General features: G+C 47.2%; 1 protein-coding gene and 1 pseudogene across 7 annotated transcripts; one reads left to right on the top strand and one right to left on the bottom strand.

Annotated features, from left to right (window-relative positions):
• Positions 1–10,279: 10,279 nt before the first annotated feature.
• LOC118888065 lies at positions 10,280–11,417 on the bottom strand (annotated as a pseudogene).
• A 59,882-nt stretch (positions 11,418–71,299) lies between these two features.
• FBXO25 (F-box protein 25) lies at positions 71,300–126,628 on the top strand. 7 transcript variants are annotated; one of them, XR_005018150.1, is made up of 12 exons: positions 71,300–71,392; positions 77,684–77,824; positions 94,670–94,773; positions 95,719–95,768; positions 98,368–98,460; positions 111,972–112,065; positions 113,321–113,505; positions 114,576–114,758; positions 115,987–116,130; positions 119,555–119,581; positions 120,171–121,685; positions 126,230–126,628. XR_005018150.1 is itself a non-coding variant. In XM_036838505.1 (11 exons), the coding sequence occupies exons 2-11, from the start codon at positions 77,691–77,693 to the stop codon at positions 120,258–120,260; spliced, it is 1,104 nt and encodes a 367-aa protein (XP_036694400.1). In that variant the 5' UTR covers positions 71,300–71,392; positions 77,684–77,690; the 3' UTR covers positions 120,261–126,628. The 7 variants fall into 7 exon arrangements, 5 of the variants coding, with proteins under 5 accessions (XP_036694400.1, XP_036694401.1, XP_036694404.1 ...); XR_005018151.1 differs by lacking the exon at positions 126,230–126,628 and having other exon boundaries at positions 117,486–119,581; positions 120,171–121,409; XM_036838505.1 differs by having other exon boundaries at positions 120,171–126,628.
• Positions 126,629–131,721: the final 5,093 nt, after the last annotated feature.

Here is a 131,721-nt window from a genome sequence, read left to right as displayed (position 1 = left end):
GTTTTTCATATGGTACAGTTTCACTGAGCTTGTTTCGATATTTTTAGAATTAAAATTAAAATGTGAAATTTATAAGGCTTCTCTTCAAGAAATGGTATCTATGAATTGCGTAATATTTTGTTTGAAATTACAAAAGAGCAACAGTTGGCCTGAAGAATCATACTGTGTAAGGAGTCCTGAACACCTTGTTAGACAATAGTCATACCTTATTTGGCAGCAGCCTTAGAAAGAGATGCATTTAGGGGCAGCAGAAACTCACTTTCATAGAGCTCATGGTTTCTGTCAACTAGGCCAAGTGATACATGGAAACTATGAAATTAAATGTAGAAAACTACTTGTATGGATTTTATTTAATTGAGATATGGTTTCCAAATGGTACGTTATATATTTATTATAAGTTTTGCTTATATGAAGGATGTTCTAGAATAGATGTTCATATTGATTTTTTTGTGTAATCCAACTCCTAGGAGCAGTACTCATTTTTCTTCTTTCTTTTAAAAAAATACTGAAATAGAAATTAGCAAGAATGATAGGGCATGAAAATTCATTTGGAAAACAATTTGTCATTCAGAGACAACTCTTATTTTTGGTTCATTTAAATATGTTTGTGTGTATGTTTCCTCCAGAGAAGCTGGACTCAGGATCCATCTTTACTTCCCTCCAAAGCCTCACCTACACCAAATGTTAAGGCCTCAGCACTCTGATTGCTGACCGCCTTGCTGCACTTTCTGCTGGCCACCTTCAGGTCAGACATCTGGGCTTGTACTTCTTGTTTAGAGCTGTTCATGGGCCATGGGATTGTTCCCTCGGCATCCTCAGAGTTTCCTGGCTTTGAGGCTGTGACCTGGTGTGGCATTAATGGTTCCCTGGTTCTAGGGTATACTTAGAAATTTCTGCACAGGTGAGGCCTTCTCTCAAGACTTCTGAACTTGCCTTGGTGGTTTGTTGGCCCTGAGAGGTCTCAGGAAATTTGAAGTGACTCTTGTGTCCCAAAGATGGCCTCCAAGTAACTTCGGGCAGCCACGGGCCCTTGCTGGACCCCAGATAACTTAGAATATTTTCCAGGGGCTCAGGCAAGACAGGATGCCCTTTTCTAGCTTGCCCTGTAGAAATGGCAGGTCTGAGCATCTGGAAGGGGACTTGAAAATTTCCAGGGACTCGTCGGGGAAAATGCCATCAGGAGGTAGTGTGGTAGAACAGGAACACCTGTGTGTGTGTGTATATATTGGAAATAGTCATCCTAGCCAGTAAATCAGACTGTGACTGGATAGAGAAATGTTATTTAATGTCTTATAACAACAACAACAACAATGGTAAATAATAATGTCAGGAAATGGGAGAATAGAGTATAGACTACCCTGAATGAGTGACAGAGCGCCCAAATCAGTACTTATGGGGTGGTTTGAGTCGCAGTCGTACGTAGTTCTGTACCTTGAAACGTGTTCCTTGAAGGTGGAAGACAAGGCCAGAAGGGAAAAGCAAACCATCAGAAGTCAGGCAGAGGTGTAATTGGGGGATTCCTGGGGGACCCTAGGGGGGATATTAGGCACTCACCCACTGCCCTAAACCCACCTGCTTTCTGGAGAGCAGGCAGCTAGCTGATGGGGCGCAGCTCCCTGCCAGGAAGGCAGGACTCCTGAGCCACGCCCACATTCCTGCAGCGTAGCAACCCTGCCTACTGTGAACATTAAGCCCCCAGCAGCATGTGATCCTCACCACCACACTGCGCTCTGCCCTCTGCCCTCTGCTCTTCCTAGGCCCAGGAGGTCCAGACATCTCTGTGTGCAAATCCCCGAGCCCTGGGCCATTGGAGGGCTTTGATCTTGGTGATCCAAAGCCAGCAGGTGAGACACGGGCTGGTCTTTGTCCATTAGCAAACTCTGGACTTCATGTCTTCCCACACCATCACTTAACCACCCTCATATATATGTACCCCATTCACCTTTCATCAGCTCTTCCTGGAGAAATCGTTATTTCCTGTCTCTGAGACGACTTTCTAGTAAGTGATTGAGCTCTACTGGATAAAATAACACCACATATTGTATTATGATACCATAAGCTTGAAACTAGTAACATAGCTACTACTAATGGTCAAACTGCATAGAAATCATTCACTAATTCCACATAAACATGCTACGTGTCTTCTTTGTTTTTTGTTTTTTTGTTTTTTTTTAATTTATTTATTTTATTTTTGGCTGCGCTGGATCTTCGTTGCTGTGCGCAGGCTTTCTCTAGTTGCAGCGAGCGGGTGCTACTGTTCATTGCAGTGCGCAGGCTTCTCATTGCAGTGGCTTCTCTTTGTTGTGGAGCACGGGCTCTAGGCACGTGGGCTTCAGTAGTTGTGGCATGTGGACTCAGTAGTTGTGGCTTGTGGGCTCTAGAGCACAGGCTCAGTAGTTGTGGCACACGGACTTACTTGCTCCATGGCATGTAGGATCTTCCTGGACCAGGGCTCAAACCCGTGTCCCCTGCATTGGCAGGCGGATTCTTAACCACTGTGCCACCAGGGAAGCCCTAAGTGTCTTCTTTGTACTGTTAGAATACATCAGTGTGAAAAATAGAGTTCCTTGCTTTTTGGAGCTAACACCCAGATCTTTTCTATAGTCAAACTTTTTCTATAAGTGGTCAGATATTAAATATTTTATGCTTTGCAGGTGTCTCTGTGACAAGTTCTCAGTTTTTCCATAGCTGTACAAAAGCAGCCATCAACCAAACATAAACAAACGAGTGTGGTTGTATTCCAGTGGACAAGGACATTGGAAAAGGATTCGACTTTCATATATCATTTTTACACATCATGAATGTGCTTCTTTTGGTATTTGTCAAAATCGAAGAACCTGAAGACACCTCTTACCTAGAACTGTTACGGTGCAGCAAGTAAGATTCGCACATGGTGTGTAGTTCTAGGACCCCTGACTTGCATCATTGTTTGCATATCCAACTCTTTCATCCCTAACAACATTATTTCACATATTCTCCACTTCACCCAACTTCCGCCCTAACTCACTCAATAGATGTGCTGGATCCCACTTCATAAAGAAATTAAAGCCCATCTCTTTGGAAGTTTTCTTCACCAAATCTTAAAAAAAAAAAAAATCCCTTGTGGTACATCTATTCAATGGAATATTTACTCAGCCATAAAAAAGAATGAAATAATGTCATTTGCAGCAACATGGATGGACCTAGAGATTGTCATACTGAGTGAAGTCAGACAGAGAAAGACAGATACCATATGATATCGCTTATATGTGGAATCTAAAAATGGTACAAATGAATTTATCTACAAGACAGAAATAGAGTCACAGATATAGAAAACAAACTTATGGTTACCAGGGGGTAAGGGGAGGGAGGGGTAAATTGGGAGATTGGGATTGACATATACACGCTACTATATATAAAATAGGTAGCTAATAAGGACCTACTATATAGCACAGGGAACTCAATACTCTGTAATGGCTTATATGGGAAAAGAGTCTAAAAAAGAGTGGATGTATGTATCTGTATAACTGATTCACTTTGCTGTATACCTGAAACTAACACAACCTTGTAAATCAACTATACTCCAATAAAATTTTTTTAAATAAAAATTTAAAATAAGTAAATAAATACAGGTTTTTGGTTTTATGCTAGTAGCACTTTATTGAGGTATAATTTAAATACAGTAAAATACACTAATTGTTGCAAAAAAAACAAAAACAAAAAAACCTTTGTGTTCCTAACTTCCTTTACTCCTTCCATCATGTTATAATAAAAAATACACCCTTACAAGAGTCTTCCTTGACCATTCCAAGCTGAGAAAGTTGCTTTTACTTGCCTAGACTTTTCACCTGGATATGTCTTGATTTAACATTCTATATAAGGACATGTCCATCTCTCACTTGGAATCTCCCTTTCTTCCCTTTCTACTACCATCCAGAGAAAGCTGCTTTTTTTTTTTTTTTAATTAATTAATTTTATTTATGGCTGTGTTGGGTCTTTGTTGCTGCACGTGGGCTTTCTCTAGTTGTGGTGCATGGGCTTCTCATTGCGGTGGCTTCTCTTGTTTCGGAGCACGGGCTCTAGGCGCACAGGCTTCAGTAGTTGTGGCTCGCGGGCTCGAGAGTACAGGCTCAGTAGTTGTGGTACACGGGCTTAGTTGTGGTACACGGGCTTAGTTGCTCCGTGGCATGCGGGTTCTTCCCGGACCAGGGCTCGAACCCGTGTCCCCTGCATTGGCAGGAGGATTCTTAACCACTGTGCCACCAGGGAAGCCCAGAGAAAGCTTCTTTTTAAGGGCTCTTGTAATTAGATTAGATCTAACTGCATATTCTTTCAAGTTCAACCGATAGTGACCTTAATTACATCTGCCAGATCTCTTGCCTTGTAACATACCATAATCATGAGAGTACCATGAGGGGGTATCCTGGGGGCAGTTCTGGCCTAAAGCAACTTCTTGAAAATATGCAGACTGCTGGTATCCACCCCAGACCAGATGGGAGTGACTGCTGGGTGATATTTCTCATTTCCACATTTCCCAAGGATTCCTAACCTGTGGGGATTATGGTTGGTGTGAGTCAAGAGCCCCGAAGTCTGGGGCTATTGTTGGGATCTTCTTGTCTCCCTTTCAGTTGTGTTCTGGCTACTTTAATTGTGCCCAAGAGATTGTAGCTTGGAATTCTCAGCACATTTTTTGTAAAATGTAAGGCAATTTTTTATTTGCTTTGCTTTCTTTATCTTAACAGTTTGGTATTATTTTCTGGCACAGCTTCTATAGGTGATACATCTAGTCAGGCAACTTAAGACAGGTTCAAATGGAGAGACCCCCCCCCCCCCAAAAGGCAACAGGGGCAACGAAATGGTCTTAGGGATCTGTGGAGATGGGTTCACCTTGAACTCATGCCCTTCTGCTCACTTATCACCTGCAAACTGCCCTTGTTGCCCCATATGTAAATAAGAACAGCCATGACTCATATTGTCCAGGTTTCAGCACTTTACACTCACGAAATCATTTCCACTCCTTAACAACCCTGTGAGGACAAGGGCCATCTCCGTTTGTGCATCCCCCAGCATGTGGGGATCCTGGCTGGAATCCAGGCAGGCTGAGTCCAGACTTTGGGCCCTTGACTCCTGAGCCATCTGGGTTCAGTATTCTTCTGGCCTTGGGGGCCCCTGCCCTCCAGAATGACGGTGGTCACATGAATGACGAAGATACCCATGGAGGTTGTGTGGATTCAGTAGGAAGAACAACTGCCGACACTGGTTGAGCACTTGTTATGAGACAGCTCAGGCAGACATATTTCAGATGAAATCATTTCCAAGCCTGGGGAAGTGGTGCCTGGTCACGTGAGCTCCTCTGGACGTCCCAGACCCAGCACAATCTGGAGCGACGGAGAGAGAGGGCCTGGGCCTCAGATGTCGTTCCTGAAGGATAACTGTTCCTTGACCCTCTGGTCCCTATACCCCAGAAGAGGTTCAGAATTGCTCACAATTGAGACACGAACAGGCATAGGGACAAGGAATGGAGAAGGGGCTGCGTTGTGGCGGTGTGGTCGGCGGGATGCGGGAGGGCGTCTTGACTCTGTACATAGCAGGCATGCTGTGCTTTCTTAGTGTGCTGTGCATTTGGCATAAAGTTGGCCATGAAGCCCTCTCCAAGCCACCCCTTGGTTTCCTCTATTTAGCAGTTGGAGAATCCTGTAACCAGTGTCCTGGCTGAAGAGAAGTGTGTTTCATCTCAGAGAATTCTGGGGTACACTGTATGGTGGGAATAGGGGCTGCTTGACTGTCGTCAGCTCCAGATCCCCATAAAAGCCTGGAGAGACTAAGGTCTGGAAATGCAAGCTGCAAGGGTACAGGCTTGGAATTTGCCTGTCTAGGCTTCTAGGAGGACCGGGAGGCGGATGGTATGTTGGGTGAGTAGAGCACATGTCCAGGCTCAGCGGAGAGGAGGCTGTGAGGCCCATAGAAGGAGCTAGATCTCCTCCTCTCCACCCCAGAGTCCTCCACTGCCGGTCAACGCGTGGGAGCCCCGTGTGTATCCAGGACCTCTTCCAGGTAGTTCTCTTTTCCATCCTCCTGCTTGTTCCCGTCCTCAGGGCACACGCCTCACCGTACAGACTTGGTGTGACTCCAGTCTTCCCCGTGAGTGCTGGTATGGCCACATGGTCAGTGACTCTTAGAAGTCTTTATCTTTCTGCCATCTCCTTGGGCTAATTATCGTCCTCAACCTCACTGTCATTGTTCTTGTTAATCATCAGTAGTGAAGTTATTACCACTATTACTATTTATCATTCTTGTTATAAAATATTGCATGAAATTCTCTGTCCCCAGAGAGCTTCTGATTTACTAAAGAGGCTGACAGAGGGTCCCCACAGTACCTCCCAGTAACTTCTCGGGAGGAGCATCTGGGAATTGTCAGAGGCTGGAAACAGTCCATGTGAGCAGGGATGGCGGTGGGAGGATATGCTGTTCTGCCTGAGACCCTGGAACGTGTCCTGAGTGAGGAACAGCAACTGCTCGTGCCTGGCAAGAAAGGCTGGCGGGGTAGCCCCTGACCCCCAGAGCCTCTGTAATTTTCTGAATCCATGTGGAGGTGTTAATTAGATGTGTGTACACCTACCAAAATGTGGGTTCATACACTGTAACAGTTTAAACTGCACAGTTTACATTGTAAACCATGTAAATGTGGGAGGTCTCACATTTCTTTGTAAAATTTTTTTTTCTTAAGATCCCACCCCGGTAAGAGATGACTAAATTATGCCACAATATAGACGAACATTCAGTTTCTCTTGCTTCAGGGAGTGTTTTCTTCACAAGCGTGCCCTTTATGCACAGCACTAGCCTGGATTGTGGAAATCCACATTTAACCTGAAATCCTGTGCATGGCTTAAGGGGCCAGCATTCAGAGACCAAGTTTCAAAACAGGCAGGCTCTGAAGTAACATTTTTGAAGGAAGCTGGGAACTATTTTATACTTGATGTGATTATTATTCCATATTAGAGAAAGAGGCATGTTGGTAACACTGCAATTTGTAGTGAATAAGGTTTCTGAAAGCACATAAAGTTTAGGAAGGAAAGACCTAAAATCTCTGTCCGTCGTGCTAAACACACAGAGGCCAAAAAATACATTCACCTTCTCCATGCCTTGGTCACTGACTGTGCTTCTGAGCCGTTTCAGACACCACTCACCTGCAACGGAGGCTGAAATGACGTCTGTCGTGGATTGAATCTGTGACCCCAAAAAGATAAGCCCAAGTCGTAACCCCAGGGATCTGTGAATGTGAACTTATTGGAAATAGAGTGTCTGCAGATACAGTTAAAGATCTCAAGTTGAACAGTGAGGTATCACCTCACACCAGTCAGAATGGCCATCATCAAAAAATCTACAAACAATAAATGCTGGAGAGGGTGTGGAGAAAAGGGAACCCTCTTGCACTGTTGGTGGGAATATAAACTGACACTGCAACTATGGAGAACAGTATGGAGGTTCCTTAAAAACTAAAAATAGAACTACCCTACGACCCAGCAATCCCACTACTGGGCATATACCCTGAGAAAACCATAATTCAAATAGAATCATGTACCACAATGTTCATTGCAGGACTATTTACAATAGCCAGGACATGGAAGCAACCTAAGTGTCCATTCACAGATGAATGGATAAAGAAGATGTGGCACATATATACAATGGAATATTACTCAGCCATGAAAAGAAACGAAATTGAGTTATTTGTAGTGAGGTGGATGGACCTAGGGTCTATACAGAGTGAAGTCAGTCAGAAAGAGAAAAACAAATACCATATGCTAACACATATATATGGAATCTAAAAAAAAAAAAAAGGTTATGAAGAACCTAGGGGCAGGACAGGAATAAAGACGCAGATGTAGAGAATGGACTTGAGGACACGGGGAGGGGGAAGGGTAAGCTGGGACGAAGTGAGAGAGTGGCATGGACATATATACACTACCAAATGTAAAATAGATAGCTAGTGGGAAGCAGCCGCATAGCACAGGGAGATCAGCTTGGTGCTGTGTGTCCACCTAGAGGGGTGGGATAGGGAGGGTGAGAGGGAGACGCAAGAGGAAGGAGATATGGGGATATATGTATATTTATAGCTGATTCACTTTGTTATACAGCAGAAACTAACACACCATTGTAAAGCAATTATACTCCAATGAAGATGTTGAAAAAAGATCTCAAGTTGAGTTTCCTTAATTTATTGTGGACCCTAAGTCCAGTGAATGGTATCTTTGTCAGAGATGAGAGGGAGTGTGAGCCGCAGGGAAAGAGGCCACGTGGTGACGGAGGCTGAGACGAGCCAGCAGAGGCCAGGAGCTGCCAGAAGCTGGAGGGTGGGGGGCGGGGGGTGGGGTCCCCGGGGGGGGGGGTCCCCAGAGTCTGTGGAGGGGGTGTGGCCCTGCCAGCACATTTTTGGGGGCTTTGAGAGAATAAATTACTCTTGTTTTAAGCTCCCAAGTTTGTGGTAATTTGTTACGGGAACCCTAGGAAACTAATATAGTGTCCTTTGTGACATCATCTAATTTTTCAAAATGATTTCTCAAAATGACATCACTTTTATTGTTTATTTGATGCTCTCAGATAAGATGCAAGTAATGCGTACAAGTATGAACCATAAGAAAAAAGCCACTGTACATCCAACAAATACGGTCCCCGTGTGGAAGTTTACTATCTGACACTTGGCTCCCGTCCCACATGCACACTAACGCACACGGCCGGGCCTGTGTGTTTAGGAGGGTTTCTTTGGGAAGATGCTGCCTTTCAATGACAGTGGGCTTATCTTTATAAAGTCAGTTCCCACAAACACTGGGGAACAGGCTCAGAATTTGTGTTTTTTAGTGTCATTGTCTTGGAATTATTCATATAATTAAAAGTAATTCCCATATCTGCTTTGTCCATAATTATTTGCCCCTTTTTTTCGTCTGTGTTTTGTTTGTTTCTAGTATTACACTTTCACATGATGTGCCCCATGTGAATTCAGGTTATAAATCTTTTCAAGAACAGCTTCTGTTTTTCCAATACCCCATTTTTTTTAATACTCAGTTTTCCCAAGCCAGCATGTTCTAACATGTAAGTGTATCTGTTAGGAAATGTTGAAAACTGGTGACATTGTCATTTTTTGCTGTAAATGTTTCTGAATTCCTCTGTACCCCACTATGTACATAAAAATTAATTGAGTTTTCAGGAAGTTCTTATATAACTTCTATTTTAATGAACTGAAGCAAGTAAACATAGCATATAGCATTTAGTTAATTTTCCCTGTCTTTATATCTTTATGGATTTGGACATTTGCTGTTTATAATTTAGTTTCAATTTCATACGAGCTTTCTCTTTATTGCATGGAAAGATCATTGTTTTAGGGAAAGAGGATAGATAACTTTTAAAGATAGAGGTGGCAACCAGGAGAACTCCATAAGATATTAATACTATGCAGCCAAAATAAAGGAAAAAAAACTATTCCTAAAGCATTTACATGTCTCCATAAAAAGCTCCACCATTAAGGCAAAGTGCCTTCTGCCCCCATTGTCAAATAAAACTTTCCCTGCTGTCTCTATAACCCCAAAAGTTTATGAATCTTCACACATAGAACGCCAACACACATTCCCCAGATCTCTGAATTTTATAAAACGTAAGCTCAAATACAAAATCCCATATCTGACCAAGGCAAGGTGATATGCAAAAAATACCTCTGTTCTCATACTTAGCTCTCATACACTTATCCCATCTATGCCACCCACAAACCACAAAATCTATACTAAGAATCCCTCCAAATACTTAATTGCTCAGCCCGGTACTCCCTGAGAACTCACCCTGAGACCTCTTTTGACAACCTATCAGCATCTGTGCAACACCCAATCCCACTAGAAAACCTCCAAAATCAAATATGCAAAGTTGTTAAGGAGATTCACACGTATCCCACACATGGGCATGGGATACGTTTCAGGGCATGGAGACACAGTTTCCCTTGTAAGGCCTCGGCCCTGGATCCGTCACCGTTACGCAGTGGCACCAGTGTACACGTCACCGAGCCTCACCTTTGTTTCTTCACCCCAGAGTGACTGTGTGTGTGCTCATTGCACACGTGTGCCCTCAACACTTGTACCAGGATAACTGGAATACATGCACAGCCTCCTCACCCTTCCTGTCTTTTCTCTTGGTGCCTCTGGCACTCGGCCCCAGACAAGGGGGTTCGCTACTGTTCTCCGCCTGAGCTGGGATGTCCCTGAATGAAACATTCAGCAGGTAGTTTTCCTGCTCTGGAGATTCTTCTCATCCCACCTCTTTATTTTGAGTGCTGAATCACAACTGCACTGCAGCACCCCAGGGTGAATTCTGTTTTCCTGAGGTTGAATTCAGACTTTGGTCAGTTTTGTTCTTGGAGAAATTTCCACTGGTCTAAGGTGATTCCTTTGGTTGGTGTTACTTCCAAATTCTCCTGTGACTCAGGAACTTGGATGTAGGCGTCTCCTTCAGGGCTTCCTAAATCTGCTCCCATGGCTGTGTCATCAGCCCCAGGGCGGTTGGTTCTCTACCTATTGCCAAACTCCCACTCTTTCTTTCCGGTTCGCTCTTCTGTTAAAGAGGACATAGGCAGTTTGGCTCAGGAAAGAAGTCATGTCACAGGTGGCTACCTTAGATCATCCATTATCCCACTCTTTTTTTCCCAGTTTTTACATATCAGAAATAATGTCCATTGAGACAACTCAAAGCGGCATAGACCAGCACAGCTTAGAGTAAATAGACAAGTGGTCCTGCGTTCTGCTGAGACAGGAAGATTTGCATGTCAAGACACTCGGGATATGGTTACTCAGCAATTTGGTCACCTGTGAACCGTTTCAATACAAGGATGAGGACCTTAGAGGGAGTGTGCAAAGTAAACATCTTGGCAGTAGGCATCTTCTTTAGACAAACACTACAATGACAGGAGTTTTCGCGGTCCAGCTCTTTGGGCTTCATCGACTATCCTAAAGCTTGGCTCTCACTCTGAGCTACCTTGATATCCAGCTTAATGTCCAGGTAAGGGTCAAAGGTGTTTAAAATGCCCTTGCAATGGAGACACTTGATTTAAGGTCTCCAGCACCCTCCAAATATTGGTCGTGTTAGGGGGGTGCCCTTGAAGTGACACTGTAACTACTTGTCCCCTTGCAAACGTGCCTTCTGCATGGCATTGACAGTGAACATCAGAAATTCATGGGCATCTTCCTGCTTGTGTGTATGGAAGCCAGCAACTCACTGGTGTGATGGCTTGATAACATCACAACGATGATGGCTTGCCTAGTACATAGAGTGCAGAATCCTTAACACCGACAAATCTGAGACTACCCCTGAGTTGGTGTAGAGTTGGCAAGGGATGGCGTATATGTCAGATTTTGCAGCGCTGCATTCATGTAGCAGGCGGTCCCCATATTCCAGAGTCCCATAAAGTCTCTTTTAAGTCAGACAAGTTTCTCTGAAGGAGTGAGCACTGTTGCCACAGAAGCAAAACCATCATGCAGGTTATGGTGTCTGTGGTGATTGTGTTGGTTTTTCTGCTAGAGTGAGACCCCAGTGGACTTCAGCACCAGCTGTGGGTGCCTGAGCAGGTTTGTGTTTTGGAAAGATAATGAACTGAGTCTCACCTCCCCAGTGGAGAAAAGTAGCTTCAGTGTCTCAAACTGGCTGTACCATTTTACATTCCCAGCAGGAGTGAGCGAGAGCACCTGTTGCTCCATATCCTTGTTTACATTTGGTGTTGTCAGTGTTCTGTGTTTTAGCCATGCTAACAGGTCTTTTAATTTGCAGTTCCCTTATGACATGTTGGATCTTTGCCATCTGTATGTCTTTGGTCAGGTGTCTGCTCAGGTAGTTTGTGCATTTTTAATTGGGTTGAACTTTTAAAATTTCTTTTAAGATTTATTATTATTATTTATTTATTTTTGGCTGCGTCGGGTCTTAGTTGCGGCACGTGGGATCTTTGTTGAGGCGTGCAGGATCTTTCGTTGCGGCGTGCGGGCTCTTCGTTGTGGTGTGTGGGCTTCTCTCTAGTTGTGGCGTGCGGGTTTTCTCTTCTCTAGTTGTGGCGTGCAAGCTCCAGGGCGTGTGGGCGCTGTATTTTACAGCACACAGGCTCGCTAGTTGAGGCGTGCAAGCTCAGTAGTTGTGGCCCGAGGGGCTTAGTTGTGGCATGTGGGATCTTAGTTCCCTGACCAGGGATCGAACCTGAGTCCCCTGCATTGTAAGGCGGATTCTTTACCATTGGACCACCAAGGAAGTCCCTTAAATTTTAATGAAGTCCAATTTATCAATTTTTTTCTGACATGGATCATGCCTTTGGCACTGTACCTAAAATGTCATCTCCAAACCCAGAGTCATCTAGACTTTCTCTTATGTTGTCTTCTAGGAGTTTTATAGTTTTATATTTTACATTTAAGTCTATGATGCACTTTCAGTTGATTTTTATGAAGGGTGTAATATCTGCATCTAAGTTCATTATTTTGCTTGTGGCTGTCCAGTTGTTCCAACACCATTTGTTCAAAGGACTGTTGTTTCCTCATTGAATTGCCTGTGTGCCTTTGTCAGAGATCAGTCCAATATATTTGTATGACTCTCTTTCTGTGCTTTCCATTCTGTTCTATTAAACTATTTGTCTATTCTTTTGTCAATACCACAGTGTCTTGATCACTGTAGCTTTATGGTAACTTTAAGTATTAAAGTTGGGTGGTGTCATTGTTCCAACTTTGTTTTTCTCCTTCAATGTTAGGTTAGTTTTTGGTCTTTTGTCTTTTCATATAAACTTTAAAATCAATTTGTTGATACCCCCAAAATAATTTGCTGGGATTTTGACTGGCATTCTATTGAATGTGCAGGTCAAAATCAGGAAGATCTGACATCTTGACAGAATTGTGTCTTCCTAACCATGTACATGGACTAGCTTTACTTTTATTTACATATTTATTGATTTCACTGAGTTTTGTACTTTTTTTCATATGAGTTTTATATATCTTTTATTAGATTTATGCCTAAGGATTTCATTTTTGGGGTGCTAATATAAATAATTTATTTCAAATTCCAGTTGTTCATTGCTAACATGTAAGAAAGTGGATAGCAGGGAAGCCTGTATTCTGTAGTAAGGTACTTGCAAGTGGCATGGTGTCACTTTAAAGTAGACTTAGATTAGTTGTAAATGCATATTGTAAACTCAAGGACAGTGACTAAAACATTTTCTAGAAGTATGATTGATTAATTGATACAGTAAGAACAAAGAATGGCATTATATAAATTATATAAAATGCTCAGTTAAAACCAGGTAAGGGAGAAAAAATTGGAAGACAAGAAAAATAATAAAGGACAAGGGCAATGAATAGAAAACAGTTACAAATATGATAGATACCAATCCAATAGTAACAGTAACCACTTTAAGCATCAGACGTTTAAATACATCAATTAAAAGAAAGACTGGGAATTCCCTGGCAGTCCAGTTGTTAGGACTGTGCGCTCTCACTGCCGAGGGCCTGGTGCAATCCCTGGTCAGGGAGCTAAGATGCCACAAGCCTGTGGGGCACAGCCAAAAAAAAAGACTGTCAGAGGGGATTTTAAAAAAAGAAAAAAAGACTCAACTATACGTTATGTAAAAGAAACCCACATTAAATATAAAGATACAGATGTATTAGAAGTAAAAGGATGGAGAAAGATACATTTGTTAAAAATAAGCAAAGAAAGCTGGACTGTAGCTATGCAGAGTATAGTTAACACTCATATTCTACATATTTCCCTTAACACAGAAATTTATTTTGTAACTGACCCCAGTCATCTTAATTATATTTAGAGCTACGTAAAAAAACTGGAAAGTGACCAACATAATAGCTTTTCAGCTGCAACTTTTAATCTATATATTTATATATTACATTTTAAAATGTAATATAATAATTTTCGCAAAATTCTGCACTCAACATTCCCAAATTGTTCCATGTTCCTACATTTTATTTTATTTTATTTTCAATAATAAGTCATTAGGCAGAAGTTTGAATTTATGGATGAATTGTGTTGTAAAACATTTATGTTAGAGGTTTTTCCAACTCTGAGACTTCTAACATGAATTTCCACTGAAGGCTTTTTCACTTTGATATTAGGATTGGTATCTCCTCAGTATGGGAACTTTAATATTACCTAAGGGGTTGGAAATCACTGAAGGCTTTCCTTAATTCATTACACTGAGTGTTTTATACAGTGTGCAGTCTCACATATTCTATAAGTAAAGGGCTTTTTACATTTCTTTCATTTAGTAACTTCTCCAGCATGAGTTATGTGTTATTTCACTTCCAACTTGCTTCTCCTGGTAAAGACTTGTCTACTTTTCTAAAGATTTTCCTGTTTTTATAGTTCTTCCTACCCTGAATTTTCTTGTGCACACTAACACTGAAGCTTAGATGAAGTCCCTGCTGCAGTGGGAACAGAGAGAGGCTTCCTCCCAAATGGAGGTCACTCGTGTTGTTTAAGGATAACTTACGGGGGCTTCACTGGTGGCGCAGTGGTTAAGAATCCGCCTGCCAATGCAGGGGACACGGATTCGAGCCCTGGTCCAGGAAGATCCCACATGCCGCAGAGCAACTAAGCCCGTGCGCTACAACTACTGAGCCCGTGTGCCACAACTACTGCAGCCCACATGCCTAGAGCCCGTGCTCCGCAACAAGAGAAGCCACCGCAGTGAGAAGCCCGCGCACCGCAACAAAAGAGTAGCCCCCGCTCGCCTCAACTAGAGAAAGCCCGCGCAGAGCAACGAAGACCCAAGGCAGCCAAAAATAAATAAATAAATAAAATAAAATTTTAAAAAAAGATAACTTACGGGTTACAGAGACGTAGATTTTCACCCCGTGTGCGCTCTCTGGTGTGTTAGGTTAGAGCTGTGGTGAAGACTCTTCCACACTCGTCACATTTATAATTCGGGCACTCACGTCATCCAGAGTGAGAGCTTTGACAGAGGCGGCCCCGCACAGATGGCATCCATGTGATCTTCCTCCAGGGTGAGTTCTCTCACGTCATCCAAGGACAGAAAGTTGGAGACAGTGACCTTCATAGACCTCCCAGGAGAAATCCCTTCCCACTGACTTCATACGAGGAAGAGCAACAAATTCCCTGGATAATGGTTAGTTTTACCTCCTGGATGTTGACGAAACCATGGCTGAGTATGCCTCCCTTTTGGCAGATCGTTCTAGGAAGGTGGGAACCAAATTCGCAGCAAACTCATTCATCTGTGTCATCGTCTCCATTGAAGTGTCGTCCCTTTCCTTGGTTAATTAGTGCCCACCTTTTTTTCTTCCTTCATCTTAATTACAATTCAGTCTGCTTTATTCTGTTTTTTTGGGTGACTACCCAAGTCCCTTATGGTAGGTAGGTCAAGAGGCAGAGAGAGAGAGAGCTCTCCCCCCACCCCCAGGCAGACTAAAGACCGAGGATCTGGTGCAGGATGTCCCTTCTTCACTGCCTTGACTGGGGTCAACACATATCAAGGTTAGGGCAGTGGACTTGGCCCTCCTGCCCAGGCTCACAGGTCTGCTCCCTCCCCCAGCCCCTGAGGCCTGTGACTACAGCATCCTCGAAGCTTTAAACAGCTTCTCGGTGCTCATGGGGACTCAGGGAAAACAGGATCTGCAGACCAGGAAGCGGGTCCTCACCCGACCCCAGGTCCCCAGCACCTTGACCTTGGACTCCAGCCTCCAACCTTGAGGAACAGACGTCTGGTTTCACGCCCATCTGCAGTACTTCAGCAGCCGAAGGGACTCAAGTTGAGCATCTACTCTGCCCCGTGGCTGAGGAGCTTCACAGATACAAATAAAGTGCAAAACCCTGTCTTAGAAAACCTTTGACCCTGGTGGGAACAATACCAGCCAGTAGGTACTGGAGGCTGAATTTAGAGGGTAGTTGAGACTCTTCCACTTTTCCGAAAGGGGACACCAGACTCCGGCAGGCCACCACTGTCCCGAAATGACAGAGGCTCCTGGGCCTGGAAATCGGCCTGTCTGCACCAAGAGGTGCAGTCGGTGTGAAATTCACACTGGAACCCAGATGTGCTGGGGGGGGAGAAAAGTGTAAAATACCTCACTAATAATGTTTAGATTGAGTACATGGTTAAAGAATCGTATTTTGGATCTATTGGGTTAAATAAAATGTTATGAAAATTAATTCCTTTTACTTTTTCTTGTAGCTACCAGCACACTTAACATTGCACGTGATTCTGTTGGACAGCGTGGGTCCAGAGCCGAGTCAGTTCCTGCTTTGGGAGCAGAGAGTCCTCCGTGTGGGGTGTCCTGCCCGCGGGACCTTGGGCAGCATCTCCAGCGTCATCCACCAGATGGCAGTAGCTCCTCTCCAACACGACTTTGCCAAAGTCCCCAAGGGCTTGGAGTAACCCCATCTGTCCATGCTGCAGGTAAGCTTGCTGCCGCCTCTTCCTGCTCCGAAGGGCGCGGACCATCCTTGCTCCTGAGGACAGACCGGCCTGCGTGTCTTGTTTGCGGGGCAGGGTGTGGGGCGGAGCCCCGTGTGGTGGGAAGGGAGCTTGGGGGGGTGGGTGCCGTCGCTCCTGCTGTGTGTCCGTATGTGACTGGGCACCACAGTCCTTCCTGCAGATGGTGGGGCAGGCCGTGAGGCAGGGTCCCAGCACCCCACCTCTCGCACGAGTGCCGCGCCCGATGCCCTCCCAGGAGGGAGGAGGGCCTTTCCTCCACGGCAGAGATCAGTGTATAATGCACAAATAAGGCAGAGGGTGGAAGCGCCAATGTGAGCAGCTGCTGCCCAGCCAGGCTGGGTGTACCCCACCTCCTTGTCCGAGGGAGGAAGCCAACATCGTCCTGCACCCCTGTGTGGGAACTGAGTATGTCTTCCCAAAGGCCCTGAGTGACAGAGACAGGATCAAATCCAGACCCTCTTTCACCCAAACCCATGTTCCTTCCACAACCCTGAAATCCCTTTACTCTGCCCCACAGAGCCCAGGGACTGGATCCTGAAGATGCGGTGGGGGTCCCTCGATCAGACACGTCCCCTTGGGCTGTGCCTGGCGTTCCCCAGAGTATGTGTCCAGGGGTTCGTCCTTACACTCCCTCCCCATGGCTGGGCCTGTGACCAGGGGCTGAGAGCAGGGCCCTGCTGGGCAGAGAAGAGGGGGCATGGGGCGGCCGTGGGAGCCCCCAGCTCTTCCCAGGTCCAGTTAGGTGCATGACCCTGAAGCCCCCCTTGAACTGGTGTAATCCAAACAAGCGAGACAGGTTCTCAGAAAGGATTAGAGGGTTTAGGTGTACTCAGTCCCTGGAGGACATGGACGTCTGTGTTCAGTTCCCTTGCAGAGCCTGGTGCTTCCTATCTGTTAGCCGGGGTCCCAGAGACAAGGCCACCTGGTTACTAAGGACTGAATTCACTTTTCATGCCGGCTCGAGGTTCCCCAATATGCAAGTAGTTCACAGCCTGCAGACACGACCAGAGGACGGCTTTGAAGAGACACTGTCGGCCCAGACGGGGACGTCAGGCCAGCAAAGGAGGCCAGTGTGCTGCTTGTTTGCACGGCAGATTACATTTTCAAATAACATATCATAACAGATTAAAGCTGAAAAAAATCATTTTTTCCAGGCCACTGAGCACTTTATAGGATTATTCAGTCCAAAGGGGCTCCTGACTGTCATCCTCTCAAGGTCAGGAGAACAAAGTTTCTGCCAGTGGCCTCGGTCCCAATCTGAGCTGAGACGCAGCTGGCCATGCCAGGGAGCTGGTCCATAGCTGCCTCTTCCTAGAGAGACAGCCAGCTCTTGTCAAAGCAAATAGCAGACACCTGAACCAGTGAGCACTTTTTTTAATTAACTTGGAGCGACTGGAAGGGGTAACTGAAGGCCCCTTTGGGGGTTTGGTGTTTCTGTAGGAGGAGAGCTTGATTCCTGCAGCTGCTGAGCCTGGTCAACAAACGGAAACCCATCAACAACAAAAACGTTCCCGAGTGAGGCTCCCTTGGGGTCCAGCATCCAAGGATCTAGGAGAGACAGGAGTCAGGACCGCTCATGATTCCTGAGGGGGCAGCAGGGTCGCGGTGGGGGGAGACGGGAATGAAATGACCCCCGGGAACCTGGGCATCTGCTCCTCAGAGCCATGGGGCCTCATCTCTGGTCTGACTTCATCCCCCACGGCCCACCCTGCCCCTTCCAGACAGAGGACCCAGCGCTCAGGGAAGGTGCCTGGCCCCAGGTGCACCTCCAACGGCAGCATCTGCAGGAAGTCCCTGCAAGGGAGCTGACCTTGGCTTAGGGAGGATCTGCACCCTTTTCCTTCCAAGAAAATGGAAAAACGCATTGGGAGGGGGACTGACAAAACTTGCTCTGGGGAGACAGCAGGGGCAGAATGGAGACCAAGGGGCAGAAATTCCTTCACTGAGCACTCACTCTGGGCCCAGCACTGCGGCAGGACCCAGAGGTGGAGGGTGGGCAGGACCAGCAAGACGGGGCTGTTCCAGGATAGTGTGCACCAGCCGGGGTGAAAGAGGCCTTGCTAAAACACAGTCAAGAAAACACAGAGTGTTAGGTCTGTGATCAAATCAGTGGGATAAAGATCCCCTGGAAGCCATGTCAGTTCACCAGATCTGAATCACAGCCGCACAGACAGATGTGAAGATCGGCATGCGGTACAGTGAGAGTGAGGGTCCTACGAGGGGAATGAGGCTCTCCCCTTGCAGCTCAGAGAGAAGCCCACAGGGGCTGGAGCCACGAGATCAAGGGGCCGGCTCGGGACCTGAGTTTGGAGAGAAAAGGCAGGGTTGGATTTGCAGAGCCTCACAGGCTGAGAACAAGTTAGGAGTTTTTTGAGCATGGACGTGACCACCTGATTCACCCCCAGAGGACCAGCCTGTCTTCACATGGAGGGTGTCGAGTGGCGGGCAGCTGGGGAGCCCCGTCAGGAGGCCCTGGCAGACAGCACAGGTGCCCACTAACCACGGGACACGCTCCAGGACTGGAAATTTGGGAAAGAGAAAAAGGAAGTTGCAGAGAGGCAAGTGGGACCAGCTTTGTGGGAGGAGCACGGCGCCTGCCAGCCCTCCCCTCCTTGCCGGGCTCCAGGGGCCGATGTGGGCAGAGGCCTGCAGTGCACGTACCAGGAGCAGGTGGGGCTGTGAGGAGGGTGCGAGGCTCTCAGCCTTGCTCCCCGCCTGCCCCTGGTCTGCAAGACCCCCAGGGATTTAGCCCTCCCTTGGGGTAAACATGAAGCTCAGAGGGAAGAGGAAGGCCTGGGCAGGAACGCTAGGGCAGCTCTCTGGGGCACCTGCTCCCAGGGCCGCGTGACCCGTGCATCTCAACTCCAATTTGGTTACGGTACCACCTACTTCTAGGACTGCAGAGGCGAACGAGGAACAGCCATGGCCTTCGAAGGCGGCACTCACACCAGAAGCAACGGGAAGGCGGCATTTAGCAGAAGTGCACTTTCACAGCTCTTTAGCATTTAAATTTTTTTAATTTAAATAAGAATTTAAAATTTTTAGGGTGCCCAGCATGCTGGTTTGAAACACGTACACACAGTGAAACGGTTACTACAGTCAAGCTAGTTAGCACGTCCGGCTCACGTAGTGACCACTGTGTGTGGTCAGAGCACTTGAGATCTACTCCCTGAGCGAATTTCCAGGACCTGACCCAGCGTTATCACCTGCAGTCACCGTGCTGGACAGTAGTCTCGGGACTGCTCACTCTGTGTCCCTGCAGCTTTGTCCCTGTGACCAGCTCCTCCTCACCTCCCCCGCCTTCCGGCCCCTGCTCACCCCCATCTACCCTCTGCTTAAAATTTAAATCAACAAAGCTGACATCAGAGCTCCTTGCATAAGAATGGATCAGGGAGATCTCTTTTTGGTGAGAGTTTGGGTACAACTTAAAATGCTCTTAATGCTGCAAAACTGCTCAGGAGGTGCCGTAGAACAAAAACGTCTCCCGGTTCTAATTTCCACCCGCAGTGGCTCCACAAGCCCTGTAGGACCATAACCATTCAGGTTCTTATCTAAATGAGTATGTGTGGCTTTGTGTGTGTTTGTCTTGTTTTTTTCTTATTGTGGAAATTTGCCAGTAGAGAGAATAAGTTACACAGCTGGGCGATCTGGTTCCATCTTTGCCCTTCCTACCCCTCTCCCCCAGGGGCGTTGGGGCAATTCCAGATATGGTACTGTTGCATCCACCCTAAGGACCTCTGAAAGATGGGAGGTAATTGCGTTTCTATCATTAAGCAAAAAGTTGACAATAATTGCTTAGCAAAACAAAACACCCAGCATGGTATCTGTTAACCTGTGGCCTCCTTTAGCCAGGAGAATGCAGGGCTGTGGAAGGGTGAGTGTTCTGGGGCCGGCTGGAGGCCTCTGGGCACCACGGCGATCCCATCACGGGAACCCGGGTGCCTGGCTGTCTCTCTCGGTGATGTTAGCAGCCTTTGAAAACGGTTGCCTAGATTTACTCAGGTATTCTGAGTTGTGAAACAATGACATTTTAATTCCAAGCTTCTATTTTAAAAAAACAAAAAACGCTTTCTCTCATCAACTACTTGTACCTTGAGGTTCAATTTAGATTTTGTGCTTCTTGTTTTAATGTCTTTGTTAACTCGTGGATTTACACATTAGATGTGTTTCAATGCGGTAATTCTCACATCTTCAGTCGGTGGGGCCTCTTCAGTGAATCCTTTTGACATGGACCTGGAGACCTTTGGTGGCTTTCTTGTTTTCTGGTGGACACGATGTTTTAGATGGTGCATTTCCTGACTCAGACATGAAATCTTCCATTTCTCCCAGAAGCCACGGATGGTTTTAGTGAGAAATCTACTCACTGGGGGTGACTATTGATTGGTTTTGGTCCCTGTTTTCAGTCCTTTTCTGTACAAAGCTAGTCATTTCATATCCATAATTCCCATTTGAATTTAGGAATACAGTGTTTTTACTTAACCTCATCCATTGTGTGACCGTCTCCTTTCACTCACACTATTTTGATTCTCAGTGATATCAAAGTAATGAATGACTCAATCTGACCTCAACGTAAAAATGTTAGTCTCAGAATAACAATGCCCATGCCCGCTCCCGCTTTTAACTTAGTGGTTTCCTTCTGTTATTGTTATAGTTATTGCTATTATGGGTGTGTTTCAATATGCAGGAAGGCCTGTATTTTCCTGGCACGCCTTTATTGTTGGCAGGGAATTGACAGTGCTTGTGTAGATTTTCCTGTGATTGTTCATGCTGCTTATTTTTAAAAATAAAACAAAACAAAGACTTTTCCTGAATCTCCAGGAGATAGCAATGGGCTGGCATAGCTTTTTAACTTCGAAGCCCTGGTGCTTCCTCTTTTGTTGTTTTCACAAAGCGATGAGCAGTTTAGCCTGGGCGGTTCAGAACTCAACCCGCTTGTCTCCCCTCCCCGACCACCTGCGAGGTGCCGTCTCCTCTGCCCCTCCGTGCGTCCTGCTCAACGTGGTCAGATTCAGTTCTCAGGAGTTTCTCCTGAGGGAAGGAATCTGGGTGCTGGGGGAGCTCTGTTAGTTTTGAGTTTACAGGGTTCAGACTGTTCCAGAACTGTGGGATCCTTGGGTATTGAGTGGGTATTGGGTTCTTAGTTTTGCTTTCAAATCTAGTGTGTCTATTTCTGGGAGAATTTGGGGAAAATACAAAAACACTAAATTGCCACCATCTTCCCAGACTCCTCCTTAAATGGGCCTTCAACTTTCTAATGAGACTTAGAACAGGGTCAATTGTAGAAAAGAATACAATACATCACTGTTATTGTGGACAATATAATCATTCACTAAAATTCAAAGTCAGTGTGCTTCCTGGTACCCAGGATTCTCTAGAAGGCTGTCTCCAACGGTTCTGGTCTGTACTCTTCTCTTGAGGTTACGAAATAATTTTCCTGGCCGCCAAGCAAATCTGGCCGATATTCCCCTACCCCCTCACAGAGCAGTATATGCAGTTCTGATCACCACACACCATGAAGTCAGTAAGAAAACTGGAGAGCAAAATCAAGGAAGTGGTGATGAGTTAGGTTCCCATTGCTGCTGTAGAACACTTCCAAAAATTCACTGGCTTAAAACAGCACATATTTATGATCTTACAGTTGTAGAGACAGAAGCCTGAAGCGAATGCACAGGCAGTTCCTTCTGGCGGCTCCTGGGGGAACTTCTTCCCTGTCTTCTTCCAGCTCCTCGAGGCTCCTGCCCCCTCCTCCACCTTCAAGGCCTCCTGGCAGCTTCTTCTCACATCTTCTTCCTCTGACTCTGACCCTCCTGCCTTCTCCTCAGCCACCAGCAGGGAGTTTATGGGTGAAATTCAGACCTGAAGAAAGGGCCTGGGCAGAGGAAGGAGGTGTGGAGCTTCTGGCCACGGCGGGGGCTCTGGTGCAGGAGGAGGGTGGGGAAAAGGAGCCCAGGGGTCAGCACATGCCAGCTGCCCCCGAGCCCGCACCCTTGCATTGGCCACTCGCACTCCTCCAGTGAGTTCCGAGTCTAGGGCCCAGGACCCGAGTGTGACATTATTTGGAAGACCCATCACTGAGAGACAGAGAATGAAACCACTGTTTCCATCGAAGCACTGGCAGCTGAGATGGGTTCACACTCAGGTGGGGGCAGACTTAGTCAGCGGGGGGACGGGGGGCGCAGCAGAAGAGGCAGGGCGCCCGGTCCTGGTGGGGCCGTGGCGTGCTGGGGCCGCTCTGCGAGGGGTGAGCGTCCCTCTGAGCCCCTCCCATGGGGTGAGTGTGCAGGAGAGGGCTCTGGGTGGCAAGCTCCTGCTCGGCACGTGGGGCCAGCAGCTCCCAGCACCTGGTTCCTGGGGTCCTCCTGCTGAGGGGTGGTCTGAGCGCCATGGCCCTCAGAATGGAAGTTGCCCCTGGGGTCATTTCTGGGTAATCCTGCTTGTTACGTTTCAACCACACTGTCTTCCACTTGTCGAAAAGTTTTACAGAAAATGTTGCTCTGGGGCTTCCCTGGTGGCACAGTGGTTAAGAATCCACCTGCCAGTGCAGGGGACACGGGTTCGAGCCCTGGTCCGGGAAGATTCCACACGCAGGCTCAGTAGTTGTGGTGCACAGGCTTAGTTGCTCCGCTCTAGCTGCGGAGCAACTAAGCCTGTGCACCACAACTACTGAGCCTGCACTCTAGAGCCCACGAGCCACAACTACTGAGCCCACGTGCCGCAATTACTGAAGCCCGCACGCCTAGAGCCCGTGCTCCGCAACAAGAGAAGCCCCCACAATGAGAAGCCCACACACCACAACAAAGAGTGGGCCCCGCTCGCCGCAACTAGAGAAAGCCCACACGCAGCAACGAAGACCCAATGCAGCCAAAATAAATTAATTAATTAATTAAAAAAAAAGAAAATGTTGGTCTATCGGGTAAATCCACCCCCACGACCCCAGACCATCCGCGCAATGATGCATTAACTTTAACTTTCCAGAATCTCCCGCTCGTAGAGATTCAGAAGTAGCCCTTGGCTGGTTTGTTGTTCTACAAGAGACATGACCCAGCTCCCTGGCGGTGGACAGTGGCCAAGGGAACAGAAGAACCAGCCTGTGGGCTGCCCTTAGCAGGAAGCCACCAGCTTCTGGGCTGGGCTGATTAGAAATTGGGTCTTATGTTGGGTTTGACCCCAAGAATTGAACCCACGGAGGCAACTCTGCAGACTGTTTTCCACTGTGAATTCTGGAGATGAGCTGGAGATTATTGGGCAAAGAAAATTGGAAAATTCCTGATACTCTGCCCCATTCAGAAGGGCAGAGTTTAGACGCCCCTAGAAACAGAGCAGCTTGGAAAGATTGTCCCTTGAACAAAGCGCTTCCTTCCAGGACTGCAGGATTTTTTCCTCAGCTGCCCTTTTTGCATCGCCTCAGAGATTGTTGGGACTTGACATTCTAATATCCCACTGTCTGGATGGACCAAGTTTATTTATCCACTCACCTGCTGAAGGACATCTCGGTTGCTTCCAGGTTTTGGCAGTTATGGATAAAGCTGCTGTAGACATTTGTGTGGACATAAGTTTTCAATCCCTTTGAGTAAATACCAAGGAGCATGATTGCCGGATCACGTGGTAAGGAAGGGTATGTTTAGTTTTATAAGTAATCACCAGACTGTCTTCCAAGGTGTCTGTACCCTTTTGCGTTCCCACCAGCAGTGATGAGAGTTCCTGTTGCTCCACGTCCTTGTCAGCATTTGGTGTTCGTGCTCTGGATTTTGGCCATTCTAATACGTGTGTGGTGGGATCTCATTGTTTTAATTTTTATTTCCCTAATGACATACGACAAGGAGCATCTTTTCATATGCTTATCTGCCATCTTGATGAATTTTAATATAATTTCTAAAATTCATAGAGGGAAAAAAAGGTGATTTTGGTTAAAGTTTTCTGGCAAATGGAAGAAGTAACACATATGTGTTCATATGGCAAGTGGTTTTACCTCTGAAACATTGATACAAAAACTCCACAAACATCTGCAGAAGGAGTTTCCATAAGGAGACACAACACGTTAAGCTTCAAGTATTCTGACTTTGGTTAACAGTGAGAGGCTCCTTTAGTGTAAAGAAATAGAGTGCAGTTATTTTAACCTTATGCAGAAGGAGGCTTTCTGTAAAGTCTGTCCACGACGGACCTGGAGTATTGAATAAAACGTTCTCTTTCTTTAACCGGTCATCTCTTGACAAGTAGAAATATATATAGATATAGATATTTAAATTATAAATATCTATATCTATATCTATCTATCTATCTGTATATATAAAGCACAGACACCACTGCTCCAGATTTGTTCAAACTGGTTCAATGCTGCATTTCAATTCTTGTGTCAAATGCTGGTTTAGAAGGATTTTTGGTGACGTGTAATCTATGGTCTAATGATCCAGGCTGATTGAATGTTGAGTCAGTAAGAATTTCTCATTTCTTGTTATATGATGTTCACTTTTTTGAAAGCAGATTTTTTTTATATAGAGAAAGAAGGTAAATGTCACACATTTCAATTTAAAATGTGAAATGAAGTATATTTTCTTGCTAATGGACACAAAAACGTGTTTTTTTTTCTTTTTCCCAATCAACAGATTTTATAGAGCAGACCCATTGTTTCTGTTGAATCCCCACTTTGCCTATGGACTGGACACATGGTGAGTCCTAGGACCTCATCACCCGTCTGCCTTCACAGCCTCTGCCGCGTCCCCTGCAGCCCAGGCTCTGTGGCCCATTGCTGGGTGCCCTCCATTTATTAGTCTCAACTTACTTTGCACGATTTCTCTTCCAACTTCTCTGATGCTATAAAACTCCTCTCTTTTAAATTCCATCAACACATTTTGTCTATTTCTGCCTCTGCGCATCTGTTTTTGCTGCTCCAACATGAATGCCAACCTCTTTCTCTCCAACAATTAAAATAGGGCCTGTGCCTCAAGGTCGCTACAAGGTTACCTGCCTGATGTACGCACAGTTTCTACACTGCTTTGTCATCAGACCACTTACTAAAACTGCTCACATTACTCAACCCATCCCAGCTTCAATTTACCATAATTCACGCACAGAATGTCCTTAGCACCCACTGCTGCCTCAGATGCCTGGATGAAGGGCAAGAAGTCGGCACCAGCTGAGGCCGCGAGCTCACGGCACCTGCAGCTCCTTTGGTCAGAAGGCGGAGTCGGCTCAGACACGCGGCCCCTCAGGCTGTGAGGACTCCCAGGAGGGCAAGGGGACGAAGTAACAGGGTGGGCTCAGGGTCACCAGAACTCCAGTATCCACGGCCTTCGAGCGGACGACTGCAGTGAGCCTGGAGAAGAGCGTGCGGCCAGCTCGGAATATTCGTCCCGGGGGAAAAGGCTGACGACTGGGCAAATGGCGCCAGGAGAAGGCGGGAAGGACGGAGTTGGGCCTGTTGGGCACAGCGGGGGCTCTGAGCTCGGCCACGTGGGCTACTGGAGGGTGAACGCCAGCTGCTGTGCGGGGCCAGGTGCAGGGAACGAGGCTCCAGGCTCCCAGAGGCACGTGGAGGCTCGGACCCTGGGAATTGGCCAGACTCGGGACTTGCTGACGGACTGGGCTTGCGATGTAAGGAGACCGGGTTTATAGAAAGTTCCTGAGCCTGGGGCCTGAGCCGGTGCTGGTCCCTGCCACGCTGAGCAGAGTAGGGCAGGGCAGGGCAGGCAGGGGTCCTGCGCTGAACCTTTCCGTCTGAGCTGCCGGCCAGAGATCCAGGTGAGACGTCCAGGCAGAGGTTGGGTATGTGAGCCCAGAGAGCAGGGCTGAGCATCTAAATGTGGGAACCTGTCAGCACTGTGGTCGTGCTTAAACTCTTGGGATAGGGTGCGACCCCCTGAGTACGGAGACAGATGAAAGGATTTCCATTATTTCCAGGAAGAGAAGAGGATCCAGCCAGGTGGCCAAGGGCACAGCAGGAAAACTGCAAGTTCCCAGAAAAATCACTTCAAAACCTGGTTTCTGAAAGGTCAGCAAAAGTGTCCAAATACTGTTGCAAGGACCAGGCAGATGAGGATGACATCTGCCAACAGGAAGATGACAGGGACTTTGTCAAGAGCATTTCAGAGGCGCCGCCACCACCCCTGGGCTGGAAGCCTGATCAGCAGAGCAGGGGTGTGGGAAGCCATGCAATAACGGAGGACAGAGAAGTGAAGTGGAATCCGGAGGCTGACGTGTGCTTGTCAGAGGGGGTTCTGCTTGATTTTTGTTTTGCTTTTAGATGAAGACCAGCACGTTTGCATATTGATGAGTTGACTCAAGGAGGGAAAGGAAAAAACAAGCCCCAGGTACGAAAGGCCGCCTGGATGTGCGTGGAGATTCTCATGGTAATGGGCAGGACCCACCTTCACTCAGGGCTTCCTGTCTGGTTCACTCCTCGTTTGATCTGTTGTGGGAACCATCGTCTATGGTTTGTTTTTCTCAGATGGGTCTCTGTGCCTCTCTGGTTGGTCCAAATGCGGGACGCAGGAGCTGTGCCATAGGGGCGGTCACCCCACGTGCTGGGCACTTTGCTAGCACAGGGCTGCGTGGTTGTGAACCCAGACCGAAGAGTCCTTCAGAGGAAAATGTACGATCCCCAAATTGGCCGTGTCAGGTGGCATTCAGAATGAGTGCCAGAAATAACCTGTATTTTTGGTGCAATCAGCCACCTCATACCTTTTTTCTTAAAGCTTAAAGGAAACAGAAAGGCACACACAGCCCTCAACATTTCTTTGGTCCAAGGTGTTTGTGTCTGAGACCCAGACCACCCAGGAGGGAAGTGTTCTAGAAAAGTGAGGTGTTCTTATGTTTTCAGCTGGATCAGTGGGCTCCCCGTATTGTGCAGTCAACGGGGAAACGGACCTTGAGATCCCAGAATGAGCATCTAGGAGACGGGCATCTCACCTGGGTACAACGCACCAACCCTTCAGCTTGCAGAACTATCCTCCCACTTCGACAACCTTGGCCGAGGGAGGCCCGTCCTTCGTTTCTGGCCGCTGTGAGCCACGTGTGCCCTGGGCATGAGTAGAAGAGGGGGGTCCTGCTCGCCCCCGTGTGACACATCGGCCAGCCCACTTTACAGGACCGTGGATGTGACCTGGGGTCCCCGTCCCCACCGCAGGGAGAGCCTGCTGCTCCTGGACTTTCAATCTGCGTAAAGTGTCTGAAAAGGGACTGTGTTCGGAGGATTTGGCTTCTGTGCATCTTCCCTGACAGACCAGCTACGTCTAAGTCAGTGTGGCTTTTAATGCCATAAGCTTTGGGCGCTGTGCCAAAGTCCAGCCGCATACCCACCGAAAATGCAGCACACGCTGCAAAGAGAGGGAGTGACCTTGCCTTAATAGTGCTTCACGGGAACCTGTGTTTGTGGGCTGATTCCCATATATGGTTCCTCACTTCCGGTGGGATGAGGCCGAGACGCTTTCACATCATCCATCATCTGGTCCTGTTTTTCCAGCTTCAGCTCCCTCCTCTCCCCACGTCCCTGCCAAACACTTCCTGTGTTCTAACTTAGTATTTTTTAACTTATTCACAAAGATTGTTCTGCACTAACAGCAAAGCCTATGCTTAACAGTATTCTTGTTTGCAGAAGGTTTTGTTTCTGTGACAGAGTCACTTACAACTCTGCACCCTCTCAGATTTTGTTTCCCTCTGCATACAACATCTGAATACCTCATTACTGTCTGTTGAGCTCCTATTCATACTTCAAAGCCCAGTTCAAATGTTATCAGCTCTGAAACCTTCAACCACTCCACCCCGAACCAGAGTTGTTGCTCCACAGCCTTTTGCTGTAGAACTGATTATATTTGTGTATAACTTTGGGTGTTTTTGTTAACATCTTTGCCTTCAACATTACGTAGTGAGCACCTCAGTAGAGGGACTAGCTATGATATGCCTGGGTGTTGCATATCACAGTGCTAGCACAAAGTGGGGTTACTAAATATGCTCTTCTTTGTCCAAGGAAAGAAGGATGAGGGAGGCACAGCGCTAATGAGTGCCATGTTCTTAGTGGGTCATGTTTTAGTAAAAGCCAGCACAACTGTTCCGGTGAACTGGCTGGTGGTCCCCCACCCTGCTTCCTAATTAGAATTGACAACTGTAGGGGCACCTGCTCTGCTTGTCTGTCCAGCACCCTCTTTCTCTTCTTCATAAGGGCACCCTGTTTTCCTTTGGGGACTCACTCCTCTCCAAAGCATGTAACTTGGGTGACACTCTTGAGAGTGTGACTGGGTGGGGCTGCCCCACCTTGTGTCTCTGGGGGTGGGGCCCACAAGCTAGGCCTCTCCTGGGAGGGTCTTCCATCCCCGACTGCTGAGATGGGTTCAAGGTGGGCACCTGACTCTAGCAAGACCAATACATTATTATACCCACATCTGCTGGGATTATTGAAGGAAAGCCCCTCTTTTTCTGATGACTGGATGCAAAGCACATGAAAGCCCCAAGCTTTGGGAGTCATTGTTGCTGCCACATGGAGAAACCAAGCCAGCAATGAAGCCTACTCAGAAGGAGCGACCAAAGATGGGGACAAATTTCCAATATGACCACCTGGATCCAGCCATGCCTGATGCTCACACCTGGGCCTTGGGCTACATATCCTAAGCCATTTTGAATTGGGCTTCAGTCCATTGCAATGTACCATGTCCTGGCCATTCCCTGATGAATCTCCCTGTCAGAGAAGAACCGACTCAGTGGCAATGTAGTGATGGCAGATGCTATGCAGGGAGGAGAAGGGGGAATTCCTGCCGAGGGTCATTGTAAGCTTCCCGAAGGCTGTGGTCCTAGAACCCAGGCAGGGGCATGTCGGCACGCAGCAGCGGTCAGAGCGTTCCAGGCCAGCCACGGCTGGGAGAAGAACACCCAGTCTCAGACACAGGAGAACACTTGCTGAGCCCCTGCCTGCACCCATGCCGGGCAGAGGACCCCGGGCCCCAGGGTGCTGCTCCTCTTCTGCCTTCGCCTCACAGACTGACCGGCTCTTCAACTTGAACTTGCTGGAAGGTGCAGTTTCCAGAACAGCGACCACTCCCAGGCCAGCATTTGTCTTCTGCCGCCAGGTTACAATACTGCTGAGAGCTGGATCACACGCATGCGTATGTGTACATGTATGCATGTTTGTGTACATAGTAATACATAGCCTACATCTCTGACTCTGCCTCTCAAAAGGCAATTTCCTGTCTCACGATCTCCTCCTGGCCAGGGGCTCGGCTGCCCGCGTGGCTGCTTGGCGACCTCAACACAGGTCTGTGGCCCCTCTGCCTGATTCTTGCCGCGTTTTAATGGGCTGTGACAGAGAGAAAACAGCTGTGTGCTCTAATGAATTCTCCTTGGCAAATGAGAGGTTACTTTAAAATCAAAGCAGCCAGGGCTGATACCCCAAGTGGAAATAATTAAATTTCGTGCTAGAGAAAGATTAGAGGTCCTTACAGAGGGATGAGAAAAAAGACTTTAAAAATCCAAGTTCAAGAGTGTTTGAAAGAATATGGAAGTGAGCTTATTTGCTGCAGAGATGGTTTCTGGTTGCGTGTTTAGGGTTTGGTGCATCCCACACGGGCAAGGGCACCAGTTCCTTCCAACTAGACTGTGTAGTCAGCACTGCTGAGGGGAGGGAACTGACCACAAACACAACAAAGTGGGGACGGATGTCGGTGGAAATCTGGGCTCGGGGAGTGAGAAGTAGGCACTACATCTGAAGTGCTCATGTCACCATGAAGTGTCAGCAGGAAGGGCCTCTGGCTGGGTGAGTGGAGAGATGGTGGGAGGGAAGTTAGGGAGTTGGGGGAGAGTTAGGTAGGCAGCCCGGGCTGGGACAGGGCAGGTGGGCACGTCCTCAGGGCCCACTGCCCTTTTCCTGACTCAGCATCCAGTGAAAAGGAGGTGATGAGGGCTCTGAGCACCCTTCCCCGGCTCCTTCAGATTCCTGGTTCTAGCCTCATGGGGGATGCTGTAGGCAGGAATGCATCTTCCCAGACTCTGGATCCTCTGTAGTAAACAGTGCCCAGGAAATCAGCCTGAGCTGGAGGGAATCAGAGCCCAAGGCATTATAATGACAAAAGATTTCAGAAGGCTCAGAGGAGCACAGCTCTTCTCCACGTGAAGGAGCCTTTCTGATTGTCATGGACGACTAACTAGCTCCGTGTTTCTCTCCAAAGCCCTGTAATCCTAGAAATCAGAACTGATTAGAAAACTAAGGCAATTGCTAGGTAGTTTCAAAGGTTTGAGGAGGCATGTCCAATAAACCAAGGATGCAGTTTCACGGGAGAACCTAGACGCGTGTGGAAGCTGTGGACCACAGGGTATTGCAGATACCACGCAGTGGGAGGATAGCCACTTGGCGTAGATCAACTTGTCAGTCAAGATGTGTGTTGACTTTTTGACCTAGAAATTTTAGTTTTTAGGAAACTAGGCTAAGAAAATAATTAGAAGTACAAATATTCACATCTGAAGATGTTCATAACAGTGTTACTTATAGAAAAATTATTGAAGGTATCTGAGTTCAAAATGATGAACTGGTTAAATATAAATGCAATGAAATGTTATTGGTCATTAAAATTGTTCTGAAATTTTTTTATCTATGGTGAAATGTTTGTAAAGAACTTTTTAAAAAAATATTTATTTATTTTTGGCTGCATTGGGTCTTAGTTGCGGTGCGCCGGCTCTCTAGTTGAGGCGCGTGGGCTTAGTTGCCCCGAGGCATGTAGGATCTTAGTTCCCCGGCCAGGGATCGAACCCACGTCCACTGCATTGGAAGGTGGATTCTTAACCACTGGATCGCCAGGGAAGTCCTGTAAAGAATTTTTTTTTTTTAATTTTACTTATTTTTGGCTTCATTGGGTCTTCGTTGCTGTGCGTGGGCTTTCTCTAGTTGCAGCGAGCGGGGGCTACTCTTCGTTGTGGTGTGCGGGCTTCTCATTGCAGTGGCTTCTCTTGTTGTGGAGCACGGGCTCTAGGTGCGCGGGCTTCAGTAGTTATGGCTTGCAGGCTCTAGAGCGCAGGCTCAGTAGTTGTGACCCACGGGCCCAGTTGCTCCGCGGCATGTGGGATCTTCCCAGACCAGGGCTCGTACCTGTGTTCCCTGCATCGGCAGGCGGATCCTTAACCACTGCGCCACCAGGGAAGCCCCGTGTAAAGGGCTTTTAAGTGAAAGGGGAATATGGGACTCCACATAAAATATTTTAGCTATTGCAAATGAGAGTAGTTGCTTTCTGTATATGTACATGAATATTGCATAGAGGAAAAAATCAGAAAAGAATCCATCAAAACACCAACTATATATATTTCTAAGTTACATATATCTTAGCATTATGGGTACAGGTTTTTTTGAATTTTCCTCTTTGTACTTTGCTGTATTTTCTGAAATTTTAATGATAAGAACGTATCACTTTTTAATCAGAATTTTTTTTTACTCAGACATGTCACTTAACCATTCAAACCCTCAACTTAACCCTCAACTTAACACAGTAATTTAACGTCCTCTTCCTATTTTTTTCCTGTTCTGGTTCACGCATCTGATAAAAGAAGGTTGCATTGGATGAGCGTCAGTCCTTGCCCAACCTTGCTTCACACGACGGTGACATCGAGTCAGCAGTCCCATGTCCTTGAAACGTGCGGTTCTGTGTTTTCACTCTGAAGCTCCGATCCTGCTCTGGACACCCTGTGCGGGAGCAGCTCCCACGCGAAGGGGGCGTCTCCCCCCAACCGTGCGCTGGGAGGGGTTTAAAGACAGCACCACGACCCTGGGCTCTCACACGACATGGCCTGCCAGTCCCAGGTTCAGCCTAAAAGCAGCAGGGCCCCGTCCCTCTCCCCGCTTGGCAAGCCTTCTTGTCTGTCGTTGCATGTGGTCTCCTAAAACTGGACGGACAGGCAGTGTTTTAGAAGGTTTTATCTCCATGGCTTATCACTACTTTCTTATTTTATTTTTAGGTAAAAGTTGTATATATTTGAGGTGTACAACATGATTTGAGACAGGCATACATAGTGAAATTACTACAGTTAAGCTAATTAACATATAATTTCCTCACATAGTTACCATAGATCCCAGAACTTACTCTCCTTCTAACTGGAAGTTTGTGCCCTTTGACCAACGTCTCCCCATCGCCCCACCCCCAGCCCCTGGCAACCGCCATGCTACTCTCTGCTTCCATGAGCTTGACTTTTTTAGATGCCTCATATAAGTGACATCATGCAGTAATTTTCTTTCTGTCTTGCTTATTTCACTTAGCATAATGCCCTCAAGGTCCATCCATGTTGTTGCAAATAGCAGAATCCCCTTTTTTTAAGGCTGAATAATATTCCATGGTGTATATATCACATTCTCTTAATCCATTCATCCATCAGCAGACACTTAGGTTGTTCCCCTGTCTTGGCTATTGTGAATAATGCTGCAATGAACATGGATAGGTATGTGAATATCTCTTCAATGTAGGGATTTTATTTCCTTTGGATAAATACCCAGGAGTGGAATTGCTGGATTGTATGGTAGTTCTGCATTTAATTTTTTGAGGAACCTCCATACTTTCCATAGTGCTTGAACCAAATTCCATTCCCACCAACAGTGCACAAGGGTTCCCTTTTCTCCACATCCTCGCCAACACGTGCTAATTCATCTTTTTGTTGATGGCCATTCAACAGGTGTGAGGTAATAGCTCTTCGTGGTTTTGATTTGCATTTTCTGATGATTAGTGATGTTGAGCATATTTTCATGTACCTGTTGGCAGTTTGTATGTCTTCTTTGAAGAAATGTCTGTTCAGGTTCATTGTCCATTTTTTAATGGAGTTGCTTGATTTTTTGCTGTTGAGTTATATGAGTTCCTTTTGGATATTAGCCGCTTATCAGGTATATGGTTTGCTAATATCGCTTCCCTCTCCGTGAGTTGTGTTTTCATGTTGTTGCGTTTGCTGCTTCTCACTACTTTGTAATCTCATCACCCACCTTTCCTCAGCAGGACTCACCCTTCCTGCCAGCCTGGATGGTGCATGGAAGACCTGGCGCTTCCCATGCAAACCTCCCTGGGTCCTTCCACTGCCCGCCGTGCCCCTCTCCCCCCTCTTCACCTGATGAAACCCTAGGCTGTAAACATTTTTGGTGGAAAACCATGTCTTCATCACTTTCATCTACCTCTAAGCCTTATACAGTTTTTGCACTTAGTGGATATTCAATAAATATTTTACATAAATTGCTGTTGGAGTCCATTTCTGAACAATGTAAGAAAACAAACCTTGGTTTTTAGCCTCAAACTTAATTTTTAGCCCTAAACAATATTCTTATCTTTGATCACTCTCCTTATTTACCATATTTAGCTTGGAATGATTTTAGCTTTTCCCAAAATAAAATTTACCCTCAAATGATGAAGTTTTGCCACCAGAGAGTAGATCTTAATGAATATACCCTTGGCTGTAGAGGTGGTTAAAAAAAAGAGTTGAAGAAAAAAAATTAAACAGTAATAAAACCATTGGAACTAATATGTAGGTCTATTTTCAAAGTTATCACTTGAATGTAGATATTTCTATATTTTTAAAAAATCAGACTTCATATCTATTGTCATATCTTATTCTTATTTCCCAATTCTGAAAGCATCCTCTTAAGAAAAAAGAAATCTAATTAGCATAAATTACAAAGGAGACAAGGAAATCCTCCTCCAAATGGGACGTATTAAGACCCTCGCTCTTTGGGGGACGTGACTCACTCCACAGGATCACATATGAATATCTTCTTGATACACAAGTTTCAAAAAACAGCTGGGGTTTTAAAATTAAACTTGCCTTCGTTTTTATGCATAGTTTGGCACAAGTCTGGCACTCCTAGTCACAACTAAAATCGGGTGGCACGAGGCAGAGGGAGATAGGGCTTCAAAAGCGCCAGCCGTCCCACCCCGTCTGCGCGCGGGTCCCAGCAGGACTGTGTACTAAAGCGCTGTCCTCCTCCGGTGGTTAAACTCCTCGAAACTTGCGAATCGCTGACGTGCCGATTAATCTTTGCTTCATGGCTCTTATCCTGGTAGTTATTCTCATCAGGCCACAAATGATTCCATTTATTACCTGCCTGTTCTTTAAGGTTTGTTCCCCTTTTGCTCCGTCTTCCTCGTAATGAGAGACCACAGCTGCGGCCCCTGGGCTCCTAGGATTTCCTTTGCGTTTGAGGAAAGTATGCAGAGTTCTAAGCCCTGGTTCCTGATTTTCATTGAATAGGTCGTATTTTCTGAGCCTCATAACCTCGGCATCTCCTGTAATCAGCTTTTACGTTACAAGTCCCTACTTGGGATATTGTGACTGTTGGGTAGAGCTGATCAGGAAAGAAGTTTATTGTTGCAGAAGTGAGAAGAAATTATTAGGCTAACTCATATGTGAGGGAGATGTACCTGGAAGAAAGTCTGTAATAGGGCATGTATGTTCGGGGGTATTTTTAAGTTGTATTGACAGACATGAAATCTGTTGAACCTGAATCAAGCAAATATGACTTTGGTCAGTTCAAAGAAACCTCTCGCTCAGCAGGAATGAGGGCCTGAGGAAGGAACCGCCCCTGGGCTGTAACGCTTTCTCGAGCTCCGGATCCGAACCCAAACTCGCGGGCAGTGGCTGGAGGAGGAGGAAGGGCCTGCGGGAAGAACGGGAGTGGAGTCTCTGCGCTCAGGACGCGTGCACGCAGCCCGCTTGTTCCTCCTGAACACGGGGGTCAGGAGCCCCCACCGGCCCCGTCGCCGAGGGGCTGCACCCTTGACCTTTGACCGATCCCGCCAGTAAAAGCTTGAGTCCACCCAAGAGGATTGGGAAACGCCGTCAGCTGTTGTGTCCCTGCGTAGACGCCCCTCAAAGGGGCAGGACTGGAACAGACTGGAACAGGATGGGAGAAGCCAACGGCAGGATTCCAGCGAGTGGCTCCACCGGGTGCGGGGAGGAGCCTGGCAGGTCTGCCCCAAGGCCGGAGCCTCGCCTGCGCTCACCGTTCCGTCTGGATGCTGGGTTCTCTCGCGATATCTGTCTCTGTGGCAGCTCAGCGGCCTCCACCTCCCCTCATCCCACCAATGCTTGCACACAACACACGTACACATGCATAACGTGCTCACAATCACACGCATGTGCAAAACACATACACATGCACACACGTGTATACACATACACGTCCATGCAGAGGACACATGTGCACACAAAGCAACACCCACAGAGGAAACACAGGCACACAGTACACACGTGCATACGTACATATACAACATACACCCACACATGTACACACATACTTAAATACACATACACTACACATGTGCACACACTTGCACCCACACATACGGAAACATACAAACGCACGCACACAGGTGCTGGAGTTGGCCTCTAGTCCGACACGTCCTCACCCACCAAATTCCCCTGAGGGTTGGCACGGCTAAGGGGATGGAGAGTGCTGCCCGAGACAATGAGTCCGCGGCCCACTTACCTCAACAAGGCTTGCTGAGCTCCACGGCAGCCACCACGCCCACGGCCCATGCTGACCCGCGGTGCCGGCTGGCACTGCCCCGTCTTGGTTCTGACAGCACAGCCCAGGAGGCTGGGGGCCTGCGTGTGCAGGAAGCTTCGAGGTCGAAGCGTGGAGCCGCAGGGCCAAATCACACACCCCCGGGCTTCGCACACGTGCAGGTTGTGAATGGGTTTTGTAGATGAAGGTGAAATCCTGTCTTTCTGTGCAGTCTGCCCGCTTAATGTCGAATGTAGACCTTACATAATATTTTTGGTTCATTAAATTGTAACTTTTCAATAAGCTGGCTGGTCCCACACATTAAACATTTTCGAGAATGCTGAGGAGGGGACCATGTACCAAACCACTGAATTACTTGAAAGTCGGGTTTCGAGGACTGGTGAGCTGTGGACGAGCAAACGGGGAGTTGACCACCACCCACGTTTTATTTTCCCGGTTACAGCCCGTTTCCTCTGCCACCTCATTTCCCAGTCCCTGTGCTTTTCTCTGTGCTGTTGATTCTCAATATATTCCTGGTTCCAGTCAGGTCATGTGTGCACACATCTTGATTTCCAGACAAGGTTAAAATCCCCTTCTGTCTCTTTTAACACCTATAGTACCTAGCAGAGGGTTCAAATATTTATTGCTTGTTAATGCATGATTGATTAGCAGGGAACAGAACTAATTTTTTAAATTGGTTGCCAGTTGAAAAAATTAAACAAGATATCCCAGTGCTTAACCATAGAAATGTGACGACCTGACTCCTGTGATCACCTGGTTTAAACTCCTTCCAGCTAACTGCCCCTGGTTATCCACATCTCCTGGTTACACCTTCTGTTTCTAAGAAACCTCTCCGTAGACAATCTTGTTGGATACTTTACAAGACCCCACAGCCCTTCTCCAGTGTGTGTCCCCCTGAGTGGGCCCCCCAAGACCCCCACCAGCCCTCCTCAACATTCTTCTCTTTCAGTGCATTTTAATGAACAGTTTTGAAGTCTGTGGAAATGTGGGTGTGTTTCTTGGGGCTAGTCTTTTCAAAAGGAGAGCAGACCTTTCGTATTTGAGGATGTTTCATCTTTTGGAGCTGATAAAGAGTCTTTAAAAACAAGGGAAATAGAAACCAGAGGGAAAGTACAGTGAGTGAACACCGTACTTTTTCTCACGCCCCAAGTGGGAAAATGCGCATCTTAAATAAAGGAATACATAGTCCTGGATGGCTTTAAACTAGCATGTCATGGAATCAACGCATCCCTCTTCAAACGACCTATTAAATAGAGAAAACCTGTACTCCACATCTGCCAGCTGACCCTTCTGTTCAGAGGCTCCCTTTGCAATGCTAGGGTTACAAGCATGATCTCCCCCTTCATCCCATTTGTGTTGAGCCACCACTGACCTGCAGAGCTGGGTGAGACTCACCAAGATCACTGGACACCTTTGCTTCGGAATGAGACCACACTCACCGTGCGGTATAGTGCATCCCAGGACTTATAATTGGAAATTTGTAGCTTTGGACCCGCACCCATTTCACCCACCCCTAATCCCTCCTCTGGTAACCACCAATCTGTTTTCTGTAACCGTGAGGTCAGTTTTTGTCATGTGTTTTTTTTTTTTTAATTCCGCATATGAGATCATACGGTGTTTGTCTTTCTCTGACTTATTTTACTTGGCATAATACCCTGTAGGTCCATCCATGTTGTCACAAATGGCAAGATTTCCTTTTCTATGGCTGACTAGTATTCGTGTGTGTGTGTGTGTGCGTGTGTGTGTGTGTGTTACATTTTTCTTTATTGATTCATCCATCAATGGACACTCAGTTTGCTTCCATATCTTGGCTATTTAAATGCTGCTGTAAACATGCGGGTGCATATATCTTTCCATGTTAGTGTTTTCATTTTCTTCAGAAGTGGAATTGCTGGGTCATATCATAGTTTAATTTTTTAAATATTTATTTATTTATTTGGCTGCGCCAGGTCTTAGTTGCGGCACGTGGGACCTTTAGTTGCGGCATGCAGGATATAGTTCCCTGACCAGGAATGGAACTCAGGCCCCCTGCATTGGGAGCACAGAGTCTTAACCACTGGCCCTCCCAGGAAGTCCCTAATTTTTTTTTTTTTGAATTTTAATTAACTTCAAAATTTTTTTTTATGATGATGAAAGCTTGATGGTATTCACATTGCTTAATTTGTGTCACGCTTTATTTATTTATTTATTTATTTATTTATGGCTGTGTTGGGTCTTCATTTCTGTGCAAGGGCTTTCTCTAGTTGTGGCAAGCGGGGGCCACTCTTCATCGCGGTGCGCGGGCCTCTCACTATCGCGACCTCTCCTGTTGCGGAGCACAGGCTCCAGACGCGCAGGCTCAGCAATTGTGGCTCACGGGCTTAGTTACTCCGCGGCATGTGGGATCTTCCCAGACCAGGGCTCGAACCCGTGTCCCCTGCATTGGCAGGCAGATTCTCAACCACTGCGCCACCAGGGAAGCCCAGAAGTCCCTAATTTTTAACTTTTTGAGGAACCTCCAGACTGTTCTCCATAGTGGCTGTACCAATTTACATTCCCACCAACAATGCACAAGGTTCCCTTTTCTTCACATCTTCGCCAACATTTGTTATTTCTTGTCTTTTTAATGATGGCCATTCTGACAGGTGTCAGGTGATATCTCATTGTGGCTTTGATTTGTATTTTCCTGGTGATGAGTGATTTTGAGCATCTTTTCATGTACCTGTTGGCATTTGTATGTCTTCTTTAGAGAAACATCTCTTCAGATCTTCTGCTCATTTTTTAAATAAGATTGGGTTTTTTTTTTTCCTATTGAGTTGTTCAAGTTTATTATATTTTGGATATTAACCCCTTGTTAGAGGTTTTCTCCCATTTGGTAGGTTCCCTTCTCATTTTATTGATGGATTCCTTTGCTGTGCAGAAGCGTTTTAGTTTGATGTAGTCCCTCTTGTTTGTTTATGCTTTTGTTGCCTTTGTTTTTGGTGTCACATCCAAAAAAATCATCACGAGGACCCATTCGCAGAACTTACCGCGTATGTTTTCTTCTAGGAATTTTATGGTTTTAGGTTTTATGTTCAAGTCTTCAATCCATTTTGAGTTAACTTTTGTGTACTGGGTGCCATTCTGAAATATCCACAAGACAAGGAGAACAAGGATGAGATCACTGTCCTTCTTCTGATTTTCAAGACAGTGGATAGGTATTTTCCTAAAGCTCCTGAGACTCCACTAGGACCCGGTGGCCACAGGCAGCTTCCACGCTGGGTCAGCTGTCAGAGGCGCTTGTGCTGCGACTGTCCAGATCCTGAGCTTCTGGGAGGGAAGCAGAGCCTTTGGAGAGAGACTTGGGAGGCGGGTGGGCTGTGAGGGGTGGGTGAGAAAGAGAAAGGCAGATCTCCGGGCTGTTCAGATGAGCCTCAGCAAAGCAGCGCAGGCAGGACCAGCACTGGTCACCAAGCCACAGCTGCCCTCCTTCCACAGGCTCTCCAAGTGTGGAGAAACCTGCCGTTTTCCGTCTGGGACTGTCTCTGTGCTTTTTCAACCAGATTTAATCTTTACAAAATGTGATAACCAAAATAAAGGGATTAATTTTCCCTATCACCCTTTTCCCTTCCTTGGCCAGATCCTGGTTTTAATGGGAGTTTCCAGAGGGTTGAACCCAATGCTCCTCAGAAAGGATTTTTGCTCTTGTTGACTCCTTGATTTGGGGTTTGCTTGAAGGTCTGTTTTAACAAGTTTTTGAATCAAAGTCCGCTCTGTTCCAGTCTGTTTCAGGCAGAGAGGCTGGGAAATGAACATAGCAGTCTGGGTAGTAGAGCCAGAACACCCAACCTGCCATAGCGCGGTCCCGGCAGGAGGCGCCTGGCCTGCTGTGGGGGTGAGGGGGGGTATTGCCCAGGCGAGGGAGGGAAGGCAGCCCTGTGAGAACTGCCTTTGGGGGAATCCTCCCATTGAGGTTGATGTTGCCAACAAGGGCCCGGCTCTGTGGGGGATTCTTCTACCTTGGAGACAGTGTTCAGCTGAGCCCAGGCCTTCCATTCTTGGCTTCAGTCTTCAGTCATTTGCTTCCGTTAAATGTACCAGATTCCTAAATCATCTCCAATGCTGACCAGTACTTTTAGACAGAGCAGGACTCTTAACACTCTTTATGTGTGGTTGTCAGATTAATTTTGATGTAGACTTGAGTGAATGATAACGCCAAAAATTTGTTCAGTGACCCTGCACCCTCCAGATGCCATTTCATCAAACTAACAGGACTGTGTATCAACTTCTAAACTGTATCAAGGACAGAGATGTGCTTCGGGGACATGCTGTGTCCCACATACCAACTTTCCCCTGAAGTCTGTAGATTTAGTGTTTGTCCACTAAGCATCATTGGACAACCATTAGCCGTGAAGGTCACCAGCGTGTGTGTGCCACACTTCCCCCCAACCAGAGAGATGTCCTGGCCCTTCCTCTGGGGCCTCGTGATACTGTGCACACAACTCTGCGGTCGTTCTGGACGCTTACTATGCTACGGTTCAGACACGCCCACAGACAGTGACAGGTGGGGTGGGGTCTACGTGTACGACAGACAGAAGCACACAAATGAGGTGCAGAGAGAGGGCTGCACCAGTGAGCAAAGGGAGGGGAATCTGAAGACAGAAAACCCCGTCTCTTAACACTGCTCTGTCACAAAGTGGCTCTAATATGAGTAATAAAGATTTTAAAGAGGGGTGCAGATGTCACATCAAATGCAAGTCAACTGACAAACTGATACTTTGAAAAACTAAGTGCAATTTTGATGACCGATAGTGGTTAATATCAATACAATATAAAGATGCCTTAAAATGACAAGGAAACTGAAATTGTGAAGAGACAGGCAAGAGGAAAATGTATAAAGCATAAAATAGGTTATTTACAGAAGGAAAATACATGTAACTAAAAACTCTTCAAAAACATGGGAACAGAGTCTCCTCCTTCCTAGAATTTAGGGGAAATTACAGGTAAAATAATACCTATTGGTTTGAGAAATATTAGAAGCGTCCTACCATAAACTGCAAGACATGAAGGGAGAAGGGAGTTCTCCCACAGTCCTTGTGAAAATACAAATTTTTGTCTTTTGAAAGCGTGGCCAGATATATCCAAACTATAAGTACACTTATCCTTAGTACCAGTGACCTGACTCCTTGCCCCATAGAAATAAAAGAACGTAGGAAAATGGGTATCAGAATGTCAGTTGGCCGAGGTCACCAAACCCATTAATAGCAGAAGTGCTGAGATGAGAAGGGGAGTGTTGGGGGGCGATTCTGAGACCCAGGAAGGTGAGTCAGTCGTGACCACCAGGCTACCTTGTGGGTGAACCTCTAGCCCGAGAGCTTTGGTCGGCTGGCCGCCCATCCCAGCCACTCCACTGAACCAGGGAGTCTTTGAGGGAAAATAACACTCTCCCTCCCGCCTTGGGAGAATGGCTTAAGGTGAGCGCAGCACACGTGAACTGGGCATTGTCTCGAGTTCTGTGTTTCAACAGCCCCAGACCTGGAATAGCTCTGTACATAATTCCATCCGCTGTGGAAGCCATAATGCCCCCTGTTTATTTACGACAGAAGAAATTAGAACAGGTCACCAGTCCATCCCTCTCACTGAGGCAGGATTCTTCACACTAATCTCTCTCCTGTCATTGAAAGCCATCAGCAAGTTACACTTAATGTTCTGCGTCCTCTAGGGAGAGTAGAAATAATGACAGTTGTCAGCACTTTCTTCCTGGGCCCCAGACACCACAGCCAAGTCGATCCCAATGACAGGAGGAGTGGTGTCACTGGGGTCGTGGAACGCCCCCCTCCTCCCTCCCCGCCTGAGCTACAGCAGATAAATCTCTGCCACTGAGTTTCCTTCGAGTGGAAACCCTCATGCGTCCTGAGGAGGAGTGAGTTGTCCATGGGAGTCATATCAAAAGATGAAAGATTTACACAAAGAGGAAAATCCCAGATTGTGTGAGACTCTTACCTGCATCCAGGTGTCTCCTCCTCGCCGGTTCCCTGGTCACAGTGACCACGAGTCACGGGCTGTCTTCACTGGCATCCAGGTGTTTGGAGCAGGAGAGCGTGGGGCCTCTCAGCCCGTGGCAGCCCCTGTGCCGTGTGACCTTGGACTCTTCCTTAGAGGGGGGAGCAGGGGCCTCCAGGGCCGTCTCTAGCGTTGATTCTGCGGGCGGCACCTCCGTCCACCCTCCCCCACGGCTCCCCGTACATCAGTCGGTCTCAGACAACTCATCGCTTAAGTCACAATGACACGTTTCAAATTTTCTGCAACAACCGTATCTCACTTTACAATCAGAAAAAGAACAAATGTTTTTAATATTTGAAATTTTCAGGGAAAAAAGTTAAAAACCCAAACCTTTTAAGAAGTTGCAGCAGACTGAAAGATGCTGAAATTGCAGATGACTAAAGCAGGGACCAGACTGACTGCTAAACAATAATTCTTAGAAGAAGGGGCACGTGCGGGTCAGACAGTGGGAAGCAAGTGCCAGCCCCCTGGAACATGGCAGGTTCCACCTGTGTTGGATGAGGAGGTGAGCGGGCACTAACTCCGGCTCAAGGTCTCCTACTTTCCTGCTGAAACAACCAGTAAAGGAGGAATGCAAACACTTCCACAGCCGCACCACACTGGGAAATGAAAGATTAATTTTTCTTTGCAGGTACTGATTAAGGAAGCTTTGATCAGCTGCCCAATTAGGGAAATCAATGCAGCATCACATGAAACAGGTCGAAATGTTCCCTTTTTATGGAACATACACAAGATCTCCTAACAACCACCACGTTGCCTACTTGGTTATTTAACACAGGAGAAAACAGGCCCTGAGGAGTTAGGTAACTGGCCTGAAGTCACAGAGCGAATTTATAGCAGGGCTGAGACTAGGCCCGGAACTTCCCACATCCGGTGACTGGTTCCCCATCTCCTCCGAACACCCTCGTCCGTCCACCCCTAGGTGACCTCCCTCCAGATATGTTTGAATATCCCACTTCTCCCGTCTCCACTGCCTGCTGGAGGGGCCTGCCTGCCCCCACCCTAAATCCACCCTTCAAATAACAGGGCATCGTTTCAAGATGTACACTGTATAACTTGGCTGCTTGAAATGCTCCAGTGCCTCCTGTGGCCCTTGGGATGAACCCAAACCCTTGGGTGTGTGAACGGCCGCCAAGGCCCTTGCCTCACCCTCCTTCTCCCCAGGCTCCGAAGACTCCTTCCTGCCTGGCCTTCGGCCTCGGGGCTGCATCTGCTCCTGGGAATCCCTTCCTCCCAAAGGCAGGTCCGAAGCGGTCGTTACTCTCCTGAGAGCTCCCGCTTGCGAACCAGGAGGGCGGCACAGCCTCGAGGTGCAGAAGGGGCAGCTGCCTGTCTGCCCTCTGGCCACTCTCTGGTCACCTGAGCTATGGTGATTATTCAATGTCTCTGACTCGGTTTCCTTGCCTGTAAAATGGGGATTGAGTTATACTCAGGAAGACTCTTGCTCAGCCCAGGGCGAGTGCTGTATGTGTGTGTGCTACATAAAACGAATAAGTTAAATACAAGTAATGATTTGTATTAACATTTCAGTTTGAGGGAGAGTCATAGCTGGGGGACTGTTTTCTGGCTTTGGCAGCTGCTGCTGAGAATTCCGATTCCCTTCTGAACCCCCGGCCTGTGTGTCGCCAGGTGAAAGATCACAAGTGCAGACCTTTCCTGATCCACACGCATTTCAAGTGTCCCTCATTAGTCAGACATGTCCGTGCACCTCTCAGTTCCAAGACCAACCCTGTGAACTATTAATCACTCTGAGGAGGAGCTCGATTGCCCCAAGGTCCCTCAGATGCAGAGAAATAGTGAGAAACCGAGATGTGGTGTCCCTGATGGTGACAGCAGGACAGGACTGCATCGCTGAGCATGGGTGTGGGCGAGGCTCTGACTGGCCATCGGGCAGCACTGGGGTGAAGGCACCCTGGAAAGGGAGGTCCGCATCCAGGGGAGGTGTGCGTAGCAGGCCACATTCAGTAAGCTGTGCATTAAACCCAGGGTAGCTAAAGTAAAAATGCAGTGGAAGGGCCAGGCGACAACGCTGAAGAGCGTGGGCCAGGAAGACAAAGAGATGGTTAATAGGAGAGAAAGGACAATGGAAAGAATGTAGACGGAGGAGGATATTATCAAAAACAAATGCAAGAAACTTACCAGCCCCTACGGACACCCACTACGGGGCCGTAACGGGAACTCAGACCGTCTCAGTGGCCACAGGTTCAGTCCGGAAGTGTGGATTGTCTGCAAACGGGCACCACGAGGGGAGAACCTAGGGCTTAGGGTCTGCCAGGCGGGGCTGACCTGGGAAGAGATGGCTGGGACATTATGGAGAGGGTGACGGGCGTTGGGGGGTGGGGTGATGCTGAATGCGTGAGGAGCAGGGCCGGGGTGCCCCGCAGGGAGCTCGAGGCGCCCACCCACACAGCCCTCCTTAAAGACCAGCTTGTGTGTCCTCCTTCCTCTCCTCCCGTCAGCCCCCCGGGGAGCCTTAGTCAGCTCAGGTCTTTGCAAATCCAACCATCCTCCTTCAGTGTGCCAGGTACAAAGTAGTCGAGGCAAGTGGATTTATCTTTATTTCCCCGGTGGGATTGGATTAGCCGTGAATGCCCTCCTCTGAATAGATCACCTGTTTCACACCCTCCCTGTTCCTGCTGGCATCAGAGTGATGCCTTTCAGTCTAGGTAGAAATTAAGTGAAATCAAATTGAAGATGTGGTTCACGTTACACCGGGTCATGGAGGACTTGGGCACCTGGAGGGAGGACTCAGCAGCAGGTAAGGGAGCAGAGCCAAGCGTGGATTCCAAAGTGGTGCCGTGACTCCCTCTTGGAAGACGCGGGGCTGTTTATGGGACTCAGAGGTGAAGGGGTTTGCTGGTGGGGCAGCAGCGGTCGGAGCAGGCTCTGGGGACTTGACCGCCTAAGGACAGTCCCGTGGTGGGAACGGGGCGGGTCCAGGCTCTGTGGGGTCTGAGCTTAGGCAGGTCAGGGAGCCTCTTCACAAAGAAGAATTCAAAGTGACCGACAAGGTGTGTCGAAACAGGGCCCTGGCGCTTCCTCAGCTCCGTGGTGCATCCCCCGTGGGGCTGGGACTTCTCGAACAGAAGCCTAACGAGAGGAATCTTATGTTACTGTGATGGGATGACCACTGGATCTGTAGTGTTTCTTGGTTTTGTTTCAATATAAAACTTTCTCCCTCCACGCTGTGGTCAGTGTGCCATAAACCGGGCAGTCTGTGCCAGCCACCATGGTTCAAAGGGACCCTGATAACAGTTTCCCAAGAGAAGCACAGCCAAGAAAATAGTGATGCCCCTTGGGCTTCCCTGGTGGCGCAGTGGTTGAGAATCCACCTGCCAACGCAGGGGACACAGGTTCGAACCCTGGTCCGGGAAGATCCCACATACTGTGGAGCAACTAAGCCTGTGTGCCACAACTACTGAGCCTGTGCTCTAGAGCCAGCAAGCCACAACTACTGAGCCTGCATGCCACAACTACTGAGCCTGTGCTCTAGAGCCCACGAGCCACAACTACTGATGCCTGTGTGCCACAACTACTGAGCCTGTGCTCTAGAGCCCACGAGCCACAACCAGTGAGCCCATGCACCACAACTACTGAGCCTGTGCTCTTAGCCCACGAGCCACAACTACTGATGCCCACGTGCCACAACTACTGAGCCTGCGCTCTAGAGCCTGCGAGCCACAACTACTGAGTCCGTGTGCCACACTACTGAAGTCTGCATGCCTGGAGCCTGTGCTCCACAACAAGAGAAGCCACCGCAATGAGAAGCCTGCACACCGCAACCGAGAGTAGCCCCCGCTCGCCCCAACTAGAGAAAGCCCGTGCACAGCAATGAAGACCCAACACAGACAAAAATAAATAAATAAACAAATTTATTTAAAAAAAAAAGAAAGAAGGAAAATCGTGATGCCCCAGAAGCCACACTGGTTGTTTCCATGTTTTGGCTGTTGTAAATAATGCTGCAATGAACATGGGGGTGTAGGTATCTTTTCCAGCTAGTGTTTTTGCTTTCTTTGGATAAATACCCAGAAGTGGAATTGCTGGATCATCTGGTAGTTCTATTCTTAATTTTTTGAGGAACCTTCATACTGTTCTCCATAGTGGCTGGACCAATTTACATTCCAACCAACAGTGCACAAGGGTTCCCTTTTCTCCACATCCTCACCAACACTTGTTATTTCTGTCATTTTGATGATGGCCATTCTAACAGGTGTGAGCTGATATCTTATTGTGATTTTGATTTGACTTTCCCTGATGGTAGTGATGTTGAGCATCTTTTCATGTACCTATTGGCCACCTGTATGTCTTCTTTGGAAAAAATGTCTATTCAGAGCCTCTGCCCATTTTTTAATCAGATTGTTTTTTGGTGTTTGTTTTTTGCTATTGTGTTGTTTGAGTTCTTTATATCTTTTGGATATTGATCCCTTATCAGGTATATAACTTGCAAATATTTTCTCTCATTTAGTAGGCTGCTTTTTCATTTTGCTGATGGATTCCTTTGCTGTGCAGAGCTTTTTAGTTTCACGTGGTCCCTCTTGTTTGTTTATGCTTTTGTTGCCTTTGCTCTTGGTGTCAAGTCCAATAAATTATCGCCAAGACTGATGTCAAGGAGCTTATTGCCTATGTTTTCTTCTAAGAGTTTTATGTATTACATTCAAGTCTTTAACCTATTTTGAGTTAATTTTTGTGTATGGTATAAGATAGTGGTCCAGATTCATTCTTTTGCATGTGGCTGTCCAGTTTTTCCAGCACCATTTAATTAAAGGGACTGTCCTTTGCCAATTGTATATTCTTGACTCCTTTGTCATTAATTAATTGACTACATGTGCATGGGTTTATTTCTTGGGCTCTATATTTTTTCCATTGATCTGTGTGTCTGTTTTTTAATGCCAATGTTAAACTGTTTTGATTACTATAACTTTGAAACATCGTTTGAAATCAGGAAGCATGATGCCTCCAGCTTTGTTCTTCTTTCTCAAGATTGCTTTGGCTGTTTAGGGTCTCATGTGGTTCCATACAGATTTTATATTTGTTATATTTCTGTGGAGAGTGCCATTGGAATTTTGATAGGGATGACCTTGAATCTGTATATTGCTTTGGGTAGTATGGGCATTTTTAACAATACTAATTCTTTGAATCCATGAGCACAAAATACATTTCCATTTATTTGTGTCTTCAATTTCTTTCATCAGTGGTGTACAGTTTTTAGTGTACAGGTGTTTCACCTCCTTGGTTAAATTTATTCCGAGGTATGTTATTGTTTTTGATGAGATTGTAAATGGGATTGTTTTCTTAATTTATCTTCTGATAGCTCATTATTAGTGTATAGAAATGCAGCACAACCAAGTGATAGGAGGGTTGGAACCCTCAGTCGCACCTCCACTCCCCGCCTCTGGGGAGGGGAAGAGAGCCGCAGGTGGAATCTACCCCCAGTGGTCAGCAATTCAATCAATGAAGCCTCCATGAAAACCCAGAAGACGGGGTTGGGAGAGCATCCAGGTGGGTGAACACATGGAGATGCTGGGAGCGGGGCGCCTGGAGGGATCACGGGGCCCCAAACCCCCTCTGCACACCCTGCCCCACGTGCCTCCCATCTGGCCGCTCCTGAGTTCATCCTTTTATAATAAACCGGTCATTTAGTAAGTAAAATGCTTTCTGAGTTCTGTGAGCCACTCTAGCAAATTAATTGAACCCAAGGAGGAGTCGTGGGAAGCTCCAGACTATAGCCAATTGGCCAGAAGCACAGGTGACAACCTGGACTTGCGTTTGGCACTGGGTGGGGGGCAGTCTTGGGGCCCTGGGCCCCTCCCCTGTGGAATCTGACACTTACCTCCAGGTACAAAAGCCAGAACTGACTGACTCGTAGGTCACCCAGAGAATCGCTTGGAGGCATGGGGGAAACCCACACACATTGGAACAGAATCATACCTGTTCACATTACACTGGATCTTCCTGCAAGCGGGACCAGCCAACTCACCAGGTGTGCAAAGACCAGTGAAGTCAAGCTGTGGGTGCACCTCTGTCCACAACAGCCACCAGGGCAGCCTCAGCATCGTCCAGGTTTACACCGGGCCCTGACCTCAGCTATGCTGCCCAGGTTCTTTCCGGCTTCTGGCCCCTGAACTTCACTTTGCCTCTTAGTGATCACAGAGGCTTATGCTTTCCCGTCTGCCTCTTCTGCTTCCCGGCCGCATTGGAGAAGAAATAACCTAGAGGGAATCACCTGCTTTGACAAATGATTTAGACCAGTCAAGTTATCCAATATCCCCCAGCCTCTGTTTCCTGACCTGTAAAATGCGTATTTAAAAAAATGCTTCATATGGTTTTGTGATATTTGGTTGGTTTTCAGTCCCTTTGATACATTGTCCAAAGGCACCTTTGCGTTTACTTTCGATTTCACAGGCTACTTCTTGCTGTTTAAACAGATGATCGTCCAGTTGGAAGTTTCAGCCGCAGCTGCTTCCTGCTTTGAATCCCAGCCTCACAGAGTTTATTTAAGTTAAGATTTTTCTCAACCTGTAAAGCACAATTCTGAAGGCACAGAAAAGAAGCAATGTCTGCACCTCATCCGCACAATGTGGTCGAGTGCCAAGTGCCACAGAATGTCCCACAGAGGCCACGGGGGAGTGACCCCTGGGGAAACGGTGCTCCAAGCTTGATGGACTGTAACGTCGTAGGAAAGAGAAAGAAGTGCCACAAATGAGAAAATACAAACGCGGTCTTGTCACGGATGGAGCTAGTGTAACCCTGGGAGACAGGAGGCTGCAGAAGAGCCTCCTGGGGAGGGGTCGGAGGTACTGAGACGGCTGAAGAATAGAAGGAAGAAGATCCAGACGCAGAAATGCCCTCTGGCTGAGTCAGCAAGGAGGGCACCACCAGGTGAGCCGCTGGCATTGTTCTCAGTTATGCGTGTGTATGACATGCGTTATATATTTTAGGTTATCATATGTATAGTTATGTATGTATATGTATATATATATATATATATATATATATATAGTTACGTATGTATGTATACTTCTGTAGCAGATTATGTAATTATGTAACAATTTGTGTTATCTAGTATTTAGTATGTAATTATAATTATATATTACATACGGTATATGACATATAGAATGTATTAAATATTCCATATATACTATATAATATGTACAATACTATATATACAATATAATGTATACTATATTGTATATAAAATATATTGAATATAAAATAGTATATATAGTATAATAGTATATAGTATTATAGTTACATATGTTATAACCATAATATATAGCTATACTATATATAGTATATAGTATTCTATATAGTTATATATTATATAAATGTTTTATATGATATATAATCTAAATGTAAATATATGGATATAAAATATTTTTTAAATACATTATTTTAAAAAATAAATGGAGAAAACTACAAATATTATACATTTGATCTTTCCAACAAAGAGCAGCAGATTAAGAATCCAATAAAAGCTAGAAGGAGTTCTGGCTCTCTCTAATCAGCTGTGGAGTATTGGAAGAATCAGTTAAGCTCCCTGGTCCAGTCTTGTCAGTACCTGAAAGATTAGCTGGTGCCCCTTAGGGGCCCTTCCTGAGCTTTCCTACAGAGTTTGATCCAATGTAGGGCATGCAGACCCATGATTGAGCATTCGAGAAGCTCCCTTCAGCTGGTTCCTTGGGTGTGGATCACCTCTGTCCCTGCCCAAGGCCCACAAGGACCCCGCCCTCTTGAGTGAGCCGGCCAGCGGCGATGACAGAACCCCTCCCTCTGCCTGGCACCCCCAGGCCTCTCCCCTGGCTCTGGCTTCTGGACCTCTTCCTGCCTTTGATACTTTCCCTTCTAGAAACCAGGGGTCTTTATCTCTCCTTGAAGTTGAGTTACTTAATCAAGATATTTTATATCCATCTTCTTATATCACTTTTTTGTCCTGCAACATAAGACCAAAAGATAAAAATTTTTCATTTTTTAAAGATACCTTTATGCATTCGTATCTTTAATTTTCTCTCTTTTATTTCTTCTGGTTTTTTTCTTTAGGAGCACCAATCATACACATGTTATTTTCCCATCGTCTCCACATCATTCCCTGGCCCCCGAGTCACTTACCTGCCTTGCACTGTGCATGCCCAGCATCCTGAGTGACTTCAGGTTTGCTCCCCGTGTCCAGGACAGCACTTCCCACCTGCTTCTCCTACTTCTGATGGCTGCTGTTGGCGCTTTCACCTCCTGGCCTCTTCCTCCTTCACCCACTCCTGATCCTCTGTCCTTGTCCTGCAATCTCTCCTTGGAGCCCTTACAGCTCTTCCTTCTGCTTTTCTCCTAGGACAGCTTGTCTTGACTCCAAGTTTGTTTAGTGATGTTATTTCTTTGAATGATTTCTTATTTCTTTGTCTTTTTGCAATTTTGAAAAAAAATTAAAGATACAGGAAAAGTATAAAGAATTTTTACAAAACACATTGTGTTTCCATAACCCAAATTTAACTACGTATTTTGTCATACTTGTTTCTAATCCTTTTAAAAGAAAAAATACATAATAGATATAGCTTAGGAATCCTTTATGAACAACACAGAGGCCTGTCCTCACTCACCCAGTGGTAAACAGTTTGGTAGTTTGTATTTTTATATTCCTTTTTAAAAAATTTACATATGTACATGTGTCCATTATACAAATTTATTTTTGAAAGTGTTACTTTACATTAAGTGGCACCATGCTGTATTAATTATTCTGCCCCTTCCTCTTTTCACACTATGTTCGTGATCACAAAATCCTATATTACCTATATTTCATCCTACTAGTTTTTGGTTGGTCACGTTTAGGCTTTGATTTGTCTTATTCGTAAAGCAGGAATCTTGTTTAACAGGTTTTCCCGATAGAGAGACCCAGTCTCCCCACATTATATATTGAATGTCCGTGTTTCCTACTGATCTGTGACACCACCACCATCAGATTACAAAATTCCCAAATACACACAAGACTGCTTCTGAGCCCTTCTTTTCCCTTGGTCTGTTTTTCTACTGCTGTACTGTTGTCACAATCTTTATGACTGTACCTTTGATGTATTCATTTTCTTGTAAATTCTCCCAATTTGGCTTTTTCTCAAAAAAAGAGTTTTTGGTATTTTTCCTTCTCAAACTTTTTTAACCTTATATTATAGAAAATTTTAAACATATGTAAGTAGACCCAATAGGATAGCCCAATCCCAGCTGCAGTGATAATCAATTCATGCCCAATCTGGTTTCATCTACACCTCCCCCTTGGTCCCCCCACCCCTGCCCCAGATTCGTTTGAAGCCAGTTCCAGGTAGTGTATCATTCCAAGCATTTCTTTTTTTCTTTTGTTTTTTAAATTTATTTATTTTTGGCTGCGTTGGGTCTTTGTTGTGGTGTGCAGGCTTCTCACTGCGGTGGCTTCTCTTGTTGCAGAGCATGGGCTCTAGGCGTGCAGGCTTCAGTAGTTGTGGCATGCAGGCTCAGTAGCTGTGGCTCTCAGGCTCAGTAGTTGTGTTTATGAGAAGAGGCCTTACGATTACAAAGCCCTTTCTTGTAACTTCAGGTCCAGCCTGTGAAGTGAATTTCTCTTTCTTGGTAGCAGCTTTTGGGGTTAAGAGAATCTGCTAATCAGAAGTGAGACATTTAGTAGAACTAGCTGTTCTTTTTATTTATTTATTTATTTATTTATTTATTTTTGGCTGCGTTGGGTCTTTGTTGCTGCATGCGGGCTTTCTCTAGTTGAGGTGAGCAGGGGCTACTCTTCATTGCAGAGCACAGGCTCTAGGCACACAGGCTTCAGTAGTTGTGTCACACGGGCTCTAGAGCGCAGGCTCAGTAGTTGTGGCGTACAGGCTTAGTTGCTCCGTGGCATGTGGGATCTTCCTGGACCAGGGCTCGAACCCGTGTCCCCTGTATTGGCAGGCAGATCCTTAACCACTGCACCACCAGGGAAGTCCCCAAGCATTTCTTAAACTATTTCTTTACACATATTCTCTAAAATCAGTTTTTTAAGTTCCCCATATATTTTGATGGAGTTTTGATTGAATTTTCATGGAATTTAAAGATTTTGGAGAATTCACTTACAAAATTGAATCATTCTATCCATGAAATTGGATAAAATTTCTAACCATGAAATTTTTCCCCATTTATTAAATTCTTCCTTTATATCTTTTAATAACACGTTTGTTGTTTTCTCTGTGAAGATGTTGCACATTTGTTAGATTTTGCTGCAACTATGAATGTTATAGATTTTGCTGTGACTATGAATGACACAGTTTAAATTATAATTCCCACTTGGTTATTGCTACTGTAAAGAAATGATATGAATTTTGTGCATTGCTCTTGTCCCCTGCAAATCTTGCTAAACTTTTATTTTTTTATTTTATTTTTTAATAAATTTATTTATTTTTGGCTGTGTTGGGTCTTTGTTGCTGCACATGGGCTTTCTCTAGTTGCGGCGAGTGGGGACTACTCTTTGTTGCAGTGCGCGGGCTTCTCATTGCGGTGGCTTCTCTTGTTGCGGAGCACAGGCTCTAGGCACGCGGGCTTCAGTAGTTGTGGCACACGGGCTCAGTAGTTGTGGCTCGTGGGCTCTAGAGCTCAGGCTCAGTAGTTGTGGTGCGTGGGCTTCAGTATTTGTGGCACACAGGCTCAGTAGCTGTGGCTCACGGGCTCTAGAGTGCAGGCTCAGTAGCTGTGGGGCACGGGCTTAGTTGCTCCGCGGCACGTGGGATCTTCCTGGACCAGGGCTTGAACCCGTGTCCCCTGCATTGGCAGGCAGATTCTTAACCACTGCACCACTAGGGAAGCCCTAAACTGTTATTAATCTGAGTAGTTTATTCATAGATTCTCTTGGATTTTATAGGTAGACAATCGTATCATCTGCAAGAAAATGATAGCTTTGCTTTCTCTCATCCCTTATAACTCATGGTTTTTATTTTTTATTTTACTGCAAAGGCTTGTTCTCCAGTGCACTGTTGAGAAGAGTAGTGATAACTGGCTGTCGCGCTTGTCCCTCACATTCGTGGCTCTTGTACATTCCCCATCTGCCTAACATCTTCTCCTCGCCCAGCTGGGCAGCATGTCTCCACCTGGCCCCGGGCTGACTCCGGGCAATCTGCATTCATCTTGGAGGCAAGCGGGTCTGCTGAGCCAGCCTGGTCCTGAAGGCCCATGGGGGCAGGGACAGGGCTGAGCTGCAGAGAAACCACGACACCACCTGGGTTTGCTGTCGTCCCCTGCAGGATCCCCTCACTCACACAGGGTGACGGTGGCCGCACCCTCCCCGCCCACCTCCCCTTGGCCGACTCTTAGCTAAAAGGCTGGGTCATAGGCCAAAGAACTAGCACGCAGACTGGCCTTCAGTTTTACCTCCCACCATGTGAGAGGGGTCTCAGCTCACCCTTCTCAGGCCCATCAGCCCAGGGAATCCCCCTGCACCCCTACCTCTGGGACAGAGCCAGGGTCCACGACCAGGTCAAATAGGGGTAGGCATCCCCAGCCGAGCGATGCATGGATTTGCCCAGGCCCTCATCCCTGATGCATGACAGGTCCCTGAGACTCCACCGCTTTCTCTTCCCTGCCCTGCTCTTTGCCTTCGGTGTGTGGCAGGGACAGGACGCTCGGATGGGGTGAGTGGCAGGAGACCCTGGGGTGCGGGAGACCCTGGGCGTTCATGCTTCCTTAGCTCCTTCCCCTCCTGCCCCTGATTCCCAAAGTTGTAAAACTAGGTTCCACTTCCCAGCTTTCTGTACAGTGATGTTGAGAAAGCCCAGGAGTCTGCTTTCCCATATTCTCACCTCAGGACATTTGAACAGTTAATACTTTAGCAGCAGAAAATAAGCCACCACATAAGCAGTAAGTTTCTTGGTTAGAAAACGAGCCATCAGAGAAAAAATAATTTTTGCAGAGAAGGAGAAATAGTGGGTGGGCTGAGTTTTCTATCTTTCGTATGGTAGATTAGTGATTATATGTCTGCACAGCGGCAGCTAACATTTTCAAATAAGAAGGCATATGATTAAATCTCTTTTGATGTTATCTGCAAATTGTTTCTCTGAGCTCTGCTTCCAAAGGGTAGCTCTCCAATTAGAGTCAGAGATGATTATTGTGGAGTTAGCCCTCACTGTCTACTGCTTAGACAGGTGACTTCTTCTTTAAAGCGCTAATTAGCCCTACATGCAGTATCTTGTATCGTATGTGACCGTCAGCATTTTGTTCTTTTCTAATTGGAATCATCTCTCCTCATGCTTCTCCAATAAAATGGAGAGCCTGTTGGGAGCTCTTTGCTGCTCCCTCCCAAGGCCCCTGTGATCCGCCACGAGGCGCGGGCAGTCCTGCGGCTGCTGCTCCCCTGCCCTTGGGCAGTTCATTCCGTCCCCAGGGCTGATGCTTTAGTAAGTTCATTTCCACTCAGCAAATTTACAAACACCTCTCTTGAAGTAATAGATTGTTCGCTCTTGACGACTTGTTATTATTATTGAAATGGACCTTAAATTAGGGTCAGGGATCCCTAAACCTCTCATGGTCACTAGTGAGCAAAACGAAGGTTAAGGAGTGAGGACGTGTTAGGTACGATGTCCTCACACCTTCGTTTTGCTCACTAGTGACCATTAGAGACCAATTTAGAGACTCTTGACGTTAGGTCCTTTTTTGAAGGGTTAATTAAATGACATTATATAAACCACCTTGACGTGCTTTAAAAAACATTTCCATCCCTTTTTTCCGAGTGAACTCCAGTTCCTGGCTGGTCCACGGGTGACGGCTGTGCTGTGGCGTCGGCGTGGGGACTTCTGACAGCGGTGCTGATGAGGACGGTGTGTGGCTCTCAGGGACACTCACAATGCACCGGGCTCTGCCCAAGTCCGAAGAAGACTGATCACCGTGCACTCAGCCATCACTACACTGCTGGGGGGGAGGGGAGGGTGGGGCAGGTACCACTACTGTGTTTTGCAAAAGAGAAAACAAGGAGGCACAGGGGGTTAAGGGTCTGCCATGGGCAGGCGAGCTGGGGCTGAGCCTGTCGGTCTGGCCCCTTCACCACCATCTCGTGAACAGTTTCCATGATGAAAGCAGAGGCACTGTTGGGTGGATCCTGCATCCTGATAACCTGTCAGCTTCAGTCATCAAACCCGCATCCCCTGCTGTTCACCGTCCTCTGTAAACCTCCTCCCATCTCGTTTTCATTCAGTGGGAGGCTCGTTCCTTCAGCAAACATTCCCGGAGCACCATCGAAGTGTGGGTTCTTAGAACTGTGTCACAGCTCCGATGGGGAACAGAACAGAACTGCACTCCCCCACGGAGATTACAGTCCAACTCGGAGAGGCGCACCTGAAGTCACTTGGTAATAAATTAAAGGTTGTAACTGCGACAGTGGCTCAGAGGGACAGAGGGGCTGGACTGAGAGTTCGGAGGGTCGAGGGGCACCAGCAGGAAATGCCTGCGCGAGCTGAGTAGATGGTGGCGAGGCAGTGGGGATGCAGGGGTCCTCTTGGTGAGAGCCTGGAGCACCAGTGGGGTGGAATTCACAGATGGCGCAAGTCGGGACAGTCCCGCTTCCAGTGGGAGGCGTTGGTGGCTCAGTGGCAGCGCTTGTGCCTTTGTCCCCACACTGGACGAAGGCACAGGATCATCTGCCTGTGCAGAACCATTGTTCTGTGAAGACCAGTAACCCATCTGTGGGCAGCAGGGTAAGGCCCCAGAGATGTCCAAGTCCTAATCCCCAGAAACAGTGACTACCTTAGGCTAAGCGGTAAATGTTGCTTATCAGCTGACCGTGAGGTGGGCGGTCAGCCGGGATCACCCAGGTGGGCCCAGTGTCATCAGGGTCTTTATGAGTGAGTGGAGGAACCAGGGAGAGGGGGGCGGGAAATCCTTGGTGGTCAGGGCTGGCTTTGAAGGGGGAGGGTCCCGGGAGCCGAGGAAGGTGGGCAGCCTCCAGAAGCAAAAAAAGGCAAGAAGTGGGTTTTCCGTGGGACACGGCTCTGCCAACACCTTGATTTTAGCTCAGAGAGACCCCTTTCCGTTTCTGAGCTCCAGAACCATAAAGTGATAAATTTGAGTGTTTTAAACCATTAAGTTTGTGGTAATTTGTTCTAGCAGTGGTAGGAAACTAATACGAATACTATGATTTTTCTTCCTGAATATTTCGTTTACCACACTGACTTGAGTGTGAAACAATAGGTTTGACTGTGAAAATGCAGCTAAGATTGACCTAACCTTCAGCCAGTCAGGCCCAAGCACGTTTCTGAATAATGCCCAACTTGGTGTTTACACCCTCCAGTTTAAAAAAGTGATTATAATAGAAATATTAAAAAATGTATTTTTGCTTTTCTCTTGGGTTTTGGATAAAGATATGTAGGATTTAGCGTCTCTTATTTCATGTTTCTCCTTTTTATTCAAGATGAAATATTCCCAGAAATGTCAAAATGACACAGACATGTTCAGCGTTTGCTGTTTCCAGGTCGTGGGGCTGGCAGAACTCCTGGCACCTGTGTTAGTATAAAAACTGGAGACCCAGGACCAACACCGGGGTCTGTACTGGTTTGGTTGCTGTCAGATTATATGATCTAAGAATGATGGTTTATAATCACTTCTTTACTATGGTTTATTGTTTTTTTCCCCCTCCAATTTTTTTTTAATGAAATTGTGCTTATACAAATTACTAGTTTTATAAAAGTACAAAAGGGCTTTCACCTAGTTTCTGAAGAATAATAAGATCAGTGTTGTAGGGGAATAAACTGTGGCTGCTTAAGAAAGGCCGAGGACCACCCTTCACACGCCGGCCCCCGTTTCTCAGGTCACACAATCTGTTTCACCAGCTCTAAGGTGTTCCTGACGGTAAGACTCATCTTTATTTTTCTAAATCAAGAGAGAGAAAACACTTCCAATTAAACTATTATGAGCTGTGTAACTAAAGATACATTCTGCCTCCAGAAATGTTAAAATGTGAAAACACGGGTACCCGGAATTGTGGAAACACGGTGGTCCTGAGAAGGGACACATAGAGGCACCAACAGGAACGGGCTGGGCCCCGGGACAGCGGGTGGGACGGCCTGGGGCACAGGACAGCGTTCCCGTGGGTGAGACGTCCACCAGGTAAACGACCTTTACCAGCCACACACCTGAAGGCACTGGAGGGGCAGCTTCCCCTCCTGGGCCCCGGCTTTCCCACTCGGCTGGGGCTCCTCCTGGGAGCAGTGGCCACGCCAGACTGGCCGGCTGTCCGGTCTGCGGGCCACCTCCCTCATGCGCCTTCTGTGGTTTTAACTCTGGTTCCCAAACGATGGTTTGAAAACCCATTTTACCTCACAATTTCTCATGAACACGTACTTGATATTACTGTACTCAGAAATTTTGTGTATTGGGAAAGGGCATAATGACAAAAAGGTACTATTCAGTAACATTTCAGAAATGTGTGTTTTATTATCACAAATACATCTAGGTACATGTGTAGACAGGGGGCCACACGTGAAAGACATTTGATTTTTGGACCACGCTGAGTAGAGGGTCCTTAGGACACATGCCTCCAAAATGTGGTTTACGTCTGAGCCTGGTGCAAGCTCTCAACTTCGAGCACCCTTCAGAGCGAGAACTTTATTTATGTATTTTTTATTTAAGTATAGTTGATTTATAATACCGTGTTAGTTTCAGTTGTACAGCACAGTGATTCAGTTACATGTGGATAACTCTGAATATATATTCCTTTTAGATTCTTTTCTGTCGTGGTCCAAACGCAGGTTGGAAAAGAATTTCCAGACACAAGGCAGAATGTAAAGAGGATGGAATTTATTAGAGGGAAGGGTTGCTGCCAGAACAGCGGGCCGACTTCCTAGTAGTCTGGGAGAGCCGACCCTGAACATGTGCTGTTAGTCGGTTTTTATAGCCAGAGAACAAAAAGAATGGTCTGAGGTGAAAATTTCTTTTCTCGATTGGTTGAGGCACATATATATACCTTCCTTCTCTAGGGTGGGAGTGGGACAAGGCAGATGCCTTTCCTTATTTGGGACGAGAGAGGAACAGTCCCGTTGCCCAGGTGGGCTCAGGAATTTCGTTCCCATCGCAACATGGCGCGGAGGGCGAGAGAGTCCGGTGGGGTGTGTAACACAAACTTTTTCAGGCAGGGCTGTCCTTTGTCCTTGAAGCACCATTGTCCTTGGAGCACCACATTTTCCCTTATAGGTTATTACGGAATATTGAGTAGAGTTCCCTGTGCTACACAGTAGGTCCTTGTTGGTTATCTATTTTATACGTAGTGGTGTGTATCTGTTAATCCCAACCACGAGAGCTGTATTTAAAGCCACCCTGGGCCCTCCCGAGCGTTCCAGCCTGAACTTCCACCCCAGCCCCTACCCCCGCCCTCGGCCATTGTGCTGCTAAATACAATCTCTTACTGTGTTTTAAATAGTGCCGGATCCCTCACTGTCATTTATTGTAGTCACGTACGTGGGCCTTTGCTTTCAGTAATATTTAAAGCTGTGCCTAATTAGATTTAACTCCATTTGCTTGAAGACTTCTTAAGAATCCTTTGCAAGGTGGATTAGTGCTCCAAACTCATGTGAAGTCTGGGTTTTTATTTATCCGCTGATTTTAAAGGATGGAATGCCTACCTCACACTTTTAGGTCTTATCCCCTTCTTCCCACTGGAGATTGGAAGGAAGGCTAGCGGGAAAGAGTCTGCGGTGAAAGAACTGTTCCCCCAGACTTGTGCTCTCTGCGGGGGTGTCTTAACCTCATCTCAGGGCCGAGGGGGATTGTTCAAAGCCCAAAAGCTGCCTCTGGAGTCCGGTGAACCGACCTATGAAGCTGCTGCTGACAGCCCTCAGGGTGGTCTTTTTTCCTTTTAAAAAATCTGCTTTTGCTTTATTTGTTTCCATTGCATTTGTTTTTCTTCCCTAGGAGACATTGCAGCGATGGCCCATAGGGGAGGGTGAATAATTACCCGGGTGAACAGAGGGGCACACAGCACGCTGGCGGGCGTGCGAGCAGGTGGCCAGGAGGGGCTCTGTCCCTGATGGACGGTCTGGCTGATGCCGAGGGCTTGAGCGGCCAAGGGCCTCTGCTGAGAAGTCTGTTCCCTCAGAGGGGGGCCGACGGCCCAACCCAGAGCCCAGGAAGCCGCGAGACCCAGGGGCCACGGGTGGGCTCGCTGCAGGTGGGAGCTGCCCACAGGGAGAGCATTTGCCCGCCGCCCAGCCTCCTCCTCTCCCACCCGGTCCCCCCTCACCCCATCATCAACCCCCTTATCTTACAGCTCGGGAGGTCAGGGTCCTACTAGGTGTTGGCAGGGGAGGGTTCCTTCTGGCGCCCAGAGGAGAATCCACGTCTTTGTTTTTTCTAGCTCTAGAGGCTGCCTGCGTGCCCAACAGGCAGGACCCACAAGCAGGCGGCCAGTAGGGGAGCAGGGTGGGGCCCCAGGGCTGTGCAGGGCCGGACCTGCGGGCGGGAAGGAGGACGCAAATCTACAGCCTTCCAGAGCCCCCAGGCCCGGAGCTGAGATGCGCCTGAGCTCAGGGCGTGGCCTGCCAGTCTCCAGGGTCCAGGCTGGCAGGTAAGCAGCCTGGATGGTGCCACCCCTATGGTTTTACAAGTAAAAAGCGAACAAATTGAAAATCAACAATGCTTCTTAGACCCCCTCAGAGAACTGAGATCACAGGGCAAACCCAAGGTCTGACCTGAGGTGGGGAGAAAACAGAACTGAGAGGCTCTTGTGAAGGTCACGGTCCCAGTCGCTGGCACCCTCAAACCTGAGAGGTAATCACACTCCCCACGACACCCACGTCCCCGCCCCCTGTCCCCCACACCCGCGTCGCTGCTCCCCAGGCCTCTGCCCCCCAAACCCACGTGCCTGCCCCCATGCACCCTCGTCCCTTGGACTGGGCTCCTAGGCACAGGGGATTCCAGTGGAAAACACTGCACGTCTTGATCTCAGGTGGCCTCGGCCTGAGGCAGGATTTCGGCTCCCAGCCAGAGGTTGAAGTCGGGCCGCGGCAGTGAGGGCACTGAATCCCGGCCACTAGACCAGTAGCCAGTGACAAGGCCCTGGCCCTTCAGCTTCGTAGAAACGAGTTTCCACAAAGAGACGGAAAGCAGTGAAACAAAGTGTTTATTAGGAGGAAAAAGGGTACGTGTGGATAGACACATGGGTGGACTCGGAGAGTCCCGCCCTCGTGGTAGTTTGACTCACTTATATGCGGCAGTTCTTCCGGGTTTCCTCCGGCCATTCATCTTGCTTTGTCTGGCTCTGAGTCTGTATTTGGTTTATCTCAAGGTCCTGCCCTGTGTGTGCGAGCATCTCTTAGCCAAGATGGATTCTAGCGCAGAGGCCTGTGGGTAGGTTGACATCACCTACTATGGGGTGGCGCCCCCTCCTGTTGACCCCCAGGAGCCTTTCTGCACGTGTGTAATCGGGAAGTCTCCTTGACCTCGAGAATGAGGAATATGAGGTCTCGTTATCTCTTACCTGGGCTGGGCTCAGGTCCTCCTCCCTCCTGCTGCTGTCTTCGTCTTGAAGTATCTGTCCAGGGGGACAGACTGTAGCAGCTCAGCCTGGGGCCATCTATCTCCTGCCTCACCAGCTCGCCCCACACCCACGTCCTATCGACAGGGCTCCGACGAACAGGGGATTCCAGCGGAAAACACTGCACGTTTGAGACCTTGTTTAAGGGGAACTGCCTCTCCTATGTCTCACTTCTAAACAGTAAATTGTTTAGTTACACATTTAACAAACCACCTTGTGAGAGCCGTAACACGAATGGAACTTCACATGCAAATCCACTATAAACAGCATCGTAGCATCTACTCATCAGCAATAAGGAAACGTTACTATGTTTCCATAACCATAAACCGCTTGTCCTGGGTTATCAGGAGGTCTTCCCTCTCACCAGGAATGAATGCGTAGCTCAGGCGGTCCCACCTCTGCAGCCTATTCCCTGGCATTGACTCTGCTCACCCAGGGTGAACACAGGACTGGCGCGCACGTTCCCCAGCCCCAGGGACTACACCGTCCCTCCTGGGTTTCCTAAACCCTGTCCACACCGGTGCACATAGTCCCTTTATTAAATCCTCCTTCAACTACCCCCATTTGAATGTTCCATCCTTCCCTATGGGGATCCTGCCACATCTGAGGAGGTAGAGAGGGATCTAGTATGTAATACAGACCTCTTTCCACTGGCTTTGTCAAAATAAATGCCTGTAGTTGCTAGAAAAAGCATGTGGTTTTCTGTACCTTAACCCGGATGGTGTGAATGCGTGAAATTTCATTGAGCCATCTCACCTCTTCTGGGGAGACTGGCAGGCAGAAGGAATGCCAAAGCACAGGTTAAATTAAACCCCAGGAAGCCGGAAGAGCCGGAGAATTCTGATTTGCCGCACTTTTGGCAAGGCCCTGCTGTAGAACGCTATTTTCTTTTTATTTTTGCACTTTTCTTAACCGAAATACTGTCTGAAATACTTTTACCATTTTCCTGTTGCCACTATGAAAAGCACTGTTGGGGAACTGACACTGGGTCAAGCGGGCAAGGGTTATTTAACATATAGTTTTGTATTAGAAATTGTGGTCCTGTTCTCTCGACGCCATTCCCTGGAAAAGCCCTTGTTTGCGCTCAGAGACCAGCATTGTACAGGACGTCGAGCAAATGTTTTCCACACGCACACAGTGTTTACAGAGCAGGAGCAATCGCATTTTGATTCTGTCCTCTTGTGTCACCTTTGGTGCTGACACTGGGCTGAGTTCCAGACTCAGTGGACGTCTGTGTGAACTGGGCCTTGCCCCTCTTAGACCTTACCCCTCTTAGACCTCAGCTGTTCTGTGAAAGTTCGTGGCTTGATTACGAGATGCCAGCCTCTCTGCTGTGTCCCCTGTGGAACGTCAGACACATGACAACTGCAGACCACAGAGGTCGGGCCCTGTGCGCCGTCACCCACGGGGTCTCCCCCACCCAGCAGCGGTGTTTAGGCTGTAGGATGGGGAGCCCTCTGGGCACCGCGGGGAGCACAAGTTTTGCCCAGATTTCTCTGATTCAAACAGTAACTGCTTTCGCTTGTTTTACACATTAATTGAAAGCCCAGTCATTGGAACAAAGAGTTTGAGGGCTTAACAAAAATAGGAAACAACTGATCTAAAGCAGGGGCTTCCAAATCTGGCTGCAGAGAATCAACCGGAAAGACTTTGGGTAACAGAAGTGTGCGGGGTTTACCATGATCAAAGTGAAGAGAATCTCACAGGGATGGGATGGCAGCTTTCACAAGCTCGTTGGGTGATCCTCGTGCACACATCCTGGCGAGCTTGGGAAACGTTCGTCTGGACCAGCCGTTGAAACCATACTGTGCCTTAGAATCTCCTGAGTAGCTTGTAGATTAGCAGCTGCCCAGACCTCAGCCCCAGAAATTCTGACTGAGAAGCCACAGGTGTGCCTGGGATGCTGCATTTAAATAAACGCACCAGACGATTCTAATGTAAGTAGTTTGAGGGCCGCGTGCAGGGAAACACGTGAACACAGTTAACGGCATGTGTGCCCCATGGTGGACCTTCCCTCTTCCAAAGGTGAACGTTTCCTGCATAGCTATCTGAGGCTTAAAAACAGGACTTCTTTTAAAAACAACAGTGGTTGTTTCCGAGTGGTGGAATTATGGATGGTTTGTAGATATTTATTCTTTATGCTTGCCTGTATTTTCTAATTTTTGTTAAACGTGTAGTACATTCCATCTACTGTATTGTTTCAGTAATAAAATAATAGTGATCAATAATTTTAAAATATGATAAAGAGGAATACAACTGAAAAATCTGTCTCCTTTCTAAGCAACAAGTTTAGAAAGACATTCTTGCCCATTTTTTAGAGTTTGGTTCTTGGTCTCCTTTTCCATAGTACTCATGTCATGTGTGTTACATAGATTTCCCAAGGTAGCTCATTACAGCCTATTTAACCAACAGCAGCTGACACGAGTGTTTGATCTTTTCACGTGTGCTGTCTGCTTTATAAACCGCAAGCTGTGTTGTCCTGCTCCACCTTTTTTGTCTTCTATTGTCTTTTTATTTTCTTCTGCCTCTTATTGTTTGCGCTCATATTTCCCTTATTCCTCATCCTCTCCTGCCATCCCCACTTTGAATCTCTAGTTAATACAGGAAAAGCTTCAGGCAAAGCACAGACAATGGTAGCTCTCTAGTTAATACAGGAAAAGCTTCAGGCAAAGCACAGACAATGGTAGCTTTACAAGGCACTAATCCCATTCATGAGAGCTCTGCCCTCGGGGTTCAAGCACCTCCCAAAGGCCTCACCTCCTAATGCCATCACATCAGGCATTAGGATTTCAACTTGTGGATTTTGAGGGGACAAACTTTCAGGCCATAGTAACATCAAACTTTATCAAGTAAATAAGCAACATAATCTGGAAATATCTCCATTTACCAACCCTCCTGGTATATTCCTTCAAGTCTGTTGTGAGATCAATAGAATCTTCTGGTCTAGAACATGAACATGCATATTTAACATTTTTTATATGAAGGATGTGTTTCATTGATTTGTTCATTCATTTATTTATTCAGCAAGTATCTAAGTGTCTAGTATGTACCAGGCACTGTCCTGGGAGCCGGGATGCATTGGTGAACAAAAGAGAAAAAAGAAAATTCTGCCCTGGTGAAGCTTACATCCTGGGGTAATTAATAAATTAATAAATTTATTAATACATTAATAAGGGTGAAAAATAGACCAGTGTGAGAGGGTTTCTGAGTGTCTGGGGGAGGTTGCAATTTTAACTGAAATACTAAAGGTAGGTCTAATGAGAAGGCAACCTGTGAGAGGAGCCTTGATAAGGTAGGAAGCCATCATATGTAAACGTATGATACTTGCAAGTCACCTGAAGGCCCAGCTTTCGCAAGATCTTGTGCAAACACTGTCTACCGGGCAATTTTCCTTCCATCTCAGGATAAGACAAGGCAGAGCAAGGGGGCACTTCCCTTGTAACAGCAGGAATCACAGCAAATCTGTGTTTCCTTCTTATAAATGCCCTTTTAAGGTTTTATAGCTCTAACAACTATTGTAGACAGCACAATTGTCCTTCAGTCAAAGGAGAAACATCTATATAAAGTAGGTTATTTATTTTCCTCTCAAGATTTTTCTTTAAAATACATGCAATTTCCATGGACCTATGAGGCTCTCTGGCTTAGAACGCTGGCTGAATATTTTCCATCAGTACACTTTTTCTCCTGGTAGGGAAGGATAATATCTTGAAATATGAATCTCCCTGACTTCCGTTTATCTACTCCCTTGTATGTGACTTTGCACTAGTTAGAACATCCACGTTGCCTTGAAAAGAAGTAGGAGTTTTAGAGCTGGAATGAGAAGCAGAAGAAAGGGTAAATGTTTGATTTATTTTGCTGCAACAGCTCAACATGAGGCAGTGGAGCCAAGAAACAGAAAGTAAGCTCCTGTCTCTAGACTTTGCTGCATCACTGGGGCAACTTGACAGGGTCACTTAAGCAGCCACACTAATCCTTGGGATTTCCATCGGCAGCTGCCTACACATCAGACCCATGGGTCACAGAGACAAGAGACCCCAGCTGTGCACAAAACCTCACCAAGTCCCAACCAAGTAGCTACACTGGGGACCCTCCACTGTCCTCCACAGCTCCGGACACGTGTAAGTTCCCTCCTCGGTTTGGTTGTGCCTCAAGGTTTCCCCATTATATCTATAAAATATGCACCTGGGATTGGGCTCCCTTCCTAAGCATGGTTTTAGCTTTGGCATTTGCTTTTCTTTACTTCTGCCCACTCAGACATAGTAGAGAAGTTCTTCTCAGAAGAATGACTTCAGCAGAGAAGTTGCAGGCAGTTATGTGCCATAACTTAGGTACTCCTCAAACGTTAGGCTTTCAGTGATGCTACACCCACCAGTGGTTCACGTCACTTATGTTGCTCTGGGTTTCATGTTGCAGTAAAAGCAAAGAGCATTTGTAGAAAGACTGAGCAAAATTGTTGGTATTTTTGCTGTTCTTTGCTTCCCCTGTCCTTGGAGGTGGATTGAGACACCTGGAATGAGGCTCTGTGGGCCAGCAGACAGAAAAAAGGTGAGCCGTCACGGGGCCAGGAAGTGCCTCCTCTGTTTAGACATCTCTGTGAGTGTGGGTCCTGGTGTGCACAGAAACAAATTCTGGCCCTCGTACACACCTACTCTCCTGGCTGTGGCTGCCTTTATCAACTCGGTCCCACAGATGCAGACTCCCTAACGGCGCGAATTCATCCTCTTTCTGTCCTGCCATCCTCAGCATTTCAGATGAAGCTGAGGTTTTCATGTGAACAGAGAAGCTAAATTTCTGTGTTCTGGTTATATAGTTCCACGTGTGCATTAGACACTTTTTTCCAACAGATGAGAATCATTTCTGTTGACATTTTCAACCATTCAATTCCACTTGCTTTTGTAAATTAGATTTGCTTTAACTTCATTTTCTCCCAGACATTATTGGAAGAATGATTATGGAGCCCATTAACCATTTCATCATTTTATTGCTAATAGCCAAACCAGAATTAATTTTCCAAAATTATGTAGCACATTACCATAATGATTTAACTAAAACCCAGTTGTATTTAAAATACTGCCTTTCTATTGTTTCTGTTTCTTTTTAAAAATGTTTTATTTCATTTTATTTATTTATTTATTTATTTTGGCTGCATTGGGTCTTTGTTGCTGCATGTGGGCTTTCTCTAGTTGCGGCCAGCAGGGGCTACTCTTTGTTGCCGTGCGTGGGCCTCTCATCATGGCGGCCTCTCTTGCTGTGGAGCACAGGCTCTAGGTGTCTGGGCTTCAGTAGTTGTGGCACACGGGCTCAGTAGTTGTGGTGCACGGGCCCAGCTGCTCCGTGGCATGTGGGATCTTCCCGGACCAGGGCTGGAACCCGTGTCCCCTGCATTGGCAGGCGGACTCTTACCCACTGCGCCACCAGGGAAGCCCCTGTTTATTTTCAATTCTATCAAAAAGCAGTAAACTTCTGCTGACAAAATTGCTTGGAAAAACCCAGTTGTTCAGCAGGCAGTGTTGCTGTTTTCCATTTATTAGGTTTTTACTGTAGCCCTGGTGATGGGGCATCTGTGGCACATTGCCTTCATTTGTACGACTGGTGACCCTAACCAGAAACTCGGAAAATTCTCATGGCTGGACGTGAGAGGATCTGCTCATGCCTCTTCTTTCGAAGAAGGGTCCCCTTAATAGACTTTGCTCATCTCACCCAGAGGCTGAACCTCTGTGCTTCCTCCCAGGAGGGTATGGTCAGTCGTCCCCCATTCAGCAGAGGGACAGAGTCATGATGGGCAGGAGACCACGGTGACCTAAGGTGACTGGAAGTCTGGGCCAGTCAGAGAGCAGCCCAGCAATGCTGTTGATAAAAGGCTACAGACACCTTAGCGACCACGCCCAACCCATGGTGGTCTCGCATTTGCTGGACGTGGGGAGAGGGATCTGGGACTTCCAGGCTCAGACACAGAGACCATCTGCTGTGTTAGGGGAAGAAAACCATGTTTGGCATGGGAGGCTCGGCTCCAGCTCTGCCGTTCCTCCACCAGCTGAGTCTGGAGGGTGTGGTCTTATCTACAAGGATGGATTAGCTCCACGCAGAGTTCTCTCTTGGTTCTAACAATCTATCGAAGTTTATCCCATTGCTTGGATCTCACAGAAAGCAATATAGAAACAGGAGAAGCACATGCCAGCATGGAAATAACCATGCAGAGGACGAGCCAACTTCAGTACCGTATCTGAGGTGACTCTGAAGGGGACTTGTTCCCACTGCTCCAGCTGTGGTCGTGTGTGTAGATCAAACGATGTTGCCTGGCTCCCCTCTCCACCGAGAATTCTACTTTCAGGGCTCTGTAAAGTGTCAGACCCTAGTCCCTGCCTTCAGAGAGCTCACGGTCTTCACGCAAAGCTGAGATGTTTTTATAAGTCGAGGGCAGGGCGAGCTGGGATTTAAGTAACTGAAAGGAGTTACAGGAAACTGTGGTTGTCTGGTGACTGGTAAAGACTCAAGCACTGGAGGGCTGGGGGAAGGAGGATCACCTAAAACAGGCCTCTCAGGGGGGCGCCTCCCAGGGAGGTGGACACGCAGTGATGGCGTCACACAAGCCAAGTCACACCCTGGATCCACGTCTGCCTACTTGTGGGGTCCCGGCAAGGCTACTGAGCTTTCTCAAAGCCTCGGGGCCTCGTCTTCAAGACACAGTAATAACAGGATTGACCTTTTAGGGTTATTTGGAGCATAAGGCAAGCAGAGTGCTTGAGCACAGCTGGGTGTGCAATGAACAGTAAGTAAAGGTTAGCCATTTACACCATCACTGTGATTATCAAAGCTGTCATCGTTATCAGCATATAAAGAGAGGGTTGGTCTGAGCCTTGAGGAGCGGAGTCATGTGGGCAGGCTGAGAATAACTCGGGACTTCATGGAGATGCTCCCTTGAATCCGTGGATGGAATTTCAAGACACCAGAACTGGGAGAGACTTAGAGACTTACCATTTTTGTTTCTAGATTGAAGTGCCTGCTTTCTGAGATTTACATTAGAGGAAAGGGAGCCCAGCTCTAAGAGGTGTTACCGAAAACGTCTGCCCTGTTAGAGTCTGTATTAAGTTAGGAAACTATGTTTTTCCCCCTCACCTGCCAAAGTGAATTTTAGTATCTTCTTATGACTGCTCAGGCTAAAGTGATTTCCCTGCACCTGTGACCCCCATCAAAGTTCACTTGTGCGAATGACCTGGCCCTTCCTTGGGGTCTTTTGAAGTTTCATTTAAATGTTCGATTGCTAACATTTCTTACATGTATTTCCTGCCTCAATCACAGAGCACAAGCTCCTAGCAGGCAGGGAAGGTTTCTACATTTCTGCAGTTCCCACAACTCTTAATATGATTCTGGGTGTGGGGTAAGCCCTCAACATATTTGCTGGTTGTTTGATTTTTTAAATTCAATATGTTGCATAAAATTTGGCCAGGAATATGTCAGATAGAAATGTTCCTCCCAAAGGAAAAATATGTATTGGCTTATCGAGGTTTAACATACTTCCAGTGAAATGCTCGGTGATATTTAACACAGGCATAGTCTCATCCCAAACTACACCAGACACTCCCATCACCCCAGAAGGTTGCCCTGTCCCTACCCTGGCCCCGCAAAGCCACCACGGGCGTGATTCTATCGCATTTCACACGAATGGAGTCACACGGCATATACTTCCATGTCTGCATTCCTTCACTAAGATACTATTCTTGACAAGCGTCCACGTTGTAGCACGCATCAGCGGCTCATTCTCTTCCACGGCTTGAATATTCCAGTCTGTTAGTCCACTTCCTTGCAGACAGATATCTAGGTTGTTCCAAGGAATAAACTGCTACGAACATTATTGTACACGCTCCTCGTGGCCATGTTTTCATTTATCTTTGATAAATACCTAGGGTGGAACGTGCCGGGGCATCTGTATTAATGTAAACATGTCCATGAGTGGAGTTAGAGACAGCCTTGATACTGAGCAGGGCCCAGTGGGGCTCCTGGGCACAAAATCCTTCCTGTGTCCCCATTTCTTTGATTATAGGAAACAGGCTTCAGTCAGCCTCCATGACCTTCCATGAGTTCCATGGGGCAGATTCAAGCAGTTGTTAATTAGGGAAGGGAGTGGGTGTGAGACAAGGGAGGAGGAGTCAAGAGAAACAATAGAGCAGCCTTGGGGCAGGGTCCTGGTTCCCCATCAAGGGATACACAGAACAACGTCTTTGAGCTGTTTTGCAGGTACTGAGACCCCCACCAGGTGGGAGAAGTTAACGGTTAATGGCATGCTGCCCACAGAGGCCGGATTCGGCTTCAGCTCTGCGCCAGGCGAACAGGGAGGGTTTGGAGCTGGGTGAGGAGTTGTGGGCTTGCAAACTGGCCGCTCTCAGGATGAAGCCTGATGACGACACGTCTTGTCCGGCAAGTACAGAGTTTCAGAAGTGGAGGGGTGAGGTGCCTGCAGGTGCTGTGCAGTCAGCCTTCCCATCCCTCCGTCCCACGCTTACCACGTGCTCCTGGCCACCTCTTAGTTCAGGATCCTAAGATTCTATTCCGATTCCTATTTGAAAGATAAGGAGGCCCAAGACGGAGAGGAGATCTGAAACAAGCCAGCAAACACAAGCTATCTCCTCCTCTGCCCTGGCCATCGCTGCCTGCTGGCCTGGAGGCATCTGTCAGAGAGGTGCTTTTGGCCCAGGCCTCTCCATATTTTGTACATCTTTATAGCCATCACCCCATTTTCTGTGTATTTGCTGTCCTGTATCTGCCTTGAACAGTGAGCTCCTGAAAATCAGGGACTTCAGCTTCACATCCTCACCGCCTGCCATGGTGCCCAGCATGTGGTCTGTGTGGTCACCCTAATGTACCTACTGCTCTACCAAGTCTGCACCAAGGTGACAGGGTTTTGTTTGGGTAGTTTGGTTTGGTTATTTCGCACCCCAGTATTATCGTTGCATAGAAAACAGAATTAGTCTTCATGTGTTGTATAAAGATGCCATTAAACATCTTATGTGTTCCAGACAGGGTGGAGCATGGAAAAAGAGACAATTCCCTGAGCCTGGAGGGAGCAAAGCTGAGCTTGTCTCCAGAGGATCAGGGACACACTCCCCAGAGGTGTAGCGGCCTTCAGGACGCATGGGGGCCCCGTGCTGGCTGCACCCCAAGCCCCCGGTGAGGCATGGAGGCACCAGCACGCCTGTGGCCAGTGACTGCCCCAGCTCAGTGCTACGGCGCACCCCAACTTTGGGGAGGGGCTGCAACAACGTGTTTAAGTGTCCCCAAATCCTTGGATCGAATCACAGTTGGATTATTTTTAGGAAAATAAAGAACTCGAAATTCTCCCTCGTCCCAGTTGATAGACTTGTTAGATGAAGGGATGGCTCTCCCCTCACTCCCGGGGCTCCACAGCGCCCAGCCACACCCTGCCTTTGCGGAGCATCTTCCTGCCCCTCTGCTGCTTTCTCCTCCTCCACTGGTGAAGTTTCTAGAGGGCCGTGAACATGCCCCTCTTTACAAGCAGAAAGCTAAGTGTGCTCTCAGAGATATTTGCTGTACGGAATTGACCTGAACCACGTGGGGGGGCCCCTGCGTTTCTCTGCGGATGGCTGTCACTTTGCTTCCTCTCAATCCAGCCAGTGGAACTCCTTCACAAGGAGCTATGTGGACGCTGGCCAATTAGACTAGACTTCATACTCCTCTAAGCCCCGTGCAGTGCCGGCGGGGCTCTCGCCCTGGCGATGTCGACCACAACTCCACTTGCACTTGTCTTTGGCCCAACAATTCCAATGATAGTAATTTACTCGCAAACACACCACCCCACAAATTTAAAAAAGAAACCAAAACCGCCCACGCATACAGCTACTCATTTATTTTTAACGGCAAAATATTGGAAAGAACCGAACGCTCATCCATCGATGATTCCTAAAACTAGGAAAAGAAGGGGGCGGTTCTTAAATTGGGGATATGCAAGCAACACTGCTGACCTCCGTCCGTAATCACTTTTCCTCTATTTTAAAAGCATGTAAAGAACACTATTGTAATAAGCACGAGGAATAATTTACAAAAAATTTTTCTAAAATATGAATACCTACTATATTTTACACATTTTACAAAAAGAAAAATACTAAGATCAAATACTTATGTCCTGCTCACCATACCCCAGGTACTGTTTTGAATGTTTGACCATGTTAATTCAATTTTCATAAAGATCCTGTGAGGTAAGCCCCGCTGCCGGCTCCATTTTACTTGCGGGGAAAGTGAGGCGGAGAGAGGTTCAGGCCTTAGTTAATGCCCACGCCTCTCGGCAGCCGGTCCGGCTCCGACCCGGCCGAGAGCTCGCACTGGCCAGAACCGGGGGCCCTGCTCCTACCCTGCCCTCCGGAACCCCACATTCTTGTCTCCTAACTGGGAAAACCCCACCAAATCGTTTATAAATACAAAGTACTTGGGCCTTAAATCTCAGTATACAAGGTAATGAGGTGCACAGGGGGATTGGGGGCAAATCGAAGCTGCATTCCCGAAATTCAGGTTGGGTTGGAAAGCTGAGCAGGTTGGGGTGAGCGGATTGGAGTATCTGTCTGCAGTCGGCCCAGCAGTTAGGACCCAGGTGACCCACGCCTTCTCTGCTACCTCAGCACCTGGAGCCTCTCGGCGCCCAGACGCCCCCTCCACCTCCCCCACCAGCCCCACGGGCCGCACCGACTGCGCACGCGCGGGCAGCGGCACGGGGGGGGCCGGGAGCGACGCCCACTGCGCACGCGCGCGCCGCCGACTCAGGGATCAGCGTAGCAACACGGCCGCGCGGAGCCGCGCTGGCCAATCAGCGCGGCCGGGGGCGGGGCTTCCCCGCGGCGGCTCCCGGGTAGGCGGTGGGCGATTTCCGGCAATAAATCCCGACGGGCCGCCGTCAGGTGCCGGCTGAGGGTTGTCAGTGCGCCAGGTGGGGCCCGGACCGTCGGCGCGCCAGGTAAGGACTGGGACGCCGCGCGCGCTAGGTGGGGACGGAGGCAGTCTGCCCGCCACACGGCGCGACCCACCCGTCCTCAACCCCACGCCCACCCTCCGCGTCCCGCAACCCAGCTCCCCTCCCGCCCCAGCATGAACCCGCCCCCACCGGGTCGGCCCCCTCCTCCCCCGGCCCGGGGCCTCCGGGACCACCCCTCCCCGGCCCGGCGTCTCCGGCGTCCGCCCTCCGGCCTCTTCCTCCCCCGGCCCGGGGCCTCCGGGACCACCCCTCCCGCTCGGGCACCTGCCCGGGCCTGTCCTCGTCCTCCCGCCGTCCGTCCTCTGCTCCCGTTCTGCTCCGGCTCCGGCCCCTCTTCGGTTGCTTTTCTTATATTTCTTGAGCGGACGCGTTTCAATTTTGCGTCCTTCTCTTCGCGGTAAGCTCCGTTTGGACCCTTCTCCCAGCCCTGGCCCTGCTCAGACTCATCTTGAAGGAGTGTGGGGAATCGTGCCTTTTCCAGCGGAGCCCTCCTTTCTTGCCTCTTCCAAATCCTTACCTCCAGCCCTAATCACAAAAGACACGCTTTCCCTTATTGTTTCGTGTTCCACTTTCCCCTCTTACGGGAATGTTTTCCGTTTCCGTGAGGCATCCGTGATTATCTCTCAGGCCTTCTTGCAGTAAACCCCATTTCTGATTCTCAGCCCTCGGTTTATCATTTCTTGATGGTCTTTCTGGATCAGATTCTTCCACATTTATAAGCCGTATTCATGTTTGACCCTCAATTATTTGGAAATCTTGTAAGGAAGAGAAAGCAATAGAAAAAGCCAAATGCTTATCAAATAGAGGATCAGTCATTCTTATCTCAGAACAATGCAAATTATTTTCTCAAAATTTATGATGAAATTTCCAGTATAAGAAATACTGGAAGAGAAACTCCTTTGCCAGCTTTTTTCTCTGAATATGAAAGTGCCTTTTATTTTCACTGTAACTTGTTTGTTTATCTGTTTGTAATGTGTTTAGCCATAGCTCTTGCTCTACAGGTATAGTCTTTATTGTTCTGAAAATCAGTTTAGTAACTGAAGAGAGTAAGTACTGTTACACATGTAACCTTTTCAAATTTTTTAGAGCTGTTTCCTGTCGTGTTTTCCTTGTCTTAGTGTTTTTATATTTAGATCATTCATTACTTTAGATCATATCTGATGATGTATGACATATAAGCTAAAAAATGTAAGAAAAAAAAAACTCCTGCAGTTTCATGACATCTGTTTCTAATAGGGTGTTCAGGAATTGCTGTTTTAAAAATATAGTGGTAGAGCATGGATTGTGGATTGAGATTCTACGACTGTAAATCCCAGCTCCACCAAACTTTTTGCCTCAGTTTCTTCATCTATAAAATAGAGATTTAAAACTTTTAAATGCGGATTGCAGCATTTCCTACCTTATACAGTAGTGTGAGGACTAAATGAGATAAAAGAGGTAAATTGTCTAGGGTGATGCCTAACCCATGCTGAGATCTAGTAAATGTTTGCTGCTGTTATCATTAGTTAACGGAAAGTGTGCTTATTGAAGGAAAGACATTTCTTGTCTTGTGCAGGAGTTTCCACTGGCAAATGAACTTCATGAAGCCCTGTTCTCCTGCAGTGCTTCACCCCCATGTCCTGCCATATAAAATAGAGATTGAGGGAAGATCTACAGCAGATGGCCCCATATGCTCTCTGACATTAGTTGGCATGAAATGTGCACAAAATTGCAGATTGTACCAGCTATTTTACAAGAGTAGCCACTTTTGAGTAGTTGCTCTTACACACTTAATAATTTTCAGGAGTAATTTCTAGTTCTTATTTTTGTATTTGGAAATTATCAAAACAAAGGTGATTTTAATTAAATTTATAACATGATAGCGATTCAGATCTTTTAGAACAGATAAATACATTTCCATAAAAAATGATGGGTCGTCATCATTCCACAAGTTTAACAGTATTTTTCGATTTGCAAACTTGTTAGATGCTTCAGACTGGGACTATTTTTGAAAATTTGAGACCGAAGCCTTTCACATTGCAACTCGTGTGTTTTTTCTTTCTTTTCCCTGATGGCTTTTTTGTTATTGTTTGTAATAACTGTGCTTCCAGAATCTCTGCTTTAGTTCATGAACTAAAGTATAAAGTATAAAGATTACATATAAGTATTATATAAGGTTATATATTGTAATAATCTATGATGGGAAAGAATATGAAAAAAAATGTACATAATTGAATCACTTTGCTGTACACCTGAAACTCACACAACATTGTAAATCAACTATACTTCAATTTAAAAAAAGGTTATATGCAAGTGTAAAGCATAAGTATAAAGATTATACACCTATATGGAATGGAATACACACATTTATTTTGAAACAAATCTTTTCCTCTGTGTTGAAAATAAAACTCTTGGAAATGTACTATTTTTATTTCCATGGTCCATTTAGCTGCATTTCACTCCTTCCAGCCCATGGAAATATAAACACTTAGCAACTGAAAAATTCAGGCTAACTATATTTGTTTCTCACAGAGTTGTTAAAGTCAATATGAATGATCTGTAGAGTTTTGGTAGTTGTAAAGGAATCAATTATCTTACAGGAAACCCCAAGCTGACTCTTAACTTTACAGCAGAAACTTAGTGTAAATGTTATAGGGATTGCTTGTGAGGCCTGAATATAAGTGCATTAAGTGGTGAGTGGGCATGGTGTCTAAATAGGCAAGTACAATGTGTGTCATCAAGTCTTAAAATATCTTGTTAGCTGAGGTGTTGGTAAGAAGTTTCTGTTGCTTAAGTAGTTGTTCTTTCTGCCTCTGTTCTCCACTTCAGTCTGTCCTTCACGCCCTGGCAAATTATTCTGAACATAGCACTGCTCACGTTGCTGGATTGCTCAAAAACTTTTAACTATTTAGAGAATAAAGTCCAAACACTTTTGATATTCTGCATTCTCCTAGTCCCCTTTCCAATCTGTTCTCTATTTCAGCCAGCCTATTCTGCTTATTCTCAAACATGTCACATGTATTCCTGTTTTCATTTTTTTCAGCCACCATTTCGGTGATTGGTATTTTTTTCCTTTCTTCATTCACTTAAGATCTAACCATGCTTTAAGGCCAAGCTCATGTCCTAGTTTCTCTTCAGAGGTTTCCCAGGTGGTTTGCTTTTTACTCTGAGTTTCTTTTAGTTATTCTCTCTTTACCACTCATTTAGTACTCATATTACAAGATTGCATGTATGCACATTTATATATATATGTATATATTTAATGAGAAACCAATTTTATTAATTTAAATGTATGAAGACTTCTAAATTCTACAAGAAAGGAAAAAACTAAAATAATAAATTTGTAAAATCTGTGAGCATACAGATCACAAAAGAAAAAAGGAAACATACTGGGGACAATTCTTCAACTGCATCAGGAATCAAATAATATAGGTTAACAATGTCACCATTTCTGCCTTTCAGATCAGCAAGTCATGTTCTATAAAAATTGTCACATGGGTAATACATTTTCATCTAATAAAAGAAATATTAAAAATAAAAATGCCTCAAATAAAAAATAATGTAAAATCTCTTGAAATTCAAACATGCAGAGATATTCACTGTTTACATTTTGCTATATCTGCTTTCAGATTTTTTTCTATACACACATGTATAAACTTGTGCCTGCATGTAGAAATACACAGAAGTATCACATATATTTTCCTAAAACTTGCTTTGCTTTCACTTAATATACTGTGAATATCTTTTCACGTTAACAAATATTTGCACAATTATTGTTAATAGCCATTTACAATCCCAGTGTAATAACAAATATATTTAACAAAACCTCTTTTAGATATTTTAATTGTTTATAGTTGTTACAGTTTGTTCCTGTTACAAAGAATTCTTCAAGGGACAGTTTTCTACATAACATCCCCCCTGCCCCGGTTTTATTGAGATATAACTGACATATAGCACTATGTAAGTTTAAGGTGTACAACTTGATGATTTGACTTACATACATCATGAAATGATTACCACAATAGATTTAGTGAACATCTATCATCTCCTATAGATACAACATTAAAGAAAGAGAAAAACTATTTTTCCTCATGATGAGAACTCTTAAGATTTACTGTTTTAATAACTTTAAAATATAATGTGCAGCAGTGTTAATTATCGTGTCGTACATTACATCCTTAGTGCTTATTTATTTTATGACTGTTGGTTTGTACATTTTGACTACACATATGCATATATTTTAAAATATTTTAAATATACTTATATACATTGTGTGTGGAGGGGGTTTTCATTTGTTTTTTTAGTTCCTCAAGGGTTTACCGGTGTACCCTTAGGGAAGGGACACATAAGGTAATAACACATTTAGTCTGTGTTTATATGTTTGTCATTGAAGTAATACTGTATTTGACCTATTAGCAATATTCTGCACAGTTGCCACTTGATTTTTTTATAAACGCAGTTTAAATATGATGTTGAGAGATACTTTGGCAATTGTCAGAGGTGGTCCTCACAGACATTCTTCTCTTGTTTGTGTTTTATGAGACTAAATTTGCCATTTAAGCATTATCTACTACATCATGGTACTTGCCTTCTTTTGTAAAAGTGTTCTCTGGCTTCTGTCTGAAGCTTCATGAAAAAGTATCAGACACCTGCTATTGGAGACAACCTTAAATAATCTGGATGGACTAGACATGGGTGGTGGCTTTTGCATTTTAGGGTGATCAGTAGTTGTGAAACAAGAGCGTAAGATGAGGCTTATCAAAATAGTGTTGAAATTTAAGGAATTATTTTTAATTATCTTCTAAAGAAAGAATTTCAGTTAAACAATATATGACTGAAAAAGATGTGTTCTGATTATTACTTAGTTTAGCAAGGTTTTGAGATCCTCTTGGTACAAAGGAAAATTACTTCATCATACGTTTCATGTTGAGCACTTGTAGTTGACACAGGAATATTGTTGAAGAGTTATAATTTCCCTCTGAAATTTTTTTGTCTCTTCTAAGCCAGTATAAATGCCTATTTAATAGTCTATTTTTTGTTAGTTATATTAAATATATTTGGGAGAGTGGTATTTGAACACTTTCATCTCTTGTGTACTCTGTGATATGATGTGATATGATACTTCCACGTTAGTGAAATATCCCAAATCTCCATCGTCGGACATGAGATTAATATAACACATTACTCTATGGAAACTTTTTGTTGAGTTATCAACTACCTTTTTGTAGCTAAATACGATGTATACTTTTTCATTCTTACCATACTGGCTTCTTTATAACACTTTCCTCTCTGTTGATCATTTCTTTCTTAAACCCGTTCTTCTCTTGCCTTCCCACTTCCCCTACATCCGTGGCTCTTCCTGTTCGGTGTCCTTTCTCGACTCGTCTTCACCTGCTTGTCCCTTCAATGTCAGCGACCCTTGGAGCTGGCTCCTTGGCTTTCTTCTGTCCCCACGCTGTCTGGTCTCTGTCTGGACGGTCTAGATGCTGGTGGTTTTCCTGCCTTGCTCTCCAGCCTTACCCTCCCCTCTGAGCCATTCATTCAGTGATTGTTGAGCTACCCTTGTGCGCCGGGCATCGTTCCAAGTGTTGGGATACAGAGTTGAACAAGACATCGCATTTTCTTGAGGAAGGCAGACTGTAGCCATGTAAGTAATTTCAGACAGCGTTTATTACTAGGAAGACACTAGGCGCTGGCAGAGACCGAGTAGCCCTGAGGTCTCTGTGAAGCTCAGATCTGGTTGAATTGCCTCCCTGCGGAGTGGAGGTTCCTTTCTTGGCCACTTGGTGTCCTCAGAGTGCAGTCCAGCTCCTTTGACGTTGTTTGCCCCCAGTGGCCTCTCCATTCTCACTTCCAGCCACTCCCCACTCCCCCCTTACATGGTCAGCCTCAGGCCGACTGGACTGTGTACGGGGCTGAGCATCCGTGTTTCATGTTCTGTTGCTTCTAATTTCTGGCGTGAGTTTTCTGTTCGGTGTCATACTCCTTTTCTTCCTCACTCCCTGACTGATTGTTCTTCAGGCATGAGCTGACATGTCCCCTCTGGGAAACCTTGCATGACACGTGCAGGGTTGGGCTAATAAATCCACCAGTCCTCATCCGTGTTATCATTTTACTACAACTGAAGTCCTGTGTTACCTTCAGTGTTTTATCTCAGTGTCCAGCTGGCACGTAAGGCACGTGCAGACATTTAAATATTAAGTAAGAATTGTATTCATTAAAGTTAACAAATAAATGTTCTAAATGAAAAGAAACTTACATCAATTACACATACATTTTTAACCTAAATTATAGGAGAGCTATGCCATTTTTGGGCCAGGACTGGAGATCTCCTGGATGGAGCTGGATTAAAACAGAAGACGGCTGGAAAAGATGTGAACCCTGGACTGAGGGACTTGAAGGAGAGAATAACCGGTGTGGCGCCAGCCACGGCATGTGAGTCGCAGCTCAGCAGAGCCACACCGTCCCCACCTGACTCTTACGGCTTCACCTGTTGGAGCCCATGACTTACCGCTTGGCTGAGAATCCCCCCCCCCCCCCCCCCGCACCTGCACAAGGCTGGTGTAAGGAAACAAGTTACTAGCCAAAGTCTGAGCCTGGTAGATCGCCTAGTGCCCACGCACAGATGCTGCCGTCTTCTTTTTAATTTGAAACGTTTAACCCTTACAGTAGTCCGAGAGATAGGTATTATTCTTATTAACCTCCCGTTACAGCTGAGGAACCTGAAGGAATTAAAAGATGTAGTTTTGGCGGCCTGCGTCAGAGGCCCATGGTGACAGTGGCTTGTGCGAGACAGGAGTATAGTCTTCTCTGTCAGAGGCCTGAGTTGGTGAGGAGGCCTTTAGCTCTGCCGTCCCCAGAGGGTAGCCTCCTCGGCGGGGTTCAGGGTGGAATTCTGCCCCCACCTCCGCGTTCCGCTTGGCAGGGTAGAGGAGGAGGTGCCCGTGCCACACCTCACCGGCTGGAGTGGGAGCTGCAGGGCAGGCTGGGGGCTGCGGTCTTTCTCCAGAGGAAAGTGAGAGATTGCATGGATGCAGGAGCAGGCCAGCGTGGCCGTGGTGTGCTCACCCGCAATCCCCGTCACAAGTGTACTTGAGCATTTGGAGGATTGGGGAGGTCTGCAGACCTCTTCCTCCGAAGTGTCACGGGTCTCGTCATCCATTTTACTGCATATGTTTATCTCACATTTGCGTAACTATCAATTGTGTATTTCGAACTGACAGGTCATCTGTTTTTCTGATAGGAATTTGGTACCTTTAGACTGGAGATTGGGGTTTGCGGTATTTAAAGCAGAAATTAATTTTATATTTAAGATTATAGGAAGGATAACACACAGTGTTCGTTGAATTTATATTGTGGCATTTCTCTGCCTTTCTGAATTCTAAAATGTCAGTTTAAAAAAAGCTGTAATGCATGAAATAGAAAGTTACTGCTACTTCTACACTAAGGAATTTGCATGTGTTTTTTTCCTCATGTACTCTTTATTTCCCCTCATTCCAAACATGTTGTGAATATCGAAGAATACTTTTTTCTCATATATGCATAGAATTAGAGAAATACAATCAAGACCTGTTTTCTTTGCATGATAAACTCCATGTTCTCCTGTCTCCCTTCCCACCTTCCCCACAGACACTCCCACTCACCCACTCCTGTGCACACTCATTTGAAAATCCTTTGAAATATAGTGGTGCTGGCAGAGGCCTTTCTGTGTGGGTGTCCTCACAGGGACAGAGGCTGTGTCATAGCAGCCATGGACTCTCCACCACGGGTGGAGTGAAGACACCTTGCTCCCATCCAGGTGCCTCACAAGTCTGGCTGCCCTCTCTTTATACTAATGGTATATGTAATTACCAACCTTACATAAACTTTACAAACAGGGTGGGACTGTGGGCAACTCACTCACTCCCTGCCAGAGAACATGGTGGGACCGTTGTAAATGAATTGTTCTCAGACCCTTGCAGTTGGACTTTTAGTTTTCATCTTTATTAAGTTCATCCTGAATCTTTATCAGCTTCATCCGGAACACACAAAGATGTGTGGGTCAGAGATGTTTTTATTAATTACCTTCTGTGAACGGAAAGTGTGTTGGTCTCCCCAGCCCAGTGCTTACTCCAGACCCTTCACAGTGTGGGACCAGGAGAAGGTGACTTTGCTTCGCTTGTCCACAGAAAGGATGTGGCCGTCCCCTCCCCTCCAGCGGGGGCTCCTTGGAAACAGAAGAGGCCTGAGTCCTGCCTGTGCTCCTTTGGTGTGTAGATAGATCCCTCCATGAGCCAGACCTGAGATGCCTCTGGTTTTGTTATTACACATGGTGTTGTATGTGCTGAGTCTATACTGTATGTCAGGCATTTACTGTGTGTTCCCAGTGCTGGGATCCAGCAGTAAACAGAAAGAGGCAAAACCCATGCCTGGAGGAGCCTGCATTCTAGTGGGACAGTCAGACGAAGGACAAATGGAGCTCCGTGTGGTCTGTTCCGTGTCATAAGTGCTGTGAAGGAAAAAACCCGGGGTGGGAGGGAAGACCATTGGGGTGGGGGTGGTGCGTGGAAGTGTCGAGGCGGGGCCTCTCTGAGAAGGGTCAGCTGAATGACACCTTGGGCACCGAGAGGGCGGCCCAGGTGGGGAAGGGAGAGCAGAGACCCCGAGGCAGGTGTCGTGAACTCAGGAGCAGCGGGGACAGCGAGATGGGTGGGATGAGGGGCAGCAGGGGACCAGATGCCAGCGTGGCCATGGCCGGTCATGAAGGGCCAGCTGGGTTTTCTCAGAGCTAGACGGGGGGTCAGAGAGAGGGGGGGTTTTGTTCAGGTTTGTGTTTTAACAGGCTCCTTCTGGCTTTTGTGTTGGAAATAGGCTGCAGAGAGGTGAGGCAGAGCAGATCGACTCATTCCTAAGAGCCTGTGTAATGACCCAAGTGAGGAGTGACTGTGGCTCAGAGAGGATGGAGGTGGCGGGTGATGAGAAGTGCTCAGATTCAGATGTTTTGCAAGTGGAGCTGGCAGGTTGCTGAGCTGTGGAGTGGGTGGGCAGTGGCAAGGGGCGTCGGCGAAGGCAGGCAGGTGGTCGGCCTGCGCGGCTGGGAGGGTGGCCGTTCATGTGATGACAGTGGAGTCTGACCGTGTAGCTTCCTGCGCACGCGCGAGATCCTCAGGGCTCGTGCCCGGGAGAGGAGCTGCTGGGTCACGGGCAGGCCCACCTTCCGTTTTCCAGTGAGGTGGTGTCTATTTCTGCTCCTGCTCTCAGTGCCTGTTCATCTGACCACACTGCTCATCCTTTCTTCCCATTTTTTATTTCTTGCAAGTAGATCTGGGCAGAGAAGAATAAGCTCAACATCATTAGTCAGCAGGGAAGTGCAGGCAATCTGGGAAGACACACGTCGCAGCGAGCCTGAGATCACAGTGCAGTGTGGGGTCAGCAGCAGACCAGCTGGAAACGGAATGGAAGTTCCAGGGGAGTGAGACAGCCGAGGTGGCCTAGACAGAAGTGTGGAGAAAGTGTTCACCTTCCAGATAAGGTGCCATGACACACCTACCACAGCGGCTGCAATTAACAAACAACAGAACGTTACAGGTGCTGGTGAGGGCAGTGCCGAGTGCTGGCAAGAATGTCCTCTCGTAAGCTTGATGGGAGTGTAGAATGGCACAGCCACTTTGCTGACTAGTTTGGTACTTTCTTATTAAGTTAAACATAAAGCTGCCGTATGACCCAGCATCTCAGTCCTAGGTATTTACCCAAGGAAAATGGAAGTTTATGTTTACGCAATACCTGTATGTGAACGTTAATAGCAGCTTTTTTCCAGTAATTGCCAAAGCTTGGGCATCACCCATGCTTTTCAGCTCTCCAGGGGAGGGCCACTCAGGAGCGAAAGGAACGAACCGTTGATTGACACAACGTGATGAATCTTAATTTCATCTTGCTTAGTGAGAAAAACTAAACCCAAGAGGCTTCATATTGTGTGATTCCATTTATATGGCCTTCTGGAAAAAGAAAAACTATAGGGACAAAGGGGTGAAAAACAGACCAGTGGATGCGAGGGGTCTAGAGATAGGGGAAGGAGTTGATTACACAGATGACAGGAGGCTTTTTGGGGAGTGGTAGAGCTGCCCTGTAGGGAAGGCGCCAGTCCCTTTATGACTCTGCATTCGTCAAAACCCATAGAGTTGTGCAGCACGAAAAGCAAATTTTGCTCTGTGTAAATCTTAAAAAAAAAAAAACCAACCAGGATGTGTGTGATGGGGAGCTGGTCACCCAAATGATCTAAACTGTGACAGATGGATGTGATTGTGTTACAGACGAACCCCATAACCACACTGAGGTGGGTGTGGAAGAAAGGAGCTGACCTGGGAACTTGGGAAAACCATGTTGACAGGATATTGTCAGGCTATAGACGGACACTGTAGGTGGTAAATGTGCTTCTCATGCCCCAGGGTGTGGGTTAGCAATTCTGAAACTACTTTATTATGTATAGTAGGGTTAATCGGGGTGAGTAAATAAAATGCAGATAATGACAGCCAGATCTCTCACTTTGGAGAAGGAAGTCACAAAAAATCATGCTAGACTGTACCTTGTGGTGCTGGATTGTTGTGATGGTGTCAGTGTGTACTCAGGCGGTTGTTGCTCTTGTGGGTGGGTGGGTGGGTAGATAGGGATCGGTGTGTAGGTGAGTTAATATAACGTGTTCCCCAGTTCTGTCTACTGGGAGGCCAAGAGCGGTGGTGCCCCAGTAGCCATGAGCAGACTGAACACCAAGATCTTGGTTTTGAAGGGTTCCTGGGGAAGTGGTTGATTCCAGAGCTGGGGTAGGGAAATATAAGCTGAGCCTAGAGCATCTTGTGGTGTCCAAAAGTAAGGAAATACTTAACAAAAAAAAGGGGGGGCTGTGGATGGGAATATGTCAGATGTCAAAAGGGCAGAGGCCAACCTGAAAGCAGTACAGTGGCCAAAGCTGGAGCCATTTGAGCAAAAAGCAAGTAATGGTGGTATTGGATTATAACTCAAAGGAGAAGATAAATACCCCTGAGTTTATGGGGATATAATACATGAATAAGTGGGGAAGAAGGGACAGCTCTTCCTGACAGAGTAATTCTAGTTAGTGAATGTGGAAGGAATAGGGAAGTAGAGTGTCACCATTAGGACACCACAGTAATGATGGCTATAGGCAGAGTCCACTGATAGATGCTGAGATTAGTGGGTGAGATGTTTAGGGAAAACAATATTTGCAAAGCGTTCTCCAAAATATCTATGAATTCACAAAGGGAAAACAGTAGCTTTACAGTTGAGAACCCTGGCAGATCCCACCTTAAGCGAGTGATCCAGGTGACATGACCAGGAGCAAGACACAGGGGCAGCGTGTACCCCGATCGCATAGGTCCGGATGGGGTCCTGGAACAGCGAAGGGCACCAGCGGGAGGCTGGCGAGACACAGGTCTGTGGGCGAGTCAGCGGTACTGTGCCAGCATCCACTCCTGGCTTTGGTCGCCGTCCTGCATTCCTGTGAGATGGTGGGGAAGCTGGGGGAGGGGACTTTGTACTGTTGCTGCAACTCTTCTTGAAGTCTAAACCGATCTTTGAAAGTTGCTTTAAAAAGTCACCGTTGAGAACATCAACAGGCAAGCCAGTGACTGGGAGAAAGTATCGTGTTCTGTAAGCTGTCACTAAGCTGTTTTCTGGGCTCCGTTCTACCTACTCACACCTCCCTGTGACACTGCAGCCGGTGGGCCCTGCTAGGCCCTGCCTGGGGAGGGTGCCACGGAGCCTGTGCGGTGGGACTGGGGCAGCTGCTGCCGGGGCCCTTCTGTACCTGTCCCCCCAGGTCAGCAGCACTGGACTCTCCCTCCCAGCTTTTCTGACATTTGCAGACCTGGCTCATCGTGTCCCTTCAACACCAGATGCTGGTGCCCCGACCCCACCCCGCAGCTGGACCCCAGGCCCTCGGGGCTTCTCATCTGAGCTCAGACTCCAGCACCAGCCAACAGTGCTTCCTCCTGCTGGTGTCAGCCTGTGCCCTTCGCTCTCCCAGTGCAGTGTGGTGACGGCTGTTTGCAGTCACTACCTCTGGAATGCTTCAGTGTTCTTTTCGGCTGTTAGGTTACCTAGTTAACAAGGTTTAGTACATATTTGTACATTTTCATTTTAAGTTTCTCAGTTAAAATAATTGATGTGTCTTCTGCGTCCTGATTGAACCCAGCTGTTATACTGACAGAGGCTTTTCTTCCAGGATTTCGGCAACTTAGTAAAGAGACAAGCAACTCAATTAGCAGCTGGGAGAATGACTTGGACAAACATGCAAATAGCCAGTATGATAAAAGTTCAAATCTTTAGTTATCAGGGAAACTAAATTAAAACCCCAGTGATGTGCACCTTCTTCTTGGTTTTATTGTAAACCTAAAACTGCTCAAAAAATAAAGCCTTTTAAAAAAGCCGCAGTGAGGTAGAACTATCCACCCACCAGAATAGCTGAAATTAAAAAGGCTGACAATAAATGGTGATGCAGATGTGGAGCAAACGGAACTCCCCCGTTCAGCTTTTCACCATTGAGTATGATGATAGCTGTGGGCTTATCATATATGGCCTTTATTATGGTAAGGTACGTTCCCTCTATACTCTCTTTATTGAGAGTTTTATCGTAAATGGATGTTGAATTTTGACAAATGCTTTTTTTGCTTCTATTGAGCGATCATATGATTTTTTTTTCTTTTACTTCATTTTGTTAATGTGGTGTATTACATTGGTTAATTTGCAGATGTTGAACCGTCCTTGCATCCCTAGAATAAATCTCACTTGATTATGGTATATGACCCTTTTAATGTATTGTTGAATTCAGTTTGCTAGTGTTTTGTTGAGGATTTTTGCATCTGTATTCATCATTGATATTGGCCTGTAATTTTCTCGTGGTTTGCTTGTGTGGTTTTGGTATCAGGGTAATGCTGGCCTCACAAAATGACTTTGGGAACTGTTCCCTCCTCTTTGATTTTTTTGGAAGACTTTGAAAAGGATTGGTATTAATTCTTCTTTAAATGTTTGTTAGAATTCACTAGTGAAGCTCTCTGGTCCTGGACTTTTGTTTGTTGGGAGGTTTTTGGTTACTGATTCAATCTCCTTACTCTTAATCAGTCTGTTCAGATTTTCTCTTTCCTCATTATTTAGTCTTGGTAGGTTGTGAGTTTCTGGGAACTTAACCATTTCTTCAGGGTTGTCCAATGTGTTGGCATATAATTGTTCATAGTAGTCTCTTAAGATCCTTTATTTCAGTGGTATGAGCTGTGATGTCTCCTCTTTCATTTCTGACTCTGAGTCCTCTCTCTTTTTCCCTTGGTGAGTCTTGCTAAATGTTTGTCAATTTTGTTTATCTTTTCAGAGAACCAGCTCTTAGTTTTATTGATCTTTTCCATTGTCTTCCTACTATTTTTTCCATTGTTTTTAGGCTTTGTTCTTCTTTTCTAGTTCCTTGAAATATAAAGTTACATTATTTAAGATTTCTCTTGTTTCTTGGTGTAGGCACTTATCACTATGAACTTTCCTCTGAGAATTGCTTTTGCTGTATACCCTAAGTTTTGGTATGTTGTATTTCTATTTTCATTTGTCTCAAGGTATTTTTTTGATTTCTCCTTTGAATTCTTCTTTGGCCCATTGGTTGTTCATTAGCATGTGTTTAATCTACACATATTTGTGCATTTTCCAGTCTTTGTCTTGTAATTGCTTTCTTGTTTCATATCATCAAGGTCAGAAATGTGCTTGATATGATTTCAGTCTTTTTTAAATTTATTGAGACTTGTTTTGTGGCCTTATAATATGATCTATCCTGGAGAATGTTTCCTGTGCTCTTGAGAAGAATGTGTATTCTCTTGTTTTTGGATGGAATGTTCTGTATATGTCTGTTAAGTCCATGGGGTCGAATATGTCATTTAAGTCGCCTCCTATTGTTGTATTGCTGTCTGTTTCTCCTTTTAGGTCTGTTAATATTTGCTTTATTTATTTAGGTGCTCCTGTGTTTACAAATGTTATATCCTCTTGTTGGGTTGATCTGCTTATCATTATATAATGATCTCCTTTGTCTCTTATTACAGTCTTTGTCTTAAAGTCTATTTTGTCTATTTCTGATGTAAGTTTAGCTACCCCAGCTTTCTTTTGGTTTTCATTTGCCTGGACTATCTTTTTCCATTCCTTCACTTTCAGTCTTAGTGTGTCCTTACATCTGAGGTGAGTGTCTTGTAGGCAGCATATATATTGGTCTTGTTTTTTTAATCCATGCAGCCACTCTGTATCTTTCAATTGGAGAATTTAGTCCATTTACATTTAATGTAATTATTGATTGGTAGGTACTTATTGCCATTTTGTTAATTTCTGGCTGTTTTGTAATTCCTTTGTTCCTTTCTTCTTCTCTTGTTTACTTCCTTTGTGGTTTGATGACTTTCTTTAGTGGTATGCTTAGTTCCCTGTTTATCTTTTGTGTATCTACTATAGATTTTGCTTCGTGGTTACCACAAGCCTTACATAAAACAACTTGTATTTGTAATAGTGTGTTTTAAGTTGATAACATCTTATGTTTTGAATGCATTCTACAGGTACATTTTTACTCTCCCTCCACGTTTTATATTTTTGGTGTCGATTTACATCTTTTTATGTTGTGTATCCATTAACAAATTATTGTAGTTATAGTTATTTTTACTACTACTATTTTTGTTTTTTAACCTGCATACTGTCTTTATGAGTGATTAACCCACTGCCTTTACATTAGATTATTCTTAATTTTACTACATATTTACCTTTACAAGTGAGATTTATACTTTCACGTTTCCCTCTTTGTATTTAGCACCCTTTCATTTCAGCTTAAAGGTATCCCTTTAATATTTCTTGTAGGGCTCTTCTAGTCATGACGAACTCCTTTAACTTTTGCTTCTCTGGAAAATTCTTTATTTCTTCTCAATTCTGAAGGACAACTTACTGAGTAGAGTATTCTTGGTTGGCAGGGGTTTTTTTTTTCTTTTTTTTTCCCAGCACTTTGAATATATTGTTCTACTCCCTTCTGGCCTACAGAGTTGCTGCTGAAAAATCTGCTAATATTCTTATGGAGATTCCTTTGTATGTAAGGAGTTGTTTTTCTCTTGCTGCTTTTAAGATTCTTCTCTTGTTTTTAACTTTTGACACTTTAATTATAATGTATCTTGGTGTGGCTTTCTTTGGGTTCATCTTATATGGAACTCTCTGAGCTTCCTGGATCAGAATGTGTGTTTCTTTCTCCTGGTTAGGGAAGTTTTCAGCCATTATTTCTTCAAGTAAGTTTTCTGCCTCTTTCTCTCTCTCCTCTCCTCTGGGACCCCTATAATGTGAATGTTGGTCTGCTTGATGTTGTCCCAAAATGCCTTAACGTATCTTCATTCTTTTTCATTCTTTTTTCTTTTGGCTGCTCTGATTGGGTGAGTTCCACTCCCTGTCTTTGAGTCACTGATATTTTCTTCTGCTTCATTTAGTCTCCTTTGAAACCCCTCTGTTGTATTTTTCAGTTCATTTATTGTATTCTTCTGCTTTGTGACATCTATTAGGTACTCTTATATTTTCTATCTTTTTGTTGAAATTCTTATTTTGTTCATCATTTATCCTTCTCCAGAGCTCAATGAGCATCTTCATGACCATTATTTTGAACCCTTCATCAGGTAAATTACTTATTTCCATTTTATTAAGGTTTTTTTTCCCTGAGGTTTTATCTCGTTCTTTCATTTGGGACATAGTCCTCTGTTTCTTCATTTTCCTTGACTCTCTGTGTTGGTTTCTGTGCATTAGATAAAACAGCCACCTCCTCCAGTCTTGAAGGAGTGGCCTGGTGTAGGAGATGAACCTTACTGTTCAAACCTGCCCCAGCTCTTGGTTGTCTCTCAAACCTCTGTGATTGTCCAATCAGCCTACTTTATTTTTAGCCTCTCTCAGTAGTTGAGGGTGTGCCAAGACCTGTCAGTGTCACAAAGGGGAGTATATCAGTTGTTACCTAGATTCAAGCTGATTGGAAGCCAGACCCTGAGGCAGCAGCTTTTGAAGTATGCACATATACCTCTCAGGGGAAGACTGGGAGGTGGGCTTTTCTGTCGGTTTCCTCTGAGTTGAGCCCTGGGGTAGCCAGTTAAGACCGGTTTCCTTCTCTGCTACTGTCCTGTTGAACCCATGAACACAGCGCCACTGGCCACCAGAGCCAGGCTATCAAGGGTTGGGTTCTCTGGGCAGCAGGCATGACAGTCCGCGCACCAGATGTGTGCATTGCTCCTCACTCAGAGATGCTGATGACCCGCAGTGGGGCAGGGAGAGAGTATGAATGTGGCGCCTGCCAGGCTCCTGTCTCTAGAGAGGGTTGCAGTCAGCCCCCAGATGAGTATTTCATTAGCACCCTGCCCTTCCGGCCATAGCTGAAGGTAAACTGACAGGCCTCTTTCACAGGGAGGCTGGTGCGTTTTGGGCTGAGGTCTCTGTACTGTGTTCTGGAGGCAGGTGGTGGAGAGCTCCCTCTGGATGTCTGGGGGCTTGTCTCTCAGGTGCAGGTCTTAAAAGTTGGGGTGCTGATGAGGTTCACGTCTCTCACTCCTCAGAGAGAAGCTCCAGGCTGGGAGTTCCCTCCTGACTGTGGGCAGCCCCTCGGGGCTGAGGTTTGTGGTGAGATGTGTCAGGGCCTCTCCTACCCACTTAAATGTGTTGTTTTCTTGTTCAGCTGATGTGTAGGGGTGCTCTGCTGGTTTGGGGTTTTTCTCCTGGGAAAATTGTTCCATATGTAGCTGTCAATTCCATGTGTCTGTGAGGAGGTGAGTTTGGGGTCCTCCTTTGTCACCATCTTGAACTGGACCAGAGGCAGTTTTCTTGAGGCTTTATAATTTGTTTTAATATCAGGTAGGACTAGACTTCTCCCACTGCTGTTCTTGTTCTGAATCGTCTCCTAATTCTTCCTTGCTTTCTTTTTAAATGAACTTTGTATTTAACTAGCTCTCAAGGAAAAATCTGATATTTTTATATTGGTTAAATTTATATTTTTAAAAAACTTGTTTCATTTCTTCCCATTTATTTACAAAGAGTTTTTACAAAGTAGCCTTTTACGATTTTTTAAATTTCCTGTCTGTGTTTGTAATTTTCTTCTTGTCATTAATTTTATATAGTGTACTTTCTCTGTTTTTTCTGGTAAGGTATCTAGTGGTTTATCTTGCTGGTTTGTTTTGTCCAGTGAACCAGCTTTGGGGCTTATTTTTCAGTTCTACTCTTTTACTATTTATTAATACCTGTTTTGTCTTTTTTTTTTTTTTTTTAAATTTATTTGGCTGCGCTGGGTCTTAGTTGCAGCACACAGGATCTTTTAGTTACGGCACACAGGATCTTTTAGTTATGGCATGTGGGATCTAGTTCCCTGAGCAGAGATCGAACCTGGGCCCCCTGCCCTGGGAGCGTGGAGTCTTAGATACTGGACCACCAGGGAAGGCCCCACCTGTTTTTATCTTTAACAATTCTGTCTTTTTGTTCACTTACTCTTTTTCTAGCTTTCAAGTTATATGTTTATATTATTTACTTTTTTATCGATATATGTATTTAATGCTATAAAGTTTCCTGTCACAGTTGTCTTTCTTGGGTCCTGTAAATTCTGATGTGTACTTCCTCATCCGTTTATACATGTGCGTATTCGGTATGGTGTTTGTTTTGCTTTGTGAGCCAACCCCAAACACTTATCCTTTAAAAGTGAGCCAAGCCCCTTCACACTTACTGCTCCGTTTGGCCTCAGTTCCCTGAAATTAATGTTTTGGATGTACAGTACACATTTGCATCTGTGTCTTTCTGTCTTTATTTATGTTCACCTCTCTCATACACAGCAGAGAGTCTGGCCCCTTGTGTTTTGTTTTATTTGCTTTTACTCTTTTGATATTTAGGAAGTTTTTTACCTCTTATTTTCACCTTTATGCTAATACCTTTGTGTAGTATCCTTGGTTTCTTCTTTTTGAACACTGACTGTTGGCTCTGTACAGTGTGTAATATTGCAGTTAGCTGCTGACCCGTCTCCCCTGCCCTCCCATACCTTGTTAGTCATTGTTCTCTGCTATGTGTCTTATAGCCATCACTTGCTGTGTCTTTTCTGTCATCATGGACCCTTCGTGTCATGTAGAAACATGTAATTCTACAAGTACATACATGTTAACTTGTTTAACACCAGCCTTCTTGCCTCTGCCCCTCTAGTCCTGGTGGCTTCCCGAGCTCATTCTGTAGTGAATTCTCCACTAATTTCCTGCTTGCAGTACTTCTCTGTTCATGCACATTCATAACGTTTGTTGTGACCTTTACCTTTAAGACTGGGTTTATCTAAATGATAAATCCTTGGCTCACTTGAGTATGTTAAATATGTCACCTGAACCCATTCCATTCCTGGCTTGTGATTCCTCCTACAGAACTGCTGTCAGGTCTTTGTGTCTTTCTCACGCTATGGACGTGCACTCTTAGAGTAAGCGGGAGTGTGACCGTCATGAGGTGCTCGGTGGGTCTGTCATTCAGGCGAGGCAGCAGGTTGGAGGCGAGCCGTCAGAGCATGCCTGCGGGGCGTCGGTGGAATGCAGAGGGTGGCCGCTATGCCCTCGTGCCTTCCTGGCTCTCTCTCATGGAGTCTGCAGCTGCTGTGGTTGGACTTCTTACACGGCCCTTCTCCAAGAGAGCTCCCTCTGGAACCTCTGAAAGACGGTGTTCCCCTCTCCAGGTTGCATGGGGGTGTCCACCGCTTCTCCCGCTGGCAGAGCCGTGGGGCTGCCTGGGCCGCTGTCCGCCTTGGTCTTCAGTATCCCATCCTGCCACTTGCCTGCTGCTCCCTTCATGCATCATGTCTGCATCAGATTCCTTAAGCATGTCACATGAGATGTTTAGGACAGAAGTGCTAATGCAAAAAACAAACAGGTTTTGCATTTTTTTGTTAACTTAAAAAAATTGGACCTTTTTTTAATATCTTTTTTGCAAGAGAGGCTAATAATACACTGATGCAAAAGTGACTTTTTATCAGGAAAACAAACATGAACATTTGGCCAGCAGGAGAAAGTAATATAACCCTGACCCTTTGTGGGTAATGTGAGGATAAAAAGCTAAGTTTAATAGGTGACCGACATACAACTGAAAACAGTAACCTGGGACTGTTAGAGCAGAGACTGTGGCCCTGCTGGGAGAGAAGTTTCTTTCACTGAGAGAAACGCCCGTGGAAGTCAGCTTGGCAGTCAGTTACTGGTGACTGTGTCTGAGGGGTTCCTCTGTTTTGTTTTTTGGTAAAATGATCACATTTTGTTTGTCATGTTTACTTTGGTATGTTAAATATTTCATTTCGCTGAGTTTTTCTTCCCAGAGTCTCCTCTATTTGAATGGTAGAATTGATAGCCCATATGTGCTTTCAAGAGCAATACCAACTGAAGTAATTTAAGAAGATAGAGAATTGTATTAGTTTTCTAGGGTTGCCATACTGAAAACCCAGTGGTGTAAGACAACAGAAATTTTTTCCTTGCAGTGTGGAGGCCAGAAGTCCGAAATGCGGGTGTCAGCAGGGGTGGTCCCTTCTGGAGGCTCTTTGGGAGAATTTCTAGCTTCTGGGGTTGCCAGCAATGCTCGCCGTCCTTCAGCTCCAGTCTCTGCCTCTGCTGTCACTCGGCTGTTGTCCCTTGGCTGCCGTCACCCGCCATCCCCCCGTGTCTGTCCTGTGTGGCCTCTCCCCATATAAGGTTTAGGGCCCATCTGGTTAATCCAGGATGATTTTGTCTTGAGATCCTTCATGTAATTGTATCTGCAAAGACCCTCATATTCACAGGTTCCAGGGGTTAGGACTTAGACATATTTGAGGGGCCACTATTTAACCCAATGCAGCAATAAATATTTCTGGTTTAGTACAGTTTTTAAGATTCTGATTTCAAGCGATTGGGTGGGGATGGATGCTGCAGTGTCCCCTAGCAAAATCCTAGAAATGATTAAAAAGGTATATATTATCTTAAATACTGTAAATACATATTGTACTTGAGAAAAAATGGGGGGCGCAACTCTCAGTGTCTTGGTGCACCCAAAAGGATACGGAGTCTGTGAGACACGCTTGCATGGTCTGTAGCTGAAGGGCTTCCTGGTGGGGAGAGTGTGGGGTGGTACCGCCAAGGAGGTGGCTGCAGCAGGGGGCTCCTCCCAGGGGCAGCCTCGGGGTATTTACTTGAGAAATGCAGTAGGAGCGACCAACAGAACATGTGCTGGGCACCCCTCCCTCCCCCAGGCTGTGGAGGTACCTGACGCCAGCACTGAGCAGTGATGTGGTCAGGGCAACGCCATAGGTGGCCGGGGTGCCCGCAGTTCCAGAGCTGGTATACACATGGGCCAACAGCGCAGCCCACCTATTCCGCATCGCTCACTGAGGGCCAGGCAGGGGCACCCAGGGAGCAGTGCCTGCCCATCCCCCAGCCAGGGGGTAGTCCAGCAGGAATGCCTGCCTTCTGGGCACCTTTGAGAGACATCGGATGCTGATGGGAACGCCCCGAAGAGCTCATCCATGAAGAAACACTAACTACACAAATCACAGCAGGACTGAGTATCATCCTGAGACGTTTACACCTGAAATGATAGCCTGTCTGGGATTTATGTCAAAATAATTGAAGTGGGTCCCCGGCCAAGAAATGGGTGGAGAGAGAGATGAGGTAAGATGGGTCATGAGTCGATAATCGTTGAATGATGAATTGCCAACCAGAATGGAGAGGAGGGTAGTAATGAGGTTAATTCCTTGTCTCTTACAGGCAACTCAAAACAGAGGTATGTGCCTGGGTTTTTTGTTTTGTTTTGTTTTGTTTTGAATTATAAAATTAGCAACCAGAACAAGTGAAGATAGAAATAATGAAAATTTAGCCAATTCTCATGCGTGAGATTGGCAAGGGAGACTTCATTTTATACTTGGCTGGTTTTTTTTTTTATTAGTACAAGTTACCTTTATAAATATTAAAATGTAAATCATTCACAAATCTTGGTAATTTTTCTTACTAATTACAAAACTTTTGTGACTTGTCTTACAACATTACAGTTACGAACTGCCGATTAACCATTTTCAAAACCGGAGGTTTACCCTCCCTTGTCTTATTTCCTAGAATCGGGTGGAAATGATTGGAAGGTGATAGCCCATCACAGAGTATTGCATTCAAGGCTGTGCTGACCCGAGAAAGGTCTGGGGATGAAGCTTAAGACCATGTTATGTGACTCTTGAGGAAAATGTCACCAGTTGTCTAATGGGTCATCACTAGGGTGAGGATCATAAGGTGGGAAAAGGTCAGGTCACACTTGGACAGTGTTCAAAGCTGCAGGCTGACTTCAAGGAGTGAATTAGGAGAAGAGAGTAACTTCTTTCCTCGGCCCTTGGTTATTTCTGTCAGGAGTTGTTTTTTTTTTAATTGAAGTATAGTTGATTTACAATATTGTGTTAGTTTCAGGCGTACAGCAGAGTGATTCAGTTGCACATATATACATACGTATCTTCTCTTTTTCTAATTATTTTCCACTATATGTTATTACAAGATAGTGAATACAGTTCCCTGTGCTATACAGCAGGTCCTTGCTGTTTACCTGTATGTCAGGAGATGTTTTTGATGGTTCTTCTCCACACGCATCCTTGTCTTGGTTGGAAATGGACATGGGGTGTGGGGAAGCCATGCACCTTTGGTGGGTTTATCAGAAAAACATTCCCGAGAGAGAGGGTGACGGGGTGCTGGTGGAGTGCTGAGCGGTGGGCCTGGAGGGCTGAGAGTGTCGCCTTCGTAAGTCAACGCGGTTGAAGTGTATAGATGTCTGGGCTTCCTTCCTGTACGTCTGTCCCCTGGGCCTGTTGCCTCCCTTCAGGCGGCCCAGCCCTCCCAGGGCAGAGTCAGGGCAGAGCACACGTGGGCGCTTGCCCAGTGCCCCTCGCTTGCCTGCGCGTAGCCGGGCACGGCTCCCTCTCCCAGGAGATGACGGGCAGCTCCCTCCTCTCCTGGTGCCTGGTTTCCTTTCTGTGATGCTGTTTCTGGAGAGCAGTGTACTTCTGCTTTCCCTTGATGCCTTTGTGATTGTAGTTGGAAAAGCTGTTCACATTTGAAATCTTCTACCTTCAGTATTTGAATCAGTGACAACAAACCAATGTGAGATACAGCCAGGATCAACCCATTTCTATGAATTGGTATTATTTAACGCCTGCCACTGAATGTTAAGTTGTTTGTTTTTTCTAAGTGCACTTTTGCTTGTCTTCATGATTTACAACTATTGCCAGTGTTCTTTAAGTCTATTCTGATGGTGATAAATGGATTCATTTGGGAAAATCAGCTGTTTTGATTAAAAGTGAATACAGGTTAGTGGAAGGAGCTTGTGTACAATTTTCTTGTCAAAGAGTGGCGCCGAGGCAGCCAGCAGGGTTACTCCCTGGGCTTTGAGTATCAGCCCCTGGCCCTCCGCTAGCCAGCTCATCTGCACAGAGCCCCTCCTTGCTGTCAGACTGAAAACAATCCAGCTGTCAGTGTGCTGAAAATAACATTGTGTGCATCTTTAGTTTTGAGGGGGTGGACTGCTTTTTGCATAGTCTTATTTTTTACTACAAGGAAGAAATTTTTTTAAAAAAGGAAGTGTGTTCAAGTTGTTTAGTTATCACCTTATGATTTTATTTTCTTATTTCATCCAAAAGAAAAAAAAAGAAAAAAATGGGAACGCTTTAATTAGATGTATTTAAGTGGAAAAAAGAAATGTTTTACTTCATCTGGCTTCAGTTAAGCGCCTTAACAGGTAGCATTATTTGGTTGATGCTTAGTAAGGAAATACGGTAGTAGTTTCAGTTAAGTCTTTGGAAGTATGGGGACAAAGAGAAATGTTGAGTTTACTCGGCACTGGGTCAGGGATATAGCAAATCATTAGTATTAGGTATCATGTTGTCACGTTAACTTTTTTCCAGAGTATAAACTATAAAACTATAAGTTTTAAAGTCTGAAACTACCTTGGTTGAGCATTTCAAAATCCTTAGGTGATTCTAAAACTTGTGCATCACTTCCTGATACAGCATTCTGATAAGAACCAGGATAAATCTCAGGTTTCTTAAAACAAGCAAAGAACATAGACATTAGCCTTGTAATTTCAAACCTGTGATTTGTTGCTTTGAAAATTAAGGATTGCTTTCAGAATTTAACATGATTTTTATTTTGGGCTCCTGAATTGCAAACCAAATATTTCTTTTTTCTTTTTTCTTTTTAACAAAAGAAAATCCAGATGAAGAAACCCCTGTAAAAATATTTTAATAAAATGTTATCTTTATTTCAGTATCTTAAATAGTGAAGATGAAGAAATATTCAATAACGAAGAGCATGAATATGCATCCAAAAAAAGGAAAAAGGACCATTTTAGAAATGACAGAAATACTCAGTGTAAGATCATTTTCATTAATAATTTCATATTTACTTGTTGAATATGTTGATAAATTGAATTGCATTGACAGTGCCGTCTTATGACGTAAATGCTGATACAGTTATATAAGCAGCAGCACTGTATCTAGAGTTGCCCACTGACTTAGTGGTCAGATATTTGCAGCTCAACCATTTAGCTGAGTAAGTCATTAGTAAGATTTGCTACAATGAAACCGAAGACAGGAAAACCTACAAAACAGCCTCTATGTCTGAATGTTGAATAGCAGTCCTGAATTCAGGTCCATTCACTCCCAAGCAGTGAGGCCGAACCTTAGGGACCTTGACATTGGGCTTTGGTGCAGGAGACGCTTCTGGTTCGGAGCAGAAGGTAGACATGGTCAGAGCTGGAGCCATGCAGGCGGGATGGGGACGGGGATGGGGACGGGGATGGGGAGGCTCTGAAAGGGCCCCTGTGCAGATGCCCAGACTTGAGTCACTGAGACCCTGTGAGTGAATCCAGTCATGCGCCCTCTGGAGGCTCCCATGGACCGTGTAGTCGTGATCCTTGAAGCTTTGGGATATGAGTTACTTAGAAAGTGTATTTAAATGGAACACCATATGGGGCAATGAAAGAGGAAGAGAACTTTTATTAGGGTGTATACCAGATGCACTTTTATAACCATTTATGTTTGGATATGACTGCAGTCACTTGGTGACACTATTTTCTTCCAAGTTACCTAGACGTGGTACTGTCATAAATCATCTTTCATGTAAAGATGTTTCAGTACCTCTGAAACTGATATTAGGAAACGAAGCAATTCTGGTTGCATTTAGCCAAGTCAAAGCATCTCTTATCTATATGATGTCAGATAATTTTGTTAGCATGTGCCACTGTTGAAGTTCCTTAAAATCTTCATTTTGTAATGATTCACCAGCTTTTAAAAACAAAGTTAATTTTTATTCTAGGTTTTTATCGTGAAAAATGGATCTATGTCCATAAAGAAAGCACAAGAGAAGTAAGTATTTTATTATAAATAAGAGTATATTTTGTATTGTTACTGTTGAATATGTGATGTTACATTAAATTGTTTCTTTTGCAATATCAGACCTGTGTCCACATTCTAAGAGGTGAAAGCATAAGAGGGTCTTTGAGACAGTGTTTCGTGTGTGTGGTGTATGTCAATGCCCCGTACGAATCTGAATCAGCAGAGGGCTGTTTCAGGAGAAGTATGGACCCCCAGGTACTTTGATATTTTCTCCCCCGCCCTCCCCAAAAGCTGTTCATAGTGAGCCTCTGGTACTAGTAGGGCTGTGTCTTGGCTCTCCTGTGTTTTGGGTTGGTGAGAACAGTTTGTAAACCCCTCATTTATTTTGTAGAGTAGTAGCTAAGGTGATGTTGGTAGTTAAGCTGGAATCTGCAAAGAGCAGTTCGAGCCCTGCCCGCCTTTCTTTTGCAAAAGGTCTGTTCACCTCCACTCTGCATGTTTACTTTTTCTCTTGGTATCTGGGGAAGCTTGCTTCCATCTGTTGTCTGAGAAACTCTGCATTTGCCTTATTTTGCAACAATGGGGGAAAATATTCAGGGAGCAGTTGTTTAGCATGTATTATGTTAGCGTAAGTTAAGGGTTCCAGAAGTGTTAATAGTGGGTGTTCTGAAACCAGCCCAGCTTCCTAGACGCTTAAGGATTAGATTCTGAGATAGAAAATTTATCCGACCTATTTGGCGATGGTTAACATTGTTAAATGGGTATGAAACCACTCTAACCCGTAACATACACTCCAGTACACCATTGGAAGGTGTTTGGCGAATCTGACCTAGTTTGAGCTTATGAAGACTGTTAGACATGTGGACTTCCCTGGTGGTGCAGTGGTTAAGAATCCACCTGCCAATGCAGGGGACACGGGTTCGAGCCCTGGTCCGGGAAGATCCCACATGCTGCGGAGCAACTAAGCCTGTGCACCACAACTACTGAGCCTGTACTGTAGAGCCCGCGAGCCACAACTACTGAGCCTGCATGCCACAACTACTGAAGCCTGTGCGCCTAGAGCCTGTGCTCTGCATCAAGAGAAGCCACCGCAATGAGAAGCCCTTGCACTGCAACAAAGAGTAGCCCCCGCTCGCCGCAACTAGAGAGAGACCACGTACAGCAATGAAGACCCAATGCAGCCAAAAATAAATAAATAAAATAAATAAATTTATTTAAAAAAAAAAGAAAGACTGTTAGACATTTCATTTGCTGGGTGTCACCACACTGATTACAGAACAGAGGTCCAGCTTCGGCTGCACGTGCGGCAGAGGGGGAACCTGCTGTGAGTCTGCGGGGTGTTGCATGGGTCCTGGGAACCGGCACAGGCAGGCACAGGCAGGCACAGGAAGGGGCCAGGACTCGGAGCTGGTCCCATCTCTCTCCGCATCACATCACGCCTTTGGTCTTCTCACCTGGGGCCCGCCAGGTGTTTGCTGCTCGTGTGCTTCAGACGTGTGATTTTATTTCCCCCCAAAGAAGAGGCTGTTGTGAGATGGGTGGCAGCCTGGGAGGAACACCAGTGTTTGGAATTCTGTTCACTGAGAAAGAGAATAGTTACCGGCTGTGATTGATTTCAGGTTATGATCGATATCCAGTTAATCTTGGCTTCCTCCACAGCTCCCAGGAAAATATTCTGTACTTAGTGGATATTCAGGAAAAATACATAATGAATGTTTTAAATAAGTGTATCTTGTTGGCTTGTGCACACATTGAGAGTGTTGTTGGGATTTGGGTGTAAAACCAAATCAGCCCTCACGGTGCGTCTTCTGTCAGAGACTGAGGATTTCCCCTCCAGCTCCCCCTCTGGCCCCTCTGCTGTCCTCTGTTTGAAATGTGAGGCGTATTTGTCACCTCATGTTTTCTGTGATTATTCCCCACTTTATCTATACCCACAGCTCTGCACTGAAGATCTCTTTATGTTCTAAGTATTCCAATACAGAAGATCGAGTTTAAAATGTCTTCTGAAACCTAGGGTAGAGATCTGTACAAATCAGTATGGAATATAGGGCATATCACTGCCCACGGTCACATCCCGTCACCTCTAGCCCTTTGCACCCACACGCTGGTATTCAGAACCCCACCCCGCTCAGGTGCCTCTCGGCCTTGATCCTGAGCGTCTGGGCGTACGTCCAGGCCTGCAGGCACACAGGACTCCCCGCAGAGGAATCGAATTCCAACGTGTAGTTTATACTAGATGCTTCTTCATAGTGGCCAAGCATGATTTATGTATTTGTAGTTGCACAGCCTAGAATACATCCAGTTATTTTATGATTTTAGGCTTAATTTCGTCCTCCCCCAAATGCATGCCAACAAAGGAAATTGACAAATATTTAATCAATATTTATCCTTGTCATTAAGTGGTGTAGAAATGTCAATGCACAGTGTCTTGATTATACATAAATGACTTAAATTTAGCATTGTTTTAATTTTACTCTACTTTCAGCTAAATATGGAATAGATCATAATAAAAACGAATATCCTTTGCCAAAATTAAAAAAGAAATTGTGCAGACTAATTCACGTTAACTGTTAGCTCATTTTGACTCATGACTCATTTGACAGATTTTCACTTGTGTCTGTTTTTCCAGAGACACGGCTACTGCACTTTGGGAGAAGCTTTTAACCGCTTAGACTTCTTCAGTGCGGTCCAGGACGCCCGGAGGTTCACTTACGTGGCCAGAGTGAGTATTTTATTTCAGAGACACTTGATGACACTTTGGAGCGACTGCGTTTTGAGGATTATCATGTGAAATATTTAAGATGCTTTTGACGGCTGCGTACAGTTGTGCTTGTTCACTGGTAGAGAACCCCTGGGGGCGGGCGGGCGAGGCTCCGGGCTGGCGCTGGGGCTTCTGCAGGCTCCCGCGGGGGCAGGGGCACGCTCCCCGCCCGTCGCGCTGTCGGAGATGCAAAGAGGAGGCAGAAGTTATCCTGGGAGTCCTTACCCGGTGGTTTCACATGCATTTTCTACTTTGTGTTTTTCACGGAGTATGATCCCTGCTTAATGGAGGGACAGTGGGCTAACAGAAAGAAGGAAATTTATACCGAATGGAACTCCACAGAAGCCTTATTGTGTTAATAACATGTTTTTAGAGGAAATTTTTATCTTGGCCTACATTCACAAAAGAAAGGATCTTGCCATATATTCCATTTACTGTCTGCTTTTATTTGCCTAACAAATTTATTCACCTTCTTACTATTATAGGCAAAGAGTAGGTGATGGGTCACGAAGCTGTTAATTTTTGATTTTTAATGGTGCTGTGAGACTCTGGAAAGATACTCCTTGTAATGGCTGCTAAGCATTTGGAAGTGCTACCGGAAGGACAGAAAACTGGGTGGTTAAATGATTTTAAGCCCGAGTGTTTAGTTTGGTTCCGGTCAGAGTTTGCCTGGCATCCATGTGACCAGCACCTGGGGTTCCTAGCCACGTGCTCCCTGCAGCCTCGCCAGGGTGGGGGCTGTGTGGAGGCTGTAGCCCCACCGAGGGTTCGAGTTCTCCCAGGTGCCTGCGCACCAGACAGGGGCCTCCACCAGCTACCTCTTCCCTCCAGGTGACTGAACCGGGATTTGACTCCACTTTGTAGAAATGCCAAGATTTGAGTATCCAGGAAAACGTGTGTCAGCAGAGAGGTCTGTTATACAGTAAGCGTTTACCCACATGCTTTTTCATAGTTTAGATCATGCTTAGTTGTCTAATACCAGCCGCTCTGGACCGCGATCTACACAAGGGATTTTACTCGTGGGGGCGTGAGAGAGACTCTGGGGCAGGACGGAGACACGGGAGGGAGGACGGAGACGCGGGAGGGAGGACGGAGATGCGGGAGGGAGGACGGAGACGCGGGAGGGAGGACGGAGACGCGGGAGGGAGGACGGAGACGCGGGAGGGAGGACGGAGACGCGGGAGGGAGGACGGAGACGCGGCAGGGAGGACGGAGACGTGGGAGGGAGGACGGAGACGTGGGAGGGAGGACGGAGACGCGGGAGGGAGAACCGAGCCTCCTGGTTTCAGTGCCGGGCTTTCTGCTCGTCTTGCTGGTCCAGGACCTTGGTTTGCTGACCAGAGAAGGTCTGAGCATTCTGTGCTCTGTGTCCTACTGAACCTGGTCACCTGAACAGCCTTGGGATCTTTGTTTTGTCCGCATGCCGATCTCTTTTTCACGGAGGAGCCTTTCTTCAGACGTTGTCCTCATCCTAGACAGTAGTACCTGGCAGATGGTAGACTTTCTCTGCTGGTTCTTTTGTAGTACGTGTAAAAAAATACGTAACTAAAAAGTAAAGTGCTTGGTGTGTCCACGTGCTAACGCGTGAAGTGGTGTTTCTCTGCGTCGCCTCTAGAAATGGCCGCCGGGGCTGGTGGCTTTGGCAGCTGCTGAGGCCACTGTGCGATGCCCGCCGCACCACTGGGCCCTCCCACATGGCTGGCCTCTCTCTGTGGCACTTCCATGATGGCCGAGTGCTCCTGCCAGGTGGGGCCTCCCCATCAGGGATCCTCACCTCCTCACCCTCCTCCTGCCCCTGCTTCCTGCTCCTTCAAACCCTTCCCGAGGCCAGTTACCTTCCCAAACTGATCTGCTTGTGTCTACCTTCTCCGAAAGACAAAGACAAATGAAGCCAGCTGTCAGTGACTCTGTGATCGGGTCCATGTGCCGTGGCCATGGCGCGCTGTCCCCTGGCCCTAGTGACTCTGTGATCGGGTGCACGTGCTGTGGCCATGGTGCGCCATCCCCTGGCCCTAGTGACTCTCTGTGATTGGGTCCACTTTGCTGTGGCCATGGTGCGCTGTCCCCTGGCCCTAGTGACTCTGTGATTGGGTCCACGTGCCGTGGCGATGGCGTGCTGTCCCCTGGCCCTAATGACTCTCTCTGATCGGGTCCACGTGCCGTGGCCATGGCGTGCTGTCCCCTGGCCCTAGTGACTCTGTGATCAGGTCCACGTGCCATGGCGCGCTGTCCCCTGCCCTAGTGACTCTCTGTGATTGGGTCCATGTGCCGTGGCCATGGCGTGCTGTCCCCTGGCCCTAGTGACTCTCTGTGATTGGGTCCACGTACTGTACTGTCTCCTCTCCCTTCCCTTTCCTCCTGTTGCCTCCCCAGCAGGCCTGACGCCCCCACTTGCTTTCTTTTGATCGTGCTCTGTGCCTCACCTCTGGGTGACATGTCCCCCTGCACTTGCTGCCACCTTGTCTGTGGGGGTGGGATCCCCTCTCCCTCGGCATCCCGCCACTGGGGTGGAAGCACTGCTTTGCGAGTCTGTTAGTGCGTCATCGTGCGGTCAGTACCCCTGAATCCCACTGAATCGTAGTTGGCCTCAGTGGCTGGAGCGGTGTCCTTGGCACCTCTCTGCTGCTTTCGTGTTTACACCACACTTACCAGGACAGTGAGGGTCTCTTGCAGTTCTTCTCAACAAGACAATTTCCCATAACTTGTGCTGTGTTGTCCAGATGGCCACTCCTTAATATTAGAAGAGCTGTAGATGTACACGCAGTGGTTTTGAAATGACTTATGAAGGAGTTTCCTTACATTTCGGATGGCTTGCAGAAATATTTCCCCTAAGAATTTATATGAAAAAAATTAGTAGAATGCATCTTTTAATAAACATTTTATATGAAATCCCTTTGTTTATCTAAAGTTAGCATTTTAAACTGAGGCTAATCAATAATTACTACATAGTTTTGGAATAAAAATTAGTATTAGAGTTTAGTGTTCAGTATAAATTGTTTTAGTTGTCAAAAATAAGTAGTTTGGAATGGAAGTTTAGTCTTTATTCTCCTATACTTTGGCAGGAACGGAAATTTGACATCTTCTAATGACACAAATCCAAATTACATTGTCTCTTCCACATCCTGTATATGAAATAAGCCACTTTTGGTATTGTCTGTTAAAAAATATTTGAAACATCTTCATACCTAGGTTACTTTTATAATTTTTCAAAATTTTAGTCTGATTTTGAGGAATAAACATTGTTTTTCCAAGCTGCATTCACTCAACTTTTTAAAGGAGAACAGAGAACTAATTTCATGTGCCATGTTCCTCAGAACATGGCACCTAATTCAGGGTCACTGTTGAATCACATAGGCAGTGCCTGCCGGAGCTGGCGGGAATCGTAAGGAAACCTGTAAACATGGGGTTGTGAGCTGCCCCCTCAGCACTGTGGTGGGATGAGTGGGTGGTCTCTCACACGCTCCTCGTGCGTTCGGCCTGTTCTTAAACCTCATTCACGTTACGTTTTGTCCATCTGGCCACGGATAAGTCCAAACACCACTTCTTGCTCTGGGCTAACACGTGCGTAAACACACACGCCGCCTCCGCTGCCGCGCTTCGTCGGCACACTCGTAAACAGTCGTGTTCTTCACCACCATTCAGCAGAATTTGCGTTACAAATGTAATGCTGTATATTTAGTTTCGGACTAGTCGGTTGTCAGTGCTATGGCTATTGTGTTAAACTGCTGTTAAAACTATCTTGTAGTTTACAAAAAAATACTTATTTATAGATTGAGAATGTCGTCTTGGCCGGCTACTGAAAAGCCTTTAGCATAATTTATTGAACTATTAAATTTATTTCCAGAAAATCAATAAAAACTGGTCTTTACTCACAGTAATTTTTCTCTCCTTAACTGATTATTTGCAGTTATTATTTTATAATATGTGATGAGAAACTTTCTTATTGGGGGAAAAAAAATGACAGTCAAGATGCAGTTTAGATTTGGCCCTGGTGAGTGGACAGTTCTTAATATCTGGTCCGTAATTGAGCTTACTTCTCATTCATCCCATTTCTATGTAATGTATAAGTAAATTAAAAGCATTTTTGGTCAGTTTTAGGACCTTACTTTCATTAAGATAAATCAAAGACTTAAATTTGGTGGAATTTTGGAAATTTTAAGTAGAAAAATTAACCAAAGACGTGGAATTATTAGCCCATAGGTAGTTATTTCGCCGCAGAGGGGGAGATGGATAGCAGTCAGAGTTGGTATTTTAGAAGGCCTTTGAAGTGGGCTTTCAGCTCGGTGTCATGGTTGGAGACTGAGTGTCAGCACCTTTACCTCCCGTCTAGCAGTCGGTGTCCCCTGGTCTGAGGTGGGAGGGGTGAGAACGTTGGTGCCCATATTGCTGAGCACCCTTAGGAGAGGTGCACGGTCACATCCTGTGAGGTTGACTTGTCTTTCCAAACTAACAGTGTCAGGGAACCTTCTAATTCACATTCCAGCCATAGACCTCGTCCCGTCTGTCAGCGATACACACTGAAGTTCAGCAGTGCAGAGAGGCGGCGTCTGTCCTGACTGTCAGTGCACACCCGGAAACCGGGCAGCCCCTCAGTGCCAGCCCTTCCTGGGGGAGAGTTGCGTTGTGTCTCTCTGCGGGGCGTGTAGGTCGTGCATGGTGGCTCCCTGGAGTCCGAGGCCCCCAGCACTGCGGGTCCCCTGGGAGAGACGGGGCGGGCGCAAGGAGGGCATGGAGTGGGAGGGTCTGCGTCTGGGGGCGGTGGCCAGAGAGGCTGTCAGCAAAGTGCCTGAGAGCAGCGCAGGGTAGCAGTTGACATGTATAAAGATGCCAGGTGTGCTGTGCTTCCTAAAGGAGGTTCCTGTTAGGGGAGAAACTCTCAGAATCGTTACGTTTATGTACCTTTATTTGGGTTATTTGGAAAACGAGTTTATACTTCATTCCCTGCCTGTGGTCAATGAGAACTTGCTGCCGTCTGTGACACATTATTCACTTTATTTGGCTTGTAAATAGTGACTTTTTTTTACCTTGGTTACCTTAAAACTTCCTCACATTAACTTCTCTGTAATTGGAACGTGTTACTCACTGACAGTTTGGTTTCTCTGAGCTTTATTTGAAGCCTCGTCACAGGAGCATCAGGTTTTATCTGTGACAGTAACTCAGCCTCTTGACGGCCCTTCCAGCTCGCCCGAGGCTCCGCCCTGAGCCTGGGGAAGCCGCGCCCGGCGGCTCTCGGCTCAGGAAGCTGCCCGGGCCGCCCTGCGCGCCGTCCTGCGCGTCGCCCAGGGAGCAGCGCGAGGTGTCGGATGCTGGCCGTGTGTGCTGCACCGTCGTATTCGTAGCGTTAGGAGAGTCGAGCTCTGTAGCTTAATTATTAAAATATTTGTTAAGAAACATTTTAACAGACGTTAACACTCGCTGCTAGCATTCACGGCCTGTTTAGAGAACAGGTGCTGCCTGGCAGGGCAGGATCTGCAAGGTTTAATAATTGATCAGGCCTTTCCAGCGGTGCTGGTGAACCTGTCGTCTGTGACGTATTTAAGTCCCTTCTTGTACTCGGGGTCGTACAGAAGGAATCTACTAACCCCCTAGTCTCAGTAGGGGATCAGGAAATATTAATAAATACAGGGTGTGCTTAGGGTGTAACAGATGCACTTATTAGGGTGCTTACGAGAAGTCGGTCATGGAAGGTTCATGTTTATACAAGGTGGGATCACGCAGAATAGTATTTCTCCATTCAGAACATTTCACTAAAGGGGTAGGTCTTTCCAGAAGCACATACGATATTCTGAAAGGATATTTCAACAACTTTATGACTTAGAAGGAAGTTTGGCAGTGGAAACCGGATTTCTAAGAGGGATTGTTGGGTAGGGGTAGGGGATTTAGAGGAACAAACTGCTATGTATGAAATAAACAGGCTACAAGGATATACTGTGCAGCACGGGGAATGCAGCCAGTAGTTTATAATAGCTGTAAATGGAGTATAAGCTTTAAAATTGCCAGTCACTGTTGTGCACCTGAAACTTATAAAAATGAACAAAATAAAAGGATTGTTGAGTGGCTTGGCCAGGAGGATGCAGCGGGGCCGATTTCCTGGTTTTGCGCTGTGGCTCTTGAAGTGAAGGGCGCCAGGGACCAACGGTCGGGCTTGGAGGCCCCATGGACGCCAGGGGAGCTCTGAAAGGCCACAGCGAGTGCAGCCCCTCTGCCGCTCAGCCCGGCCCCCAGGGACTGCCCGCGTTTTGTCACAGACGTGTACGTGCAGGATCCCACCGCGAAGAGCCAGAGACGAGGGTGTCGGTGTGAGCCGGAAGAGGGGCAGTGAAAAGGTCTGGCGACAGGAGGCAAAGGGGACGAGTGCGGATGTGCGACTTGATCTCAGTGGACAGACCCTGAGTTCTCACTGTCCTTCGAGATGGCACACCTCTCGTCACTTTCTTTCCATTTTTGTCCTGTGTCAGGATTAACTGCGGGAGGTGGTGGTCGGAACGGGACCCGGCCTCGGGCCGAGGAGTCGGGCAGCTGAGTGGTGGGCCCGGCCCTGCTCCAGGTGCACACAGGCCATCCCGGGAGACTCGACGGCTCACAAAGCACCCTCCCTGCTTCTTCACTTCTGATCCTCTGCCAGCTCGATGGGCTGGGTCACCGTGCATGGTAGATGCTGACCTGAGCCACAGAGGGGTTAACGTCTTGCACACGGGTTGCCTGCATGAAAAGTTTAGTTGTAGAGTTTTGCTTAAGTCTTTTCACTGTTCCACATTCCTATATTAGAGGAATTATCATGTTTTTGAGGAATTACTTCTAAATAGCGAGTCTGCGGGCCTGAACAGTATCCCCCAAGGTTCACGTCCACCTGGAGCCTCAGAACGTGACCTTATTTGGAAGCAGGGTCTTTGCACGTGTAATCAGTTAGGATGAGGTCCTGCTGGAGTGGGAGGGGCCCTAAACCGATGACTGTGTCCTTAAGAGAAGAGGAAACAGAGACACAGTTACAGGGAGAAGCCATGTGAAGAGATTGGCCCAGGGACTCCACAACAGTAGGAGCTGAGTGAGGCGAGGAGGTCCCCTCCCTGGGCCAGAACGTAACAGGGCCCTGCCGACACCGGGGCCTGGACCTGCGACCTCAGAACCCTGAGAGTGGTGGCCGCTGACGTCCCCCACGCGGTGTGGGGCCAGCCGCGGAGACCGTGCAGAAGGGCCGTTACTTCTCCCCTGGGGCGCCGTGTGCTTTTCTCCTTGAGAGGAGCGGTCGTGCTTGTTCATGGTTTGTCTTCTGCAAAGGACCAAGCATACTTCTCTACACGATGATCAGATATTCTCACACCACCTCACTTTGAACGTGTGGAAAATGAGCCTGTGTTAATGGTGGGTGAGATGACATGATTGCAAACTAGTCAGTGGAAAAAATTACAAGGAGCAGAACCCGGGAGGCCTTCGGTTTTCTGGCACAGATTGGAAGGAGACCCTGTTGCCACTGGAGTGCGTATGAGAACACATTTTGCTGATGAATCGTTGAAACCGACTGACGGTGAAAAGAGCAGGGGCCTCAGCAGACGGTTGTCGTGCACGTGGGTCTCCTGCAGACTTGCCGCTGGCCTGCACGCCCGGAACCCAGGCAGCGCCGGAAGGCTCCACGGGGGGGGGCCGTCCCTGTGCCACGGAGGTCCCCTGGAGGGGCCCGGCATGGCGACTCTGGGTGAAAGATGTACCTGATGCACCTCCTCCATGTTAGTGACACCCTTTCCTTCTGTTCGAGGTAAGGGATTGGTGGGGGGGGTGTCATTTGGGCCCCTTAGCTGTCCGTCGGCCCCTCTGGGAGGTTGGGCCTCCTCACTGCGGGGCACCAGGTGCAGTGCGTGCAGGGCCGGGGCCACTCGGGTGTTCATGTGACCTCTGCCCTTGAGCTGGGGAGCTGCTCTGCTCATCTTTACGTGCCTCCTTAGGTCCTGGGACTTTGGCCCCAGGAGTTTGTTTCCCAACACTCCTCAGTTTTTGGACGTGAACTCCAGTTCCCCACGTGCTTCCTGGGTCCTTTAAATAGTGGAATCATGAAAACAAGGGAAAGGACGTCTCTGGCTGGACCGTCTGGTTATGTGAAGATGTTTAGCTTCTTCCTGATCTCTGCCGAGGACGATGTGGCATGAACAGTTCACGAGGAGATGGGAGTGGGGAGACCATGGTCGCGGACGAGCTTCCAGGGACCCGCGAGGCAGCAGCAGGGCCGGGGGGTGGAGGGGCCAGACCTCTGTGTTGGGTTCTGTCTTGTTTTCTCAGTTACTGACCGGGGATCTCCTCTTCCGCGACACCTAACGGGGTTTGTATCTGCCCCGAGGCTGCCATGACGAGTTCGTGGTGGGATCGTAGCGAGCCCTCGGACGTGCTCAGCTCAGGAGCGCTCCTGCGCTTGGCTGGTCTTTTGAGGGCGGCTTCGATGGAGGGACAGCCCCCATGCAGGTCCAGCCCCGTCCCCGGATTCAGGGAGGAGAAGCGGGCGAGGTGTGCCTCAGGTCCCAGGCGGTCCTGACCGCAGAGGCGCCTGTGTTAAAGGTCTTCTTTGTCTTGATCCTATAGCCTTCTCCTCTCGTGGAAAGCAGTGACTTCCTGACATGCGTGGAGACATTTAAAACAGTGGCCTTTTGAGTTCAGGGCGACTGTTGAGAGGGACTGTCCGTAGAACCTCTGACCTGAGCCTTGTGTGCCACGTGGCAGTGTCTTGGGTCACAGCCCAGCTAGGTCCCTGTCACGTGCCCACTCCCTGGGCACCCGCCACACGCATGCCTCCAGCCCCCGGCACAGACCTGGAGCTGCTCCACTCGCAGGGAGGGGACGCTTGAGCAGGCTGCTCTGTGAGTTGTTCCGGTTGTTTTCTCCATGGTAAACATTCTGCGCAAATTCTACCTGAATACGAACTGGCTCGTAAGAGACTCTAAAGTAATTAATTTGCCAGTGGTTTTACTGAACCTCCAGGCACCTCCTCTTTTCAAGAAAACTGGTATTTAGAAATGGAGGAAGTTCCTGATTAGAAAACAAATTCTTCACAAAAGGAATGCCCTCTGAGTTCCTTAGCACAAAAAGATGTGTTTACATTTTATTTTTTTAAAAACATCCTTCTTGTTGATTCAAGAATTGGCTATAGGCTACTTACTCCAGGAGTTTCCTCTAATTTTTCCCCTTTTAAAAAGTGTTGGATTAAAGTGAGCTAGCAAAATACGTAACTGCTCCTAAGAACAAGATTCATGAAGGAGAAGAGACCACGTGGGACCTCCCAGGGGTGCCTGCTTCCAGTCGAAGGAAACACGACTGGACGCTAACTGGACAGTTTGACCTCAAGAGAATTAAACTTGATGTCGTAGCTCTGCCGTTTCAAGGGATGTGTGTGTCCAGCCAGCGGGAGTGCTCTGATTAGATGGCATGTCCTCTGGAAATTTGAAATGTCACTAGCACAGAGTCTGCAAGTGTCCAGTACCATCTTCATTTTTCTTTAACTTCCCGCATATTTATGCTGCCAACAATGTAACTTGTAGAATGTGACCAAACGCAAGAACTAAGAATTCTTCTAACAAAACTGAAATTATAAATTGTGTAACAATTCAATTCATAGAAGACAACAGTTTTTCCTTCTGCCAGTATTAGAAGTCAGTGACTAGGATGAGAGTCAAATGAGGTGTTAATTCCCACGGAGGGTGGACAAGAGGGACAGTCCGAGAAGAGGTCACTTCTCACAGGCCACCTGCCCGAGCCGGTCCCCCAGACGGGAGCCTTGTTCTCGACACAGCCTGCGTTCGCTCTGCGTGAGATACCCTCATCCCGGGGGAGGAACGGGGCCGCGGACCTTGGGAGAACCTGATGAAAGCTCCTGACACTCCCTAGAGAGTGATGACAACATGGACAGAGTCTGCGAACAAGCCTGGGTGCTGGCACTGCTCCGGCTTCGTGAACATCTAGGTGAGAATCTGCTATTGCAGAGTTTAGGTCTCATTCCTTTTTCATTAAATACAGTAAAACTGAGAAGACCTTTTAAAATCAGGTAATCAAATTGCACATCGCTGAAGCCTGTGGAAGCTGTTCGCTGTGTCCTGACACGCGTGAGGTGCATGGGATGCAGCGTGGCAAGAGTTTGCAGTGTTTCAGTCCTGAATCCGGTCCCTGTTACTGTGTGACTTTGGAGTCATTTTCCTCATCTCTGGGCCTCAGTTCTCGCTGTGCAGCGTGATAATACAGTATGTCTCCTGGGGGTGTTGTAAGAATTAGGCAGTCACGTCCAGCCCTTCCGGTAGCACCTCGGTAATAACGGGTCAGTGTGGAAATCTGCGTGAAGCAAGGAGTGAAGACGGCACGGCCCCCGGCCTCTGCCCATTGAGGGTGCCCTGTGCTGCACGGGAGAGCGACCTGAACACGAAACCATCCCCCTCTGTCCTTCCCGCATGCACACCCACGCCGTCATCCTGACCACGTAACGCGTGTGCTCGGGCATTCCAGACGTGCCTGGGAGCTCAGATAGCTGAGGTTTTCTGTACTTTTATTTAATTCTAGCTTTAGTATATTATCATTAGAGAGTTCGGCCTGTACGATCTCTGCTTTTTTGAAATGCGTTCAATTTTCCTTTGTGGCCATTTTCATAGTTGATTTTTGTAAATATTCTATTGACACATAAGAAAAATGCAGATTCTCTATTTGAAGGATGTAAGTTTTTCTGCTTATTTATTAAACAGGGTTTGGTGGTTATATTATTTAAATCGTCCACATCCCTACTTGTTTAGAATTGTTAAATTTGAAGAGACGTATAAAAATCTCCCACAATATTTGTATTTTTGACAAAATCTCTTTAAGTTTCCAACAGATTTTGTCTTACATATCTAGCTGAATAGAGGCTAATGCGTGGTTATATTTTCTTTGGAAATTGTCTTCTGGGGGTTTCCCTGGTGGCGCAGTGGTTAAGAACCCACCTGCCAATGTAGGGGACACGGGTTCAAGCCCTGGTCCAGGAAGATCCCACGTGCCGCGGAGCAACTAAGCCTGTGTGCCACAACTACTGAGCCTGCGCTCTAGAGCCCGTGAGCTACAACTACTAAGCCCATGTGCCACAACTACTGAAACCCACGCACCTAGAGCCCATGCTCCACAACAAAGAGAAGCCACTGCAAAGAGAAGCTTGCGCACTGCAACGAAGAGGAGCCCCTGCTCACCACAACTAGAGAAAGCCCACGCGCAGCAACGAAGACCCAAAGCAGCCAAAAAATAAATTAAAAAAAAAAATTGTCTTCTGCACTTTTATATTAATTACCATTTTAACCTAAGATTTCACTGTCATCTATTAGCATGGCCACTCTTGTGTTTGCACATCACACTGTGGTGGTTTTCCTGGTGGGTGCCCTGTAGGTAACTAGCTAACCCACCGTGCCAACCCCACGCCTTCTGCTAGTGAGTTCAGCCCTTTTCTAAAAGATTTTTTTACGTGGTATTAGAAAACTGTAGTTTTTGTTGATGATAGGAGGGGGTAGTTGGAATACTTATTCCCTTTTGTGACAGAATATCCATTCTCAGACTAAGACCTGGTCTCAGGGGTCCTCCTCACTTTGAAACTACTGAGGACCCCAAAGAGATTTGCCTATGTGGGTTTTGTCTATTAATATTTACCATATGGAAGTTAAAATAAGTTTTAAAAAAACTTCTCTATTTAAAAATAAAGAGTGCCTGTGTCCTCCCGTGCCCATCTTCGCAGCGTCTGCGATGGTGGAAGGTGGCGCGTTCTCAGGGCTGGATTCAGCGTGTGCAGCCTCCTCGGGGGGCCCCGGGACCCTGCACTGCACACGAGCGAGGCGGCAGTGGTGCCAGGGAAGTAGCTTAGATCTGGGGTGCTGGGGGCTCCCTGGACGGCTCTCTGAGGGCCGCGGCCCACGGGCTCCGCGCTCTCATTTTTCTTTGCGGAGCAGGAGAGGCATGTGTTTGCATATTCTGGTCTGTTTCTCTCAGGTCCTGAGGGTCTTGAGAGCAGGGAGCCTGTCAGGGAAGGTTGGTTGTTACTCACACTGCCCAGGGCCAGTGGCTCGGTCTGTCGGGTCAGCACTGGGAGCCCACCCCTTCCGGCTGTCCTTAGCAGTGAAGCTGGCCTCAGGTCTCTAATTTGGTTGTAAACGCAGGCGGGGGTGGGGGGTGGGGTGGGGGGGGTGGGGGAAGGGTCTGAGTCAGCGTTAAAGTGGTGCTGATTGTGATGCTGGTCGAACAAGGAAGACGCTAACATTTTGCTTTGTGACCACCTAGAGGGGTGGGACAGGGAGGGTGGAAGGGAGATGCAAGAGGGAGGGGATATGGGGATGTATGTATATGTATAGCTGATTCACTTCGTTATACAGCAGAAACTGACACACCATTGTAAAGCAATTATACTCCAATAAAGACGTTAAAAAAAAAAAAAAAAAGATTGAGGAGCCGGACTGACCTTGTAGCCTTGGGTTTCTCAGGTGTTCTCTGGCCAGGGCCCTGGAGTGTTGTTTCTGCAATCACTGCAGTATAGGACACTTTTATGTAAATATAGTAGAAGTCGCAGAATGATTTTTTTTCCCAACAATCCTCATATGATTGTCATATTTGTAATTTTTTTTTAACTTCCACGGTCAACGTGGCAATGTGAGTACGTGAGTTAGCATTTTCTTTTCTCCTTCTGGAAACTCACAGAGGCAGCTAGGAGGATTGGAGAGGAGGGATGAAAAATTCCTTTTTCAGAGAAATAGGCAGATGTAGTTCACAGATTCTAAAATCTGTTTAAGGCTTACCCAAAGTGGCTCAGATTGGGCACAAACAGTATGGGAAGAAGTGAATGGATGTGTCCGGGTGGCGAGGACTTGGCAGAGGCAGGTCTGGACCACACCACAGACACGCGTGGTCCAGGGCGAGGCCCGGCGTGGGTGGCGGAAGTTACAGTTCGTGAGGGGACACGGGGAAGGAGCTGACACAGGACTCCTGAGACCCAGGTTGTACAGAGAGGTGGGCCGTGGGTTCACCGAAGACTGATAGGGATGAGCCGTGTTTGTGACAACCAGCTCTCCCCGGAGCAGCAGAGGGGAGGGGACAGCACTGGGGCAGAGAAGCGGGAAGGCTGTCCCGTCCTTCCCAGGCCTTCCCCGCCGGCCGCCGTGCCGGCATCGTGTGCTGAGAGCAGCCGAGCCCCTGACGGAGCAGGAGCCTGGGAGGCACGACGGGCAGCAGCTGTGGGAGGCGGGAGGCTGGGGGGGCAGACATGACGTGAGGCTGTCGGGGAAGGTCCGGCTCGGCTCGTGTGAGGCTGGGACGTTCAGAGGAGAGGGCACAGCAGGGTGCTGGGTGGATGCCCAAAGAGGTCCAAGAACATAAGCCGAGCCGAGCAGTCATGGGGAGGGCGTCACGGCCTGCGGCCTGCGCTCTCCTTCCCTGTCGCTCGGGGGCGTTTCCCTTCAGAGGTGATGCTCACCTGTAACTACCCCCCCCCCACCCCACAGCTGTTGCAGCTGATCGCAAAGTCCCAGCTGACCTCGCTGAGCGGTGTGGCCCAGAAGAACTACTTCAACGTTCTGGATAAAATCGTTCAAAAAGGTAAGGTGATGTCTGATACTTTCAATAATCTAAATCTTAATTAGAAATTCGGTGCAAGGAGATTGGATTTTTCTTTTATTTCCCCCCAGTATTAATGATGTCAAATAATGTGATGGTGTCAAGGCAAGGGCAAGGGCTCGGGTTGGCTGCTCAGTTCTTGATGTTGTTATTGTTCTTTAAAAGGTGCTTTTGCATACAGAAGAACATACTGTAATGAGAAAGATAATTTTTTTTGTTTTGGGGCCACACTGCGTGGCATGTGGGATCTTAGTTCCCCAATTAGGGATCAGACCCGTTCCCCCTGCAGTGGAAGCGCGGCGTCTTAACCGCTGGACCACCAGGGAAGTCCCAGAGAAAGGTAATTAATCCCTGAGTTTTAAAAAGACACTGTTTCATGGTTAACTAGTCACAGCTCACCTTAGCTGTATAGTGTTTCTATAATTAGCAAGGTTGTGACTTAGTTCTTAGGTATCAGATAAGCCTGTAATTTTAATTTAATGTTTGTCCTGATTAGTTAGTGGCCAGTAATAAACGCAACTTTGAGTTTATGCATATATATGCCATTTTAAATATCCATTCTCATGATTAAGTATAAAAGAAAACAGAGACTGACAGTTTTAAAGGCAAAACTGTAGACTCAACCAAAAATACACTATCAGACAATATTTTGAAGTTTTAAAATCTCATCATACTTGTGATATCTCAGAGATGATGCCACTTTGGAGTTGCAGTAAAATTAGATCATAATTTTTTATTGTGGTTAAATATACATGAAATTTACCACCTTAAACACTCTTAAGTGCACAGCTCAGTGGCATTAAGTACATTCACATCATTGTGCAACGATCGCCACCATCATCTGCAGAGCTCACCTTGCAGAGCTGACACTCTGTCCCCACAAACACCAACCAGCACAACCCTCCCCCCACTGCCCAGCCCCTGGCGCCCACCGTCTACTTTCTGTCTCTATGAATTTGACTATTCTAAGGACCTCATATAAGGAGAATGACACAATACTTGATCATTTGTGGCTGGTTCTTATCATAAGGTCTTCAAGTTTCATCCACGTCGTAGCACATGTGAGAATTTCCTTCCTGTTTAAGGCTGAGTAGTATTCCGTTGTGTGTGTATATCACACTCTGTATATCTGTGTTATCTGTTAGTGGGCCCTGGGGCTGTGAAAGCAGGTCATTCTTAACAGCAGGGGTTGACTGTATCAGTGCATTGTTTTTGTTTGTGTTTTTGTTTGTTCCAGTTCTCGATGACCACCAAAACCCTCGCCTAATCAAAGATCTTCTCCAAGACCTAAGCTCTACCCTTTGCATTCTAATTAGAGGAGTGGGGAAGTCCGTTCTGGTGGGAAATATCAACATTTGGGTTTGCCGGTTAGAAACTATTCTCAACTGGCAACAGCAGCTACAGAATCTTCAGATGACTGAGGTATGCATTTCTTGGCCTACAAGTGAGTACGCTCTGTTTTTCTATTACAAACACCGTTGTTACTTCTAAGCGTATGTGCAAGACTATTACAGCTTTTCCAAAGGTTTTTTTCCTTTACATTTCATAAATATTAAACTGTTGTAAGATGGATTCAGACCAGAAGACCCTTTAATGTGTTATAGGTGTCATTGGAAAGACGGTGGGGATGGTAATTATTAAAAAGAGCTGATCCTGTGGGTGATGAGGTGGTGAATTAATTTACCTTTACAGGAGATTAGGTATTTCAGGCTAAAATAACGTTCAATGAATTAAGGCTAAGTTGTATAGTGACTCTGTTCATCTGCTGTTGCTTCTCTAGGGTTGATGTGTTGTACGTTGCTTGGTGTGCGTACATGTGTTTATAGTTCAAAAGGAGCATGCAGATCACTCCAGTTGTTCTGATGTTTTTTGTTTATTCTGGTAACTAGTTTCATCAAGAAAAATGTTGACCCTGTTGACTAAAGTAAGTGTTTTAGGTTGTGTTTTATTTATCTCTGGTTGCTTTCAAAGGTGGCCTTGGAACACTGTAACTTTGGGCCATTTATTTGCTATCTAAACATGGGATTTACAAAGAGCAATGATTCCCTAATTAAGGCCCTGCAGTTACAAGGGACGATCCAACATCCAGCGTCCAGGCGGCCTTGGTGTGAGCGCCGCACAGACCCCACCTCGTTCCCACGGGCAGGGGCTTGTGCTGTGAGGGCCACCTGCCTGAAGACACATGCACCTGGGGCGTGTCTGCTGCCCAGGCCTCGGTGGACGTGGCCAGGTGCCACTGTCCCCTAGTAGCTGATGCGCGGTGACGCCTCGTCAGCTGGCGAACTCGGGGAGCGTGGGTGTCAGCGGCCGGGATCCCCAGGGAAGGGAATGCTTGTCGCGCAGGTCCAGGCAGGGCCGCTGCTGGGCGTTTTCTGGGGAGAAGTGGGGAGGCGGGAGGGGCGGCGGCCTTCCCGTCGCCTGGGCCTCAGACGTCAGCGTCAGTGCCGCGCTCCGGCGCCCTCTCACTGGAGTAAGCGCGCGGGTCCTCCCAGCAGGTGGACAGCGGCCTGACGCTCAGCGACCTTCCCGTGCACATGCTCAGCAACATCCTGTACAGGTTCTCGGATGGGTGGGACATCGTCACTCTGGGTCAGGTGACCCCGACGCTGTCCGCGCTTAGCGAGGACCGGCGGCTGTGGAAGAAGCTCTGCCAGTACCACTTCGGCGAGAAGCAGGTGAGCGTGGGCTCCGGCCCCAGCGGCCAGGCCTGGCCACTTCGGGGAATGGACGAGAATCACTTACGGGAAAGCTTGTTCTTCATGTTGAGAAAGAGCTGTGATTCTAAACACAGCCCAGAACAGAGACGCAGAACAAGAGCAGGTTCTTCCTGTCGGGGACGGGCCCCTCGTCTTTCCCGTAACTCGAGGCCTCTCTCCGGGGGGCGTGTCACCTCCGAGATCATGGGTGGCCATCCGCTCCCCGCACCCCTGCCCTCCCAGGACCGGGACTAGCCACGGGGTCCGGCGGACTCCTGTGTGTCCCCCTCGTCGTTGCCCCCCTCCTCGCCCCCTGCCCCGTGTTGTTTCTGGAGGGAAGCACCGACAGCTGGGCATCCACGACACCCACGGCCGCGTGAAGGGCAGGGGACAGTCTCGGACGAGGCGGGACGCGGTCCTGCCCCAGGGAGTCCTTGCCGAGGGGACAGACATCACGTGTCTCTTCAGACACGGGCTCGGGGGACGTGTGGGGTCACGTGCCCGTCCCCCAGGGGGACACGGCCACTGCGGAGGGCATGGCGGGCAGGGGCGTCCTGGCGATGAGCAGGTTCAGGCCCTGAAACGGAGAAGCGCGCGCTGGAGGGGGTGAGGCTGGGCGCGGCCAGGCCACGGGGCCGCCATGGTCCCCCTTCTCAGGGCAGTGGGGGGGGGCGCCCCGGAGTGGAGTCTAATGTTCCGAGGAACCGAGCAGCTGTTTCTCAAAGTCGCCGCCCCATCGGGCAGCCCCCGCCTGCTCCACGTCCTCGTCCCCGCCTGTTACTCTGAGTGTTTGGTCACAGCCTCACGGGGGGTGTGACGTGCTGCCTCCTCCCGTCCCCGATGCCTGAGGTGCTGAGCCTCTTTCCATGTGCTTGTTGCCCATTTGTATGTCTTTTCAAGTCCTTTGCCCATTTTGTATTTGGATTGTCTTTCTGTTACTGAGTTGTGTTCTTTCTGTGTTCTAGTTACAAGTCCCTGTCAGATACACGATGTATGTAACTTATTTTTAGCTTAATAGTATGTCATGGACATCATTCCAGATCAGAACCTTTAAGTCTGTTTAACAGCTGCATGGTATTCCATTGTATAGATTGAATTATATTTGAAATTTAATTTCAAATAATTGAATGTTTCATGCAGTATATTGCTTTTAAAATTGTTATGCTATGAAAACCATCTGATTCTGAACAGAATTTTGTTTGTCTAGTTTTGTAGACACTTGATCCTTTCAGAAAAAGGTCACATCGAATGGAAGCTGATGTATTTTGCGCTTCAGAAACATTACCCCACTAAGGAACAGTACGGAGACACTCTGCACTTTTGTCGGCACTGCAGCATCCTCTTTTGGAAGGTAAAAATTTCAGATGTGCTCTTGGAGTTTGAGGATTAAAATTTGGAGAAACAAACTATTCACCTAATGGTAATGGTTTAAAAAAAAAAAAGGCATGTTGTATTTGTGATAAGATAATGATGCATCACGAAGGACTGGGGCAGGGGAACAGGTTCACAAAAGTAGAACAAGTTGCGGTTGGACCTGAACATCGGGCCACCCACCCCGTCCCCTTGCACTGTGGTAGCAGGTGGGGGCCTGTCCCCGAGGGCGGTGAGCATGCTGGCTGACGCCTCGGCCCGAGTCCTGGCGGGGCTGCTTTCTGCTGTGGTCGAGGCTCAGCCTGAGATGAGGCTCAGGATCCCCCACTCTCTTCTGGAAGCCGAGGGGGGCCCCTCACCTGTCCTCCACACTCGGCCTCGGCCTCCACCGTTGGGACCCCCGAAGACGGCGCCTCCAGGGGGCTTCTCCTCACAGCCCTGTGCCTGGAGCAGAGGCGAGGCCCACGAAGGTGCCTGGGTTTCTCATGTGTCTGAGCCACACTTAGCAAGTCTGGTCCTGGGTGGAGACTGAGCCATGTCCACAGCTGTCTGGGCCCATCCCCTCCCTCTCTGGCCCCCTTACTCTCCTGTCCAGACTCTGATAAAAACAAGTTTCCGGGGCGGGGGAGTGGGGTGCTTCCGTGCACCTCCTCTCAGTAAAATCATTGCCATAGTTTGCCTTGAGTTTCAGTTTGCTTATTAACGTTGTGAAATTTCACTAGGGAGAAAAGTGGCGAACCTGGCAGGCGGTCTGCGCCTGCCCCTCCGTGTCCTCGGGCGTGGCTGTAGGGCCGTGTCCTCGGGCGTGGCTGTAGGGCCGCAGGTCTTCCGCCTGGTCAGCACCTTGGCTGTCTGTGTATTTCTTCTGCTCTTCGTTTATCTGTAATTTGTTGCATGGATTACATGGCAGACTCTAAACTGTTGGAAGAGAAATGACTACTTTAAACTGTTTTCATTTCAGATTATATCCGTGGTAATGTGGCTCTTTTTTAACTATAACCCGTGGTTGTGGGGTGGGAGTCCCTGTGTCAGCAGAGCTTTACCTCCTGTGCTGCAGGCGAGCAGGTCCTGCTGTCCCCACTCATGACCAACAGGAGGTCACGTTATGGGTAATCTGTTGTTTTGTATTCTAGTGTGGCTTTTCCCACACACTTAAAAAGAAATGTGTTACGTGGCTGCAGTGGCTGTTCTGTGGAACCTTGTTCCTCTGGGGCAGGGGCACCTCGCGCTCATTCTCGCCGGCATGCCGGCTGCGTACTGCGGGGACGCGGGCGAATCAGTCAGTGGGATGACAGTACGTAGAGCGGAGCCCTTACTGTGCGCCCTCGGTCCCAGTCACAGGGATAGAAACGCACACGCGGGCAGGTGCCCGTGGAAAACACGTGAGGAGGCGTCTTCACGGCCGAGTCAGAGCAGATGAGACCGTCTGGTTGCTGCTGTGAACTGGCGCTCCTCCCCGGGGTTTTCTGTTCTGCGCAGACTGCTTTCTTCCAGAGAGAGACCAGGAGCAGTGGTGTTTCCTCCTGGGGCGCGAGTCTCCGCCCTTGCATGTGATGGGCGTTTCTCAGAGAATGCCGTTGCCGAGTGTGGGAGCCCTGTCTCTGAAGTAGTGAACAGAGAAGCACCCGCCTTGGTCTCCCTGTTGTTGGTGTAAGAACGTGCTGCTGAGGCATCGAGAAGCACGGAAGTTCTGGATTTTTTTAAATTGAGAGGTGATTTTTTAGGTTTCCAGAAGAACTGGCCTGCAGATTCTTTTGTTTATGAAAATTCAGAGCAAGTGTCTCCTGCTGGTCTTTTGGCTCTGAAATGTTCAGTCTTGGCATGAAGGCTGAGCACCTCGATGTCGGTGCAGCCTCAGGCCTCAGGGCCTGGCTCGGGCCACCCATGGGGTCACGTTGCAGCTTTTTCTCCTAGAGGCCCTTCCAACTTTATTCTGAATCTGTGGGTGGAAATTAAAAAAAAAAAAACACAACGATGAGTCTCCGGAATTTCTGGTGGAAACTGCTTGCAGTGTCAGCTCCCGAGGAAGGCCCCCTGCGTTGCCCCAGCTGACCGGACTCTCCCCCTGGCTCGTCCCGCACCGTCCCGCGGCCTCACCCCAGTTCCCAGCCTCGTGGAGCCTCCTGTCGGGGCAGACTGGCCGCGTGGAGTCGTGAAGGTTAAGCAGTGCCCTGCCCTGCAACGAGGCTGGTGCTCGGAAGCGGCCCCTGCGCTGTGACTCACCTTCGCCAGCACTTTCTGCTGATGGGGAGACAGCAGCGTGACACCGTCAGATGCCACTGGGTGCTGGTGGGGACCCGCCATGGTCCGGCTCCCGCACGCTGCCAGACTCGTCCTCTTCTGCCCACGTGGGCCTGGGCTCTGACCTCTCAGCTGCCCCAGCCATCCTGTCTGTTCTGGCTTCACTCTCTGGGGTCTGGGGGTTAGTTTTCTACCTGCCTTTGTGGGAACTCCTCCAAAGTGAAAGGAGGGGAAATACTGGGCTTAAGAACTGTGCACCACGGTCTTGGAGTCACTGAGCCGAGTCACCCAGGCGAGCGCAGGTGCCCGGCTCGGGGTCTGTCTGGCTTCCGTGGGGCGGCCCTCCCGGGTCGCTGAGTAGTGACACGAGACCGCTGTGTTCCTTCCGCCTGACCGTCCTCCAGCCGAGTTTCTCGACTTCATGGAACTTCAGTCAACACTGGGGGTTGGGTGAGTTGGAAGCTGGACAGAATGAGTCCAGTTAAAGGCTGGGAATCAGGACCCCGTGTCCTTTTTTGTCTCGGCGTGTCCACTGCCAGGTCCACACTGCGGGTCTGTGGCCGGAGCAGGGAGGCTGCTGGCCCCAGCCCGCGCTGATGACCAGCCCCCGTCTCCAGCGAGGGTGGGGCAGCCGGGCCAGGTGGCCGGGCCGGCAAGAGGCGAGAGCGTCAGGTTGGTGCTGAGCTCGAGCTGAAAACCATGGATGAGCAGGAGGGCTCCGGGGCGCCGGGGCTCACGTGGGCTCTGGTTCGTGCCCTTGATTCCACGGAGTTGACTCTCAGACAGTAAAGAGGGAGTGAGGGAGCTTCCGAGAAACCTGCCGTAAATATTTGCAGTGTAAACCGTGTGTGTCAGTGTCACTCTGCGTACTTTCAGTGAACAGTTTCGGCGATTATTTAGCTCTGCAGCCTCATCAGTTGTCAGTCCGAGACTCGAGGAAGTGGAAGCTGTGGCAGTGTCCCAGATGTCCTGCGGGTGCTGTGGCCCTTCAGGTGCCGGACGGTGACTCTGATTCAGCTACCCGATGATTTTAGCTATTTTCGTAAATAATACACATCCAGCCTACATGCTAAGTACAGTCTGGCTCTTCCTAATCACCCTGTTTTCCCTTTTTTCCTCCCTTCTCTGCACCCCTTCCTGACCCTTTCTCCGCCGTCTCCAAGGACCGCCGCCTTGCTTTATTACTCGAGGTACCTCCTGCTCCGCATCTGCGCGCGTCCCCGGGAGGCCGGTGCCCCTCAGGCCGCACCCTCTGCCGATGTGCGACTGGCCTGCTTGCTTCGCCACGACCGGGGGTCCCATGAGCTGCCCTGTAGACCAGAGGGAGGGTGTAGACTTGGCCGCCGGGTCCCCGGCCTCACTGGCCCCCAGTCCCGAGGCTGCTCTGTCTCCTGACCTGAGCCCTGTTTCTGCTGCGGGACGCGGTGCTGGGCCCTCGGGTGAGTGGGGCGGGCTGTGCTGAGAGCAGGTTGCGGGGTGGACCCTGACCCACGGCGGGAGGGGAGGAGCGCGGCCAGGATGGGGGCGCAGAGCCCAGGGCTCCCTCTGGGGCCCTAACTCAGGGCGGCCCGTCTCCCCATCCACTGGAGCAGGAATTCCTTCGGGAAGTCTCCCCCGAGGAGCCACGTGGCTGCCTTCATTTTTGTAGTTCTCATCGCTTGCTGTCCACGCACCTTTGTGGTGGGGTCCGGGGCGCGTTTAAACAAGCAGCTGGCGACTTCTGAGCTGCATTCCCTCCAGAAACATGCCCCATATGGTAACGACCCACTCCTCCCACAGGACTCGGGCCACCCCTGCACGGCCGCCGACCCCGACAGCTGCTTCACGCCCGTGTCCCCGCAGCACTTCATCGACCTCTTCAAGTTCTAAGGGCCCCGCTGAGCCGTGGCCTGGGCAGCGTGGTAGGACGTGTCCTCCGTGACTGAGCCGTGACCTGGTGCCCAGGCTGGAGGGCGTGGAGGGACGTGGAAAACTGCCCTGGCAGCTGCAGGCAGGAGCACCTGTTGTTTCCACCTTTGAAGCGGGGTCAGGGAACCCAAGGAAAATCATTTCTACTTCCTTCTTTAAAAAATTCGTTTCCTCTAAGCGCATTAAAATGTGCAACTTTGCATGTTTGTGAATGTGGTTCAAAAAGAGTGTATTTTCAGCACCACATTCTGTGCTGAACTGACACTAACAGCCAAGCATATGCTTCTTAATTGTCAAATGATAGTTTCCTGATTTTGTAGTGATTGGGGGTGGGGATAGATCATTGATCCTTGTAAGGACATTGTGCAGAATATTTATTTTTCTTGAGATGTATCTTAACTGCATTGGTCATGTCCATATGAATCCTCTTGGATACAGAAGGAACCCAGGGAAGTATGTGCATGTCTTCTGGGTGCTCAGCGTTGGGTTGTGAATTGTGCAGACATCCGAGACCCACAAAGGCGTGAGTCTGGGGCTGTGGTCCTGGGCTCATGGCCCGATGCTGGCAGGCAGGGGCCCTGACCTGGGGGCCAGCCCAGTGTGACCTGCACTGTACTGCTCTGAATCCCCTTTTGCAGGCAAAGTGATAAATCATGTTTATCTACCGATTTTAACTTCATCAGTTTTGCATCTTACTGAAGGAAGTAGTATCAATGATTTTGATATCATTTATTGAAACCTTTCAAAGATTGTTTTATTTTAAAAATATTGCATGTACATTTTAGAAAATTTTGAAAATAAAGGTTTATAAAAGAATAAAACTTGCATATAACCCTGCCACCCAGAGATAGCTGTGCTTGCCAGAAGGAATGCAGGAATGGCCCTGGCAGGTGTAGGGGAGACTGAACAGGGTCAAGGCCCAAGCAAAGTCATTTCTACTTCCTTCTTAGCACATGGAAATTTGCTGTTTTGCATATTTGTAAATAAAGAGTCTGTATTTTCACTACATTCTGTGCTGAACTGACACAGCCAAGACTATGCTTAATTACCAAATGATAGTTTCCCTCTGGGTGTATTGGGTGAAAGCTTTTCATAAAACCGTAAACATCACATATACTGTTTTCATTTTATAACCAGCCTTTTTTTCAGAAGTGTTTGTGAAAATATGGTTTTTACTGGCAACATGGTACCACACAGCTGGAACAGATCACTTTTTGATCAGCATCACCACATGTGCACTTTTGTGCATCTGATGATCTCCTTACGATAAACGAGAAGCAGAACCAGGGAAACGAGTCAGTTGTTTGTAAGGATGTTTCCAGAGCACTGGCGAGGATGGAAGGTGGCATCTTTCTCCCCCGAAGATGGACGTGAAGAGGCTGTGAGGTAGGACATGTCTTCTGAAAGCTTAGTGGCGAGTTGTTTCTGTATTTTTTTTTATACATAAATTTATTTATTTATTTTTGGCTGCACTGGGTCTTCGTTGCTGTGTGCGGGCTTTCTCTAGTTGAGGTGAGCGGGGGCTACTCTTTGTTGCAGTGCACGTGCTTCTCATTCTGGTGGCTTCTCTTGTTGCGGAGCATGGGCTCTAGGCGCGTGGGCTTCAGTAGTTGTGGCACACGGGCTTCAGTAGTTGTGGCACGCGGGCTTCAGTAGTTGTGGCACGCAGGCTCAGTAGTTGTGGCTCACGGGCTCTAGAGTGCAGGCTCCGTAGTTGCGGCGCATGGGCTTAGCTGCTCTGCGGAATGTGGGACCTTCCCCGACCAGAGCTCGAACCCATATCCCCTGCGTTGGCAGGCGGGTTCTTAACCACTGTGCCACTAGGGAAGCCCTGTATTTTGTTTTGCTTTGGCAAATTACCTAATTGTGTTCTTTGCCTGTTTTACTTTTGGGGTGTTGGTCTTTTTTGTATTAGTTTCTTCTTAAGAGGACATTAACCTCTTGAAGTGAGTTCTTTTCCCCAGATAACATTAAAAGTCTTGGGAGAAGAGTCCAGCTGTTCCCCCTATTAGCCCGTTTCCAGAGGCAGGAGACGTGCTTGGACCCAAAACTCCACACAGGCATTGGCAAAACCTATAGCAGGTGTGCCTGAGGCCCGCAGCGCTGGGAGGGGGCGTGAGCGGGATACATTTGGCGGCAGGCAGAGAGTTCCAGGCACACAGTTCCTGGGCCCTGATCAGTCATTTACGGGAGATCTGATGATGTGAACAGGAAGAGAGGGGTCGTCCTGAGCTGCAGGTTCGTGTGGCATTTCTGAGTGTGGTTCCATCAGAGGGCTCGCCAGACTCGGGCTGCACGGCGTCACTCCCCGCGGTGTGTCATCTGCACGCCCTCTACCCTCTCAGGACGGCCAGGAGTGGGCCCAGGCCCGGCCCAGAGCTGCGCCTGTGGGAACTGCCACCCGCAGGAAGTGGCGTCTGGAAGTCTGTGGCCTCTTCCTTTGCCTTGAGGTACATTTTCTCACCCGGGTTGTGACTCGTGGGTCAGGAGGAGCCACAGTAGGTTCTGCAGCAGGTCCAGGTGCTAGTCTGGGAGTTTCGTGGCATCTGTTGTGCGTTTGCTCAGGGCTGCCCATGGAGAACCATGTCTCCTTTAGGGACAGTATTGAAGGATTTGATGTTATTTCTGCTGTAAATGCTGCTTTTAGAATCATATAGATTCTAACATACAGAATCAAACAAAATGCCCACGTAAGGTGTTTGTATACTGATTTTGTATCCTGTAACTTTGCTGAAATCACTAATTAAATCTAGTGGTATTTTTTGTAGATTCCTTGGGACGTGGCTATACATCGTGTCCTCTGCAAATAGAGGTGGCTTTTCACCTTTCCTTCTTCCCTCCCTCCATCCCTTCCGCCTTCCCTCTCTCCTCTCCTTCCGAGCTTTCCGGCCAGACCCCCATGCACGTGGACGGCAGTGCACACACATCCCAGCATGCTCCTGGGAGGCTCTCCGCCCTTCGCCTGTGGGTGTGGTGCATGCTGGGCATCTCTGTGGGCGCCTGTATCAGGGTGAGGTGCTCCCTTCCAGCCTCGCTTTGTTGACGTGTTTTTTTTTTTTTATCATGAAAGGGTGTTAGATTTTGTTGAGTGCTCTATGTCTGCAGAGGTGGTCGTGTGTTGCCTTTTGTATGTTGAACCAACCTTGCATTTTCAGGCCCACGTCCCATGTGGTTTCCATACACGGTTGGTGAGTTTAGTTTGCTGGTTTTACTGAGCGTTTTCACAAGAGAGATTAGCTGTGCTTTTCTGGTGAGTCTTTGTCTGGTTTTGGTATCAGGGTGAAAACAGCCTCCTAGAAGGGGCTTGCCTTGGGAGCGTTTCCTCCCATTTTCTGGGAAGGGTTTGTGAAGAATTGGTGCGAGTTCTCCTTTAAGCATTAGGATAATTCCTTGGAAACTGAAGTTACTGAGGAGAAGCATCTGTTTTCAGTTTAGTCACATGCTCCCTTTTGGAAAACCCTTTGCCTTTAACGGGATAGGGTAGTTTTGTCTTAGCTGAGACGTATCTTGGTTAGAGCTCATTTTCTTCATCATGGGGCCTAACCTAGCAATAAACGGGCTGTAAACTTAATCTGCTGCTTTCCTCCATAGTTACAGAAGGAAGTGTGCTGAAAACCATAGATGAAAAGGCAGAAGCTGTCTTGGCTTATGAAATTATTTCTTTCATTAACGGTGTGAGAAGATGCATATGCTTCACTTGTCTCCCTTTCCTGTATGCCCCACCAAACGCAGCATCACCCCCACCCGGTGAGATGCCCAAGGATCTGCAAACCTGGGAGGGAAAACCCTGAGGGACCCAGTGACTTCCTGGCCCGACATCCACTTGCTTCTCAGCTCGCACTCCCTGCTTCTGTCTGGGTGTGGTCGCCTCTTCTGACCTCACTCCAGACGAGCTCTGCTTTTTGTCCCTTTTTGCAGAGGGAGCAGACCCTCACTTTTGGAGAGCAGTGTACCCTGGGCGCTCCCCAGAATCCCAGCAGGGACGTGCCACGTGCACCTTCCCAACCCCTGCCATGGCTGGTGTGGCCTGCTCCTTCCCACCACACAGGTGTGACCGCAGTGCTCCCTCGCCAGCACCTTCTGGGTGTCATCGGCACATGCGTCTCTCAGGCGTATTCCTGGGGGGGCCTGCTGCCCTCCCCGCCCCCAGCACCGACTCAGGCCCACATGGAGAACAGAGGTGCTCAGAGCACAGCCACCTGAGGACGCGAGAGGGCTTTTCACGTGCCTCTCGCTCAGGATGGCGAGATCCTCCACACACAGTGTTCTTCTGTGTCAGACGGGAGAGACACCTCAACTGTGTTGTTTTTATTATTTGGGTAAAATTTTCACTTTTCTTTGATGATAGTCATTTGAGAAATTTGCACAGACAGATGCAAGTAGCTTTTTACTATTTAATCTACATAGAAAATTCAAATGTCATTAAAAATTTTTGATTACAGTAAAATACACATAAAATTTGCCATCTTAACCATTTTTCAGTGTACAGTCCAGTGGCATTAGGTACATTCACACTGTTGTGCAAACACCACCACCGTCATCTGCAGAACACTTTTTATCTCTGAAAACAGAAATTGTCCCCTTAAACACTAATTCCCTGTCCCCATCCTCCAGCCCCTGGCCCCCACCATCTACTTTGTCTCTATGGATCTGACTACTGTAGACACACCATGTAACTGGAATCATAAAGTAGTTGTTTTTTCATCCGTGTTGTAGCATCGCTCAGGATTTCCTTCACTTGTGAGCAGAATAGTGTTCCACTGTGTGGTTGGACCACATTCTGTTTCTCCGTCTGTTGATGGGCACTTGGGTTGCTTCCACCTTTGGGCTGCTGTGAACATGGTGTACAAATCTCTCTTCTAAAGGTTTCGTTTCCTTTGAATATATACCCAGAAGTGGAATTGCTGGATCATGTGGTAATTATATAGTTAATATTTTGAGGAACCACCATACTGTTTTCCATGGTGGGAATGTAAAATGGTGCAGCCTCTAACAGTGCCCAGGGGCTCCAATTTCTCTACATCCTCACCAACACTTGTTATCTTGTGGGGTTGGGTTTTTTTGTTTGTTTCTTATAGTAGTCGTCCACATGGTTGGGAGGTGATATTTAATTATGGCTTTGATTTTCATTTCCCTGATGAGAAGTGATGTTGAGCATCTTCTCCTGTGCTTGTTGGCCGTTTATATGTCTTACTTGGGGAAATGTCTATTCAGGTCCTTTGCTCTCTTTTTAATTGAGTTGTATGTGGCTTTGTTGTTGAATATAGAAAGAACTACTACAACTCTGGACACTAAGTCCTTATCAGCTAGACGACTTGAAAATGTTCTCTCCGATTCCCTAGGTTGCCTTTTCACTCTGTTGATTGTGTCCTTGGATGTACAGAGGTTTTTAATTTTGATGTCCAATTTCTCTATTCTTTTTTTTTGGTGCCTGCACATTTTGTGTCATATCCAAGAATTCATTGCCAAATCCAATGTCATGAAGCTTTCTCCCTATGTTTTCTTCTAAGAGTTTTATAGTTTTAATTTTTGCACATGGCATAATAAGGTAAGGCTCCAACTTCATTCGTTTGCATGTGGATATGTGGTTTTCCCAGCAACATTTGTTGACTGTCCTTTCCCTACTGAATTGTTTTGGCACCCTTGTTGAAAATCATTTGACCAAATATGCCGTTATGACTTGTGTGGGGATTGTATTGACTCTGTAGATTGCTTTGGGTGGAAGTTTTCCAATCCATGAACATGGGATGTCTTCCATTTATTTGTGTCTTTTTCTTTCAGCCTTTTTCACTCAGTTCATTCCTAAGTGTTTTATTCTTTTTGTTGCCATTACAAATAGAATTTTCTTAATTTCCTCTTTGGATTTTTCATTGTTATTGTATAGAAATGCAACTGATGTTTGTATGTTGATTTTTTGTTGTTGTCTTTAGGATTTTCTACATGTAAGATCATGCCACCTGCAAAGAGAAAATTTCAATACTTCCTTTCCAATTTGGATGCTTTTTTATTTCTTTTTCTTGCCCAGATGGATCTGTCTGGTGCAGACTTCCAGTCTGTGTGGCACACAAGTAGTGAGAGTGGGCATTTTGTCTTGTTCCTGATCTTAGAGGAAAAGCTTTCGGTCTTTCAGCATTGAGAGAATGTCAGCTGGGACTTTTTATGTGGCTGTATAATGTTGGGGCAGTTTCCTTCTGTTCAGAATTAGTTGAGTATTTCCATCGTGAAAGGGTGTTGAATTTTGTCAACTGCTTTTTCTGCATCAATTGAAATGATGTTTTTCCTTTGTTCTGTGTATAATAACGTGTATTAAATTGATTGATCTAATGGTGGATATTGTCTCTTCTTGAAAGTGGGGTATTGGGGTCTCCTACTATAATATAGAGCTTGCTTTTCTTTCCTTCAGTGTTTGTTTCATATGTTTAGACGCTCTAATGTTTGTTCACGTATGTTTATGATTATTACATCTTTTGGTAAATTCACAACTTTTTAATTTAAACAACATGAAGATGATGAAATTACAGGATTATGGGATTTACTTTAACATAATTCTCTTGGTTGAGGCTAGGGGGTGACTAAAGATAAAACAAGATTGGCCAGGAGCTGAAAACTGTAGAGGGGAAGGATGTGTACATGAAGGAGTTTTCACCAGGGTTCAGCAGATTTTCTGTGAGGAGGCAGGTGTTAAATATTTTTGGCTTTTCAGGGCCCACATTCTCTCTTGCGGCCATAGACAATCTATACTTAACTCAGACTTGGACTGCATGGGGGACATTGATAGCGAGTGTTCCAATTAAACTCTGCGGGATTTCACGTATCACAGTATATTATTCTTTTAAGTTGTTCTACCATTTGAAAATATAAAAACCATTCTTAACTTGTACGCCATATAAGTAAGTACAGGGGGACGGCCACATTTGTCCACCAGGCTGTAGTGTGCCAACCCATGATTTATATAATTTTGTTTCTTCTTTTGGATATGTTTGATATTTTCCATTTAAAAAATGAGATGTTATTTTTTCAACATTGGTCACCCTGTTTTTTGATCACAAAAGAAGTAATGTATATTCACTGTAAAAAGTTTTGTTAAAAAGCCAATATACAAAAAAAATGAAAATGCTACCCATAATTCTACTTCAAGGTAATTACTTAAATTTTGATATCTTTCCAGTATTTTATCTCACATTGCCTTTTGAAGACCTGTAAGCACCCAAATTACAAAGTGAGAGAAACAGCGAAGTACTAGAATAGAGCTGCGGATCTCCTGGGGGAGAGCAATGCCCTCATCTGGGTCCTGCTCACTGGTTCCCAAGGGAAATGGGTCTTCCAGGCGCTTCTGTATGTTGAGCTTTGGAGATTTCTTACAGAACAAAAATTCTTGGCATCCTGCTGCTAGCTTACTGAGCCAGTTCTAAGTTTCTAGGGAGAAGAGAATTTTGAAACCCTAGCCTCTAAAGAAAAAAAATACTTCTCAAAAAGAAAACTCAAAGCAAATGGTATTTTTCCCATCACCACCCCCTTCCAGATATATTCAACTCTCTTGAAAGCTAAAATTCTACCCCGCCTTTATCACTAAATTCTGCAATTCTGAAAAGTCATGCTGAGACATTAACTTCTAATTACATAAACTTGCCTACCACTTCACTGAGGCCAAAGACCCTGGAGGGAGGATGGCGACCAGAAGACAGAGGACAGAGGCCTGGGACAGAATCAGAAACTTGGCCAATACCCAGAGAAAGGACTCTGAGTATCAGAACCCAGCACAAAGTGGTGGATTCGTACAGAAGCGAGTCCCCAGACACACATTCCTGCAGGAGGAGAGAGGCGATTGCAGGCAGGTGAGGAGGGAGGGAACTTGTCATCCCCATGCCCACATTTCACACCTACCTCAGTATCGGCTGAGCCCCTGCAGCAGGCCAGGCACAATCCATACACCATGTCGTGGTCTTGAGGACAAAATTAAAAGCAGCTAAAAAGACATTTTGCAGACAGTTGGGAAAACCTGACTGTATCTATGGGTATTGGATGATGTTAGGGAATGGTTAGTTTTGTGAGGTGTGCCATTGACGTAGTAGATAGTTATGCAGGGGGAATAGATTCGTTTTTAGAAATGCATGCTCTACGCATTCAGGAGTGAAACGTCATGATGTCTGTAATTTACTTTTAAATGGTAAATATATATCTCAGCCTTGAAGTCGTTTATCAGGTAAACACACATGTGAAGCAAATGTGACACATTCAGCAACTGTGGAACCTCAGTGGCTGAGTTGCCCACTGCACTGTTTTTACTTTTGCATAGGTATTTTCCATAATACAGTTTTTAAAAACTGAAATGCTTGTCACTTCCAAAAATAAGCCAAATTGAAATGTGCCGGGTTAATTATGAAAAATAACCACCACTTAGAGGTTTAGGTGTAATCTGGCCTCCCTTGCACATGCCTGCTGCTACCGGGCTCAGGAGTGGCACACGCTGTACAGAAAAAGCACAACTCTTAACACTCCCACACACACTGAGACCCGGGGGCCCCCAACTCCTCAGGACCCACAGAGTGACCGAGGTGTGGGGACTCTTGTTCATAGCCGAGCATGGCCTTTCCTGTTGTTAAAAGGAGAACGACTGTTTCACTGGGGATGGTTCTTCTCCTGGATGAGCTGTGAATGCACAGAAGCTGGGCGCTGGCTTCCTCACCATCGGGACCCTGGGTGGCTGACAGGTGCGAAAAGCAGAGTCCAGGAGGAGCCCCTTTCCTTGAACCAGCCTCACAGAGCCTGCAGACCTGGGGTAAGTTCCCGCTCCGAGGCCCTGGCACCCCTGCTGCCCCAGGAACGTCTCCCAAACTCCGCCAGCCTCTCAGCTTCCCGTCCGCCAGCTACACGGCCTCCTCACCCCACTGAATCCCATGCTCCGTCTGCTTCATGAAAACGTTTGCCCGGTGCATACGGGCAGGGGGCTCCACCCGTCCAGGAGGGACTGCCAGGTGGGGACACCTGCCCAGATGCCCCGCAGCCTCGCCTGGCCCTCACCACCTTGTCCCACGCCAGCCACGCCTTCTGCGACGAGGGACAAACTGTGTGGCCTCCCGGGGTCTAAGCCAGCATTTAGACCCCGTCCCTGTGAGTCTGAAGCCAGGCCCTGTGCCCCCAACCAGTCCCGGGGACACGTCAGACCCCTAGGAACAGCAGGTGCCTCCGGCTTCCCCACCTGTGCCCACCGGGATCCCAGCTCCTGGTCCAGCGAGTGCCTGGGCACAAACACCCTCAGAGCCTCACTCTGATCATCTGCGAAATGGGCGCGGCGGCACCGCCTCTGGGAGCCCCGATGGGCCAGGTGCCCCGCAGGAGGCCGGGCGGCACCAGGGAGTGGAGTGGACGGCGCCTGAGACCCTCGCCCGACGCCAGGGTCTGAGGTCTCCTCCCTGTCCTCCCTCTGCGAGGCAGACGCACGCACCACAGCCACGTGCCATCGCTCCCTGGCTGTTCTGTTTAAAGCCACCATTTCTAAATTCAGAATTTCTGCACGAAGGCTGGAGTCGCCACTTGGGAACTGGAACACAGGCACTCGTTCAAAAAAGACGGCCTCTTCCTCACGGAGAGGAAGCCGATTTTCGGTTTATTCCCCCTGTGGCTTCACTGCCAAGTCCCCGTCTCATCTGTGCAGGTGGGGGGACTCGGGGGCCACAGGCCCGGGTGGGTCGTCCCTCCAGGCCACATCCCCACTCTCGGGAGCACTTGGGAGCCGTGCCCAGGCCACGGTAGCCTTGGGCGTGGCCCCAACAACCGAGTGGGTCAGGGCCCCCTGCGGGGCTGGCCCAGCCACACCTCACCTTCCCACGGCCTCAGGACCAGCCACAGCGCCCTGACCTGTCCTTGTGCGAACACAGCAGGGAGACGACATGGATAGAAAAACCCAGAGCGGAGCTGGTTTGCTTGTTAATATGGTCTGTATGCTTGTCTAACTGATTTTTCAAAATACCCCCCCCCCCAGAAGGCATGAAAAACAGAGAGGTGAAAGTCACCTGTAATCCCTCACCCGAACACAACCGTTAAAAGGTCTCGTCTGCCACGTCATTCTCCCCGTGGGTTTGAGGAAAGTGGGGTGCTGGGCCACTATCTCCAGGGTAACACGATGACCTCATCAGGGGCACCAAATCTGGGGTGCTACCCAGCTACGCGGGGCTTTCCTTCTAGACCCATTATGACACCTCACACCCTGGGGGTCACCTTTGCGTTTGTCACCCTGTTACTAAAAGACACAGCTCAAATGTTTTCCAAATCCTGAGATGACTTCTTTCAGTAGAAATTTTACATTTTTCAACAGTGGGCAAAACCTATCAATAGTTCATCACTTTGTTCTGCTATTAGTGAAGATTGGTGATTTTTCATTTCAATGTGACTCTTCGTGGCTTTCGAAAATCGAAAGCCATTTAGGTTACAAAGTAGTGCTTTTTCTGAAAACAGGTGCATTCAGCTGGCTGAACGTAACAGCTGGCCGGCACCGAGTGGACCAGGCTGGGACAGGATGTGGCCGTCCACCACCCCACCCCACCCCCTGCCCCAGGAGCCCTGAGGGACCCTGCAACCAAGGAGGTGACCTGCAGACAGTTCTGGACCAGGCTGGGTCCTGTATCCACGATTACAAATGACAGAACACAGCCGTGAGGACACGCACTCACCATGACAGCGTCACGTGCAGGTCGCAGCCCCATCAGACCCTTGTGGTGAAGCGGCAACTACTAGGAAGTGACGGTGCCTGTCCTCAGGGCACAGGCGCTGGGAAACCCCCTCGGAGGGCGTTCCTGCCCCGCATCCATCACCCAGAACCGCTCTTCTGCCAAAAGAAAGCAGTGGCAGCAGCAGGTCCCTTGGTTAGTCATTCAGCACCATCTGTACCCCCTTTGGACTATTTTATCACAAAGTTAAAAAATTTTTAGCCAATTCATTTCTTTAAAGCTTATTAAATAGTGTTCTGCCCTTCTTCAATCAAATATCAACTGAGAACCATAAAAACTAGAAAGTAGATAAATGGCTAGAAGTAAATGGGGAGAAAGAAGAGAAAGTCCCCTGGCCTGTGACAACAGTCGGAAAATATCTGGTGACGTACATCCGTGAGTGAGCATCTGAGGTTCAGGGTCTGAGGCCACCAGCAGAACCACACGCCCCCAGAGGCAGGTGTAGAGCAGGACGGGAGCAGGAGTGGGTGAGGTGGGGGGGAGGGGAAGAAGAGGGGACGAGGGCAGGGACAGGCCAGGAGACCAGCAAGGGAAAGGCAGAAACACGGAGACCAGCAAGGGAAAGGCAGAAACACGCACACCACGGGAAAGGAAGGCGGTGGGACTCGGACGTGTCACCTGGCTTGAGACGGCATCGCGGTCACCCAGTCCCTAAGGGAGGTCAGGGTTTCTCTCCAGAAGAGGCCACTGTTTAG

Source organism: Balaenoptera musculus, chromosome 21, assembly GCF_009873245.2.
Source record: "Balaenoptera musculus isolate JJ_BM4_2016_0621 chromosome 21, mBalMus1.pri.v3, whole genome shotgun sequence".
Lineage (NCBI taxonomy): Eukaryota > Metazoa > Chordata > Mammalia > Artiodactyla > Balaenopteridae > Balaenoptera > Balaenoptera musculus.
This window is presented reverse-complemented; position numbering and strand designations above follow the sequence as displayed.

What these genes read in the sequence shown, in the direction of transcription:
- FBXO25 (XM_036838505.1), top strand. Translation starts at nt 77,691, where the DNA reads ATGCCATTTTTGGGCCAGGACTGGAGATCTCCTGGATGGAGCTGGATT. An exon ending in AAATGACAGAAATACTCAGT is followed by an intron (nt 94,774 to 95,718) that starts GTAAGATCATTT and finishes TTTTTATTCTAG; the next exon opens with GTTTTTATCGTGAAAAATGG. An exon ending in AGAATCTTCAGATGACTGAG is followed by an intron (nt 113,506 to 114,575) that starts GTATGCATTTCT and finishes GGGTCCTCCCAG; the next exon opens with CAGGTGGACAGCGGCCTGAC.